This window comes from Athene noctua, chromosome 3 (assembly GCF_965140245.1).
Source record: "Athene noctua chromosome 3, bAthNoc1.hap1.1, whole genome shotgun sequence".
Taxonomy (NCBI): domain Eukaryota; kingdom Metazoa; phylum Chordata; class Aves; order Strigiformes; family Strigidae; genus Athene; species Athene noctua.
Genome location: NC_134039.1, coordinates 48,313,210 through 48,457,388, shown reverse-complemented (window position 1 = coordinate 48,457,388; position 144,179 = coordinate 48,313,210). Strand labels below are relative to the sequence as shown.

At 39.9% G+C, this 144,179-nt stretch overlaps 3 protein-coding genes across 4 annotated transcripts; all 3 read left to right on the top strand.

Annotated features, from left to right (window-relative positions):
- The first annotated feature begins 50,105 nt into the window (after positions 1 to 50,105).
- Positions 50,106 to 81,737, top strand: RAP1B (RAP1B, member of RAS oncogene family). Its single transcript, XM_074902896.1, has 8 exons — positions 50,106 to 50,267; positions 69,362 to 69,446; positions 70,804 to 70,872; positions 73,668 to 73,724; positions 75,139 to 75,279; positions 77,083 to 77,226; positions 78,963 to 79,078; positions 80,492 to 81,737. The coding sequence occupies exons 2-7, from the start codon at positions 69,390 to 69,392 to the stop codon at positions 79,047 to 79,049; spliced, it is 555 nt and encodes a 184-aa protein (XP_074758997.1). The 5' UTR covers positions 50,106 to 50,267; positions 69,362 to 69,389; the 3' UTR covers positions 79,050 to 79,078; positions 80,492 to 81,737.
- A 7,876-nt stretch (positions 81,738 to 89,613) lies between these two features.
- Positions 89,614 to 119,921, top strand: NUP107 (nucleoporin 107). Its single transcript, XM_074902895.1, has 28 exons — positions 89,614 to 89,698; positions 90,489 to 90,574; positions 92,229 to 92,318; positions 96,458 to 96,573; positions 98,517 to 98,652; positions 99,189 to 99,292; positions 101,156 to 101,283; positions 101,610 to 101,658; positions 102,885 to 102,956; positions 103,440 to 103,528; positions 104,434 to 104,512; positions 105,464 to 105,577; positions 107,717 to 107,807; positions 108,938 to 109,014; positions 109,557 to 109,616; positions 110,754 to 110,899; positions 111,007 to 111,055; positions 112,146 to 112,215; positions 112,659 to 112,777; positions 113,983 to 114,021; positions 114,349 to 114,499; positions 115,518 to 115,624; positions 116,622 to 116,724; positions 116,903 to 117,063; positions 117,256 to 117,381; positions 118,077 to 118,190; positions 118,473 to 118,640; positions 119,603 to 119,921. The coding sequence occupies exons 1-28, from the start codon at positions 89,691 to 89,693 to the stop codon at positions 119,708 to 119,710; spliced, it is 2,760 nt and encodes a 919-aa protein (XP_074758996.1). The 5' UTR covers positions 89,614 to 89,690; the 3' UTR covers positions 119,711 to 119,921.
- Positions 119,922 to 120,783: 862 nt separating this feature from the next.
- Positions 120,784 to 127,227, top strand: SLC35E3 (solute carrier family 35 member E3). Of its 2 annotated transcripts, XM_074902893.1 has the most exons (5): positions 120,785 to 121,266; positions 121,454 to 121,564; positions 123,131 to 123,289; positions 124,196 to 124,278; positions 124,740 to 127,227. In XM_074902893.1, exons 1-5 carry the CDS (start codon positions 120,877 to 120,879, stop codon positions 124,924 to 124,926), a joined length of 930 nt encoding a protein of 309 aa, XP_074758994.1. In that variant the 5' UTR covers positions 120,785 to 120,876; the 3' UTR covers positions 124,927 to 127,227. The 2 variants fall into 2 exon arrangements, with proteins under 2 accessions (XP_074758995.1, XP_074758994.1); XM_074902894.1 differs by lacking the exon at positions 121,454 to 121,564 and having other exon boundaries at positions 120,784 to 121,266.
- Positions 127,228 to 144,179: the final 16,952 nt, after the last annotated feature.

The window sequence follows — 144,179 nt, the reverse complement described above, 5'->3', positions numbered from 1 at the left end:
TATTTCTCCTTATGCCATAAAAAAGAAGAGAAGAACTTGAGATTTCAAGACAATGCTTGTTCTTATCTGCTGCGTTTGATATGAGTTCTCTTTGCTTCACACTAGTCTCTCCTCTAGAACTTGAGTGCATTATTATGAAATGCAATAATTTTCACATAAATGTCATACTAATGTGACAACTCTGAGACTTTAATCCTATAAAGTCAGGTAAAGCCAGAATGAAGATTCTCACAATAAATCTACAAGCTCTTTGTGGTATGTTTTGCAAGGACCTTCTTTACGCAGAGAACATAATACCAGGCAACGTGACGTGCTGTACAGCAAATATTTATTTTTGAGATAAGCATGCAGGCTTAAAAGGTCTAGTGAGCTAATTGAAATAAAGGGTCTGCTGGAATTCAGGGCCAGATGCATGTGGCGGTGATGGGGAAGCTGCCCAGCTGCTCTGCCACTCTTTCTCTCAGGACCAAACTGCTGGTGGGCAAGACACTATAGCTTTAGGCTGCTGACCCCTCCCCACTGCTGCTCTGAGTAATCCATACCTGCAGGAATAATATAAGCCACTCCTGGCATTAATAGGCACACTAATATTTAAGAGAGTGTATGCTTGATAAGGCCAATTAAAAGTAGAATCTTGCTCTTTGTAAGAGCCAGAACATGTTGTTCAGAAGAAGAAGAGTAAACCTAAAAATTAAATGTTGAATATTCTGTAATATAGTCATATATGTCTGTAATGTTCATTAGAGATACCAAAAATGTAATCGTGATTCCTGCCCTCAAAAACTTCCACTTCAGCAGCAACCTGAAGTTCAGGATGCATTGGAGACCAAGCCCAGGGTAACAGGCAACCTTGTCTCAAAGCAGAGAGCCATCGTGCATGGACTAACCATGGCCATGTGGTAGGGTAGGTGGAGACAGACCAAGCAGGCAAATGCTGCATAGTCACCAAGTGTCACCTCAGAGCTGCTCTTAAACCTAGCGTAGAAGAAGACCTGATTACAGTACAGAGAGGCAAGGGTGAGGAAAGAAGGCATCAATGAAGATGTGATTGTCTGGCTACGTGGTTAGTATTTGCACATTTTGCTGTGTGCTCAGCCAGCTCTGTGTGTGTTAGCATCTGGAGTTAGGAGGGGGAGTACAGCTGGGAAACAGTCCTTTCCTGATTCCTGCAGATAATCAGCTTTTGCCCTGAGGCACTACACTTTACTAACCATCTTCTTCAAATCCAATTTTAAATGGATGGTGAGATCATACCGTAACACTGGCTGGCCAGTACAGCATATAAATGTGTAGACTCAAGGTATGACCTGTACATTACAACACATTTCAGGCACTCTGAAAGTGCAGAAGGAAATCTATTTAAAAAGACAACAGCATTCTTTCTACATGCCTATTCTTTTCATTAGATCAGATATCTAGATTTATACCATTTTCCTGAATAAGTAAGGGAAGTTTCACAGAAGCTTCAGGGAAATGGCTGAATTTTAATACAATCTAATTGACTTTTACGGTTATCTCTGAGGAGTCCTGGTCATAAAACCTAATTAAATTATACTGATCTACATATTCAAGAACTATTCTATTTCTCACCCTTGGAAAAAAAAAAGAAAAAAACAAATGAAGAAACTGGAGGCTCATACTCATGATTAGGACACGCTACAGTCTCCTGAAACCCCTCTTTGTGCAGTTTGATTTGCTCAGCATTGCAGGATATATTTAACCTTCCTGAACAAGTGACTATCCTTATGAGTTTTAAGAACACTGGTTATGTTATTTCAGATCTCTTATTCTGCAAGTGTGTAGAAAGATCTATATACTCAATTTACAATTCTACGTTCATCTAATAATTGTCTAGAGAAAAAGTTTAAAAAAACCCAAACAAGCCAAAAGTAAATCATCTGAATCTGTGTGACAGGGGCTTTATAAAGTAGACTTTCTGCATCTTCTTCATTCTCTTTGTTTTCCTGGTGGCTATTTTTTGTTTCTACCTTTTAGTTCCATGAACCTTGTAAGAGATCCTGACTTTGTTGTAATAATAGTTTAACAGCATGCCAACTCTGATACTGTAAAAAACAATGTTGCTATTTTTTAATCTGAAGTCCCATTATTTTTCTGTATTTATTACCCTCATGGTGCCAAATTTCTGAGATACTTAAGTGTCAAACAAATCAGACATGTGCCAGATAAGATTTTATGAAGCAGACAATATTTCTGAAAGTCTTACTGGAAATCTAACTCTATCTTTCAGCACTTAAATACCTTTCAAAACTCAGCCTAAGGCAGTAAGCAAAATTCTCACTTAGAGTTATGGTCATTTTCCCTGACAAAAATTGCGGAAACCAGTTCCTCTAGAGTTAGTATCAACATATTTCAACTGATTTGTTTAAAAGGCCTTCTGACACAGTGCGCCATACCAATCTCTGTCCAGATGCCTTAACCCAGATAACACACTGCACTAAATAATTACCGAGAATTGCCCAGCAGCACGTCAGAGTCCATCAGGCTTCCTCAGCCTTGTACCCACCATGTTAAGGGCTATGAAATGCTCTAGATGTCAGCAATGAAGGGGTAACATCCCTCTTTTTCTCTTCTATTATGGATTGACTGAACAGGTCTGTCCATCTCTTTCACCCTCTACCTGCCTGTCCCTCCTCCTCTCAACTTCTTTGGCTTCAAGTATACTGGGGACAGATGTTAACATCTTGTGGTTTGTATCTGAGAATTACCTGGCGATACAACGGACAAGCATTGTCATTTCCACCACTTCTCCTTACTGCTGACCCACTCATTTTTCCCACCTCCAAGGAGCTTTTAAAAACACCCATAACATGATTTTTAAAAACTTCATTTACTAAACATAAAGTAGTAGGGGAACACATCAGAGAACCAATGCAATTGGCACCTATAATTATCAGCACCAGCAAATCCCTCTGACAAGACCCTCAGTGCTGTGGGAGTTTGTAATGAACATGATAATCTAAAGGTCGCTTCCGACTGGAAAAAAGAAAAAGAGGAGCTGATTTGCCAAAAAATCCCTACCTTTTTCTACAGAGTAATACAAAAAATTACCAGTTTGGCAAAATGTCATGAACTCCCATAGGAAAATGTGAAGAAAAGGAGGTAGGACTTCTTGTCAATTTAACTAAACTGTGAAAGGGGGCAGTGAGGGACCAGCCTCAAGATTGGCCACTGCCTGTATTTCATACTCTGCAAGGCCATACTGAGCAGCAGGAACCACTTCATTATGTTAGGGGCTGTTAACCAGGTATTAGCCACATTACACAGAAGAGCTGGGGGTCTCCGTTTCTTCAGTGAAGACAGACCAATAACAAAGCTTCATTGTGCTGGTGCCTAGTACTCCTGTGCTGTGTGATGGAGAGGTTTCAGTGCCAAGCTACTAGCTAAGGATCAGATTGCAAAAGAGAAAATCCCTTTGGGGAGAGAGCCTGTACAAAGCAAGGGCATTGTGAGACAAAGAATAAGGGCTCCCATCGAAACAGGCACTTCTCACTTTCTTGTCAACATGCACATACAGCACCTCAGTGAAACCAGAGCCTCGTGCTCTGCATTGCTTTTTCGACTCTGAATTACACTAGATTCAGGGTCCTGTGCATTGTCTGAGAAATTACTGGCAAAACCAGCCATGTGCAGATGCAAGAGGTCCCTCTTTACAAAGATCCTACCCAGTAACACTTCCCTGAGCACAGCTGCAATCAAGCAGGGGAGTTGCAGTCCCATGCTTCTGGCCAGGACTTCACCAGGGGGCTGTCTGGGCCAGTACCCCCCGGGGGCCAGGGGGTGCAGGGGCTCAGCAGGGGCACGGGCAGGGCAGGACTTCACCCGACACAGGCAGCAGGGCAGCTGGGGACAGCTAGGTTCAACCAAGAGACCAGATCATCGGGCACCTCTGTGGTGGTGAGGTCAAGGTCAAGCCAGAGTCAGTCCACAGGCCAGGATCAAGGGAGTCTATGGCTGGGCATAGCTGTGGTGGCACTGGAGACCAGCACCCCAACATCACAACTCAGATGGAGGTCTAAAGGACTGGGCCAAAATGGGGCCCATGGGTAGAGGTTTGATCCCTGGTGAGGCTGGGCAGGGCTGGTGAGGCTATTGGTACACCCCTGACACTGACACGGTCAGTCAGGAAACCTTGCTTACTCAGCTGTTTTTAAGGTTCAGGGTCTTTTCCTATGGTCTTCATGCCTTTCCTGTCTTCCCAGGACTTCTGTGACCTTTCTTGCTGCATTCCTTGTAGGTACACGGAGGAACAGCTCAGGTTATCTTCTGCCCTGTCATCTTGCATCAGTATCCCCCTGGGCATTCCCACTCCAGCCCCACTGTGACTTCGGTAGGCATGGAGGTCCCCCCCATTCCAGATGAGCTGGTGGCTTTTTTATGTTTATCCTGAAGGGAAAGCAGCTGATACGCTCACAAAGTTTAAGCCAATCCTGAAAAATATTAGCAGGGACCAGGCACTCTCAAGTACTATCTTAGTTCTATTTGCTTAACACCAAGCCCCTCAGGTACTAATAAATAGTAACATTTCAAGGGTCAGGTTTCAGTGGTGAGTTTGTGCACATAAAAAGAAAGAGTATTAGCTCTGCAAGGGGTCTGGTAATCTGGAATGTCACTGTTTTTACCTGGGAAATCTGCCCCCCTCCAGCTTCGTACTTGGCAGGGCTGGGCTGCAGGTGCTGCCGACAGCCGCAGCCGTGTGCACGGTGCCTCTCAGGCGATTCCCAGTGACCTGATCAGGCAGGTCAATAAACATGGCTGATATATGTTAACTGAGTAGTTTCATGGACTGGTTATGTCCTTGTTCCTAGATGGATTGCTAGGGTAGAGTTTCACAACTTTTCATATTAAAAATGTCTGAAGCTGTTTGCTGCCATTGCCACAACTCAGAAGGAAACTGCCCCAGCTGGACCTTTTTCCTTTTAACAAAGCCACTCATCTGTGTGTATTTTATCTAAGGACAGTTATATTGTATTAGCATGCAGGATCTGGTAAGCAGGGTGGACAATAAGATTAGAGCCTGTGATGTTGACAGAATCACAGTCTGTCCACCAAAACCTGCACAGTGCTTAGTGAGGATGGAGAGAGTCCGTTCCCCAGCGATCAGGTCCTGCTTCTGCCTCCCACCCACCCACTCTCTCCCACAGTTCTGTTTTGCTGTTGCCTCCTTCCCACAAGGCACTACAGTTTCTGTAACTATTGACTTTTATGACTCAAATGCTTTTCTGAATGCAAAACTGTGTTGAAAAGAGTTGGTGAGACAACCACAGTTTTGATTTCTTCCAGAGACATCTTCTCATGCACTGAGAAGAAGCGGAAGTCTACCCTTTTACCACAAGGGCTGTAATGGAACTATGAAGTTTCTTGGACTTTTAGGAAAGCTGTATATCATCCATTAATGAAAGTGATACAAATGCTCAAGTTACTGTCTGTACTATGCCTGAGTGACCAGGGAGTATCAGGTTTTTAAAAATAACTCAAATTCGGAAGCCTCCTCTCCTATTGGAATTGGAGTATATTGGTCACATAAATAGGAATTAGGAGCCTGAATGCCATTTTTAGGGTCTAGTCCTTAGCTGCTGCTTCTCAGGTGATGGCCTGCCTGCAGGGATGCATGGCATGGGTTTGCCACTAAATTCATTAATCCCCAAGTTGGGCATGAAGGTGGTAAGAGCAGGATTCTGTGCAAGGCAGACATGTCTCCTGCATCATCCAGGCTGTTGCAGGTACATCAAACCATTGTTCATTTCTTGTCTCTGGACCTCAGTAGCCCTTGTTAAGACTTGATCATAAGGATGTTTCTAGGGGTAGACCTAAAACCAGCAAAAACTGAATCTAATATATTAACAATGGCCACAGCTGATTTGTATTGCACTGGAGAGTTGAGAGGTGTCCATGCCAGGAATGGCAGTCTTTGTACGAGGCCTTGTTTAAATAGCACATGAGAAGACAGTCCTGCCCCCCAGAACTTACAGTTTAAAGTTAGGAAAAGATGCAGTAGATAGGCAGAAAAGCAGAGGGAAGAACAAGCCTAATGAAGTGATGAAACAAATATTTGTCAATCTAGAGGTCTCATGCAAACTCAGGGAGGCAATGTGGCAAAAGGAGATTTTTAAGGAAGGACTGAAGAAAGATTATGAGGCAGCTCTGCAGATGTTTACAGAGAGCTTCTCCTGAGTGTTGGGGACAGCATAGGAGAGAGCATGGAGGCATGTGTTTAAAGAGTTAGCAGGAGGCAATGGGTGTTGATACAGTGGGCTGGTCAAAGGCAGGAGTCAGCTTCTCAGCTCTGAAGGAGATGGTAGGTAGGATGAGGATAAAGCTGTGTCTCTCCCTCATCCCCAGTCAGGCATGGACGGAAGGTACCTGCAGAGGCACTCACTTAGAGCGTTACAAACACTGTCTGTCACCGACCAGAAAGTGCCCTTCCTTTTTGACCTTCTGTGAGTCAAATATAACTATAAAGCTGAAATGGAAACAGATAGACAGATAACTGCTGAGGAAAAGGACTTCATAAAAGCAGTATAAACATGCATGCAGTGTTTTTCAGTGGTTTTCAAACAGCTTTTTCTCTGGTTACAATTCAATAAGAAGATACTGGAGGTACCTTCTGATGTTAGTAAAGAGTTATCTACAGTTTGAGAGTGAAGTTTTATTCCCCCATTTATCCTTTGGCTTGTTTGTACTTATTTTTATAGATCTTCCTTACCACACTGTTTGTATTTGCTAACATTCAGCAACCACTTCTTGCTTCAGCTGCACTTTTTTATATCAGTGTAACCACTTTTCTCATAGTCTCTTGATGTTTGTTCTCTGCTTTGTTTGGATTAAAAAGGGACTTGCACTTGCAATCCCACCAATTGCTGCTGAATATTTACCAGTACCTACTTGTAAATTCCTGAAAGTTTTAGTGAGTTTTGCATAATTGTTCTGATTATTATCTCTATTGTGCTTTATAAAAGAAGACTTGTGCCAGAGTCATCACTATTCTGCATCCTTCCAGCTCCAGAAACAACCCTAAAGTCAGACCGAGCAGATGCCTGGATTTGACCCAGCTAGCCTGGTTATCGGAGTCTTTGCCAGATGTCCCGGTTAAAGCATAGTCCAGACCTTTAGATGTGCAAGCAGGAGGGAACTAGAGTTGCAAGGAAGAGACCACTTTACCTTGTTACGCTAGGGACACCACGTTCAGTATGTATTTCCACCCCTCTCACAGAAACAGAAGTAATCTACCTGACATTGCCAGTGTGTGTGCTCTTTCTGAGGAGGTGCTGTGTAGAGGTAAGACTCAGGCAGGATGCTATCCTGAGAAAAACTGTGTTGAAGTTCAGGCACAGATTGACAAGTGCCCTGACTACAGTATTGTTACCTTTCACACAAAGATTGCTGGCCCTTTTTTCTCTTAATTCTTCTGTTATAGTCACCTTAAAAGACCATTGGAACGTGCAAGCAAAAAAATCCAAAATTATCATTAAAACTTGTTCCTTCATGTCTCTTTTGGACTAACTGATCTCTACCATCTGTGCAGTGCACAGGTATTTTTAGCAATTGTAAACTATACTGATGGGCCAGAAACATGCAGCTTAGTACATTTCAGTCAGAATCTGAAATTCTGCCACTTGGGTCAACCACATGCAATGTGAGTAACTCAGCTACATCAACAGTGTATTTGTCTTCTACTAAAAATCATATTATGTAGATTCAAGTACCACAATTCCCCTTTTTTTTTTAATTTCCTGTTCTATAATTATGTGACATGACCATCAGAAGGCAGGGGCAGTGTTAGCCACTACAAGTTCTATCTCATTAGTTCACCATAAGTAGCTTGTATGAACTCACTGGAAGTGTATATCCAAAGGCTCAAAAAGGAGCCCACTCTCACCGTTCTGTGTCTAGGTACTTATGTTTACCTAGCATTGCTTTAACTATAGGAGAGACAACATTTCAAAGGGTAGTATTTAAAAATGGCTTCATCACTTCATGGTTTGTTGACCTATTGATTGTACTTTATGTGTAACCTACAAATATGTGAAAGGAGAAATCTCAAGATTCAAAATTAGCCGATGGCAAGATCCTTCACCACATTTCAGTCCGTTTGCGCCAAATACAGTATCGATACCACAACAGAAGAGGTCCACAAAATTGGCAGCAACAGATATTCCTTTGGTTAAAGCACTGCTGAAGACAGTACTAAAACCTGGACATTTGTGCCAATACTGCCATAGGAGAATGCTCAGAAGGGGACCAGCGAGGAGATGAAAATCACTAGGTACAAGGGTGGCTCTTGGTTGTGCTGTGGTCATTGGGTTTAAGCTGCAATACCTTTGAAAAGTCCAGTACACACCACTGATGGGTTACAGTATGCCCCCAGGCATACAACATATCACATCTCCTTGGAGATGCAGCACAGAATTTTACCTGCAAATTTTGGAAAACATTGCTATACAATATTGACAAACAGCTAAATTATTTGTTACAAAGGATGAGAAAGAAAATGGTCCAGCTGGTATCAACAGGGGACTGGGAGTCAAGAAAGCTGGGATATGTGCTGGCTCCGTCTTTAAAAGGCCTGCTTAATTGTATAATTCTTTTAACATACATGTACACTGTCATGTCCATCTTTTAAATAATAATACTCAACTGCTGAGAAGCTTATATCATTTCTAAGAAAGTCATTTAGATACTTAGATGACAGGAGCTCTGAGCATACATTGCATTATTACTGGCCCATGTGGTCTGAGGCTATCTTCACTGAAATATTAAGCAACGATGTGATTGATCCTTCTTATGACTTCTTGAACTGAGCCATTACCCAGACTTAGATGTCTTCTTTACTGATTTGACAAGAAGCCTTGGAGAGGGTCCTAGGCATCTCTTTACTTCCAAACAGCTTAAAAAGACAGATTTGCATGACTAGAGATACCAAACAAGTCACCAGTCTGCTGCCTGTGGCTCTTTGTGCTAGGCTCTTCTCAGGACTCGTTCAAGCCTTGTCCTTTGGGGGTTTTTCTCCCCATCTCTGTCCCTTTGTTGCCAGGCTGGGAGAAAATTATCATTACTTCCATCTGTCAAACATATTTCACTTCCAAAAGTGTTATCCAGTAGGCTTATACTGGTTTTATATAGGCCTTTCTTGTAGGTGATGATCTCATGACTTTTTTTTTCATTTGTAGAAGCTCCTGTTTTTTAAGTTCTCTGTTAGGCCCTCCAGCTTCAGTGGGGTGCAGCCTTACACACAACATTTGCTTCGGAGAGTGAAAGGCCCTTTTTTCCACCCGCAGTACTCACACTGACTTCAGCAATAATCTCGCTGAAAACCGAGATCAAAATTTGCCCTGCATTTGTGAGTGTCTTGACCTAGCTCCTAGCAGAGCCACCATTTTTCAAGTAAATATTTACATTTGTGTTTTATTTGTGGTTGATTCTATGAGAATTAAATCAGTTCTTTTCTCAACTAAACCTGAATTATTCATATTTGGGGCTAAAGGATTCGATGTGAGATTTTTACTTGCTTTGCTATATTTTTATTGCTGAATTTATGTTGAAGAATCATGTGTGTCAGAAGTAGTCAGCAGGCAGCTTAGTCATGAGTATACATATCTGAATGTCACATGGATTGTCCGGAAGAGAGCACAGACAGCATCAGAAGAAAGCCATCAGCATCAGAAAATATTTCTCTAAACAACTGGGAACTTTAGGGACAGATAAAGGTTTTTCAGACTTAAAAATAACCTCCTAGATAATCATTCTGCTCATATGTTGCAGGGCTGCTGCTTTGTCATTTCCTTATGTTTGTTTAGCTTATACGTTACTATATGCAGTGTGTAGATAGATTGTGGATTGTTTTCCTGATTTCAAAACTCTGAAGTTTCACCTAGAATTTAAAAGGGAATATTAAAGTTACTTTAAATGGGAAAGAGATTCTGCTGATATTGAACAGTACAGGGTTTCATGCTTCTGACTCCAAGTGAATGCAAAAAATCATTACACAAGCCACTCAATGTTGTAAGTTTCTCAATGCTCACAGGGATCCTATGAAAGCAGAAAAGTAAACCACATAATCCATTTATATAAAGTTAGCTACAAGAAAGAGCAGTTCAGGGAACACACACAATCTAGTCACCTCACCCACAGTCCTTGTGCCAAAATCCTGCTGAGACAGTGGGAAATTCCTGTGCAAAGAAATCTAGCAGGTGTGAGCCTTATCTTTGTGCCTTTAGCACATCAACTCTGTTTTCCCAGTTGCAGTTGCTTTTGCCTCCCTGAAACTTTTGTACTGAACTATTAATATTTGCTGATACGCATCTTATTTGAAAGTGTAACATTTTGTATTTGCATTTATTTTATAAAATTCCTCTTAGTACAAGAAATATAGTTTTAAATGGATATTTCATTGAAAGCCTAAGCATTCAGGGCTTTAATTTTCCTTTCAGTGAGGTTTCATTTTTCAACAGACACAAGAATAGATCTGCATTCATGACTGCTTTTTATAATTAAACCAAAAAGAGAGGAGCTGCTAATAATGTAATATAGTTTTCCAAATCAATATTGTGGCTTCTTCCTCCCCGATCTGCTGAAATACAATATCAGAAACGCAAAGCACATCATCACTTGAGAGGAGGAAGGCACAGAGTATCTAACATTCCCTCACTATCTGAAAAAGTAAAATCTAAGTTGGTGGACCTTAAAGAAGAGAGACCAAGGGAAGATGGTAGAGCCAGGCAGTTTAATAAAGCAAAGGACATCAGCTTAAGCCACTGTTGTGCCTGTGCTGGTTCCCCGCAGGGGGAAGGTATTATCAACCTCCTCCTTGCTTCCTCATTAGTTATTTTTGGCTCCAGACAAGTCCTTCATTCCTCTTTACCAAGAATGCTAGACTTCCGTCACCATCATAAGAACAACAGCAGCAAAACAATGTGCATGTCTGGCTGTGCTGCAAAGAATGAAGCTCAAAGACAGAAATTGTTGTGACATTTTAATAGAATAGAGTTTCTAATTTAGCAACTGAGTTTATGTCACAAAATCTTATGCTGGCAAAGGTATAATGTACCTTGTAAGTACATTTTCCAAGCTTTCCTAAAGTCAGCTCGTGCTACACATATTTCATCTTGTTATTACAGTATCTTGCAAAGTTCAAGAAGTAATATGAATGTTTCTGAAATAGTGAGGCCTGACACTGAAAAGTACAGTGTGTTAGAGAAACCCACAGAGGACTATATTCCATCAGAGGACCAAGTTCTACCGAACACTGCAGAACTGCACCAACTTTGCCTATTTCTTGTTCATTTTTAAAAAGAGAGAGAATACTGTGATAAAAATTCAACTAAATATTTCAATCAAAATTAAGATTTTCAGAAAATATTTTGGATGATCAGGGCAATTTTTTTTTTTTCCACAAGAATAAAACCTCCAAACTGTATGTGGAATTCATACCACACATCTGCACTTTTATACATTCTCAGCATCCTCTAGGCCCAGAAATCTTACATGTGGGTGGGGTTCTTCTGACAATTCATGTCCACATTGCGATGTTTTCATCTACATTAGTCATCTAAGCTTTCTGCATAGTCAATCCCAATGGGAGAAACTGACCGTTCTAAAAAAGCAGTTAATCTTATCCCAAACTAGATATCTAAAATGGACCTAATAAATCAAGCCCTTTTAAAGTGCCTTTCTATCTGTTGACAGTAAAGATATGCCAAGGTGCTTAGCTCACATGTAGATGTCTAACTTGTAGATGTCTAAAGTGAGGTGAGATTAATTCTGCCCCATATATCTCTTGATTTTACAGGCTCTCTTGGAAGCAGACTGGAGTAGGCAGTGAAAATAATGAGACATTTTTGTTCTGTAAACCAGAAAGTTTGGTGTTCCCCAGGCAGGTCTACTCACCATATGTCTTTACATTTGTTCTGTATCACAAAATTGACTTCTTGTTGCTTGGTTAAATACAACATTTTTAAGAAGCTAACATATGGTGGTACCACACCACTTTTCAGAACTGGGATACTATGGAAAGCAATGGGGAATTCTGTTTAAAAATTGGTGTTAGGAACTATCCTCAAAAAATCTGTGCTAAATGGGGAAAAGAAGAAAGTGGGTTTTTTACCAAAAGTACCTTTCCTTAAAATATTGATAAATGACTTAACATACTATGAGTTAGTTGTATCAGAAAATGCTTATGGCAGTTGTTGACTATTGCACTGAGGTTTTGATTCTGTGCATCCAAATACATGAAAATTCTTTACACACAGGCAGATATTTAAGATGGAAATATGTTAGAGCTGAACCTGTCAGGTTTAAAAAGATCTTCTTTGCTTGCTGTTATCTCCATCTTTAACATTCATTTCATTATTATTTTTATGTTCCAGGGTAAAGAGTAAATAATGTAATGGCAACCAGCTGTCTCACTGGTACCAATCTCCCTACCCCCTGAGGCTTTGATACAGTCAGTCAGTGTCCCATGCTGTGAGAGCCAGCAGAAGCAAGATCAGAGGCAGGAGAGAATTAGGAGGAAAAATATCTCTCTGGTTCAGATTTGGCATACTTTAGGCCAAATTCTTGCCCTCAGGGTACTGAAGACAGCTCTCCAGACCTGTGATGCTGCCCAAGATCAATCCATTTGTAGGGCAATGGCAATAATGGGGGCTGTGTCTACACAGCTCCAGAAGGATGAGGCTATTTTACAGAACTTTCTGGGTGTTGCTGTTTCCCTCTGGACTAGGTCGCACAGGTTGCACTGAACCGCATCCAGGGGCAATGTGGTAGGAAATATCAACAAAGCTGCTTGCTCCAGTGACATAATACTCCCTGCATCCTAATACTTCAGATAACCAGTGTCATCTTCAGAGCCTTCCACCCACTGCCTTAAGCTCCTTACATCTGAGCTGAGGAAGTCTCAGCCACAGGATTCCTCATCTGCACTGATCATGCCAGACCTTGGGTTCACAGCATCCACTCTTGTTTCACATAAGCTCCCAAAGCTCTGCTGGCATGCCAGCATCACCACTGAATCACCAACGTGTCTTAGTCAGCCTGCTTAAAATGGCACAGCTCTGAATTTTCTGGTTGCCTCCTCCAAACTGCATCTGACCTTCTGCCAATCCTGTTCACTCCTTTCTAGCTATTGGACTCATTTCTGAATTTGCACCCCACTCTCCTTGAGACATCTGTGCTCCAAAGGCCATGCAACCATCTACGGCCCCTTCCTCTGATGATGTACCAGGGCTTTCCTCCATTTGCACTATCAGACCATAAACCCTTCAGGGCAAGGGCTTATTACGTGTTAAGCACTGACCTCTTCCTGCACCACATCATGTACATTTACAGCACTATCATTTAAAATAGCTCTGCCTTCCGTTCAGCCACGTGCTGAGTTAAGCTCCATAGCCTTTGGGTAGTTTGCAGCAATTTTATTTTTCGTCCTCAACGTTTCACAAATTGCTTACTGCTCTGTAGCACTTGTTACTATTTGCTGAGGGAGATGATACAGTGTATTATCACTTGAGAGAACTGTTTTTGTGGAGATTGTGTTAGCTTTCTTCCCAAAAATTCAGCTATGCCTGCATAGGAATGGAAGCCCAAACCCTACCCCCAGAGGGGCCTTGACTTCATTAGCACTTTCATTTAGCTCAGACAAGTAATTACTAATAATTCTAGCAAATCTAGCTGGATGTGTCACAAAGTGACAAGACACAATAAACACAGAACAATATAGACTTAGAAGAAGGGGAAACGGTTCCTTTCGGTTAACAAGGGGCAGACAATAGAGCAACAAAAACAAACAGCAATGCACATAAGTATTTTCATATTTTTTGACTTAATCTTGTTCCCATACATTGTTAATTTTTTAATGCTTTTTCCCTTGAAGTGTTTGGGACAATTTCAACTATTTACTCAGGTTAATGAAGAAATGAAGCTCTGCCTCCTGAAATATAAATATCAGGAAGTTAGATAACACAACTTCTATTTTTATTTATCTCAGGAACAGCTGGAGACAAACGTGATGTCTCTCCTCCTCGAGGTCTGCCGGTGGCCAAGGCACCCTGGCAAGGCCTGTGTGCTCCCCTACATCTTCCCATCCTGCGTGTGCTCAGGGCTAAACGAGGAACAATGGAGTCAGGGCACCCAAGGACATGGCACAAGCCAGACAGGATGAGAGAGACCCTTCTTGCACTGTGCACTATGTGTGTGCATGTGTGTGTATACATGTGTGGTAATGGACAGGAAGAGGAAGCTGGGAGCAAGACTTTTACCAGGGGATCATCTCATCATATGACTCATGTTATAGCCATGAAGAGTCCCAAAACATTATTGTTCTTATTGTTCTCTCTTCACTCAGGCCTGGACTTCTAAATAATTAATTTTTCTTTTAGCCACTGTGCCAAAAGCATTAGACCTTAAAACTATTGAGCCTCATCACAGGAGATATAATCCCCACTCCCTCTTTTCAGGTAAGCTCCCAAATCAAGATGTAGCGCCACTTGCTTAGGCTATTCAGACAGCACACTTTGTTAGTATACTGTATGGCAATCCACCTTGTAATGGGAAAGTTTGAAGGAAAAGAAGCTGTCATCTGAACAACTGTGCCCAGCCTCCAGCAGTCTCATAGTCATCACAGGACTAGGTCTATTGGGTAGCTGGCCTTGGAGACAACCCAAGGTCTGCAAAGACCTTCCTTACAGGAATATTTGTGCTGAGCACGATCAGCTACAGCTCAGTCACTGCCAAACCTGCTAAAGTCAAAGACAGGAGGAAGAACAGACAAAATCCTAAAGCATATTTCCTAAATTTTGCTTAGATGTCAGAACCTCTGTGGTTCACAAATTCACACCAGGAATTAGAGAGAAGAGTTTCCTTCCCTCTTTGAGCCTTTCTCTAGGATATAACAAAGCTGAGGTGGTTTAGGGCATGGCTCTCCGGCACATTGGTGACTAACACCGGCTGTGACACTGCCTGGCTGCATCCTCTAAAGGAGTACGGAGGAAAGAGGAAGAGCCTGAGAAATGGAAGGGCTAAGCTAGCTACTTGAATGCTGCTCCTCAAGTCTTCTTCTCTGTTACTTTAGGCCTTTGGGTAGCAGAACCCCTTTATGCCATATGTGAAGGGGTGCCACCATCAGGAGTGTTTTGAAATCTCTGTCCGAGAAAAAAATCCTCCTTGCCATGATCAAAGCCAATTTCTTCTCATCTGACATATTTTACACTTACATTCTTATGAGGATTTTTTTTTTCTCCTGCATCTCAAATATATCAAAATTATTTTTAAATTTTCATCCTCCAGTGTACTGTCCATCCTCAAATGCTGTTCTCTTCAAATTTACTAAGCTGTTTCATCATCTGAGTTGTTAACGAACACATTGAATAGTACCAGACCCAGAGAAGCCCCTGTCCAACCCTAGGGCATAGCTCTGTACGGTCTGTTGGTGAACTATCGATTACCGCTTTTCAGACATGGTTAGACAATAAACTTGGCTAATCATGCTGTGTATCACATTCAGGGTCCCCAGTAACTTCACCATTGGTCCAGGGAGGTGACTCAAGCAAAGACAGATTGCTGACCTTCAGGGTCACTCCCCCTTACTCACAAACCCCTCACAGTTTTGCTGCTTTCCACACTTCCTCCCATCCATCACATACTTTATAGAGATATCACAACAGGATAGTTATTGCCAGTACTGCTCTGAGGAGCAGCTACCAGATGGTGGAGCCACACACAGAAGACCCTACAGCACCAGGTGGGGGAACCTGGGCAGGTTCTCAGTCCTACATTTCGTCTAGGGACAAACCTGGAAGTCCTGGAGGAGAAATTAAGAATGGAGTAAGCTTTGACACTTTCATGACAGGAATCTGACTCTGGGACCCTATGGTGAAACATCCAAAGGAAGAACTTAAACCAAAACCAAACCAGAGACTGCAAATGCTGAATGAGGAGAAAATAATTCTGAAATTTTTGCTTATCTACAAAGCATATTAAAAAGCCACAGAAGCACAGCAGAAATAAGGCTTCTAAATGCAATAGTATAAAACTGCACTCTTTGTCTGACCCATGGCTCAGAGTTTAGGCAGCCTGGGGCTAGAAGTGCATGGCGTTCTTGTCCAAGTTTTAACTAATCATGGCGCATTTGCCATTTTTCCTATGGCTGACCAAAAAGATCCAGTTAAAACTGGCCACATCTTTTTTAAAATTGTTTTTTATTCTTTATTCAGTGAAGCCAAGGTTTTACTCATAGTCCCTTAGCTCAAAAAAGGGAAGCAATAGAGGAAGAGCAAAGGAGTATAAGCTTATGATTTATGTAGATGGCTGGTCCTCTATGTATTCCCCAAATCTTTTTTACTTGCCTATTATGCATAGACTGGCTTCTTACTCGCCTCCTAAAAGATGTATGTTTCAGTGAGGAATTTGAGCAAAGGGAACAGTGGCCTTAGAGACTCCTTAAGGCAATAGCTGTAATAATCTTCTCAGATGAGGAAAATATACATACATACAACTTGATTAATATTCTACAGGATAATGTATAACTTTCAGAATGATGAGCATCCTCTAACATTCAAAGTGGTTTTGTGTTAAAGCATGCAAGGCAAATAGCATGACCTTGTAGAGCCCACTCCAGTTACAGGGCATACTGCTGTGAAATGCATGCAATATCAACAGTCACATGAGCAAACCTGTCTCATATGGGTAAAGCTGTATGCCTAAGGCACTTGCTGGGTATAGCCCCATAGCTGCAGCTACTGTGGAAGTTATTTTAAAGCCTGTCTTTCCAATAGTATTAATAAGATTTTTCAAGAATAAAATATTACAAACACTGTGTCTTTGCTATCAAATTTAGGTAACAAAATAATGCTTCTCTGAGGCATAATGTGAGGATAATCATGTGCTAGGAGTGCTTTCCTCAAGCACAAAGTCACTCTTTCTCCTGATTAGGGGCCCATTCAGAAATGACTGGTTTTCAGTGACTCCAAGAACCAGACAATTGCATCCCTCATACCAGAACATACTCTTCAGGTGTATTTCTATGTGCCAGGCAAAATGATTTTACAATGGGTAAGCACATCCAGACTAATGTTAAGCTAGTTGGCAAGTGTAACAAAAAGCATGGGCAAGAGACTACTGTGCGTGCCCAGGCTTCTTGTACTCCAGTTGCTAGCCTGTGATGTCATATCTCTACTGTTGCTGTTACCAGCATGAAGTATATTAAAATTAACACAGGTAGCTCATAGGTATGCCAAATCTGCCTTGAGCAAATATTTATAGACTGTGTAGACATATCCATTTCAAAAGCCCAAAAAAGTGGAACAAATGTCTATAAACCCACACTTTTCCTACTCTTTTTTTCTTTTTTGCATATTAGGAAAATAAGGTTCCTTTGTGGAAGTTCTTATTATAGTCTTACTTAGAATAGACTGGTAAGCGACAGGCTGAGTCATATTGGGTTTGATCTCCCTTATATGGCAGCAAACCAGGAGTCACTCTGCTGGAGTTCACTGGAATAAAACTAGGCTAAGTGGGATCAGAATTACGCTCACAAACTTGTGCAAGGGTGTTACAGGTGCTGCTGGTGATACATGTATTTTGGAGTTAATCCTCACCTCATTCATCATCATCATGGTGACAATAACAATTCTTGGAACTGAACAGGAGCCCAAACACACACGGAAGAGTATATGGTAAAATGATCTACAGCTGGGGAAACAGGTTATGCTTTAGCATATGATGTATGAGAGTCTCTCAAACACACACTTGATACTTGGATCCCATAATGGTAATAGGACTAAAAGCATAAGTCAGGGTTACAAGATAATCCCTGACATAATTTTACTAATGCCTTACACTCATTTTTTTCCGACCCTCTAGGCTGTCATATAACTAAGTATTAAAACCTACCAGGGGATTCCTTGTGATTTAGCTCTAAAAGCTGTTTCATGAATCTTGAGATCTGACTAGCTTAAAAGGCCAGTTGTTCCCTGACATGTAAGCAACATTATAACAACATTAAACAGCAAATCATCTCATCTTCAGACAATTCCTGAGCATTTATTATTGCTAAATTGCTATCAGTTTTGTTGGCAAAGACTGTACCAACTACTTTCCAGGGTGTATTAATTTCCAACCATTTTTACTGCAGACCCTGATGTTCTTCTTCATTATTTTTATCCTCTATGGGCCATATAGCACTTTGCTGAATTCAGTGTCTTTTCTTAAAAGCCAGTTTTCCTTTCTAAGTTGTTAATTTTTTTTCTGCTGGCTTTGATGTCTTTCTTCAGTTTCCCAGTGCATCCTCAGAACTCCAATTCATTTCAGGCTTTTATTTCTGTTGATGCCTGCTCTTTAATTTGCTACTACATATGCCAGCAATTTACAACTGTCTGATTTCTTTAATTTGAATTTTTCATGCAATAATAAGCAAGAAGCTAAGTCGATGTAGTGCTATCAACCTAAGGTGCAAAAAAAGAAAAAAAAGGGAATGTACCAAACAACATCTTCAGTTGCTTTATGATTCTAAGCCTTTTTGGTCTTCTAATCTAAAGGTAGGGACAAAGATATGCAAATTACAAACAACGACAAAAATAGTCCTAAAGAAAAGTCCAGTGTATTTGAAAACATAATTGAGTTTAGCAATGAAGCTAATATACTCCCTTTTTTTCAAAAGGTATTCTAAGTTTCAAGCGAAAATGCCTGAGGCCATTTGAAACTTGCTTTCAAGAACTGTTTGAAGGTGAACTGCTCTGTTGGGTAAAAACCCAAGCCCAAACCATGCAGCACTTGCACAGAGCAAGTGTTACACCCTTCATGGGGGTTACAGAATGTGGAGAAAGCATAGGGGAGAAGGAAAAGAAAATAGTAGATGATGAGGAAGGAGAAAACAAAGGCTTGCAGAATTATCCTGTGTGGCTTCCTCAGTGCTCCCCAGAATATAGTCTACAACCCACCATTCCCTCTTCAGCTCACTACAGGGCATGAAAGCATAGTTCCTCTGTGCTTTGTAGTTCACATTTAAGAACTTGATCTCCTGAAGTTAAACTCCTTGTAAAGTTCTGACATACAGAATCATTCTGCTTGAATCACAAAGAACAGGCTTATCTTTTATGTTGACGTAAACTATAAAGGCATCATTTTCTGTATGTAGTTAAACCAAAGAATGGAGAATTTAGCATGCCTAAATTCACAACGAGAAAACCTGAACATACTTCTAAAGGAAAAAAATTATCAGGCACCATTCTTCTGGTCATGTTCATAAAACCATCATTCCTGTATGATTCCTTTTAAGTTCAAAGCGCTGGGGTTTTTAGTAAATGAGACATGAGGAAAATGGTGAAAACAGTTTCCCTGAGGAAAACTATTCCCCAGTTCCTAAAAAGTTTGAACATATCAAAACCTCAGTGAAATGAAAACATTTTCCATTACATTTGCGCTTTTCTTCTTGTGCTTTTTAAAAATTATTTTTACAGAATGTAGCACGGCGAGAAAGAAAGGAACAGATGATTCAGATCCATAAACGAGCTCTTGTTTCGGCTGACACCACTCTCATCCTTCTCACAATGTTTTGAAAGGTTTCTCGCCATTTTCAGTGGTGTGGCATGGTACCTCTTGCTGTCCTCACATTGGGCCCTCATTCAGTTGTTTCAGGGCTTTGTGCGGTTTTGTGCCTGATGTGTTGATTATGGGAGGAAATTTAGCACAAAAAAGAGCTAAGAAGAGTAGTTTCAGTTATTTTTTAATATATTTTATATATTCAGAATTTTTAAATATATTTCCACCTGAAATACCCTGAAAATCTTTATATATAGCAATTGACTCACAAATAGAAGGCAGGAAGGGGCCTCAGGAGGTCCTCTAGTCCAACCCATTCCCTGCAGTAGGATGGACAATACCTATGCCACTTCTCACACATGCTTCATCTTAAAGATCTCTAAAACTTAAAGGTCTGCTTCCTAGGAAATATACTTTAGTCCTTCACTATCTTTACCATTAAAAATTTTCACTGATACCCAAACTGCACGTTCCACTTGCATTATCCCCCTTAACACATTTTTCCTGGTCTTATCCAACATGAACACAGAGGTCAGACAATTTCCTGTCCTCTGCCTGTCAGGCCTTGATGTGTCTCAAAAAACATGTTTGAAGACTGACATCATGTCACTCCTCTCTTCATTTCTCCACAGAAAATAACCTTGGTTCCTCCTGCTTTCCTCAGAGTCTGTGCCCTCATGATTATTTTTTGAGCTCAGATCATTCCTGTTGATTTTCTCATGAAACTCTGCCATCAGTCCCTCCCTCTTCTGAAGTGGGATATCCAAAAATGGATTCTGTATGGATGAGAAAAAGATCTCACCCTTGTCAGATCCTGCCTCTCCAACTCACTGTGGAATATCAATATGGAAAAGCTTCATCAGCCACAGTAGAAACAAATAGTATTTAAGGGTCTATTAAGCTCAGCTTTCAGGAAATTGCAATTTGGCCTCACTGTGTCATTTGCAAGCATTAATAGGCATTAAGGCTAGTATCACATACACTAGCATAAGTGAATACACATCCAGAGGGAAGGAAGGTTACAGGTACTGTTGGATATAGACTTGGAGTTCCCCTAACTGCCATGTAAGGGCCTCCACCACAGTGTCCCACTACTGCAGGTCATTTGCCTTCATCACATATGAAAAAAATAGATGCAGAAAATCTGAGATGAGAGGAAGAAAGTGCTGACCTGCTGTAACCCGATCAGTGCTGGTACAGAATGATGCTTGGATAGCAGGATCATATCTTCATTATTTCCTTCTTTTACAAAACTCAGTCCAGTTCACACTCAATTAGTGTAAAGTTCTCTGGAGACTAACTTTCAGAGTTAATCTCCCAAGAGACTGGTCAGTAGCTTTAATAACAAGGAACTTTGTGCTGTGTAGCTGCCCAGGGCTTCTCTCATGTCGTATTTAGGATTCCATTCAAGAGCAGTCCCCCTTTGTCTGCTGCCTTCATAAATAATGGATACATCTTGCATTAGAGATTAGCAAAGACTGTTAAGTTTCCTTTTTTGCATGTGCAAGATTTGGTAGTTTTTGAAATATTGATATAGTTATGCAATTTGGTACACCTATTATATTTTTAAGCAAAAACTAAAATAAATTTTTAAAAAAAGAAGAAAAACATAGAAGATCTAAAAAGCAGATCTCTGTCACTCAAACACATCAGAAATGTGATCCTTCCATTTTTAAGTCTATATAAAAATAGTTGCATTACTAACTTTTGTAATATTCTTTTAAGAAGACTCTACAGAGATTGCTGTAGGTTTCAAAGCAATTACGGTAGGAGGTCATGAAAAGCCTTCAGGAAATGCTGCTAAGGTACTGCACCATCTAAAAGGAAGAACACAGTGCTGGAAACTTTTCAAATCTGATTGAGAGTAGACAAAAGAAGACAAATTTTCAAAGTCGTCTTTAGTCATTTCACTGATTTTATTTTTAATGTAATACTTTACAATTACATCTTTTATGTGAAAACACTTTCATGTTTAGTCTTGGTATTCCTTTTTGGAAAAAAACACAGATAATTCACTGCATGTTTTGGTGGGAACCAGCTTTATCAAGACTGATGACTTCTGTTTTTTCTTTTGCGTGCATGCTACCGAGTTTAACTGTCTAAACAGTGACATTGTATGCTTGTTATTGTGGTTCTTTGTGTGCAGTGAAGTCCTATTTCCAGATCTCTGGCCCATCCCTTCCGCATAACCCACAGACAGGACTCTTAAGTGCACTTATTACAGGGATGAGTTAACTAGTAATTTCATTGTGCTCCGTGGCTAGGATCCTGAAATGCAGGCTGCCTAGCCAAAAAAGGGTGGACAAAAACTGAAAGACTGCATTAAATAACCATAAAAGTCACAGGGTCTGATAATGCATACAGTTATGGCAAAATCATTGCTTTCATGCTGTGGCCAACTTGCCATGATCCAGAGCTATGGGAGAGGAGGAGAGGAATAAAGGCCTGAAAGAACCCAGCTAACGGAAAACTGCAGGCAATATGGTACTGTGCCACTTGGTGCCAGGCATTTGAATGGTTTTCTGTGAAGTCAGCCAGGATGACTGGTGCCATATCAGTGCTAATATGCCTGTCTGGAGCATGTTGATTCCTTCAGGACCACACAAGTGTCACCTTTTATGATGGTGCTCCACGTTGCAGAAATGCTCAGAGCTGGCTGAGGAGTACAGTGCAGGGCTCTGCAGGAGTTAGTTCAGGTCCAGCTGGACTTAATACCTCAAGCTTAGTGCCAGACCTGCTAAACTGAGGCTGGCTTCATGCAAAGCCACCTTGAGCCATGGGGTGCTTGGACACCCAAGTTGCCTTTGTGCAGAGCAAGCTTCAGTCTGGTGGAATTAAATAGTTCAGTGTACAAAATTTACAAAATTGACTGAGCTTCCTCGGAGACAAACTTACTCTAGATGGCTGTCTATGCAACACTGAGTGTCTATGCAACACTGAGCCTGGCCAGATCTAAACTGCCTCTGTAATTATAATATAAATTAGCCTGAAATCACAGATCACTGAGAATGGACTGCTTTAAAGACAGATCATCTGAGACACACAGAAGATAAGAGATTTACTCGAAGTCTCATTGCATGTCAGTAAGAAGTCCAAACTGCTAACTATTTATCTCAACCTTTTCCCAAACTTTAGGTCTTAGTCCAGGCTACTTTGTGAAGACAAGGCTGGAATCTCTGTCCTTACCTCCCCAACCACAGGGAGCAGCAGGGTGAGGAACTCCTAACTTGTGAAATGGAAACTGAAAAACTAGTCATTCAGCAGACAGAGAGAGGAAATAGCAGGACTGAGTTGATGGGGACCAAATATTTAGCTTTCATGACCACACAAGGATACCACAAATGACTAAGAAAGCAAAGCTATTTGAAAGTTGGAAAGCAGGGGACAGGTACTCTATACCCGAACAGATTAGCTGAGGCATGACTGACTAGAATTACATGTGCCTTTTTAAGTTACCCTTTTAGCAGCACTAGGAATATGAAGAGAGCAAGAGAGGCTGACCACATTGTTTTCTTTTGACTCTGAGGCAGACTGTTTGGACTGGAAGAGGATCAGAACTTGCAACAAGCTCTTCACTCCTCTAAGATTCATCAGGTTACACACAATGCATCCAGAAGTGGCTTAGCTTGTCCTCACATCATAAATATGTTATGAAAGGAGAATGGGAAAATACATAGAGAAATGACAATATTTTTAACTCTCCTCTCTTTCAGTTTTCTTCTTAGTGACCTCTATTCACATTCCTCTATGAGTTATCATTTGATTCCTCTCTTCCTCCAACTTTTCCTATGAAGAAATCTTTCAAAACACAGAAACAGGCACACCAAGCCAGGGAACATCAGCACAGCCCAGTATCCCATCTCTAACAGTGGGCAGCAGTAAATACCTAGAAGTTAGGAACAGAGCAAGTGCATGATGTTGTTCCCAGAATATCTCTTGAGCACACACCAACTTGTGGCTCAGAGGATTTCTGAACCAGACATGGCAATTTAGCATTTAACAGCCCCCAATGGATTAATCCTTCATTAAGTTGTCTAGTCACTCTGGAACCAATGCTAATTTTACTCATCTACATCATTTTGCGGTGGTGGGGTCACATCTTCAGCATTCTGTCCCCCATGTTGTTGCTTAAGGTTCTTGGTTTTGATATCTGAAAGAGATCTTTCAGGAACTATTTCAAGAACTGACAAACTACTGCTGATCTTTGACCTTGAGATGAACAGAGGAGATGTGATTCTCCTTCAGAAAATCAGACAAATGTATCTCTACCTTTAAACAAACAAAAAATCCTGCAGCTGAACACAACAGTGGTGTATGTTTCTATACAGTGGAAGTACTTGAGCCTGGTTTCAGGTGTAAGCCTTTTGTCATGCACAGTTGGATCCATTAGAAAAGTTCTCAAGAAGTAATCTGAACTTGGCTGTATACTGAAACTGTTCAGATGTACTGCTTTTTGATAAGTATTGAACTGAATTCATGCTGCAGTGTGGCTAGACAGACTCACTCCCATGGAGTTTCATAAGCAGCATCTTCTGTTTTCCACCATTCCTTCTTGGCAAAAGAGACATTTCACTGTGCAGTTCCTCATAATGTTCAAAGGAATTCACAACAGAAGCATGAATTCTATTGTATACTGAGAAAAAACAGATCCTTTGTGCCATAAGGTAATGGAGCATATCTAAAATAATACAGCACAAGCATTAAGTTCAGCAAGAAACATTCCATTTTGTTACCACTAGCTTATTGACGGAAAATGAAGCTGAAAAATATGTCCAAGCATACTTCTGTATTTTCTTCATGCCTGGTTGTAGTGTTCGAACAAAGGCCTTCTCTTTTCCACACAATATGAACGTTCTTTGTTCAAATCTAGAGTTCATAACTTAAGAATTCGTTCCTAGGGAAATTGTTTTGTTGTTGTTACTAGTGCTACTGAGAAGAAGAGAAAAAAGTTTCACCAAAGCGTTTAGGATTCTGTATTACATCGATACAGACAGAAAGAGGGGAAACACTAAAGCAGTGAGATGGCTTTGAATAGCCTGACCAGCAATAGCCACTCCACCCTGCTGTCGTACCCAGTTTGACCTGACATCAGCTGGGAATTGCCACAGAGCAAGGTGCTGAGATTTGGACAGAAAGCTGTGGCAGAGAGGTGGAAGACCAACATACTCACAAGGATTTTTTAAAAGAGAAATTAGTATGATGGGAGACATTCAGTATGATATGACCCATCACAGGACTAACTAGAAACAGAAAGTGGTTGGAAAGGAATCCAGAATCCTTTATAAACTCCAAAATGCCCTCTCCGAAGATGTAGGTCAAGAAATATAATAATAAATGAAAGGGTCAAAGACTCATACTTTTGACTCTAATATGTGCAAGTATCTTCCCCTATACAAAAATCCATCTTTCCAGTGTACTGCTGTTCGCTGCAGTGGTGAATAAATTCTGCTTTTGCAGTTCAGGGGAGGGTGAGATCTGCTTTCTGCTTCCCTCTGAGGACACCAAGGGCTCAGAAGCAGTGGGACGATGAACAGCAGTGGTGTGAGTAGGAGAGGGGACAGGATGGCTCCATAGATTACTATGGTCCAGGAAGCAAGATTTTGCAGAGGAAGAGTGGGCAACTAGACCCCAGGGTTGTTGTTCAGCTGACTGCTTCTAAGCAAGGCAACACAAGGTGGGAGCTGCAAGCAGACATGGAACCACAGCTGTCCAGAGGGAAACCAGAACATCCCATGTCTCTGTGAAGTCCACACTGAAAGGAGGAGAGAAGATGCCTTGAACTGTCTCACCCCCCTAAGCATCCCACCTGGGCTCCAGCACCCTCAGATAGAGTGGATAAAGGTTTTGCCCTGAGGAACAGATGTAGGTTGTTCTTCAGTCACTACTACGTCATGCTGTGCTGTTTGCTGTAAACTTACATTCAAAACAGAGCTGGACTTTTGAACTGGAGGCCCCTGGGGAAGCAGAGCTATGTACCATTACTAAATTTAGATGCTTCTGAAGTGGAAAATGGTAAAATGTTTTGCAAATAGCAAACTTTTCAGGATGCAGTGCACAAGAGTTGTTCCACACAGCACAGCTGCTATGAACACATGATTGGAAAATGGGCAATCATTAATCTCGTTCTGGAAAAGACATATAGATTCCTGAAATGTTCACAGACTACTTCAGATACATCCCGAATGAAAGACCTGATTTTTCTTTCTGGCTCCAGTTGCACAGAGCATTTCACACTGGCACTTCCGCCTAGAAATCGCTGTTCCCTGAGGAGGCATTTGAATCCTCTGCAGAAACAGATGAGTCTATCTCAAAGCTGCTGTATTTCCTGACAGCATTTGGGAAGGGTGTTTTTACCCTATATTAGGCGCTTTTTTTGAGAGTGAGAAAGAGACTTTATAGGTATCGTAAAAGTGTATTATCTGCTATTATCAGATAATTGTGGTATTTATGACCTTTATCACATTCAACTCAGTTCAGAGTATTAAATTTTACTTCAGATATAACTAATTTTTCTGTACAATCTCCAAAGTCATCATTCCAACAGCAATGTACAACCACCTCCTTGAACAAGTAACTAATTCTTAATATTGGGATACACAGTATTAACTAGGTTACTTTACTACTTTGTGTCTTGCTGTGGCATATTTACAGAGATCTCTAAGAAATCTAGCGTTGGATTTCTTGACTCTTCTGAGAAAGTTCTTTTACTGCATTGCATCACAACATACGCTTCATGTAAAGCTCCCTGAAGTTCACTGGAACACAGCATAACAAGTAGCAACTAGAGGTTAGCTTGGCTGATGGAGGCAAGTGAAAGTTCATCTGCAGAACCTTTATGACAAGCACCACTACAAGTGATCTGTGTGTTTATTTCCATGGATATTCAAAACCATAAGTCCCAAGTGGCTCTTGGGATCTACAAACTGGAATAGATAAAGAGGAACAGAAAAAGCACAAAGCTATGCTTCCTCCTTTATTTTTTATTCATTAAAAATAGAGAAGCCAGATGCAGTGAAATAAAATGTGTGTACTTAAACAAGAATGCTTTGCTATTTAGATAACAATTATTTAATAACAAGAAATAAAATCCTACAAAAATTAGCATTTTCCCTCTCTGATGTGGAAGATATGATGCAGACTGGTGGTTCAGAGTGAAACTAGGATAATACAGTTGCATGAATTCGGAGACAATATAATGTAAGGGAAAATGTAATTCTGTTGTAACACCATCTCTCAGTTTAAGTTGCACAGCAGGACAAGGGTTTCCTAAGACAAATTTGATAACCACCATGGAGCTTTTTGTCTTTTTTTAGTTGCCTAGTTACAGAGTTTGCAAGCATATATTACAAGGTTAGCCCATTTGAGAGGTATCCTAAATATGTTAGGCCTGAAACTATAGCCTTGGCAATGACCAGAGACCTAAAGGTTTCTTACAGGACACTCTGATATGCATCAATATCCAACAAAACCTACAGATTAAAATATTTTTTGGCATACAAAAAGGTCCAGGCTAGACCCAGATGGACAATGACCCAGTGTTCTCCATGAGTTAGTCATTAGGTTTCTTTGTGATTCAATTCACTTGATATCTGTAATGTGCAAAACAAAAGTATATTTCCTTCATTTTCATACAGAATTTTTAAGATCTACAAATAAAAGAGATGTGTAACAGATCTAAGTATTAACTATTATCCTAAGTAACTCCACTGTTGTGTATTAAATTGATGTATCTATATTCTGTGAGTCATAGATTTGCTCTTGTTTTAGCTGTAGTTTATACAGTTCTTGTGTTTTTTAAATTATTTTCAATACTTTCTGATTTCATGCTGTAGAATTTGCAAGAATTCACTTTCCTCAGGAGTCTGGTCTAGAACTGAAATTGCTATGGTATCTGTTCCTCTCCTGTGTGGTCGCAAATGTAACCTTGAAACTGTGACAGCATCATCAACCAGTGCAGTTATGTCTTCCTGAGGCTGCAAACAGTCTGAATTTAGCACAATAAACTGCCTGTTCATACTCCAGGTGACCATGCATACACTGTGATTCTGTGGCTAGGGTATAAAATCTGTCTGTGAAAAAACAGGCAGTGCTTTTTTACATATAATATTTCACATTCTTCAACCTCTTCTCTCCAACACTTTGCTTCCTCTTTTTCTGCCCTACCATGACCTCTCTGAATCTGCCCTTTTTTCAACCCTCTAGGAGCAAATTAATCGGATTAAGCAACTCTTCCTTCAACCACCACGAAAGAAAGTGGGGTGTTAGAGATCCCATATGCAGCTCTTCAGGCAAAAAGCCATGCATGCAGGAGGCGGAACCAGGCGGCCCAAGAACCAGTTGGGAAGCTGGGACCAGCCGAGTCCCAGTGTGAAGCTGCTGAAGCCACCTAAAATCAACCTCTTTCCTTTGAACAAATGCAAGGGAAAGAAGTTGTTGAATAAACATCAGCCAGATGTCTCGAGGAGCAGAGCCTAGCCAAATGCAAGGTGTAATGTAATAAACTCTTCCTCTGGTATAACCTTTGTTGAGAAAAATCACCAGCTAGTTTCTCTATCAACTTCAGCAACTTCAGCCATCACTGATTATCTATCCATCCTGCTCTCAGTGACTCCTAAGACAACTCCTAAGCCTAGGTCAGGTCTAGAAATGGTATGGGCCCTTCACAGGGAACTGTGCCTGCCTGACAGGCATAATGCTAGCTCACTGTTTTTTCTTATTGTATGTCTTTATGGCCTAACTTAGGTATGTTTTGTATTGCTCATTTTTTTTCTTCAAGGCAAGTGTTCACCTCTGTCTTCCCTGCCTGCATTAATTAGCAGCTATGTGAACCATACTTAATGGATAAAGATGGGAATGGAGAGCTGGGAGCAAAGATTAAGGCCCCATTAGTTCACCTTAGAAACAGCGTTTTGTTTCAGAAGAGCCCATGAGTGTTGCCATGGCACTTGGGGATTAGTTTTGTGTGTTGGGTTCCACTGTGTGGCAATTTACAGAGAGCTTCTTTTAATTTCCTGACATTTTCAGTGATGGGTCTAATCTATAAACTATCAGATCGCTGAACTTTGCTCCTATTTTGTGGTTTGAGTTCATCTTATTGACTGATAATGATTTTATAATAAGAGAATTCTTTCACTCATTAGCAGTGCAGTGACTGCTGGAGGTGTGTGCCCAGCAGAGACTACTTAATCTGAGCTGGCCAGATACTTAACCATGCATTTTAGCTGTTTCAAATGACTGTTTTCACTGAACTGGTTTCTATTCATTTTCACTGTCCTCTGACAGCTGCTGCATCAGAGTTCCCTTTTTGTAATCAGTTACTGCAAATTTGTATATATATGAACAGTTTTTAAGTATGAAAGGTAGCTGACACTGGTGCTGTTTGCACTGCCAGAGATGAGCCCAGTGGGAAAATGAGTGTAGCAGGGAGAATATGGGAGACCTTACAGAAGTAAACTTCTGTCATATGAAATGTCATCTGATGTAATGAAAGACCTCAGTCGTGCAGCGATCACACAGCATGCAACACCCCCCCAGCCGTGTAAAGCCGTGGCCCACCACAACCAAGCAACATTTCCTGGGAGCAACTCCGTCTTGCTCTCCTGGAACCCTCTCTCATGGAGCTAACTCTGCTGCCATGCATTTAGCAGCCCAGATATACAACAGGTTGCAGTGAGTGGTTGACACAAAATGCTAGTTGCAAAGAGTAAGGCCATGAAGAAGGGAGGCTGCCAGGCTAGGCTAGCCGTCAGAGCTCACTCTGTCAAGACACCTCCAATGGCCAAATCACTCACCATCCACCAGCATAGCAAATGGGCAGCTTTTCCACTGGCAGTGACAGCTTACCAGATCTCATCATTTCTTTTACCCACTCATTTGTGTCTCCACAAGACTCCCTCAGCAGGTCAGCAAAACTCTGTGGCCACTTCGTGATGATCAGATCAAAAGATCAATGTGGACTAACGAGAGTTCTCCTGGATTTCCCAACACAATTCACTGCAACCCCCAACAACAGCTTCACAGCGCCAGTCATACAACAGTGCAGAGAAGCAAAAAGGTGACAAAAAGAGCTGCAATTTAATTAAAGCCATCACTGACAGCAAAGGAAACATCTGTGAGGCCACCGTGTCCACACTGACTGCTGAACCACTGAGTGTCCCCTGGTACTTGTCTCTCCCTGGTAACTACTGACAGAGCCTAGAAGACCTCCTCAGGCCAAACACCTAACTTCGAGATGGTTAAAGTCGAATTAAAAAACCCCACCCAAAACAACTCTGGGTCTTTGGTGTGAAAACACCACATCCTGGCATCTTGTTTGCTAACCAGGCTTTCAAACACTTAATTTCTGATCACGCATTGACCTTGGTTCCCCCTCACTACTTACTCCTTTTTTCTTCCCATCCTTTCAAATTGTATTTTGACCTTTTCATTTGCTCTTGCTTCTGTTGTACTTATTTTCCTCTTTCTTTCATGTTTTTTATCTTCTCTTTTTTTTCTCCTCTGGTTTCAGCTTTATGTTTCTGTACTTTGTTTTCAGTGCGCTGCTGCCTTGTGAGTTGTCACAGTAACACCTCGTACATAATTACCTCCTGTGCTCCTCCTCATACTGTCAGGTAGAGATCTAATTGGCCTCTCAATTTCCCTGCTACAACTCCATGGCCAGGCCAAAGACAGCCTTGGTTGTTCCGTCCCTTCCCTTCGTGCTAGCCATCACCATCGTCCTCCTGAACCTTTCTGCACCCTTACCATACACATGCCTTTGGCAAGGAAAGCTGGGCAGCCCATGATGTAGCCCCAGAGACAGACAGCTTCCTGCTTTGGTAGCTCATCAAGAATCTGCATTCATCAAAACCTAATTTGGAGCTGGCAAGTCTGAAGTTGAGTTTCAGCAGTCATGTGAGCGTGTGATTTCAGGCTGGCGTCACTAACTTTGGGGAGCTGCATGCACAGAACCTCCTTTGGGCCCTTGGCACCAACACCTTCAAAAGATAGAAGTAGAAACAATTCTGAGAATTGAAGCAAGGGGTGGCTGGGAAGAGAGAGGGGGGAAACAGACATGCTCTTCGGTGTTTGCCAAGAGACAGCTTGCTGTTCAATCTGGTTTATAACCATTAGCTTATAAAGAGGTACTTCTCAGCTCTGCTGTGCAGGAACACCAAAGAGTCAATGTTCACCAAGTTGTGAAGGGCCCATGCACAGCCTGTTGTAACTAAACAGTGCATTTGATACATTTCCTGCAGTTATTGCCACACATAAAAAATATCCCAGATTGTTTAGTTCCATTAAAGAAAGCAATTACACTGTCTTCATTCAGCTGGACTGGCAGGCCAGCACCACTGTAAAGGAAAATCATCTCCGGGATCTGCAAATGACAGAGCTGGCTCCCCTGTACAATAAAGCTTACTGCAGCAGCATCAGCTGCAGTACCTTTTGTTACATTTTGCTTACTCTGTACAATATTGGGTAACTTGATATTTCTCCAAGTGACATTTAAATTTAAGTCCAGAAGAAAGCTGATTGTCATCTTTTGTGAAAACATTATGTGAGAATTTTAGACCCCTGTGTCACTTGATGTAAATCAGCTCTGTATATAAAAAGCCACTAAACTACCCTCAGACCCTCTAAGGGCTATAATTTTCACATAATTTTGGTGTGATTATTGTTCAGCCATTTGTGTGAGATTATGATAAACATACTCCCTTGGAATTAGTCCATTTAAAAATACATTTCCATGATCAGCTTGCCCTTCTCAGCCCTTCTTGACCGCCACTTGGTAATTTCTTCTGAGGCATTTTAATCATTTTTTATCATTACAAGGCTTCTTAATAGGACAGTCTAGACTTCCCTTTCACTGCATGAAACACTGCTGCTGGAGCTTGATTTGCATGACCTAAATGATTTCTGCAATCACTGCTCTCCAGTTGTTTGTCCTGGAGGGACAGTGAAGGATTATGCTGTTTTAAAAGCATTTTCTATTTAGCAAATACCTCATTTGCAATAAGACATCAGCATTTACCACGTTCATAATGCAGCTTGTCCTGCTAATAAATTTCATTTCTGCTTCAATTTTCTTGCTTCACAGAAGACCAGAGACAAAGATTGCATAATTGAGATCCAAGAGCACGTAATAATTCCTTACCCATTAGCCCTCCAACTGCAAGGCTGTAAACTCGCTCAGAACAGTTAATCAGCAGCTTGCACCATCCACGCTATCACAAGAACTCCACATGAGGACCTCCATATACCCCTGGCATAAAAAGGGAGGAAGACCACACTGCTGAAGCCTTGAAGTTCTGACCCTTGTGCTACTGTTCCTTTCTGCCTCAGTTTCCCTTCACTTAAAAATAAAAAAAATAAAAAATAAAAACCAACAGAGGCTTTTAGCACCACAAATACTTTCAAATTAAAGATGATATTTCTTCTATTTGAGGGACTGATTCAATCAATAGGAATCTCATTATGGAGTTAAATAATTTCTAGTTCAAGCCCATTCTTGGGAATGGGGAACAGAAAAACTGTGAGGTGAGGTGAGGTGAAAGGATGGTATTCAAGACTTTTCCAGCTGCTTTCCCAGGTGGGCTATTCCCAGTACCAACAGCTAATGGAGGTAATACTCACTAGGCCAGGAGCTATTAAGCTCATTTCCTTTGCTGCCACTGCACAGATGCACTGAGGAAGAGTTAGGTGAGAGAAGGAAGGGTCTGAAGCTTCCTCATCACACTGCAGCTATACAATACAAGAGGCATGATTTTCTTCATAACAATAAGCTAGATGAAAGTTTGAGTTGATTAATGATCATGGCAGGGAAAGAACCAGTAGTGAAAGCATTTATAAGTCACTGTATACCTTCCAGTCCAGCAAAGGATTCTTAAATGAACTATTTCATGCAGCGGTTGCTGTTAAAGGAAGGCATTCATCTTGCATTATTGATTTTGTTTATTCATACAGGTCTTCACAATAACCACCAATGTCGTGTCAAAAGCAGCCTATGTCATTCTTAAAGCAGGGTATGTCTGTGCCACGTTTCTGTAATGCCTACTAGGGCACTGGCATTGGATTTATTAGACCTCATCATAGTAGAAGGCGTAACTATTTTATAAACCTTGTAAGAACAATATAACTCAATAAAATATTTCCTTTTCTCAACTTCCATATCTAGACAATGCAACAGGATCCAGCACTATAGCTCTTTCATAAAACGGGTCTGTTTCTGACAAAGGGAAAAAACTTCTTTGGGGAGACATTTTTTTTTTCAATCTGTCGTTGAATCTGAAATATTCTCTCCCTCAAGACCACCAGCAACTCAGAATATAGCTACTTGGAGCACAGCACGCTTTCCTCCACACTGCAGGCATGCCTTTGTAGGGGATAAAAAAAGCAGCGGAGCCAGTGGACACTTGTTGAATTCTGAGCATTCTCCATTACCCACCACAAGTGGTGAGGGCAGCTCGGCTGCTGGCTGCACCAGGAGCAACACAGAAGGCATATTAACGGAATAGACCATAAGGCATCTTATCAGGCTATACAAACACTGACACACAAGTGCACACATGCACACACAGAGAAATAATAAGGGCCCAAGAGAGATAAAAAGCAATTTATAAGCTTTCCACCTTGCAGTGCCACAGCAAGTTAGGAGTTAGACAGCTCCCTAAAATGTGGCAAATGGCCATAACTGGAAGTCTCACTATTAGCAGTCTGTTTCTCTGCTAAATCTGGTTTAAAGGGGGAATCACAAAATGTGTTGTTGAAAAGAGCAGAATCCCTTATAGAGTCAATAACACTCTCAGAGCAGGTGAGGTTCACAGCAAATTGATACAACTCATGCAATATCAGGCAATATGAAGTGTCATTTACAAAAAAACGAGTATTTGGCAGATAACTTCAGGTCTGTTGGCTGAAGCAGAAAAAGCAATCAATACATGTTGGCAATATTTACCCACTTACAGTACTGCCAAATGTGAATTTGCAGGAACGTATTGGCTGTTTTGAACTGATCTTTGACTTCGTCTCTTCAGAGACAAATGTGGACTGAAACTAGAATAATCCACATTACAGAGAAAAAGATATGGCAGAAATGCAGAGGGTCACCCCTAATATTTTTTCTTGCTGTAAGAGTCACTGCTGAAAAAATTAGGTCAGATACAATTTCCAAAGGGATTAAGTGAGGTAAATCAGATTGATAACAGAATATGTATCTGAAAAAACTCACTCTGACAGACTTGATCACCCTTCTACCTGAATAAAACACAGATGTTTTAAAAATTGGAACAGAAATTTTGGATTTGAAAAGAATGAGCCCACAACTGATACATTATCTATTTCCAGCTCTCTCACTCTCCCTTCTTCTGTCCTTTCAGGCAGTGGCTTTTAGATGTACCCCCTCAGAAATACAGCCTGAGACACCAATAGTTATATGATGTGCTGCAAGTGGACGGTAAAGAAGAACACCTACAAGACAGAAACACATCCTATGGCAATAAAAACTAGGACAAACATGACTTCTGCTTATTTAATTTGATTCATGATTGCTATTACAATCCAAGTGCTATGAAAATCTCACTGAAAAACAATAATAATTTCAAATACCAGGTCCAAATTAAAAACAGCAGAAATGTCCCACTAAGTCAAACTAATGATCCATCTCATTCAGTATTCTGTCTTCAATGTGGGCAGTGTAAGATGTTGTTCATGGAGACCATGTGAGTCCAGACACTTTCTGTGGTCCATTCTTCTCTGTCTCCCAACAAGCAGAATTGCTGTTTGAGGGATGTTAGATGGTGTGTTGCTGCCTAGTGCTGTTACCACATTTACTGATTTTTTATCTGCAAATTTGCCTCATCTCTTTTTGTCCTGTTGATACCATCTGCCTCCCCAACCTCCCATATCACTTGTGTAACAGAACAAAGCCTTTCCACTCTCCATCCATGTCTTCGCAAGGAAGGCCCAGATGACTCAGACACAGACCTTGGGCCATGAACACCAACATGTGGGTCCTTTCCTGGAACAACATCTTCCTCGTCATTCTGCAGAGACCAATAAACAGTTTGAAACTGAAGAGCTGGTTTCTGTGGGAGAGCAAATGCAGGAGAGGAAAGTTAGCCATTTGCAAGTTGCCAAGAGAAGCAGGGCTCTCCTATGCTCATACATAATTTAAAAAAAAAAAAAAAAAAAAAGGCAACAAGTCTGAGACATGGAATAAATCAAAATAAAAACTAACTATTGTTCTAGGGCTTTTGCTAGCATTTCTAATTGTGGCAAGAAATGAGAAAACTGTCAAGTGTAATCTCTTTGATAGGACTGCATTAAAGGATAATTTCCATGCCCTGGATGCATGATCTAACTCCTAATGAAAGGTGTGTCCTGAAGGACAGAATTTGGCCTTATATGAATCTAATGAACCCAGCATCTTTAGCAGGCTTCTCAAATACTCCTTTGTTCTGCAAAGTGCTTTACTGTACTGTTTACATGAAAGAAGCTGTACAAAAAAATGAGTCAGATTAAATGCTCTAGGGCCACATTTCATCTGACCTTCCCGTGATACCCTAGTAAAAAATTAAAGGAAGGTCTTGTACAGGGAGTATTTCTTTTTACTGCATGAAGGCAGCGGGTCTGCTTCCTCACTGGGAAGAAAACAAGGACTCAGGTCTAACTTCCCTCTGCACCAGAAGAGATACTGAAAAGTTGAGACCATCTGCATATTTCCCCCATGTAGCAAAGCTAGGAAGGAATAGTGCCCAAGGTGTAGTCTTACCTTTCAGTAGTATCTAGCTTATAAAAGGATTGTGACTTTCCCTAAAGCTGCATCTGCAGAGTGGAACTGCTTGCAGACTGAGAGGTTGAAAGGCATATAGGGAAGGTTGATATGACTGTACAAAGTCAGGAAAAAAAATTCAAAATAAAATCAAGCTTTTAATGGATCACAAAGCTATACTGTTGCAAGCAGGTGATGAATTCTGCATAATTAAGAGCTTCATTTCTCTTACAATGCAGATGTATTTAATTTTTTTAATTCCTGCAGTTGTACTGATACCACCTTACACTCCATCTACTTCTTAATGACAAATCTGCTTAGGTCCCTGAAGGACTAAGTTCAAGACAAACAGAACAGGCATGAGGTTTAGGAGGACCTACAGTTGACATGTAGCGCTCTGAAAGAACTGCTGCTAGGTACAAGCTTTGTTCAACAGCAGTGCAAAACAGACTGGGAGAATGACAGAATGACTTTGGAGGTGCTGTATGATCCCTGAGAAATGAAAAGTATTTTGGATGTGATTTTTAATTTATGGGCAGAACTCTTTAAATGGTAGAGAAGGAGATACGTTTTCTGCAGCTGAGTTAATAAATTAGGGTTCTAATTTACAAGGACATTCATTACGAAGGACTGCTAACCTGTAGATATGGCCAGTCTCTACTTAGAGACAAACCTGATGGGGACTGAGGTTGGAGCTCTGTGTCCCCTACTCCTCATGATCACCAACAGCCAGCTTTAAAGCAGCTTTAAGACTTCTGACTGTCTCAGCAGCAGAGCAGCACAACCATAAGGCCAGGCAGAAGGCACTGCTGTCGCACAGCACACTGCTGGCTCTGATCTGGTTGGGCTACCCCAGCTGGGCTCACACCCTTGCACCTGGCTTTGGGGGCCCAACCTGGGAAACCCCCCGCTGTGCCTTGCACTTTCCTGGGCACTGAGGAAGGCAACCAAATAGAACTCCATGGCCTCGTGGCCCTCACAGAAATGTCTCTGGATGCACACCCACACATTGCCCTGGTCCCTCCTGGATGAGTCCTGGTATGATCTCTAACAGGACAGCAGGGGCAAGGCTTTCACCAGCCTGATCTTGCAGTGACAACATCTTGTCTACAAGCAAGGGATGGACATGTGGCACTAAATCCTGAGACTGCTTCAAGCACCTGATCTGGTGCCTTCTCACTTGGCCACTGAGACTTATTAGCATTTAAAAGTCCAAACAAGACTACAGTGCCAGATGAGGATCAGTAGATTGCCTCTGAATTTTGGCTTTGCTCCTCCCCATAATTCTGTATCTTACATCATGTTTCTACTGACAACTGTAATAGAAATGCAGGCACCTATCTCAACTCTCCCATGTATTAGAAGCCACGACTGTTTGTTTGTGAACTCTTTCCCACGCCTTTCAGTTGAGAAAACCACATGAGAAACCACATATGATATGCAGTTTAAACATAAAGGGTCACAGATTTTTTTTTCTGGAAACTACTTTGAAAAATCTTTGTGAAATAAATGCAGTATAACATAATGAGGTAGATGACACTAAGCTGTTTGCTTTACGAGGTGGATATGTGGTATGAAAGGAAACAGGAGTACAAGAACCAGAAAAGAACAGAAGAGAAACAGTGAAATTCTAATATGCAAAAAAAAGTTCAGGAATTGGAAAGAAGGAAATGTGTACAAAGAGGTAGATTGAGAAACTTGCAGGACTCAAACAGCAACAGTAATATAATGAAGTGCTACACATAAGAGATGGAACCAAGGAATTTAAAGGGAAAAGATATAGTCCAAGAAGCAAGAGAGAGAAACTGATTTATTTGTCTTTTCCTATGACTTGTCTTCATGCTGATAAAACTGCAACTATTCAGTGCATATCATTAATGGCACACCTTACTCTGAGCTTTGAAGTATTTTCAGACATGTAGTCAGATTTGAGCTGAACGACAGTCGAACAACTACCAACACATGCACAAACAGGTCCATAAACGAGTATCAAAAGCACCAGGTAGCCTCCAACACCCCCAATACAACAGTTCTTGATGCTGGGTTTATATGCAAGGAATGGACCACAGAGAGTGTCAGGGCTCACTTGCTCTTCTACCTGTACAGTGGCTCCCATCTGTGTCAAAGGCAGAATACAGAACCAGATAGATTGTTGGTCTGACCTCGTAGGGCATTTCTTACTTGCTTGTGCTCTTAAATCTATCAGAAATGTTGTATTAGATGACAGAGTAAACATCAGTTTAAGCTCACAACCCCACTCTGTTGTAATGTTCTATGCTATAAATGTACTGAGGGCATCAAGGAAAGCTTCTGTCGCACTTGGGCAAAAGATTTGCAGGATGGCCACAACAGACCACATTGTCAAGTTATCTTCTGGTCCAGAGGAATCCTTGCAGCAGATCGACTTCTCAGACTGATTGTAGGGAAAACCTTGTGAGCACAATACAGAGCATGTGGACTGGAGAAGCCCAGAAGAAATATTAGATTACTGTGACAGGACAGGAGAAGGGGATAAAGTTTTCATTACTTCATATCCAACAGTCAGTTTCTTGCACCCCTTCTGGCTATCAATATAAATCTGAAAATTCCTGCTCTGCTTAAAAGAGCTGCTGGTTAATATATATGCAGTTCACATCTAGGGCTTTTTCCTTAGCATTGCTGAGTATCTTTGATTCTCATGTTAATACTTTATCAGCCAGTAGGAAATGAGCCGGCACCATCTTACACTTGGCCCACAGGTTCCAGTGTGAGTAAAGAGTAATCATCATCTCCTACCATTGCACCCAGCAATTATCTTTGGGATAATTAGCATATGTATCCTGGAGATCTCCGTCAAGACTCTTCTTTCTATTGTGGACTGTAACTATTAGGTTGGATCTCTGGCTGGTATGAACTGGCATAGCACCCTTAATTAACATCTTTTCCTCTCCCTCTGAGCTGGGAGGAAGCCTTAGGAATAGATGTTGTTAAGGGATGTTCAAGGCAGCTATGAGCTGAAGATTTGAGTCTCTTAAAATCTGATTATGCATTCCTTGTGCACTCAGAGCTCTGAAAGTTTTAGCTGGGTCGTAAATATGAGATCAGACCCTTAACTTGTTTAAATGGAGGAATATGTGTTGCATAACTTTACACTGATAGAAATATTTTTTAAAAAACTGAACAAATTACATTCAGACCTTAAAACCTCACAGCTAGTATCTATGATGCAAAAGTCTGCCATCCTTCTCTTTTTAATCAGTATAATTATAATTGATTATTTTGTATCATTTGTTCAGATATCACCATCTTGCAACCCAAATACCAGTGGTACTTCATGGATCTATCTCAGCTAAAGAACAGCTGATGTTATTATTATTATTCCTCTTTCTCTGTTTGTTGTAGCTATGGCCTGTTTCGTGTTTGATGCTGAAACAAGACTACAGCCTATTGTAGCACGGGATCTGCGCACAACCTGGGGAGCCAGCAGTGGCATCGGGGAAGTCATGTCCCCACTTCCTTTCAGTGATAAAAGCCTCAGGATAAAATGTCTGTAAAGCCGAGTGCTTCTGAATGAGCCGTTCAGAGGAGTGGAAGCAGGCTGGGATTGAAGTCTAGTTATTTTTCTCTTCCTACAGCAGATTTTGCGTGTTCACTCTGGAAAGAGGAGAGGCTTCAGAAGCCGTCAGTGTTCACAAACCACAATGTTAGAGCAGAAGCGTTAACGCCTTTCTGTGGCAATGCATTGTCTTTGTAAAAAGTGCAGTAACTTCTGCCTACAAATAAATGCTCCCAACATGCATCTCTCAACTTGTGGGGAATCTATTAGTAATAACAATGGATTTCTGTACCTTGTAACATTTCTTTGGATTAAAGTAAGGTATGAATTTTAATTATAACGACAATTTCAGGACAGATGCTTTTTCAGGCACACGTAATCCACTACAGTTATTTTGGTTAATTTTCTCTCTGCAAATAAGTACCACTAGTAATAGCTAGCATGTTGTTACAATCCTCTTACGATCTTTGTCATCACATACATTTATACACAACTGTAATTATTACTATTACATAGCTCTACATAATAATTTTATATGCTATAGGTATGCATATGTATTACATTGTTAAAATAATGTGTGTTGTATAATAAATGGCAAATATTAGTGTATATGCATGTTCTTTGATACATATATGCACAAGGGAGCAATGGATACTTTAACATAGGGTATGATATTTTTGAGTCACATGAATAAAAGTTTGAGAAATAAAAAAAGGAGATATGTTAGTTCAAACTAAATTCCCTGGAGACTAAACAAGAGAGAAAATCTAAATAAAAGCAGTGAATAAAACACAGCCTAGATGTATAATAGATTCTGATGGCAAGTCAGTACTACAGATATTCTATCAATATCCAAACTGTTAGTGATAAAGTATTTTTGAGGACAGATTAACATAAAGCTACCAAAAAAAAAAAAAAAAAAGCAATCAATAATCAGACTATTCTTTTTCTTTCCCTCATAGAATGGCTTTGATTTTTATTGTATTCACATAGATCCCAATATTCAGAAACTGCCATCAGGCCACTTGTTACTCATGAGGAAATACAACAAAACCTGTCTTTCAGTAAATGAAACAGGAATATCTGATACTGCCAGTATAATATCAGTAACCTCTACTTCATTTGGATGAAATTAATTTGGAAGTACGGTAAGGTCCCAGGAAACCAATCTTTCCCTAGTTTTATGCAGCAGAAATAGATGTCATTTACTGGAATAGTAACCTCACTTATGTGGGACAGACCTTCCAGTTGGCACTTCCAAGCACCCCAACACTTCTACTTTCCCAAGCTTCCTGTAGGGTATATATCCATTTTCTGTGCTGGCAGTTACATGAGCTATGAACTCCAGGTGTAGTGACACAGGGTGTACAGCGTCTGGACTGGAGCAGGGGGGAAATTGCAGGACATATGTACGAAGACTTGGGTGACATATGCAGGAGAACAAAATGGTGGATATGTGAAAAGAGGCAAAGAGGGTCACCTTCAAAACACCCCTTGTCAACACACACACAGGGGACAACCATATGAGGTCTCCTGCTCCAGCAGAGTTATTGGCCGGTTTTGAATCTGTGTGGTGGCTCTGTGAGCTTAGAAGATCCTCACTCCCTAGATCTGCTCTCTGTCACAGCTGCAAGCACAAGGATGGCAGGTTGTGTTGAAAAATTGCTTAATCGGGGAGTGAAGATACCTATCAGGATGTCTCTGTTGAGCGCTGCATCTTCCCAATGCCACCTTCAGCTGCTGGCAGCTGTTGCTGGCACTAGTCAACACATCCAGGCATAACTAAGTGTCCTTTATTGTCTCTGCATGAGGTATTCAAACACAAAAAAAGGCAGGTAACCCCCTAGCCAGCCTATAAAACTGCTATGAATATATTGACATTTAACTATTGTGACTTAATCAAGATTTGTAAATGCGTTAGGATGACTAAGTGATACACTCAGTGTCAATTAAAACAAGAGGATGACACAGCACTGAGTTGATACTAGCCAAAGATAATTTCCTGATGATCTGAAAACCGCACCTATCTACTGCTGATGCTTGGGGCAAATTATTTCTGGAGGCTCAAACAATTAGAGATACCCTTCTGAATGATGTTTATCTAATGCTGCTTTCTTCACAGTAAAGACTGTTAATGCAGCAGTTGAGCAAGTCCAGGAAGGCACAGTTATCCTGAGATAATCAGGAGCCTGAGGGCTCAGAAGCAGTCATCTGTGTTCTCTGCCCCAATTTCATCGGTATATTAAATTAAAAAAAAAAAAAAATAAATCTGTATGTTAATACATCATGAAGGTCAAACATTTCATTGCAAAGAAGTGTGGAAATTCAAAAATAGGATTCCCAGAGCAATCCTAACTGTATGTTTACATGTATATAGGCACAGTGCATTTTCCCAAATATTATTACTGCTCTCACTCAAAACCTATTAGAAATGTGGACAAATTATTAGGAAACTGATGTCTCAAAAAATACTTATTTGTTTATTTGCCTCCATATATGTGTTTATGAAGTGTGTGGGTAAGAAAATAACCAATTAGTTCAATTTCACTTTGGACAATATTCTCTGATGAATTTTGTAATTTGTTTATATATTATGTGATTGCATATACAGGAGGGTGGAATTGAGGTTGATCTGTCCATCTTACAAGTAGCTCCACGTAACTACATAGAATCTATTTTATATGATGCTGGTAACAAACCCCAGGACACTGGGTATATGGTATGTTTTTAACTGTCCTGTTATGACAGTTTCCATATAGGTTCAGCTGGCAAGGTTTTCACCACTGATGTACTCTGAAAGAAAAGAGGGTTGAGATTTATTAATGGCATTTAGGATTCCTAATTATGAGCCAAGCTGCCTTGGAAATATACTAACAAACCTGAAATGAATTGTAACGAGCTGACAGGCATCTGCATGACAGAGCTCTTCATGAATCTGTTGTGAATAGGTAGCTTATTACAGAGCATTTAAAAAATACATCTCCAGAGTGTAACTTGGACAAGTACACACACAGCTTTTCAACATGAGTGTCATGAATGTATGTATGTGGCAAGGAGTCAGGACTGACTGTCCTCCCTACAGTGCAGTCTGAGAGAGACATCTAATCACACTCTGGCTAGATGAGCAGAAATCCTGATTATGGAAAATGCTGAAAATTACTGGCCCAGTGAATTGATGACACTCAGTGTTCTCTGTACATAAAATAATGTGGGCAGCTCTGTTCACTTTCTGGAGTCCATGTGCCTGTATACTGCAATCCGCACACATGCAGCCTTCACAAACAGCCTAAACCATGCACAGAATGTTCCTGGGAACTAAAATACGATGCTATGCCTGGAACAGGGCAGATACAGAGAGAGCAGGATATGGGCCAACCTGGGAAAGCCTGAAGAGCCTTATCACTTCTTCTATAAAAGGAAGGATTCCCTCCTGAGGGCTTTTCCTTCACTATTGAATGCCCAAAGACAGACAAAAAAACTTCACTAAACGATAAAAAGCTGTTCGCAAGAACTGGCTACAAAATGACTGTTATCTTCAAGGCACTGCTCTTTCTCCAAACCCACTGTTATGTACCAAAATTGTTAAATAACATGGTGCTAATCTAAGACTGTTTTCAGGAAAAAAGCTACAGTCCTCTCTTTTTATATCATTGAAGGAGCATAAAGAAATAAAGTAAGATGCTGATCTCTGAGCATAAATTTCAGTGTTGTAGTGGATGAAAGGAAATGTAAAGACTATCTTGAAGTTGATTATATCACACAACCCCACCCCAGAACTAACTTGTAATCTTTAAACTGATGTGTTACAGCAAAAAGGGAGACAAGATAAAAGATAAAGAGAAGAAGGGGGGAGGGGGGAAGTTACTGTTTTATAAAATAGTGGAATGATGTATAGTAAAGCTTAGATGAAATTACATGATTTAGAGAAAGACAGCATGAAAGCCATTACTGCAATTCATTGTGTCCTCACTGGAGTCTGAAACTCCAATAATCTGTTCATTTTTTAACAAAAAGGAAGAATAGAAGGAAAAGGAAAAATGTAGAAAACAAGAGTTAGGAAAAGCAGGGAGCAAAACTAACAACTCAAGTGCCATACCATTTAAAAAATGTTTTCTTCTGCTTGAACCAAATTTGGAAATGCTACATGGCGCACACAAACAGGTTGCATAACTAGCATAGCCAGTGGGGTATCACCTTAGCATGTGAAACAGCACCGGGGCAACAGGAATATCACCTTCACGCAAGGAAACGCAACACCAGGGCAACAGTTTCCATGCTGTCCCTATCTTTGGCAGTGATTCACAGGGCTACTCTTCACCCAGCCTCCTCTGCATGTTACAATAGTGTCTAGAGCTCAAACTAGAATAAATTTTATGCTGCTCGAGGTTGTAATAGAATATTCTGTGTAGTGCAGAGGTAGTTAAAAGGCTTGGGACCTTGAAGCAATTCTGAATTTGTAAGAAACGTTCAGAGAGGACAGCATTTTCATTTCAAATGTGTATTTTTATTGATAAAAATTGAGTATAACAACAAAGACATCTCATGGGAATAGAATATTACGAAATCTTCCATTAGAAGTTTAGCAGAACTGCACAATATAGCAGTAATATAATTAACGAATTCATAAAATAAATCTATTACTCAAACAATCTATTCATAACCTCAGGCCAGTTAAGGAACAAGAAAGGATTTGACCTAGGCTGACTAGGTTGTAGGCCTACTAGCTGATAAACCACCCTGAAAGCAGGGCTAAAGTGAACTAAGCAAGCTGCAGAGTATGGCAAGAGGGCGTGAGACGAGGCAGAGCGGGGCACTAACACATCTCTGCACAGCTCCAGTGCTACTGATTAGCATAGCACTCACACAACATGAAAAAAGTTAAAACTTTTCCAGATCGGACTGTGACCCATGGCCTGTGGCAGATGTAGCAACTTATCTGGAGATGGCTTGAATACATACACTGATCCAAAATTCTTGTCAACATTTTCCTGTTTTTACATAGGTTATTTGGGCGATACAAAGTTTCACTAATATATTACCTTCCAACTAAAACACACAGTTGGATTAGTGGTAAACATTTTAATGAAATGGCTGTTTGAAGGGTTTGCCATTTAGGGACTTGTAAGAAAGAAGTAAAACAAATTTTTATCAGCTAAAAAACCCACAGTGCATTGTTTTGGGAAAAAAAAAAAAAGAAAAAAAGATTAAGGGGAAAAAAAAATTACCCTGCTTTTTGGCTAGTTTTAAAAGGCAGAGAAGCAGAGAATATGTGTATTCCTTGGTGCAGACTTTTAACAATTCTCATTAAGACCTCCCTCCTGATTGTAGTTTCAGCAGCAGCTTCCATGGCCAGAGGAAAGATATGGCAGAACAAGGCCATATCTACAAAGAAAGCTAAGGAGAAAATGATATAACAAAGTTGTGAAACAAATTCTCCTTTCTGTGCTGTACATTTTGTTCTTCTAAGAAAACAGAGTACCAAAACTAATGAACTGCTAATGTAACTAATGATTTCCCTGTGAATGTTTTTGGCCCGTTGTGTTAATTAAGGCTTGATTCTGAACTGGACAGAAAGGAAAGGAAGAAAAGAAAAATCATATCTCTATCTATATCTCAGTGTAAATTGCTGTGTTAATTGGGATATAATTTTGCTGCTGGGAGAAGCAGGATAAAAAACACTGAGCATTTTTAGACCTGTCATTATTAAATATACTTGCTCCCGTCTTAATATTGACATAAAGCACAACTGAATATATATTTTAAATGCAAATATTGCTAAATGTTGCACATCCCTCAAGGGCTGAATTTAAGTTCTAGTGTAAAGATCATTAAAATCGAAAGGTACGTTAGTTAAAATGTTGGTACTGACATTCAGTTATAAACACTCTTTTCCCAAGCCAAAATTCTGTACTTTCATGTTCTGATAAAGCAGTGTCAAAAGTATCCACTTCCCATATACTTGACTGGGCCTACCACTACGGTCCCAGTGCTGTCTTTATTCAGGCTATTCTATTCTGCTCAATGCATTATTCTCAAATGTCTGGTAACAGGGTGAAAAAGGACATTCTCAGGAGGAGTGCAGAATTATAAATGGGGGAAATTAGTTTATACTGCCATGTTTAGAAGTTTATACTGCTATGTTATCTAAATTGTGAACATATCAGTCATCATCATCAGTTAACTGCCTTTGCACCCAGTCCTTTTATGGAAGACTTTGAAGAACTATCCAGGTATCACAGGAGCTGGTGATTCAGAAGGTAGTAACATTCTTTCTGCATCATGTGCTGCTGAAAGTGTTCTCCTGGAAATGCAGGGAAGTAAAACTTCTGAAGCTTTAAAATTGTTAAAACGTGTGATTTTTTTTTTTTTTTTTTTTTGAGACAGAGAGAGAGAGAGAGAGAGAGAAGTGCTTGCCTGCATCCTGGACAGATTCTGCTCCAGGTAATCACATTCCCTCTCGAGTTCCAATTGGATACATTATTCTTCATTCACTCTTTTAAAACACTTATGTTGCTGTGACAATCTTGTTCCTTATCTGATCAGCTGGTTGTCCAGTGCAATTTGAAAGATCTTTTCAACGCAGGATAAAATAAAGTAGGCTTTTCCTTTTACCAAAGTAATCCTTATTTTTAAGAGTTTAAATTCCAGGACTCAGGGCATTTTCTTGAATCTCTCTGCACTTGTACTGTGCTTTCACAACAGCCATGTTGTGAAACATCTATTCCTTGCTTTATCTGAAGTAACTACAGTGATATAAAAGAAGTCTCTCAAAGACAGGAGAAAACAGACTAAAAAATGAGACCCCTGTAAATAAGTGCTGACATTTACAATTTAAATTGCAGTAGTGTCAGTTGCCTCTTCTTCCCCAGCTTGGAAAAACAAAGGCAAATTTTGCTCCTCAAAGCAGTTACCATGGGGTAGGGAGAGAGACAAATCACAAGATAAAGGGAGGGCTATATTATATGAATAAATAGTAGGATTTGGGCCAATGGCAGTGACAAGGGTTCACCCAGTGAGAGATATTGACAGATAAATTGGAAGAGTCATGGAATATTCCTAAGAGACAGGAAAAAGCATTAATTCAAGATAGTTCAGAGGAGGAAGAGGAGCAGAGAAGTAACTGAGGATTTTCCTCAACAATGAGATAAACATATGGAAAGTGAAAAAGACTTGGGGAAAAAAAAAGTCTTGGCGTTAAGTTTCAGTCAAGCTTGTGAATAAACCCATGTTTAAAGAAGTGTGATTAGTAAATGGCAATACATCAAGAAGGTGCAATAAAGAGAGGTTAAGATGCAGAACTGCATAATGAAATCTATGTCAGAAGTGAAGATGATGAACTAGTGGAACTGATAAATATCAGTGTAAAAATCTCAGGCTGAAGCTATATCAACAGACATGAAAACACAGAGAAATTGCATTGAGTTTGCAGAGGAAGACACGTCTCTGAAATGTCTCAAGGAGCTATTCAGGCAGGCAGGTGTTCCCGCTCTGCGTGACTAAATCTTCCAAGTATGGAGAAATACCAAACAAAAATCATGTTGAAGGGTAAAGAATGATTAAGATATCTCACACACCTATGTCTCAAAACCAACATTTTTCTTTAGTGCTGGAGATGTTGTCTCCTTATTGCTTTCATGATCCGAAGCACGTTCTGATCTAGTAAACACTCTCTTGCTGGAACAACTGACTCTCAGAGCTAAGAATCGACCCTTTCAGTCCATTCACCAGAAAAGACAAGAACTTTGCTTCCTCTCTTAAAGCAAAGCATCCTCTTAGATTAACCAAATGACATTTCTTTTCCCTTCAGGACAAATTTCTAGAAAAGTTCACAGCTAGCTGGCATGCAGCCAGCATAGCATTCCCTGGCACCACATGCCCATTAAACTTCAGAGTTTGCTGGCACAAGCCAGCTCTGCATTCTGTCCCAGAGATGGCTGTATTTCAGCAGTAATGAAACTGCAATACACATAGAGCCACATTCTTCGCTCCAACACCCATGCAGCCCTAGTAAAAACAATGCAGGCAAAGTTGAGAAAATTATATGGAGGTGACCAAAGGCCATCCTGTCAAGCTTTTATTAAAGCATTGTTTAGAAAAATATTCCTTTGTTTTCCCCAAATAATCTGTCAGCTCCCCCTTTTCCCTGAAATTAACAAGATGTGCCAGTATTTTGCTCCTCCTCTTCCATCAGGGGTGATCTTCTATGTTCTCTTGTAACTGTTCCTCACAACAGCCATGACATTACTAGACAGCTCAATGTGTTAGTGATGAGCAGGCTGAACTAGCTCCAGCTAATTCATTGAAATAAGAAGGTTTTGAAGTACAGGCAAGCAACTGGTAAATTAGGAGACAGAAGTTACAACCCAAAGGACAAGTGGTACAGTACTTTGGAAAGGTCTATTGTCATTAAGGTTTATGGGCATAAGTGGGTCTCTACTGGTTTTTTGTTAGGTGAGCAGGCGCCTGGGTATTTGACCTCATTTTTTCAAAACTCCAGATCAATGCTGGGCACAGACAGGCCCACTAAGGATAGCTGATGGAGCTGTGTTGTTTCTATTCAGCACAACAGCACTTCGGCTCTATCTCCTCCATTTCTTCTTTATTCCCGATTCTCTGGGGAGTTGCTCCATCATAGGGGCACAACTGGCACAATTGCTTGCATGACCATCAGCAAACGGCTCAAGCACATGTGAAATGCTTAGCAAGCTGAGCAGAACAAGCCCTGTGAAGTACCGGGTGAGTATGCTTAACAAGCACACCAATTTCTATTCGCCAGTCACACTGATATGAGTAAAGCTGGATTAAGAATTGCGTTGAGGATTAGCTAGATGATTCACAGGAAAATCCAAACTTAAGGGCCCGATTGATATTCAAAGTATGTAGCCGAGAGAGTTAGGAAAAGGGAACACTCCATCTCTTGCTCAGAATGGATCCTAATTGCTTACTTCTTCTAGTTACAGTGATCAATCTCCAAGCATGTCTATATTAAGTAAACCATATGCGTATATACGTGTATATACACTTCTTTTAAAATACTGAGTTCCAGATTCCCCTGTATGAAACTCAGAATGCCAAGATCTGCTCACGGGAGATTCACTCAGACTCCCAAAGGCCCCTTCTTGTTTTCTTGCTGTACAGCAAAGAGCAGTATTTGCCCCACTGCCTATAAAACACAGGGCAATTAAAGGCACACTCTAAAATATTATTACAGTAATGACACACATCTGTTCCCGGAACACTGCTTGTTATTTGTGATTAATCTAGTTCACTGAAGAAATTTGTGAGGGCAGAGGCTATATCTTTCTGTTTGTTCTTTTCCTCTGAATATTTCTGGGTGCTGATAATAATATCTACTGACAGAAAAGACTAAAGAAACAGAAATGTTTTTCTATCCAGTGAGTAAACGCGCTACACATCTAATAATTGCATGAGATGCTCTTATGGTTTCTACTTGGGAGGCTGTATTTTACCTATTTTGACATCTCTCATTAATGATTTTTGCCCTGCATAGGACACCCCGCTGAGAAAGGACTGGTTTCTATGTACTTGAATCTTCATAACCTGAACTCTCTTGCATTATCTGTCATTTACAGGGATTCATTATCAAAGTACTGCACAAGGGTTTAAGCCGTAAAACACCAAGAGATTTGTCTGGACTGTGGAAGATATATTTTATGACGTTTGGGATTTGGGAGCAACACTCTAAAAGAGAAATATTTTTTAAATGCGTCACTTTCTGTACGCCTTGAATCTAGATGAAGCTTCTCTTACCAAAGGCAGTTCATTTCCCCGGTCATTCTCTGACTCCATTTGCTCTGAGCTCTAGCATGCTCACACATTCATTCAAAGATATATGGCCTCCAAACAGAGCAAGAACGGTCCATCATGCAACTTGGGGAAATGTAATCTCTTTTTTTCATCCCTTTTCTATCTCTGTGCTACAAACAGAAAGCCTGTGCTTCCTCCACACCCACTCTCCTTGCCAGAAGCCTCACTGCAACTTCCTGTCAGTTTTACACACTCTGCTGTGGACTTCCTCTGAGCAAAAGTTTTCTCTGAATGTACCACTTAACTATTTGCTTACTAAGTGTTTTCTAGAAACATAAATGCTCATTTATTTTTAACCCTTGTCAGTTAAACCCTTTGTTAACTGGAAAATACTAGTGACAAAAAAACCCCATTACTTACATTAGTGAGGACTAAGAGAAAGGCTAAGAAATACCTTAATTATTTGCAGGCAGTGGGCATCCTGCTGTGTACCAGCAGGACTAATGATAGGCTGTTCACATTCAGAGATGTAATAATCCATGTAAAAACGGTAGTATGTTGCATTTCTGAAACACTCTTCACCAATAGATCTCAAAAGCCTTTTAGAAACGTAAGAAATACTGTCCTGACACCAGCCCTCAATGTTCTAAATTAACCTAAAGCAACCAGACTGTGCTTTTGATCTGTCTTTGAGCTATAACCTATGGCTCCTACTTGTGAGAGAACTTGGGGAGAGGGACTTGTGTTATCCCAACAACTTGGGGAGAAGAGGGATTTGTGCTATCCCAGCAAGAACTCGGGGAGAGGACTTGCATTATCCCGAAGGACACGCTGCTATGGAGCACATCCTTTTCAGATGTCTGGGAACATCTGAAAGGAGACAGGGTAGAGACCACCGGCCTGGTACTGCAAGGTAACCCCGGGCCCTGGACTCCAGCTCCAACACGCTTTCCCAGCCCCTGAAATAGCACATTTTGCTCGTGCTCCATCCTCGAATAAACATCTCCCAAATCCAAAGCAGGAGCCTGTGAATGAGGGCCCCGGCCGCCACACACTCCGGGCCCGGGGGAGGCCGGCCTGCCCCGCTCGCTCGCTGCCACCGGAGGCGGTGGCGGCAGGCCGGCGGCAGGCCGCGGAGCCGCACGGCGGGCGGGCGGCCCGGCCCGGCCCGACCCGACCCAGCGCGGGCAACGCCGGGGGAGCGGCGGCCGTCCCTTCCCACCCCCGCTCGCCTCCGTCCCCGCTACCGACGGCTCCGCGCCGGCGGCGTGTGCCGGGGGCCGGTGTGGGTGCCGGGGGGCGCTGGGGGTGCCGGGGTGCCGGTGTGGGTGCCGGGGGGCGGTAGGGGTGCCGGGGGGCGGTAGGGGTGCCGGAGTGCCGGTGTGGGTGCCGCCCCCCCCAGGCGGCCGCTCCGCCACGGGCCCTGGCGGGCGGGGTGGGGGAGGGGCGGCCGCGCGGCACCGCGCGCCTGCGCAGGGGGAGCGCAGCGGCGAGGTCACCCCTCCCCTCCCCGCCGCGCCGCCCCCGCCCCGCCGCGCCAGAGCGAGGCTGGGCCTGCGGCGTCACGGCGACGGCCCCAAGCCGCGCCCCGGCACAGGCAGCGAGAGGAGCGCAGCGGGCTCGGCCGGCGAGGCGGCGGCGGTCGGCGGGGAGCGGAGGCGCTGTCCGGTAGGTCGCGGCGGGGAGCGCGGAGCGGGCCGGGCTGCCGTGGCGGCGGGGAGGGCAGCGGCGCGTCTGGTACAGGTGGCGCGGCGGGGCGGGGACGGGCCGGTGGGGGCGGCGGCGGCTGCGGGGGGGGGGGTGGGGGGTGGCGGCAGAGGAGCGGCGGCGGCGGCGGGGAGCGGCGCGCTGTGAGGGAAGGGGCACGAGCCTGAAACATGGCGGAGGAGGAACTGGGAGCCGCCGCCTCGTCCGGCCTCAGCGGCGGGGGGACACCGCGGGGGGGTGGGGGGAGAGTGGGACGCTGAGGGGCAGCCGCTGCCAGCTGGGCCGAGGGTCCGGCCCTGCCCTTCGCCGCCACCCCCACCCCCCTCCCGCCGGTCCCCGGAGCAGAAGTTGGAGCGGAAGCGGAAAGTTGTAACCCCGCGGCTCGGGGCCGCGACGTGGGGCCCGGCCGGGTGCGGGGAGGGGCGGGTGACGCCCGGCTCGGCCCCGCCGCGGGCGGGGAAGGGGACGGTCCCCGGCTGCCGCCGTCGTTGTCAGCGGGAAGTCCGAGCCGGAGCCCCACCTAGTCCGGCCGTCTGAGAGAAGCTGCTCGCTCTTTCCGGCCGGTGTGTGGGGGCGAGGCGGGGGGGACAGGCCGGGTGCGGCCAGCTGGGCAGCCCGCCGACCGCTGGCGCTTGTGCCTGGGGTAGCCTCGGAGTAGGACGGGCAGGCAGCATCGTGGCCAGCCAGTTCCCCTCTTGCTTATCATAAAATAAAAAGCGAAAGGGGGTGGCGGGGATGTTTATCTCGTCTAAACACCCCCACCACCACCCGTGTCAAAGCAAATGGAAGAATTTGACTGACACTTCCTGCGCCAAACCCGTGTCAAGCCTGAGAAACCTCGCTCCCTTCTGCGTGTGTTGGTGAAGAAGCGGTGGAAGGAGAGCAAAGTTTGCGGAGGGGAAAATAAAACGAAATCCGAGTGGTTTCACTCTGGCCTCGGCTTAGAAAAGGAGGATAATAAACCAAGGTTTCCTGCGAAGAAAGATCGGTGTGCCTTTACTCCCATTTCCATCTTAAAGGGATGGGTTGTGTTGTTCAGGGTAAAAAAAAAGTCTTCTTCTGTACCATTGTAGGGTGTGATAGTAAGGTAGTACAATTCCAAGGGAGAGGGTATTTCAGAAATGCCCAGCTTGAAAATCGCACAGGTCGTGTGTGTGTTCTTGCATTTACATGTTTTGATTAGTGCAGTTTATTTCCAGTATGTAGCAGCTACATCTTGCCCCAGTGTGTAGACAGTGTATACAAAGACTTTTCAGTACTCCTTCACAGTAAAATATACATTGAAACTACTGTTATAAAAAATTACATGAAACTCCTCTCTTTTTTTTTTAACAAATTATAATTAAAAGGCAAATAAGCAATCACATCATCTTATATAGTAGCCATTTAAAACCAAATGTGTTTCCCTTTGGAAAGAGTCTCTTATCCTCTATGGAAAACTTGAAAAATTAATCAAATTATTATCTTTTGGATGACTGTTTCTCATCTAAATTGCAGGCTTTTGGTGGGGAACCAAAACCCCAAAACTTGCTACAGACAGGTGTTTTCACTTTATCACATCTTTTTTGACTCTTGCTGGAAGTCTGTATGTAGACTTTATTCTAGCTAAAAATGAGCCAAGTGAATAGTGAAGGTTACCTTGGCTGCTCACATCAAAGGCTTTGCAAGTAAACTTTCTAATTTTTTATTCCTTGGTACCTGCATATTTTCAGGGATGCTTCTTCTAGTGGTATAAACTACTTCAAGTTCAACTTGCAACTATAGTGTAAAGTTTGTCAGTAGCTACAGAGCTGAGTTCTGAGTTGCACTGTACAATATAAATGTTGTGTATCTTTTTTGCAGCAAAGCTGATGGTACTTGGAACACCTGTCTGCCTTGGGGTGAAATAATCTGCAACAGAGCTGAAAGACTATAAGTGTAAAACCAGAACTTGTATATGAGGGGAAAAAACCAATAGTCGCTTACTGTCTGTAACTGTGTGTCTTGCTTCTATTACTACATACATGCACCAGATAAGTTTTCTGAGTGGAATTAAAATTGTGCTATTTTGTTCTGAAACTCTGCTGTAGGACAGTTCATCAAAAATAAATCTGAAGTGAGCCATGACAGTTCTCTTTGTGCTGTGCCAGTTCTGCAGAGTAAAACTGTCTTTTTAATTGAGAGCCTTTCTGGAGCAGAGGCAAACAGGTGGGAATCTAGGTGAGGGCCTACAAAGGGAGAAAAAAATTACTTGTGTGGCTGAGGAAGGAAGTGTGCTGAAGACTACACTGTAGCTTGTGATCTAACAATATCATTAGTAAATGTGACTGGGAGCTAAAACAGTTGTCCACCTATCGTCTGGGATGTGGGAAATGAAAGAGTCACAGAAGTATTTGAGTAGTTGATGCTTACTGCTATAGTGCCAATCCTGTCATCTGCAGAGCTCTGCTTGCTGCTCAGAGAAGTGCTCTTAAGGGTAGGAATATACATAAAAACAGGCACTCTGTTGTCCTTGGGTGTATGGTAAGGGGGTGGATGGATTCTTTATGAGTTGACCCATCTAAGTAGCGCTTAGATGAATTTCAGATACCTAAATGATAGTTGAGAGTGTTCTTCAGGGTATGCTCAAGTTGTGAGATTTAATCAAAACAGCTCTTTTGGCAAGCAGGTCTCTAAGCATACCCAGTGCAACAGAAGTTCATGTTTAGCTTGTGGTTGCAAGCACTGCCACTCTTTCACCTCAGAACGAATACAAAAGCAGACCGAAGTGCAGTGTGTAATGTCGGTGCATTGAATCCCTGCTGAGTTGGGGCAGGTTTCTGCTGTGTTCTGTTGCATCTAGGTCAGGTAGAGGGATATTTTAGACAGCCTCCTTGTTCAGAGAGATTAAAGGAGTATCTACAGTTACTACACCTTCCTATTCAAAGGCAAACTTTGTTTTCCTGCTCAGATGTGGTTAAGATGGTCTGTTTCTATTCTTCTTGTATAAAGCAGGGAAAAATGAAGGTATTTTTGTTACTTGAACGCTGTTAATAAGGGACATGTTTTCAGAGTTGTTCAGCAGTTCCCTGCAGTAGAGCTGTAGTATCTCACTTAAAGCATCTAATGTATCGCTTTCTCCTTAGGGCGTGTCAGCCATGAGAAAACCAAGTGGGACGGGCGTAGTAGAAGCAATATTCTGATGCAGCTAATGCAGTTTGCTTGTAGTAGGCAAGCACTATTTGGAGAAAGTCAAAGATCTTGTCTGCTGGCACAAACTGTTCGTGGAGCAGTTGAACGAGACTACCTTCAAAAGCGGCTTTACGTTCTGGCTTGAACCTCTCATCTCTTGAGCTTTAGAATGCGTAAAGAAACACTGGACAGCTAAAAACAAAAAGGGTTTTTTTACTGTGCGTGCCTGTTTATGTATGCTGTTGTGAGTTCCTGACATACTACATGTTCCTCTCTTCTAGCAGCAAGGAAAGGGAGGAAGGCTATAGATACCAGGTTGGAAATCTGCCTATTCAGCAACTTTTGAAATATAAAATGATTTGGGGGCGCTCTAGCTATTCAGGATGCTCTTTTTTCAAGAGCAGTGTTTTAATAGTAATTTTTTTCTACTGAAGCAGTAAAGTTAAAACCCGATAGGAATCTGTGTTGCAGAGTTAAAGGAACTTTTTAGAGTTGAACTAGGAAGGAGACACATTAGACAGTATCTTGTACACTGTCCCACTCGGCTTTCTAGTTATTAATCTAAGGACTTGATGTTATTTGAAGTAAAACCCTGCTATGCAACTATGAAAAGAGACTACCAGTTACAGTACACATGGTTAGTTTGTTCCTGACCAAGAGAGGAAGGCCAGACCGTAGCGCAGGAGTGGGACAGCCTAGCCCTTCCAGTGGATTGGTGTTTGCATCCTGAGGCAGAGAGAGGCAGCATCTCATGTTTCTCTACAGCCTGATAGTCTCTTCAGGGAACCCCTAGTTTCTTAGATCACTTTGTATCATTCCTGCAGCTGTTGCAACACAGGAAGGTGTGCTAAATCTGAATGGCTTGACCAGGTCTTCTGCAAAAAGAATATTGTGTGCCACTGTTACTCATACGTGAAATAATTTTCAATGTAATTCTAATCATAGAGCTGTGAGAAACTTTGTATCATTAAATTTCTGGACAATATTGAAGAACTGGAACAGGAGAACAGTTTATTTTCATAACTGAAGACAAACTCGAAGTAAGGATCTGTAGTTACAATTCTTGTCTTTTTTCACAGAAACTCTGAGGAGAATGTGCTCTTTGCATCAAAATTTCTTGATAATTGAGGTGAATGTTTCTATTGCTTTAATTATAACATTAATCTTGGTTTCAGTAAATAATCTGGATTAAAGGAAAAGACGTAGTTTAACAATATTTCCTTTACTGTGGCTTACTTCATAACTTTATGTGAAATTAGACAGTGGAAGTTTTTTCTTAAATGAATTTGCTCTTTATTACCCAAATAATTTATGTTGGCTAGCCCCCTCTTCAGTTAATCTAAAATAATTTGTGAACACAGATAGTCCCTGCAACTGTTTCTTTTTGCTTCTCTATATTAGTTGTCCTAGCTTTTGAAGTCCTATCTTTTCCACTCATAGCTTCTGTTTCATCAACCTAAGCAGTTGTGTCTTAATTTTTTTTTATGTCTGCAATGAAGGGAAGTTTCTTAAAAGCATTCTTCACGTACCAGGAAGAAGGAAAAAGAGAACCACCACATCTGTGTTAAAGACAGACTGCAGATATGTGTGAGTTATCTGTGTGGAGTTCGAGAGGGGAGGTACAGGAGACAGAAGGAGGACCCGTAAGTTGCTAGGTGTGGCATTTCAACACTACTGAAATCAAAATGGTTTTGATAGTTGCAGGGCCAGACCAGCTACTTCTGTTTTTTCTAAAGGTTACATGTAGGGTCAATATTTTTTACTTGAGATTAAGTTAGTATGCTGAACAGTGCTTGGACTATGTCAGAACCCAGACAATACTGATAGTTAAGTTGTGCGGTTCACAGAATCATCAAGGTCGAAGAAGACCTTGAAGATCATCCAGTCCAACCATTAAGCTAACATTGACGGTTCCCAACCACACCATATCCCTAAGCACTATGTTAACCTGACTCTTATATACCTCCAGGGATGGGGACTCCACCGCTGCCGTGGGCAGCCCATTCCAACACCTAACAACCTGTTCTGTAAAGAAATACTTCCTAATATCCAGTCTAAACCTTCCCTGGCTCAACTCGAGGCCATTCCCGCTTGTCCTGTTGGTTGTTACTTTGTTAGAGACTCATCCCCAGCTCTCTGCAACCTCCTTTCAGGTAGCTGTAGAGGGCGATGAGGTCTCCCCTCAGCCTCCTCTTCTCCAGACTAAACACCCCCAGGTCCCTCAGCCACTCCCTGTACGACCTGTGCTCCAGACCCTGCACCAGCTTCGTTGCCCTTCTCTGGACACGCTCGAGTCATTCAATGTCCTTTTTGTAGTGAGGGGCCCAAAACTGAACACAGGAATCGAGGTGTGGCCTCACCAGTGCCGAGTACAGGGGTAAGATCCCTTCCCTGTCCCTGCTGGCCACGCTATTGCTGACACAAGCCAGGATGCCATTGGCCTTCTTGGCCCCCTGGGCACACTGCTGGCTCCTGTTCAGCCGGCTGTCAATCAACCCCCCCAGGTCCCTCTCTGACTGGCAGCTCTCCAGCCACTCCTCCCCAAGCCTGTAGCGCTGCTGGGGGTTGTTGTGGCCCAGGGGCAGCCCCCGGCATTTGGCCTTAGTGAAACTCCTGCAGTTGGCCTCAGCCCATGGCTCCAGCCTGTCCAGGTCTCTCTGCAGAGCATCCCTACCCTCGAGCAGATCAACACTCCCACCCAGCTGGGTGTCATCTGTAAACTTACTGGGGTTGCACTTGATCCCTTTGTCTAGATCATCAATAAATATATTAAACAGGAGTTGCCCCAAAACAGAGCCCTGGGGGACGCCACTCATGACCAGCCACCAACCAGATTTAGCTCCATTAACCACAACTCTGGGCCCGGGCCATCCAGCCAGTTTTGTTGTACAGTCCTTATTTGCAGTTAATCAAACTTCTAGAACGTCTGGTCTGATACTTCCCCCAAAAGTGATTCATTAGAAGACTAGTGGAAAGTTGCAGTATGTTTTTTTTCTGAGTGTGGATAAGGATAAACTGGAATGTGGAATGTAAGTTAATCTATTAAGTTGAAACTACCTAAGAATTTCACTCTGTCCAATACAGTAGTTAGGACTAGATTTATTTGTTTATGATGTGACATTTACAGTTGAGACTGAGCTGTGCATGACTGGGTGTCTGGGCTTACGTGGTTTGTTAAGTGTGGGGACAGCCCAGCAACATACTGTGGGGGAACCTCTTTTATTAATCTTGCAAATGTGAAGTGATCAAGGTGAATTGTTAGACATTATAAGATGCAGTCAGTAATCATCCTCTGATCTTTCATTGTGAAGCTACTTCCAGCGTAACATTCTGAAAGCTTGATATACAAGATGACCTATAAGCACAGCCTGCCTGGCTTCATGTGGTTGCTGAAGGATTCTCTTGGGGTTGGGAAAGTATATAAACTATACTGCATGCAAAATATAAACTCTGGAGTTATTTATATAGTTAGTATGTATAAGGATATATCATACTGTTTGTGACCCTTCCAACTTGTTTAAAGTGGAGAATTGATGAGTGATAGGCATTCTGCTAGTGTAGTGATTTTACTCATATTCACGTAATGATCCTTGTCTTATTTACTGTTGTTGGTGCAAAATGCTATGTGTTTTCATGGGTTTTCATGATGAGCGGCATCAGAAATGAGTTCTTGGCAAGTGTGAATTCACCTTCAGAGTTCTTACACATGTTATACCAGTCCATGGGTTAATTTCCAAGATAGTTTTATATCAACAGCGTTCACTGAATGTAAGTACACAGTTTGAGATACCTTGGACTTGTGTTCTTAGTGGAATGCAAAATACTGTGTTCAAAATCCAACTTCTGCTGACATTAGTTTTTTGACAATATGCCATGCTTCTAGAAACTGATGCCAAATTGTCATATTAGCACTTGGTGGAACCTAAAACACTGTGTAGTAGTCCTCTGGCATCAAGAAGGAGCACTGGAAGAGGCAAGAATAGCTGACTGTCATGCTGGAGAATCATTCTTCCATTTTTCTGATAGCTCTTTATTGACTTACGTAGCAGATTAGTTGGGATTTCACCAAAGAAGAGATGCCCTGTTACTTGATATAGATCATCCTGGGCATTGAGTAACTTTGACAGCCTATAGAGAGAAGTCAGTGATACTATAACAAACAGGCATTTACAACTCTCACTTTTTAACTGGATGCTTGGTCTTCAAATGTTCTTACTTCTAAGGTACAATTTTCTACTTGGTTTTTATATCTGAATACTGGAGAGAAACAAGCATTTCTGAATGATAACCTCTTTCTGCTCTTTGAATGTTCTTACAGTTTCTTGCTACCTCTTCATCTTTCTTTATCCTTGAGCAAGTCTGTTGCTTTTTCTTTATGGTCTTCTGTTTGTTTTCCTGATATCCCCAAACCTTTTCTTTTGGGAAATGCCCTAAGCTATATTGAGGTTCAGCTAGAGATATCGCATAGAAAACTTAAGGGTGGTAGCTGAAGTTCTGCAAAAATTGAGTAGCTAAAACCAAGGTTTTACAATTAAGTGCTTTAGGCCACTGTATGTGCTGGTGGTGTTTGGCATCCTTTTGATCTGTGTGTTGCTGTTCATCAAACTACTCTTAAAAGTGCTCTATGTGACTAGGAATTAGAGTGAGAAAATAAGATTTCATGTGAATCCTGGAATGAAAAGATAAAGTAGTTCCTATTTTGTTCTTGAAGAACAAAGAAACAAAGTCCTGATGCTACCTCTTTCTTTTCTGCTAGAAATCTGGGTCCTGTCTAGCCAGGAAACTGATGAAGAACCAACATTAAATGCATGTTAGTTTGGACTTAATAACCAGTATTTTGAACAACGTGCAATTTTACCAACTGCAAGTACATCCTGCTTCTACCCAGAGGCAAGATGTTCAGAAGCAGTTTGCAAATACTTTTTCAAAGACAAATATATCAACTTGAAAATACTTCTCGTTTTGGGTAATGTAATTCTTCCATTATTTAATGTTATTGTGGACTACTTTTTAAATGACATTTGGTGCTCTAAGGTTCACAGAGGAAAGCTGAAGCCTCTTTTCCAAGCTGAATGCTGAATCTGCTGTGATAGTAGAAGTGGAAATAAGCAACCATTCACGGCCTTATCTACAGAAGGTTGAAGTCATAGATCCCAAGAACCTAAACAGGATATACTGGGTAAATTGAGAGCACCCTGAACAACATGGAAATACAGGACTGTGATTTCATGAAGGATAAACTTGCTTCACTGGAACAGTTAGAGCAGACTGAAAAGTCATTCTTCCACTCTGGGTTTGCCCAAAATACAGATCGTTTTGAGATGCATATATTTAACTTGCTAGAAGTAAAACTCTTCCTCAGTAAAAGCTTTAGGATGTAGTAGTAATAGTCAAATGCTGTGGTGATTGTCATAGTCTGAATAATTGATGACTCTTAGGAGACCAGACATGTTGATTTGTATTTAGAAAGATCTTCCCATCCAAACCTCTGGAGCCAATTTTAAATTTCAGTGTGCTTTGGACATCTTCTGCTACCTTATCAAATTGTGTGATTTGACTTAAAGCAAAGTGAATCTTAAGGTATGACAGGTTTCTCCAGAAAATAGCAAGCTTTGAAGATGCAGAGGAACCAAAAAGTTTGGTCTAAACAAGAACTACAGTGATCTTAAGAAGATTCAAATGGACTCTTGTGAAGACTTGATTAAGCAAGTTTAACCCCTGTTAATTTGGTAACTGTCTACTAAAGATGTAGTTCGTGCAAGAGAAGGTGGTGTGGGGATGACTGATTCAAATTCATTTGGATAAAATTATTCAGCTTTTTGTGTAGGTGTCATTGCGTCTATGAGCTCAGGCTTGCAAGTGTGAATTGCTTACCTTTGGGTTCCTGCTCATAACTATCAGATTCTTCCCTCTCTTGGAAATTTCTCACCCATTAAATGAGACTTTTGGGGGGGCTAAGCTGCTCACAAAGCAGATGAAGAACTACGGCAGTTCACAGCTTGGCATGTTAAAATAAGCCAGCATTTGTCTTAGTGTGGTTGGGGGGGGGGGGGGGAGTGGGTGTTTAATACCCTCATCTGAAGCTTGTGACAACTTAGTGGTTCCCTCAGAAACAATCAAGTTGTCTGTGTGTCTCTGTATGGGCAGAGGCAGGGAGGTCAACTTCTGTAGTGGTCATCTTCTAGTCAAGGTATGTTTGTGAGTCGGACATTCCCTGAGGAACTCCCATTCTTAGTTTCAAGATGCTACTGCCTCGCTGCCAGAAACAGAACAGGATGTTCTGTCGAAGTTTTAGCCACTTCAATTAAGCATTTCAGATGTTTTACAAACCCACCTTCATCAGTGGATTCGGCCGATAAAGTTAACTGTGAAAAGAAGCAGCTAAGGTGGCACCTCCATTATTGCAGGGTAGCAACACCATGTGGCAGAAGATGGTCATTATTGCTGGTTGTTAGTGTATGCTTTTTTCGACTTCAGGATGGATGTCTCAAGCTTTAACAAAAGAACTGTTTGTGAAATTAGGTATAATTTGGGTGGCTTCAAGTGATGTTTGCTGCTCATGTTCAAATGCCATGTTTCTTTGGGGGAAGTATTGATTGAGAGGTCAAAACAGATGTGAGTTGCAATTATTTGGGACTTTGCTGGTATGGTTCATTTATCATGAAGAACTAATTTTATTCCTGTTAATGAATGCTAGTAGCTAGTATTCTCAATTTGCATAGAATCAGTGTCCTTTCAACAGATAAAACTTCTAATCTTAATTAAAATGATGTATGGGAATTTGTAAGACTGCTCTCAGGCTACCAACCTGATTTGTAATAGAATTACTGTAAATCATACTATGGAAGGATATATGTAAAGGGCCTACACCAGCCAGTCTTAAGGAGCAAGTAACAAAAGATCATATAATGATGAAGGAAATCTATATATCTGTGCCTTGATGAGGTGTTAGTAATCTAAACAAATGTGAAACCAAATTCTGATAGTGAAGACAGTGCAAGTAATGATACCTTGGTATGCAAGCTCTGGCATTGCCAGGAGTGTGTATAATGTGTGGGTTGTAGAGAAAAATAAGAGGGACAAAAATTCAGGTGGTATTGGAATTGTAGTTTAACTGAGCATTGCCTTGCATCTATAGAAGGAAACCCTATACAAGGCTTTACTGGTTCAGCAGCCAGTATCACAATCAGAGCAGAGATAGGACTTCCAGATGTTAAGCAGATACCACATAGAATTTGAGGCTAGGTCTTGTTTCTACAACAGAAGTTACGCTGCCTTTTTCCAGAAAAGAGTATCTTAAGCCAACTGGCAAGTTTATTCTTGAAGTAACTTTCAAAATGCATGAGTGTGTTTTTACAAGAGAAGTATCTTGACTCTGAAAATCTCCGTGCCTGCCTTGTCCTGCTGTTTTTTACTGGTTTTATAGCTTCAAAGAGAAAATTTACTGTAACAATTATATGGGGAAACAAATGCTTATATCTGCTTTTAATCAGAAAGGTGCACATCAGGTAAAGCATGTTGGGATACCATGATGTGCCAATCTGTTGATTGATAAAAGTTTTAGAGCTAAATACTGATCCTTCTCTGCAATGACAGTAGAGCCAAATTCTCAGTAAATTGCTGCCTCAGTTCTCAAAACTTTCTGTATGGTTGTATGCTTAGCTTACGCGTAGCAAGATGTCATAATATGGTAATTATGCATTCTCTGAATTTAATATACTTGTATTTTTAAAAAACTGAGTATTTATTGTCTGCCTGGATTTTCTTTGCAAGCATAAAAAATATTTGCAATTCAGTTTCTTCAGGAATTCAGAGATGACTTTTAGCTGGAAATCTACCTGGTAGAACGTGCACGAACAACTTTCATGGTGGTGACTTTTACAGAAATAAGGAGAAAATGCAAAACCATGGCAAACAGTCACTGAAGATAAGAATAAACGTTACAAACTCCAGTTGAGGCTTAAATAGACTCTGTAGCTTAGATTTTACAAGGGACTCCAAATTTGAACTTACATACTTAAATTTTTGCACAAAGATGAAATTTGGACTCAGTAAGTGCTGAAGCATAGCATATTTTTAGTAGCTTAATGTTCTTTACATCACTTCCTTTGAAATGACTTTTTATACTTTGAAACTACTGCAAGTTGCACACACTTGTTAGTATCTCAAATTAGGAAGCTTTCATCTTATCAGTGGCTTCAAGCAGGCCAGTTTTCAGCCTTAGAACATGCATTAAGTTTGTGTTCAGATTTAAGAGCTAGCTGGGAGTTAACTTTGACTTAAGGAAAAAAATATTTTTTTCAGCTATACTAATTATAGACAGTGGAACTCGTCTCACAAGGTAAGCTCATGTTAGCTGCTTTGCAGAACTTGTCCCTGTGTGGAGTACTAGGGTAGCTCCCTTCAATGAAAGGAGGAAAACTTGGTTAAGCTATCTCTGTGGGTAAGTGTACCCGTGGGCAGTTCAAGGAGCAGCTTAAACCTCGGTGCTGTGTTTGTGCTGCAGTAACTTGTTCTCAGGTCTCTGTCTTTTTCTCAGGTAGTATGATTTCATGTCACTGGATGAGCTTAATCACCCAGAAAACTTTTTGAAAATCCTCTGAAGATTGTCTGGCATCAGTTAAAATATTTGAACATAATTGAAGCAGTATTTTTGTCCAAGAAAAGTTATCTTATTAGTGCCCAGAACAACTGACTGTCCAACTGACAAAACTCTTGCTTGTCAAGACAAGAAGTTATCAAAAACAGGTAAAAATTAGAGCAATAAAAATTGCTTCTAGCTTTGTTTACTGAACAGTTGACTCTTCCAGAGTCTGCATTAGTAATGAAATAGCTCTGCTTCCAGGAGTCTTGAGTCTAAAAGTCTTTAATTAGACCCAATCAGCTTTTCAGTGTATCTTGTCTTCAGAATTGATTTCTGAATAACGTTTTCTATAAATAAATGTGAAAGTCAGCTCTGGAGTATTTTCATTTCTCTCTTTTTTTTTTTTTTTTTTTTTTTTTGTATAAGAGATACTGCTTACCCTGTTGAGAAAGGATTATCTGAGTTGCTTTAATTCCTAAAGCATCTAAAAGTTAGTGAAAATGGACAAGCTTCCACTTTGGGTTATGTTGTCAGGGTGCTGCTTATGCACTGAAATTATTCTGGAAAAAAACCTCCTTGAAGTTAAGGGATAAGAATTTAGGACTTCCCCTTACATGTTAAGTATTAGGTGAGTATTAAGAACAGCACACATCCTCATCCTCTCTTCTCTTATTAGTTGCTTCCCTGAAGAAGGGGTCTAAACAAAGAGACTCAAAACTCAGTGGAATCTGGATGGTGCAGACAATTAGAAAGATTTAGGTTTGGCCATCTGACGCTGCTCTGGTACCAGAAGCTGGAGACATCTTGCCTGGAAGGACTTGATCCTCTGACCTTGATTGGTCCGGTGACTGAACTAGAGCTGTTTCTTTCAAATTGTCTGACTATTATCATATTGTTCTATCTTGGGGCTAGTATCCCCCCTCTGAGAAGCAGGGATTTTTTTCTTGGCTTTTTTCCCCTCCACTGCTAATTATAAGCAGGTAAACCAGTCAGTTAATTTGCTTCATCTCTCATTCTAATGCTTGAAAGTTTTTTTTTCTCATGCAAACAGCTGAGATTAATTTAGGAGTGCTATTCCCAAGGTGGTTCTAACAAAGTGTCTCTTCCAGAGAGGTAAATGTGCTGGAACAGAAGCATTATGAAAATTTTAGGGAATACACCACACCTTCACAATATAACCAGAATGTCAGGGTCTGAACAAGAATCATGGTGTCTGTAGAGTGCTGAATAATCATGATCCCTTCTGAAAATGATAATGCTTCTGGGAGGGACTAGTTTAATTCCATACCTGAACAACTAGTTCACATAGGCTCAAATCAAGGATATCTTCAGGTAGTGACTGTATTTAGTTCATGTCTTTGGCCCAGGACTGAGCTCCAGTTACAGCTTCATTTGGTTTAGTGTAACTTTGAAAGACTGGATTATTAAGTTTCCCATTCCTCAGACAGATAACAAAGTTGACTTGGAAACCAAAATTTTAAGCTGAAAATGTTGAAAGAAAACTAAATTTAAAAAAAAAGCCAGCCTACTTTCATAACTGTCGTATTGTCATACCAAGCTCAATAATCAATGGTATTTGAACTTTCTTGAATTCTTCATTGTGTGGTTGCTTTTTAGGAAAGCTCTACAAGCAGTAAGTGTGCAGTTTCTTTATTCACAGCTAAAGTAGAGTTTCTTATTCCTCAACTTTCTTAGCATCATCACATTGGTTTGCCTTTTTCTGGAGACATGCTTCAAGAAAGTGTCCAGGGGGCACTTTTTGCTGGCTTATCTGATAAAGGCAGAAGCAAAAAGCAAGTTCCATGTTCATGGTCATTGATGGATGTGAAACTTTTAAAATACTTCCTTTCCAGTGACTAGTCCTGGTTAACCTTTCTTCCTTCTGTTGAAATGGGTTTATTCAAAGATCTGCTTATCCTTCAAAGAGAATCTTTACTGGGAAATGCGTCCATGTGCATGTAAAGCTCTTCTCTAGTTTATCAAGTACTTTAAGAGTGTAAAATGAAGGAGTAAATTAAGCAGTTACGTTAATACAGAACACTAATGCATTAATGCATGCATTAATTAGAAAAAGTAATATGAACAGACTAGCAAGAGAGACTGCACAGACATGGTGGTTTTATGGACTGTTACGTTTCAGGAAGTATGCAAGGCAGTTAATGGAGGCAATCTGAAAGTGAGCTCTCTACTTTTGAGAGATTGTATTCTTGAGACAGCATTAGAATCCAGTTTATGCAAAAATGTTATTGCTTGAAGAACAGTAGCTTCACTTGTTTTTCTATTTCTAGCTAAATCTTGCATTAGGCATCTCCAAAGCTCACAGTTATGTCTCATATCTGTGCTTATAACTATTTGACTCAGCTGTTCAACGCCAGCACCTGCTCCAATTAAGAGGAAAAGGCGGCCTTACTTTTCGCATGCTTCCTGTCTTGTTCTTTAGTGTCTGCATAGAGACCACTGTTGACAATTTTCTTGCTTAAACATGGAGGAGTAGAAAAATTTAAAAGCAAAGTTGTCATTGTTCTCACTCCTTGGAGGTCTGTTGCCTTAAAGGTAGCCAGCCTTCAAAGGAAGATTCTCTCTTAAAATAGACTCCACTAAATGAAGGGGGATTCAAACAGTGTACTTGGTTTATTTGGTAGGAATAAGTTCAATACTTATTTGTATCTATCTGTTGAGTGATTCAGTGGATAATTCTCATCAGCTGTCCAGTAAATTGGGGGGGTGGGGTGCATTTGCTTATCAGTTACACTTTTATCATAGTCTTTTCATTTCTGTTGTGTCCCTTTGGGTATATCCATTTTACAGCCCTAAGCTTGGGCAATTTAGGGAGTACAGACAAATATTATTGTTGGACTTAACCCTATCCTATTCTAGAAATGCTGGCCATGCTGTGATATAGCTATACCTTTAGGGGGCTAAGTTGTACACAGGGAAACATGTAAACCTAACGTAGCCTTATTTGAATGACAGATAGTGTGATCTAAGGATCCTTTTTCTTCCTTTACAGTTAATAAAATTGCTTTCTGACAGCTTTAGAACTGAAGGGTATCATTGAAATGACTGGTTAGATTGCTGAAAATTATTCTTAAGGTGCTACATTGAGCTTTGTCTTGACTGTACAAATGGTTTCTTAATTACATACTCTTCTAAAGTTCTTCCAGTAGTTTCTTTTTTGGAGGGTGGGAGGGGATGATGGTATGTGAAATGCAAGGCACAGACTTTATAAAGAGACTGCATGCACTGGGTCTAATACCTGTTTTAGAATGGGTAGAGAAGTGCTCTTTTTTTTCAGGTAGAAAAGGAAATCCACCAAAAGTTTGAGCTTCCATCTCAAGTTTTATAGTTTGCATCTCTTTCAGCAGTTCAACTTTTTACTTTAATATCTTGCTTGAAACTTAGTGGCTTCTGTTGTTTCAAATACTATCAGGTAACTGAGAGGTGCTTTATGGCTTAAACAGTAAGAGGAAGGTGAAGTGACATCAGGACTGCTGCTCAAAACCAGTGGGGTAGTAGGTCTAAGTGGGAGCACGATAGATGTTGCTTATGCTGCATGCTATGTTAGAGATGTCTGAGTTATCTTTCTTAAAGTGTTTTGGAGAATACATTGGTTTGTGTTTCATTCCAACATGTCATGGCCATACTACCTGCTGATAGACTGATGATGCCAAGCTACCTCTGTGCTGTATAGGTGTGTGTCTTATATAAAGGATTGCTCTGTGCTCTCAGTGAGCTAAGGAATAATTGTACAAATGACAAAAAAGTTTTCATGGAGAAAGAGGAATTTAATACTTGCATTGCTCATTGCTTGCGTTTGGAGGGAAGATCGGAGAAATGTTTGAGTGTACCGCAACCTGGCTTTGTTACATCTTCAAAGATCTTTAAAAAGCTTTTTGCTTAGCTCCTTTAGAGAATAAGACAACTGGCTAACCAAGCTGTAATAGTGTGCATATGTATGCTTTAATTACATACCGCCACTTAAAGGAGTGAAAACAGCTCCAGTGTTTTACAGCAATTGGATATTTAGGGCTGAACTTCCAAATCTGGATGCTGAAAGAAGCTTTGGCTTGCGTTAAATTCCTGAATTCCTGTTTGAGAGCCAAAATGGAATTGCCAGTCTCACTAAAACCAAATCATTAGCTGCTTACTTCAGGACTTTGTGGATCAGTCAATAAGAAAAAGTCACAAGTTATTCAAAACACTAGGTAAACCAGATATTTGGTACCCACTGTTTAAGTTCTGTTACTTCCAAATTACTGAGAGCCTTCATTATTGACATCTCCATATTTAGTTGCTAACTTCAGACTGATGACTGAAAAATTCAGCTTAAACTGTTCTTTTAAAGACAGTGAAATTGCAGCAGTTCACCCAGATTACTGTACTGGGATTTCCCCTACACCCACTACGTTTATGTCATTCTAGTCACATTTTTCCAAGAATAAAGGCATAACTGAATGTTTGTTTTAAAGAAATGACAGGTAATATAGTTATAGGCTTAACTTTTTCATGCGTTTGAAAGGTGCATTTCAGTACAGTTGGAGACAAATCTTTATTCTTATTGTTTGTAGAAAGGCTGGACAATTTAGAGGTTTTTGGATATAACTGAACATTTACAGCGGTGCCAAATAGCTTAAACTTGCTGTGTCAGTGGTTCTGGTGGTCCATGTTTGTAAAAAATCCATGTAGGGAAGAAAACACAGTGTTTAAAGTCAGGAGTGAAAAGATGTTCTATTAGGTGGGTAAATCACTGAAGAGTCTCAAAATTTATTGGTAGCAGAACCTGTGGAGAGACCTGCTTTGCTGGACATCAGGTCAATTATTTCCTTTTGCTTGCTTAAGGTGCAGGGAATAGTTTAGATAAATTGAGAGATTGCTCATTATGTATTTGTAAGAAGCAAATTAAATAGGACCTGACCTCTTGACTTCTCAGTCCTCTGACAATGTGAAGTTAATCAGTGATGGAAAAGATGGAGACTAACATGGAGGTGCTCTGATTTCTGTGTAAATCATCTTAGTGTTTTGTGGTAAACACTTAACAGATGGTGTGACTCCAGAGATACTGTGAGATTACTGCTGATGAGAAGGGTCTGTCTTACCTTACTTCTGCTGCTTACCTTGTACAAGCACCTGTGTTGGATTCCCTGCACTTCCCCTCTCCCCCAGCCCCCAAATTATTCATCAGTTGTGGAAGGTTTCATCTTTCTGCAGGAGCAGAAAGAGGAGAAAATGGGTAACTCAATCTGGTAAGTGCTAGAGCCCCTGCAGGAAAGGAACTGAGACCATCTTCCCAGGGCAGCAGTAACAGTCCTGTTAACTCAGTTACGAGCAGCACTGTAAGAGGAATGTTTTCTTGAGTAGTATGACCCAAAGATATGTCCCAAAATCTGTGGCTGTGTTTTGGTTTTGCTGGGTCGGTTTTCAACAAAGATGAGCAAGCAGACCTGGCAGACTGCTGTAGGCGGCCATGCTAGCTAGTGTGGAGCAGGGACAGATCTAGCTTGTAGGGAAGGAATGGCCTCAAAAGGATATTTTTAGTTGCCTCCAGTTATTCATGAAACAGTCATTATAACTGTGGTTAGATAACTAAGAAAACATTAATCAACTTTCAGATTTAAAAAGGCTTTTTTTTTGAAAACTGACTTCTGGGATCCTACTGTTCTTTTTGAAAAATGTTTGCTTGCTGGGAAAAGGTTGGTTTAATTTACTCATACAAGTCTCTGATTCTTTGTTTAGCATTTATGAGAAAATGCATGCTATCTCTTATTGGATAATTGTTTCTTATTAATAGTAACCGTTAGTTTTACTGTAGTAGGGTTTATTCAGCATTTCTTTATGGGATAGCAGTAATGAGGTATAGGAGATCCTGTATCTCATGGTTTGCTGCATTTTATTGTAGCTGCATTAAGACTTGATAGTTTGAAAATGGCCACTGTATTAAAAATTAATTAAACCCTTTTATGAAATCGTGCATAGTGAACTGGATTATGGTGTCATGGTTGTACTTTCTGCGTATAGAACAAACTTCTGGTCAGTAGACACAAACTTTGGATGTTATTTCAAGTAAATGACAATACAAATAAAGAGATGCTGTCACCTAGAAAAGTTTCCCATTCTGTTTGCTTGTTTGGTTGTTTGGGGTTTTTTATGTCAGCATGCTGATGCTTTCAGTTCTTCAGAGGAGACTGGAGATGCTTCATGCATGTCAGCTCGTATGAACAAAATAATTTACACATGAATGTGCATGTATATGAAATTACAAAACCTTGTGTGATATGAAATAAGTTTGGGGGGTGGATGAGGAGAGGATGTAGTAGCTGTGAAATTTGAGACATGTTTTTAGAATTACTGTATTATTCCCATAAATAACAAACATTAGCAGCTGTTTACCCGATAAACCTTTTCAATACTGTGAATTCAGGGGTTGTAAAACTTAACAAGGTCTCTAGGCATCTGTATGGCTCTTGGGAATGTTGGTTTTGGTCTGTTGCAAGAGATAGTGCAAGCACCTTCATGTGAGTGAATGAAAGATCATGAGAAACCTATGAAATACCTTTAATGCTTGCTGCACTGTAGCTGAGAGGTGCTGTGAACTTTCTTGCATGACTAGAAGAGATTTTGTAGTTTTTCTGGAAAAGGTTATGAGATTACAGCACACCACCCAGTGAGGTGTGTTCATCTGTGTAACTGGCCTATTAATCAGAGTAAATTGGTTTCTATGCCCAATTCCTCCTTACTCCAAATAAAGGAGATGAATCAATCCAGAGGTTTCTGAGGGAGTGATATGTGCACATGGGTATGAGCAGTTCTTCCTGATACTTGCACACTTTCTTTGGAACACCTGTGTTATTTTGGCAAGATAGTGACACCGAGTTCTTTATTACAGAGAGTTGTAATCTGGTTTTGTCTTTTCTTTAAATTGCTCTTTTGCGGGATATAAAGATCTCCATTTAAAAAACTCTCCAAGTCTGTACTAACTATGAAATTAGGCTAGATACCGCATGAATAATGGTTCTTCTTTAAGTGTTAAAATCCTGGTGGCAAGAAAACCTTGGAGCTGCTTTCTTTGTGCTAGGTGAAAAACTAGCATCATTCAGCAGTTACTGTGTCTTGAATAACCGTCCATAGTTTCCATATTGTGTAATAATTAAAGTGATAGCCTGCTTGGGTTACGCCTGGTGATAATGGTGTATGTCCTGCATTTGTCAGTTGATATCGGTATTTAATTGTTTATGTCTTGTTATATACGCAATCTTACAGTGGCTGCAGTAATGCTAAAATAGTTGTTCTATTGATCAAAATGGTAATTTATTGTGTGTTCTAGGTGTTGGAGGTGATTTATCTCTTGCATCATGCGTGAATACAAGCTAGTGGTTCTTGGTTCTGGAGGTGTCGGAAAGTCTGCTCTGGTAAGTACTTTGTGAGACAATTCAAATATGTTTCCTTAGGCTTCTTGTGTATCTTTCCTCTAATACGCTCTCTACTAACCCCTATTTCTTTTATGTCAGTGTGCACAAATAAGAGCAAATGTAAGTAATGACTGGCTAGAATAGGTACATCCTCTCCTGGGTGTACCTACATCCATTGGTGTGCTTTTTCATGCTATATTTTTGTATGGTGTTGGTTGATGGTGCTCGGTCAGATCTCTGTCTGACTTACACAGTGAAGTGCATAGCCACAGCATGCATGTGAAGGTGTCTGGCTTCGCTGAAGCCATAGCTCTATGGGAGATCAAGCTGCTTCATGAAACTCACACAATGAACTGGTTTGCCTGTGTCTGGCCTTGGTAATTCCTGTCTCTAGAAAGGTGTTCAGGATGCTGTTGGCTTAATGTTTGATAGCAGTCTCTAAAGCACTAATGTTTGCTTTATGCAAATACAAATATATATTTGCATGTTTGTAGGAAGTTTAACATGTTTTCTACATCTTTCCCTGCAAGTAGGTACCTGTGGCAGATAGATATTGTAAAGCAAAGAATTCATTCATTTTAGTTAAATGATTACAGAAAAGTTTAGTCAGACCTAGACTAGCACTAAAAAAGTTCACAGAATATGATGTTCTCAGCCTACCTAAGAACTTCACATCTTATAGTTCAATTGTGCACCTTGTCATAAAGTAAGGTCTAGAGGCCTACTCTGTCAGGTAAGAACTATTATCTTCGAGTGGTTCCTAAAGGAAAACTTAAATGAGAAATCATGTTAGATTGTGAAAGAACTTTTTCCTTCACCTCTGAATTCTTTATTTTACTGCAGCATTTCTGGATTTGAACCTGTCTGCTCTGACTTAGCTATTGAGTCTTAAAGTTCCATTTGCCTTGTGCTAAAAACTTCTACGTGCTAGGTACACAGGAATATCTTATTGAGTCTAGTAAAGACTAGTAAATGCTGGCAGTCATTTTTTGACTAATTCCTGTGCTGGCAGATAAGTAGCAGAAGAGGCAGTAGTTCTAAATGCAAATGTAAAAGCGATGCAGCTGTATAGTATCCTATTCAACTAAAAACTAATAATGATTCTAAGAGTGAGACAAACCTTAAATTAATACATGCTTTAATTCTTGCTCTCCAAGTGGGAGTGGATAAAGGTGTAGCATTGCTTCATCTAACAGTACTTAAATAGGCCTATATATCTAACTTCCTGATGTTTCTTATAGTTATGTCAGTCATTTAACTTGCCTTCAAAAAGTGTACACCTAGAACAGTAATTTGTGCAGCGTTCACAAAATGTGACTATACAAGAAGAATCTTACAAGAACTTTTTTTGTTGCAGACTGTACAGTTTGTTCAAGGCATATTTGTTGAAAAATACGATCCTACGATAGAAGACTCCTACAGAAAGGTATATGGAAAAGACCTCTAACTTAAACTTAAAAACTGCAGTGCATATTGTCAAATATTTGAGTCATTGTTTGAAAAAGGGTATGCCTGGTAATGCCACATAGTACCAGGTAACTTAACAAGTTTGAAATGTAAAGGTGCTCTTAAAGTCTGTCTAAAAGGAATAATTCAAGAATAGCTTTTTAATGTTGAAACATAATACCTTATTAGCTAGTCAGTAAAAAATGGTAATTTAATTGTCAGAATTGGGAATATTGATTAAAGAAAACAAACAGAAAAAAACAAGAAAAAACCCCAAACCAAAACACACTACTGCTTTTTATTTTTTATAATATTATTCGTTTGTGTGTCTTAGTATCTGCAGGTAGATTTGGACTTGTATGCTTGAGATTCTACACTTCTTTGCTACTAGAAAATCTGCTAAAAACAACTTCATACTCGCCTTTAGAACACTGGAACCATACTGTATTCCTAACAGTTTAACTGATAGCTTGATATACTTCCATTAGATGAATTGTTGTTTTATTAATAAGTTAACACAAACCTATAATGAATGAACAAACACAGTGGTCTGTTAGTTTATCTCTTCCCATTTTCAGCATAACAGGCTGAAAGGTCTGACTCTGCTTGTGTCATCTTGAATCTCCATATTGCTCACTCTTCAGTTTCAGCTGAGACCATGATTAATATTCCAGGCTAAGATAGTTTACATCTGGACTGCAAAAGAGTTAACCATTTGGTGAAGCAACTTAGTTTTCGGCTGTGTCTGTTTCTTAATCTTACTTTTTTTTTGCTGAATTACTTTTCAGATGCATTGATACTCTGATGTAGCTCACCATGTGGCCACAAAAATGCTAGTGTCTATACAGGGAAGGCAAGATGCACAAACCGTAGCTGGGAATGGACAGAAACTGCAGGACTTCCTCTTTCAGCACTGGACTATATTTATATTGGAATAAAGAGGCTGCATTAATAGCTGTTGCAGCCTGTAGTCACCAGAATTTCTTCTGAACAGAAGAGGAATTAGTGAGAGCAAAATGATAATTTCACACTTGTTTTCTTTGACCTCATAGAAATCAGTATGCTGGAAAAATCCTAGTCTGTTTTAAGCATGTGGGCTTCCAGCCAAAGCTGAACTCTTACTAAAGGAAACAACAGCAACAACAAATTCTGTATAGCCATTTACTTTTCCTGTATTAGAGGAGCAGGAATTTTGGACCCTATCCCAATGTTTGGTGTAGGACTTTGCTGGTTCGGGCCCAATAAATGACCTCAAAAATATTCACAAGCTGAACTAAAGTGAAAAGTTTTCCTTTGTTATGTATTTACATTCTTCAGGTCATACTAGATTCATGATGTTTGCTGGGTGAATTTTTCCAAAGACTGTTTCCATGGAGCCTGAAAAAGTAAAGCCATCTTAAGAAATTTTGCCTTTTGCTAATTAATTTTTTTTTTTAGCAGAGATCTTATAATGTTCCTTTCAGGTTTGGTCCTGAAATGACTAGGAATCTCTCTGTGAAATCTTCTTTTCAAATCAGCCAGATTATTGAAGTCTTACTTAAGTCTGGACAATACTTGATGCAGTTGTTTTCTTCCCCTCACTGTTACAATTCTAACTTGCTTCCTGACTTGGGTGACTTTAAAATGCATTGGTTTGGCAGTTTCAATTCGATACTATTAAGGTTAAATCTAATTTAGTAATATTTGAAGTTGAGAGGATATGGCTTGAAATATTTTAAGTTTGTCTGGAACTAAATAATTGAGCATGAAGTCTTGAAACTTGATGCCTTGGTTTACTCCCCAAATATTTCTTCATAAAAGGAATAAATGCTGCTTAATTAGCTGAATAACTTTGTCAGCAATACGTGCTAAAATAGTGGTTATTGAAGGAATCTACATCCCTAGGGGACATGGGGGAGGTGAGAGGGGTGGAAATACTCCTCTTCCCCACCTCCCGATCTCAAATCTTGTAACAAAAGACAAGCTCAAAGTTAAACTAGTGATAATGCATGTATCAGGAATAGGGATGCAAAATTCTTTGAGTGCTGATCTGCTAACTAGAATTTTTACATGCAAGTGGAAACAAGTGAAGTGTACCAACAGCATGAAAGAAAAGAAAAAGTGAGTAGCCTGCTTGGAACACTTGAGGGTACTTCTGTGTCCTTCACTGCCCTCACAGCCAATTTTTTTTGAGGTAGAAACCAGATGGAGGAGTTCAGAAGTAGATACAGAAACTGATTCGACTTCTTAAACCTTCTATTTTTTCCAAATTTTTCTAAGCTGGATCAGTTTCCTAATAAATGTCACTAAAGGCTTGTTTTGGGGACACTCCTCTTAGTGGTTTGTTTGGTTTATTGCTTGCCGTGTACTACTTATTCTCTTGTTGATCTAAATTACTATTAAATGAGCATTAGTGTGCCAATCCAATTTTCTAGCTTTCACCTGTTCTTTTCTTTAAATCTGTGCATGATCCCTGAAACAAGAAGAAATTAGTTGTGCTAGTTGCTGATACCCATCATTACAAATTTAGTAGCCTCCTTTTTAATAATCAAAAATCCCTAATCACTGTGTGAAGTGGTACTTGGTTTTTGATGTTGCTTTTGAAAATGTCACTAGGGCTCTTTGAAAGGCTTCTTCCCACTGTTTTCAAAGTGTATATCCATATAAACTTCTTAAGCCATTATGTTGCTTTATGCACTATGAATTTGCCTATAAAAATCACACAATTCCTGGTGCCTTTGGAGGGGGAAGAGTTGCAAGAGGGAAAATTCTAACCACATCCTTCTTTCTTGACAGCAAGTTGAAGTAGATGCACAACAGTGTATGCTTGAAATCTTAGATACTGCAGGAACGGTATGTAAAACCAGCTTTCCTAAACACTGATGTACAGCGTTAAAAGCAACAAAAGCTGTAGGGATGTAAATGGTGATACATTTCCTTCCTCATTTTGTAAAGAGTAACTGTGGTCAGTGCGTTGGATTAAAGGATGTTCTTTAACATACTAGTATTTAAACAAAACTTGAGTATTGCAGCACAAAATTGATGGCAAGTTTTCTGTGAGCTCATATTCTGTAACACGGGAAGCATGACACTGAGCATTTTAAAAGAGGTTGTGCTGCTGTTTTAAGTTTTAATATTGCCCAGAGAAAAACGTAGGCCCAATAGAAATCAAACCTGAGTGACTGTTGCTGTAGAGAATTAAATGCTTTCTTCTCATCTCCTTTTTCTTTAATGTGTGAGATGTACTCTGACATTGAGATAAAAATAGTATATCTTTAGTCAGCTTATGGGAAGTCAAAGCATAGGGTTTGTGCTGACCCTTTGCATACTGGTCAGATTTTTCTGACTAGTTTCAAAATTACTGAAACCCATCGTTTCCTTCACTGATTCCAGTGACCATAAACTCAAGACCCTTGGAGTGTAACATGTGTTCTCTGAACTGTAATAGTAATCTGGTCCAATAATAACTTGTTTAAACTCCATATTAGAGTAAGGACATGTAAAACTACAGAAGGATGGAGTGGCTGTTCTCTTGAAATAAATGGCGCTTTTCATCTGACATACAGCAAGGGACTTGGTGAGTGAGTGATCAGGCACAAGATAGCAGAGTCACCAGCGTGTGAAAGGCAAATCCTATTCCACAGTCATACTGCTGGTGAGAGTTTTCAAACAGGGAGAAGTCCTAATAGTGCTGTGCAGCACCCCAGCGAGTCTTCATACACAATATTGTAGTTGTCACCAAAGTCTAGGAAATGTGACCTCTATGGAATGTCTCCATCCTCTAGTCAATCTCCTTGTGAAAATTAAAGTAGAATTTAACATAGGAAAGTGCCTAGACTACAAAACGGAGGCTGAAAAAGGATGCATTTACTTTACGATGGGTTGTAAAGAACAATCAGGAGATGCAAAAAGTTGTATGTAAGGAGAGATTTGGGAGAAATGTAATTTATGTAATCTATGGATTATACATTACCTTCTACTGCACCTCTTCTCTTATGAAATTACTCTAGTTTCTGAGACTTTTTCACAGGGTATAGGCAATATTTGATGTTGTCCAGCCACACCAGATAATGTTCCAAACTTCAAATTACTTTAAAAGCAGTTTAGTTTACTATAATGCTTATAGTCAAACAGTAAAATGTTGGTCAGTTTATAAAGGGGGGAAGGGGGCACAAATGCATCATATTTGTTGACCTGAAGTATATAGTGGTTTGTGCAAGGAAAGTGCAAATTGAATGCAACATCTGTATCTATTTTTTAATTACAGGAACAGTTTACAGCAATGAGAGACCTATACATGAAAAATGGACAAGGTTTTGCATTAGTATATTCCATCACAGCACAGTCCACATTTAATGATTTACAGGATCTAAGAGAACAGATTCTTCGAGTCAAAGACACTGATGATGTAAGCATCTTGTAACAATGCTTAATACTTAGATTTAGTTGTAATGTGTACACTGTGGTTGCTTCCACGCTTTGAGACAAATCGACTAATAGGTGCATAGTACAGAAATGCAGTTCTTAAGGCAAACTGGAAAATTGTCATTTGTCATGTGGTATACAAAAAATTGTCTTTTTAATCTCTTCCTTTAAAATACTCTCTTTGAAACTGAGTATAACCTTATTCACTAGTACTGTAGAAAACATTCCTAAAGCAATTCTATTCTTACATCAATTACTATGAATAAAAGTTTAAAAAACCCTACAGTTTAATTTTTCTCTTCAGTATGCCTGCTGTTTATGGTGTTTTAAAAGCAAAAACTTCTAAATTCTTACAGAAGACAGTACTGTAGCTTTAAACTTGCATGTTACGTAGCTTTTGTATTTTGTGTGTGTGTTTACAAGTAATCTTGGTCACACTATTTCCACACAATTTCAGTGTGCATTATTAAAGCTATAAAGTGAGGCTAAACCATTCCAGTTTATAATTGATTAATAAAAACTTACTGCAGTTGTAGGAAGTGAATATTCAGGCCTTTAATAAAAGGAAGAAAGGTATTTCAAATGTGAAATAGCAGTAAGAGTGTGTTTTTAACAGAAGCACCTTGAAAGTTGTAGCCATCAGGAAGAAAAAAATTTTTTTTAAGAAGGAAGCAATGAACAATTTTTAAGTGTGATTATGTCATTTGAACTGTGCTCATGGAAACTTTTGGTGCCCTCCTTACTGCATGCATCCACATATGCTTCTGCTGTCAGCAGATACAGAATGTATTAAACATTTCCATTTCAGGAAGGTTCATTGTGACTTTTGAAATACAAACCACCTTACACTTTATTAACCATAAGCATTTGTGGGTCTTACCTATGTTCAGCAGTTTCCTTCTAGAAGTGATTTGGTAGTATTTCCTTGGAATTGTATTCATTTTTAGAACACTCTTCTCAGTCTTGAAAACCATTCCGTAATATCAGGAGAAAGATAATGAGCTTCAAGTTGCAACTTTAGTTCTCACCAAAATTTACATAAAGTTTTCCCTATGACAAAGCCTAGGCATGACTGACTTTCTCAGTGAGGGGAAATTAAATGGTCAAAATATGGTGGTAAACCTTTTTTCAAACACTTGAATGTGGGAGAAACTTAGCTGTGTCCTTAAATTAGTAAAAGAAAAAAAACCCCACAACCCAAACAAACTTTGTGTGATTGTCTTTTCTTGAGACAAAGGTCAATTTTCTGTAGTTAGTAATTTTGATAAGGTAGCGTGTTTCTTCTCTCTGTGTGCATTATCTTACTAATAAGAACTGTGTGAGGAAAACTGCTCTTGAAAGGAGTACAGATACATTGGAGGTGGAGGAATGGTGAAAGGATCTTTAGTGTCCTTCATCATGCTACCCAGTGCAGGCCACTTTTTTCCAGGATTTCTGAACATGTAACAATCTTGTGGCAGATTCTTCAGTAGACTTCTTGATGCCTTAAACATCTAAAAATCTCATTAGGTCATCTAGAAGATGCAAAGTTTGCTCAATTGGCAGTGTACTGAATCCTCAAACCATTCCCACCCCTGCCCTGCCAAACAGCAGGCAAAAAATGCAGTCACTGTGACTTGAAGGTGAAAGTATTGCACAACTGTAAACTTAAGTTTCAGTTGTACAAGAGCTTGATTATTCTGGAAGTCAGGACCTTCTAAGGATTCAGATAGGGTTTTAGGTATGCATTTACATTGTGTTTTCCCAAAATGTTAATTCCATTTGCTGGTATTAAATTGTTTTTTAGGTGCCTATGATTCTGGTTGGCAATAAGTGTGACTTGGAAGACGAAAGAGTTGTGGGAAAGGAACAAGGTCAGAACCTAGCAAGGCAATGGAATAACTGTGCATTCTTAGAGTCTTCTGCAAAATCAAAGATAAATGTTAATGAGGTAAGGCACATTACCTATGGGAGGACGGGTGGCAGGGAGAGAAGGATGGGACAGTGTGTTCTGGTAACCAAATGTTTACTGTTTGTCAAGGAAGAATTAACAAAGTTATGAATAACATTCACTATAATGAACAAAACTGTACCCTACTACTGTGACAATTTGTGAGATGTTTATATTAAGGGATGCATTTAGGTTTGACTTGGGACTTTTTCAAATTACATTAATTTTAGTATAATTAGTTTTCAAATTAGATTCATATGAATATTGACTTTCATATGAAATTCCAAATTATATTCATATGTATTCTTTTTTCTTGTTACATTCCCTAGCTGATACAGTCTCTATCAACTGAGAATGTACTGCTAGACGACTTCTTTTTTTTTTTTTTTTTTTTTTTTTTTAAAAAAGATCATTAAAAGAGCTAAGTCCTTAAAGCCGTAAAGAAAACAGGGCAAAAGCCTTCTCTACTATCTAGCTACTTAGTTAGCAGGAGCTAGGAGACTGATCAAACACGTGTGCTTTTGGGACTTGCTGTAGTGCATGGCTGCTTATCCAGTGGGAGTGCCAGCATAAAGAAAGGGATGCAAAAATTTTTTAGAGAAAGAAGCTGTTAGTATTTACATTGCTGGAACAGCTTGGGTTTTATGATAAACCCTACAGTTCATTCTGTTTTCTGGAAAAGAGTGTTGGTAGCATCAGTCAAGTTAAGGGCCTCTGTGCAAGGCTTGCATGTAATCAAAAGTGTATGGTGTTTTTAAGCACAGCTGATTTCAAGAATAAGTAATGTGTGTTTAATTAGTTGGGAAATTCTGGAAACTATTCAGTTTTTCTTAAACACAAATTAATCAGCTCAACTATATAAAAAGTCATATGTTTAATAAACTAGAACTTCCATCAAATACTAAAAGCCCTTGCTGGAATGTTTTTTGCTTTGCAGCCTGTGCTTAGGAAACTGCTCAGTTGGCTTTAGTATGAGGACTTCCTTGATTTAAGAGATGCAGAAACAATTGGAACAATGTCAATTATGAATGAAACAGATGCTGTTTAATTGTAGTATGTAGCCTTGTCTTAAATTAGCCTTTCAACAAAATCATGTTCCAATTAGAATTCTAGGAGACTCAAGGTGTGAGTCTCATACATGAGTTACTTTTCTAGGAAACGTTATGCTTATCATGCTATAGTCTGAAGAGAGGCTGCTGAAATAATTCTCTAGACTTCAGTATTTTTAAAGTATCTGGAAAAGCATCATCTCATTCAAATACAAGAAACTATTATTGAATATGCAGTGTACTTGAGTTACCATGAAAATGTGTATTTAAAACTTATTAGAACTTCCTTTATAAGAATATCCTTAGTGATTTGAGTTAGAAGAAAGCTGTGGCCTGTTTCTTGACCTCAGTGCTAAATTGCAAAGTAATAGCTTATAGTAGTTGATCACTGTAGCATATATTCTGTGTGTTCAGATAAATTTGACCCAGAGATTGAATAGCTGGAGATTATAGATGCCTTTCCAGTTTACTTAATTGGAAGTGGAAAACCCTTGGTAGACAATTATCTTGAACAGAAAAACACCCCATTCAGGTATTCCGTTTACAATTTAACTTTATGGATTTGTGATAACTAAATATTTACAGGGGTTCTTGGTTATGTGAGTACATGATGTGTGAAGATTCAAGGCATAGGGTTGTGAGAGAAGCCTTTTAATTCTAATAACCAACTGATTTTTGTGTTCTCAGATCTTTTATGACCTTGTGCGACAAATTAACAGAAAAACTCCAGTGCCTGGAAAAGCACGCAAAAAGTCATCATGTCAGCTACTTTAATACATAGCTGTACTGTAGCTCTGAGCCAGGTAAACCTTTTTAAATTCTCTGTGTTACAGTTATTAAAAACAAACAAAACAACCACCAGAAAACTTAAACAACTGTGGTAGCTGTTGATGCAGAACAGCACGGGAAATTCTTGATTTACATTATCATAGAAATTTTTATGGTCTTTATTTTGCCATCCCAAAGTCAAAACTACAAATACATGCAAGGTATCAAATTTTTTTCAAGCTTTAAGGTGTTGATAGAGCTCACATTAACAATGTTTGTTCTGCTACTTCAGAACTTTTAGCTTTTGGGGGTTTTCTCTTTTAAAGGCTGATAGAATGTACTGCAAGAGCTCAATTATCAGGAATGCACACTGTAAAATACTGTAGTTTGTGTGCTAAAATGTCACTTCCTGCATTGAACTCCTGCATGTATTTGCATGATGTCCTGGGAATTTAGCTTGCTTTCTTTGGACTCAGTGGATATTTTATAGGCTGCATTGTAATTCATACATTTGGAAGAGAATGGTGCAGTGATCATTGTAACACTCCAAATATTTGACCTGGAGCTATTGGTTACTAGATCAATTTCTTACTTGTTGGCAGTTGGCTAATGTTCTACATGACTAAATCCACGCTTTAAGAATGTGGCTGAAGGCTCAAGCAAGCTCCAGCCTGCTCTTTAAGCAAGCCTTTTCAGAAGTTAGCCAGCAGGCATGAATTTTTTTCTGCAAGTTGTTCTTGGGCTGGTTGTTTCCCTCTTTCCACCTCCAAGCCTTAGTATGGGCAGAGGACTCTCTTGATTGACCTGACATCATGCAAGTTGCCTGTTCATCTGATGCCCTTCAATTTTACTGGACAAATGGTGGTTTGGTTGCTTCAGTGCTATGATTCATTATTTTGTCGTCTGATAGACTGGAGGATCCTGGTAGGATGTGTCACTGTCATAAATTGCATGCTTTTATTAATACTCAAATCGTGCCATGTTTAACTCTTTTTGGTATCAGTATTAAAATTTACATAATTTGAACAACTGGAATTAGCTCAAAGTAAAACTGAGAGGGTTCCAAAAGTATTAGCTAGGGATGGCAGAAATGGCTGTTCATTTCCTTAACTGGTCTTTTGATTCAGGAGCTTTGATCCTTCAAATGTGTTTTTGTTTTTAAAGTCACTGGAACTACCATACTGTAAGCAAAACTAGTCCCACCCATCACATACTATTGCCATAGTTCAGCTTGCATTACCAGGTGTATCCCAATCCAGTTTTACGAATTGAGATAGTCTGTTACTTGTATGTGTGCAGTAGAAATTGTATTAGTAGAGGAGAAGTGATAAGGTTATTTTCTAAGTTTGTTTGCTAACAACTTTGCTAGTTCCTGCTTTATTTCTTTTAACTAAAGAGCAATGACAGATAGTTGTTACTAATACTAACCTCATGTTTTGTTGTTACAGGTCTGAAGAACTGTTGCCCAATTCAACAGTGCCAGCATTCCAACTTTATTAAACCTACCAACATCTTAAATGGACTTTCCTGTGGTGGTACCCTTTAAGAAATGGATGAAAGCTACTACATCAGTTTGCACATTCTAATCACTTTCCAGTGTCATGAGAGATTTTTACTTATAAATATTCTAAGTGTATGCAACTGGTAAAACCAGAGCCTACATCCAGTATTACCGATAAGAGACGTTGTTCATCCACCAATGTTGTACATGTATGAAAACTGTGTACTGTATACTTCAACAATCCCCACTTTCTATTGGAGAGTACAATAATGTAAATCCTAAAAGCACCACTATTTTAGCATAATAAAAGAAAGTCCAAAGAGCTCCTATATAGACTACTCCAGATAACTTTGCTTCATCGGTATTTGTAGCTTATTGTAACTTTTTTAAAGAAATACAGGATCATCATCGTCATCGTATTGTACAAAAGCGCTTTGATTAACACAACAGCTATATAGTTTTTTAATTTTAGGAAAAACCTGTGGAGACAGTGATCTAGTCTTTAAGAGTCCTTTCAGTATAACGTCTGACTAAAGACATGGCCTTTAATATCTGTTGGGAAGGAAATGTCCAGACTTTTCAACCTTTTATTGTATGTTTCCTTTTCCTTGTTTACATAGGGAACAATGTTTATAGTTGTGTGTACAGTGGGGGTCTACAACAAGAAGTGTATATTTTAAAACGATTTTTTAATGATTTAACAATTTTTTGTAAATCATTTTTGGGCTTCTGCAGCTGTAGATTCTCACTGTGAATTCCCTTGCTTGCTCATGCATAAGTGTATTTGCAATACCAAATATACAGGTTTAGTACTTTTGCCTGTTAGTGATTGTTTTACATGTGTAACGTTTTGGTTGAGATGTTAAATGGTGGAAGAGTACTGTGGATGTGAATGTGGGAAGTAATTTTAATCATGTGTAATTGGTCACAGGGCCTAAGTTGCAGTAATTAACTTTTGCCGATTTATTTAACAATGCCTTGTTGCTTTGTATGCATTAACGTTTGGGTGTAAAGATTGTGTGTATATCCAACAGGGAGCCACAGTATTTAAATTGACCAACCTAATGTTACAACTGCTTTGAGGTGGCCAAATGTAAACTAAAAGCCTTAATTAAAGTGGTGCAATTTTGTATGACTTAGCATCAGTAGTTCAATAAATTTGGATTGCCATGCAAGGGCTTGCATTACAGTTATATACTACTTGAATGTTTTGTGTTTTAGTAGTGCTAGTAAATATTGATTTTAAATCTCTTGCACAGTGCAGATTCGTACATCTTAGGACAAAAAGGAACCATTATGACTTTGTCTTCTGACAAATACATGCCGTAGATATTTCTTCTAATAGCATCCCATGTGCTAGGGTGGATGAAATTCTGACTGAAATTCCACATACAGTTTTAGACTTGGAATATTCCAAGTTCTAATGTAAGGGAGAGTCTAACAGAAAAATATCTTGTCTTCAAAGGTTAGACTATCAGTGGCTGTTTCGGGAACTTGAAAATAGGTTGCCTGCTATTTTTCCTTCTTTTCAGGAAGAATTCACTGTTAAAATTGACTTAGTGTAGCTTAAAAAAAAATTCTCTTGGGAGAAAATGCGATTTTTTTTCTGCATGATTAAACCATATTTGTTTGGTTTCAAGGAAATCTGCAGAGAACATTCTTGCAGTATTGAGTGTAGAGTTTTGCGGACTTTAAATATGTTAACACTGTTGGACTGTGAAGTGGAATGTGTGGACAGTGGATGATTTCCTGATCTTGGCTGCGCTGCTGAAAATTAATGTCACACCCAAATACTTGGTACCTCCTGTTTCTCTGGCACAGAATTATCAGAGCTTGTTCTAATCCATTCCTGCAAATTCAATCAGATTATGTTGGCTAATACCAGTAAGCTTTGAGATAGTTTACGTTACCCAGAGTGAATTATGGAGCCCAGCTGATCCTTCCTGCTGGTAATTTCATCAGTCATCACCATTGTTTAATGGAGATTAATACACTCTTTCACTGTGCAGAGTTAAAACTGAAATTCCTTTTCATTTATCTTTAGAACTAGACGTGATTGATCCCCATAAATGTCTCTTCTGGTACTCTGCATCCTGACTGGTCCCCAGAGTAGCTGAGACTGGAGCACTGGATGCTCTAGTTTGTTTTATTTTGTTTTCACTAGGTACCTTTCTCCTTGGTGATCTAATCGGTATTTTTCCTCCTTTTATTTTCAACCTCTGCTTATTCAGGTCTTATAACACTTTTATGTCCCAGTTGTCCTTTTATCAGTGAGGTATTTTAAATGTATTTCTTTTCCAGGCAGCTGTACAGATAGCATTGGGTGGGAGGGAGAGAAAACTCTTAACATCAGAGAGGGGGCCCTGGTCTGGTCTCAGTGTCCAGCCAAAGAGTAGTGAATATTAGGCTTTGTCCTGAAGGTTCTGTACCAAAGCAATCTTGGTCGCTCTGTGGAAAAGTGAACGTACAGTTCCCTAGTGTCAGTTGATAAAACCCCAGGGAAGTAAAATTTTTCCAAAACTCCAGACTTTACCATCTAAAGACTGTGCTAAAAAGGTGAAATACACTCCCTCCCACCCACCCCCAATATTTAGAACTTAGGCCAGATTTGTAAAGCCAACACATCATAACCCGGGTAATACCTAAGCCCCAGTACTTTCTTCTTGAAAACTTAGGCAAGCTTCAAGGGAGCAGTGTCCTGGTTGTTAAAGGGAAGATGCATGACAAAATGATGCTGAGGAAGTGATGGACACAAAGAGTAAGGAAAAACACATGAAAGAATTTTCTTCATATCTAAGTAATTGCAGCGTAAGAAGTTGTTCCTGCTGAGGAAGTGAACGTCCAGTTCCCCACAGGAATTGGAACGATGTAAGCAGTTACCAATTCTAGAAAAGAATCCTGTTTGCTGAAATTTTTGAACAAACATACATCTTCAGAATAACTGCTTTGTGTACCAACACTTAAGAAGTTCATGCTTGAACTACTTGTACAGAAACTTTTCTCATAAAGCTTTGGATGAAAACATGCATAATTCATATTTAGAGAACTAATGCAGTAATTTTCCAAATTCAGTGTTAATACACATGTATTACTGCTTGTAAACTTAGCTTATGCTTACAGTACACACAAAGTTTGTGACTGCTTTATTTCTACCCTAATCTGAAATTGGTATATGTCAGTATTTAAATGTCTGAGCTTTCTATGAAAAAAGTAATGTTTATGTCCTGAAAAATAGAGGTATTATTTAATGAAATTGCACTCTTCATATTAGGACTCTTTCCTTGCAGTATAAACTTTTCGTATAACTTGCTTCTAATCCCTTTTTCATTCTCAAATTACTCTGTGAAATTAATGTCTACTGGCCTAATTTACAGTAATATTCTGAGGCATTGCAAGATGGTTTTGGATGTCCAAATGAACTAACTGTAAACTCAAATCACCATTGCTCTTCTGCATAAGAGAACTTAACTTCTGGAAAAGTATTGTAGAGTTAGATATTAAGTTTGTTTCATAGTATGTACTGATACTGCAATGCTAGAAATGGGAGGTGGGAGGAGCTTAGAATTTGGATTAAACTGTGTGTTCTCCTTTGCTGGTGTAAATAGAATTGTTGTTTCCTCATGGGTGAACACTAAAGATGAGGATTTTCTTCTTTTAAAATGGTCTAAACAAATCATGGATGAACCAGACTTGATGGGTTTTTTTCCAAAGTTTTCTAATCTTTGCCAGTTTTGGGAATAACTTAAAGGAGGAGAAATTTTGCCACAATACTGCTCTAGTTCTAGATAGACTTCAGTTTAGACATATGAACAATAGAAAGTTATTTCTAGATGTGAATGGTCAAAAATAATAGTTATATACAGCTGTCTATAGCACTTCTTAAATTGTTACATGAAGATGCAGCCAAGCATCAGCATAGACAGAAAGCTTTTTGTCCAATTTTAAACTGCTGTCCCAACAGCATTAGGCTATACTTCAATTTATAGCTTTTATCTTGCTTGTGTATGGGGAGGAGAGTCAAAGCAAATAAAAACTTGCTCAAATATGTAAAAAAAATGCAGTTGTATGTAGTTCTCTAAGGCAGCATTAGAGAAGCAGAGCTCTTAATCAAATTAGGCTCTCACTTCTGAGTCTCAAGCACCTTACGCTTTTCTTTGAACGGTTTATGAACAACTTGAAGATTCTTAAAACCTAATTTAAGTTCTCTGTTCTATAAAGTAAACTCTGGAATGATACTTGTATTTGTTGCAACTTCACATTCTTAGTCTGGAACTATAAGCAAAGTTGGTTTGTAGTCTTGATTTTGTTCTTGATACTGCAATATCTGGGCTTCAAACAACAGATAAATGTGGATTTTGCTGCTTTTTCATTTTTTTCTGTGTTTGGGGGGATTTTTTTTTTTTTAATACCCTCTAAAACCATTTGTTTTCAGCATTTTGAATCATCAAGCAGAGGGTGGCTTCCTGTTTTCAATGAGATGTTCTTTAGGGAAAGATTTGTGAATGGAGAAAGGAATGTCTTCATAATTCCACTGTACTCACTTCAGCCTCAAGAAATACTAGTTCTGCTGAACAACAAGCTCTACAGCTTCATGGTTTTAAGAAAGTTCACTGCCACCAGGATTTTTTTTTTCTTTGAGGTTGTGGCTGGGGAGAACTACTTCATTTGAAAGACATTGTAATCTTTCTAATTAATTCTTGTAATGTCTTGGCTACCATAAACGTGGAGGGAGGGGGCATTTCTGCAATCTTGGATACTGAGTGAAATTATAGTAGAAGTTAGTTCCTTCTTTCATCAGTATATGTTACCTTTTCATACTTCGTGGCATTTTTACCTTATACTTCTAACAGGGAGGAGTCAGTAACTTCACTCCTGTACTAGGTACAAAAATCTACATGTGAAATCCCAGCTCTCATAAACTGGGCTTACTGCTTGTAACCTGCCCAATACAACAAAGACCCTTGGTACTACTGTCATGATTTTCAGACACAAATAAAATGACAGTTACAAATTTGTCTCTTTCTTTTTCCTTTTAATAAAAAAGGGGGTTTAGCTGAGATTCTTCAATAGGAGTAGGCATGGGAATCAATTTGTTTAGGGTAAGACCCCATCACCATTAATTTGAGAGTAAACAGAGGTATTTTAATACTAAGCAAGCACATAATACACTTCAGTTAAATGCTTGAGATTGTTTTGGTTTTTTAAAAAAAGTTTCCTTACATTTAAATTTTATAAGTACTAAAAAATCACACTCCCAGGAATGTGTTTTAAGATAGATGGAAAAAAACATGAACTTTCTTCCCTTACAAAAAGGCAAAGGTATAGGTTCCACGGCTTGCTTTCTACTGAATGCAGTTTTGCTGCTGTCACATACTGCACAAGAACTATGCTGTGCCCTTGCTTTTGATAGTTCTGAACTAAGACTACAATTTTGTATATACAGATGTCATGTATGCAGCTTAGGAATGCATTATGGCAATTTATTTGATTTGTACACTGTCTATATTAAAACATACTTTGTAAAGGGTAATTGGAGTTTTGACTTAGTTTACTTGTTTAATTTTAATCTAGCAAGCATATCCTGAACTTTAACCTAGTACCTCCTGTAAAGCCGACTAACTTGAAAGAAAACTAGTAGGGAGCAAAGGAATCTTAGGTGGTGATGATAAACATGCCATGTTTTTGTGTTAGTTGTGCTAGCTGCTGAGTTGTCCTTGCTTGTCCTGCCTCTTAAGTATGGAGCATTACTACCCCTGGTGATATTCTGAAAACATGGCTGCAGTTAGGATCAATGTTTATGCAAATACGTGAAACTTAAGATAGATTTATAATTTTTAATAATTTAAAGTCAGAGTCCTTTATATCACTGACTGAAAAATTTGCATTCCCATCTGCTTCGTGGAAGTATAAGATGCTTGCATGAGACTTTTTTTTTTTCTCTTTTCCTTTTTTTCCTCTCATTAGATAAATATGAAGTGGGATGCCAGTCAAAAAACACTGCCTGAAAACACACCTCCAGTTTTTTTGTCCTGTTCCCCACACTTGCCCTCTTACTGGAGCAAACTTCAAGTTACACCTCTCAGGTGCTTTCCCAGCCTGTACTTAAAGAGGTTGTATATACTAAGACAACTTCTCCCAAGGTCCCCAGATCTTTTATATTCTTTCACAGATTGGATTGGTTTGGGTCTTTTTAAAGCATGCATGCTGCCGCCTTAATTTCTCTTCCACCTTACTACTTTCGCTTTGTTCTCATCTGTCGCTGCTTTGAATAAACTTGAGGCAGTGTGGGAAGGAGGCATCTTCTCTGCCATCATGGTCACGAGTGGTGTCCCCCAGGGCTCGGTTTTGGGGCCACTCCTGTTTAACATCTTTATTGATGATCTAGACGAGGGGATCGAGTGCACCCTCAGTCAGTTTGCAGATGACCCCAAGTTGGGTGGGAGTGTTGATCTGCTCGAGGGTAGGGAGGCTCTGCAGAGAGACCTGGACAGGCTGGAGCCATGGGCTGAGCCCAACTGGAGGAGTTTCACTAAGGCCAAATGCCGGGGGCTGCCCTTGGGCCACAACAACCCCCAGCAGCGCTACAGGCTTGGGGAGGAGTGGCTGGAGAGCTGCCAGTCAGAGAGGGACCTGGGGGTGTGATTGACAGCCGGCTGAACAGGAGCCAGCAGTGTGCCCAGGTGGCCAAGAAGGCCAATGGCATCCTGGCTTGTGTCAGCAATAGCATGGCCAGCAGGGACAGGGAAGGGATCTTACCCCTGGACTCGGCCCTGGTGAGGCTGCACCTCGATTCCTGTGTTCAGTTTTGGGCCCCTCACTACAAAAAGGACATTGAATGACTCGAGCGTGTCCAGAGAAGGGCAACGGAGCTGGTGCAGGGTCTGGAGCACAGGTCGTACGGGGAGCGGCTGAGGGAACGGGGGTGTTTAGTCTGGAGAAGAGGAGGCTGAGGGGAGACCTCATCGCCCTCTACAGCTCCCTGAAAGGAGGTTACAGAGAGCTGGGGATGAGTTTCTTTAACCAAGTAACAAGCCATAGGAAAAGAGGTAATGGCATCAAATTGTGCCAGGGAAGGTTTAGACTGGATATTAGGAAGCATTTCTTTCCAGAAGGGGTTGTTAGGCGTTGGAATGGGCTGCCCAGGGAGGTGGTGGAGTCCCCATCCCTGGAGGTGTTTAAGAGTTGGGTTGACATAGCGCTGAGGGATATGGTGTCGTTGGGAACTGTCAGTGTGAGGTTAATGGTTGGACTGGATGATCTTCAGGGTCTTTTCCAACCTAGACAATTCTGTGTGATCGTTACATCTCTCACTTGTTTAGACTTTTCTGCCCCAAGAAAAGGCTAGCTTGAGAGTGCTAACTGTTGGAAAAGAATTGAACCAGATACTAATTTGTGCATTACTATGTTTGAATTTCCCACTGCACTACAGAGACAATAACGCTACACTGTTTTGAGAGAATGTGTTGAGAGGTAAATTCTATTAAATATGTCGTACTGAATTAGGGTATAATAGTTCGATTAACATTCAGTTTTCTGCCATAATGAATGTAGTTCACTTGTGCCTTCATGACAGTCTACACGATAGAAGGGCAACTTTTTTTTTTTTTAAATCCCAAACTATGTTTCCTGAGTGACTAGTCTACTTCCTAAGCGTATTCTTGCTTGTGTTCTTGCATACCCAATCTTTGTCAGGCTTCTCAACTGCCTTCTTCCTGTGCAGCCACCTGAGCAGCTTCAATGCCACCAAGCTTGGGTGCCATGGCATTTTATCAGCATCTTAAGCAACCTCTGGGACTTAATATGCTGTCTTACAGTTCTGATGCCTTTTGCAGCTGTTTTCAGATGTATCCCTCTACAAGGAATTTAAATGCCTGATTTGCCCAAAGTACCCCCTTAGAGCTGTAGCCCCTAATACACCTTAGTACTTGCAAGTGTTTTTTCAGAACTTGCTTGTCTACACTAAAAATGCAGTTTGGACCGTTTTCCTTGTACTAGAACACATGTAAATGAACTACTGTCAGTAGTACAGTTGTTGCTGTAAATTTGTGGTCTCACAAGAACCCTCTAAGACTTAGTTTGGAGTTTTAGAAGGCAGGCGTTCTTTAATGCAGTGCTGGATGCACGGGGGATCATTCCACCTAATGCACATGCCAAAGACAAGGGCACACTTATTATATACAATAAAATAAATGAATATTCATGTAATTTCTGACAAGTACACACCCATCTCCAGAGAATCTAATGCATACATTAATACATTGTGTGAGCATACTAAAATTTGGGGAAGGGTCTCTGAGGGGCTTCCACAGGTGTCTGCTGGATTCTCTACCTGTCTGGTCTGTACTCATCACAGTTGCAAAAATGATGTCCTTGGGTGCATTCTTGTCTTGAGGCCTTTTACAGCAATTAGCAACAACTGCTTGCAGGCATCACAGCCATTAGTACTGGTAAGAGTAGTAACTTTTTCTGTAGTTAAAAGGTTCAAAACTCATTTTGGGGAGGAAGGGAAGAGGTATTTTGTAACTGTTAGCATGTCCAGGGAGATGAGCATTGACTGATCCTGCATGGTAGTTACTACTTTACCTCTGAAAGTTGGTGCCGGTAGTCCGTGTTAACACTGAGAGAAAGGGGAGAGGAAGAGAAATAGCTAAATTTACAAAATTGGTCGTAAATTGGTAAAAAACTCATCCTTGCGAAGGCTGGTAGGTGGGTTGCTCCAACTGAACGTGCAAGAAAATACTCTGCGCATCCGCTTAGTCCTCCTCCGTGCAATGGGATAATCTAAACAGCACCTGAAACTTTTGAACTAGGGGTTTTTAAGCTTTGTCTATTAATACGGGATCCCGCTGCCCGGGGAGTGACAGAGGAGAGCACCGGTGGCGGGTGACAGTTGCCGCCCGGGCAGAGGAGGGCAGGGCGGGCCGTTACCACCGCGCCGCCACGGCCGGCCGGGCCGCGCCCCGGGGCCGTGCTGCCGCCGGCCGGAGCCCCGAAGCCGGGCGGGGGCGGGCCGGGCCGCGGCGCATGCGCAGTGCGGAGGCCCCGCCCCGCGCGGGCGGAAGCCCGCCCCTCTCCTTCCGGGTGGCGGCCCGGCGCTGCCGGAGGCGGGAACGCTCGAGCCGGGGCTGTGCCGGGCCGGGGCCGACATGGAGAGGTGCGGGGCGCGGGGCGGCACCGGTGCGGGTGTCCCGGGTGCGGGTGTCCCGTCGGTGCGATGTGGTGAGGCCCATCCCCCTGTATCGGCCGCGGGGCAGCGGTGTGCTCGCAGGGCGAGTTGGAAAGCGCAGTGAGGCTGTGACGGCTTCTGAGGGGTGTTGGAGGCTTTTTTGTCAACCGAAAACTTTAAATCGGTTTGATTTCTTACGGAATATTTTATAGATTAAACGGGAGATGTTAATTGCGCAGGAATCAATGAGCCGGGCCTTTGCAGGGTGTTCTACAGACAGGCCTGCGTAGGCAGCCACAGCTGCGGCCTTCACAGTCCACCTGTGGCTTCTTTCAATTTTAATAATTGCTGACGATTTTTTCTTCCCCTTCTGCAAGACGCGAAATCTTGCTCAATCTGTGGTGATTTTGTGTATCTGAAGGAAAAAAAAAAAAAGTGAAATCCTGTCATTCTTTCAATTTAATTTTTCAATGAAAAATTCAAATACTGTTGCATATCTTACTAGCTTGGTTTTGGGTTTGTTTTTTTCTTATATAAGAAAAAAATCTGTGGTGATTTAGGAGGGCCAAAGTGGTTTTTCAGACAAACTAATTTTCCAATGCTGATGAGCAATATTAGATATTCAGTAGAGGAAACTGGACATCAGTAGCAGAATTAGAGGTGACTTATGCTTTGTCTAAGTTTCCCAGTTGTGGAGCTAGTAGAAGCAACAAAAAAATCTTGTTGTGTTTTGCTTGGATTCACCTGCTTACTTTGTATCTATGTTGCTGTTTTCTAGAAATGATTTTGGAGACATGTCATCCCCCCGTGATGCAGAGATGGGCAGACCTGGACGGAAGCAAAGCTCTCAGAAAAGGGTTTCTAGTATCCTTTTTCTGTAAAAACTTTTTATCTTCTCTTTAATCATGGCTTGTTGTGTTCACAAGGTGCACCTGTTTTTACCACTGCTGTGATTTTGAGCATGTTGATGTTAATGTGAAATTGTTATCTGATCTGTAAGTTATTCTGCAGTCAAAATTTTGCTTTTGAACTGTCTCATATTTTCCCCTTCTGTTGTCTGTTTTCTGTGTGGTATTATCGTGCATTAAGAAGGGGAAAAGTTCAAAAACAAAACTACGAGTGCAGTATCTAAAATCTAGTAGGGAGGGATATTAATGACTGACTGAAAGTGTGAGTAGGAAGTCTGGATGAGTTTCATTTAGAAAAATACTGCTTTTTCAGCAACATGGTACATTACTTGGCCTTTACAGAAGAACTTAGGGGTAAGCCAAAAGATGTAATAATTTGTCTTTTCACAGAATAGTATTTCTTCCAAATAAGGTTTTCTTTCTCCCCTCCTTTTCCCCCTATTGTAGTCTGAAACCATGTCAAAGCTGTTGTAGTGATGGCTCAGAATGAATTATTCACTTTATTCACAATGGATTATAGACTTCAGGGAAAGTAAAGAGATTGTCAAAATGCTTGTATAGTCAATTCTTGACTGCATTTAGATTGATTATTTTGGTTGTGGGTTAAATATGACTGCAGGGATGTTGCATTGCCAATCTCCTAAACTTGTGCTGTCACATTTGTGTAGGGTGGTGTTTTACTCTTTTTCATGAACTCAGGTTGATGTCAGGCCAGAGAACCATGTGATCCATAGCTGACTCCATCTCTGAGTTTTTGAAAAAGGGAAGTTTTCTTCATTATATCTTAATTTTATGGTTTTATGTTCTTTTGCATGTATCAGAGTATTGTGATTATTCAGCATGTCTTTCCATCCGCAGTAATAGCAGGAGGAGTGCACAGACATAGATTTATATTTTCACAAAATTTTTTCCTCCCACTTACTTACAATAAGAAAAAAAACTCCTATGTAATTTGACAGCTAATATAATGGTGGTTTTCTGGTTACAGTAGCAAAGGAATCCAGTACATTTGCTCATCCTTCTGTTTTGTGCAAGCAGAATAAAACTATTGATATATTCGCCCTGTTTATATTGTCCTTGCTCTTGGACACTGATAAAATATAGGATACTGAAACTTTTACTCAACTACTTCTTAGTAAACTATACCTAGAGCACTGAACCTAGCTGCTGACAGGAAGAAGTGAAGGAGAGCAACAGAGACTTTTTTTGTTAGTCATCAGCACCCTGGAACTGAGAGAGAACTTTTCTTAAAATGCATTCAGACTCAAGATTTTCTTGTTATGGTTTATGTAGCATAAAGCAGCTCCTCATGGGGTAAAAATATTCTCTTTGATCTGAGCAGTTATGGGAAGTGAGGTCTCCGAGATGTGTTGTGATCAGGTTTCTGAACTTTACTTTGCAGTGCCCCTTTTAGTCCTCCAGCTTTTAAGCTTCTGGTGAAACATTCTGTGACGTAACTTGGGCTTATGAATGGGACTTTCTACTTTAGTCTGAAAGACAAGATCTTCATAATATTTGAGCTACAGAAAAATATTTTTCCAAGTATTCACAATTGTTTCAAATAGAGCCAAAAGTGTGTTTTGGAGAGTGTTTCTTAACTTATTAATCAGTTCTTACATCCCTGGATGACACTATTGGAAACATGACGCCGAGAGGACAGTTGATTTCCCGAACTCCTGGTTCACTGCTTCGCCAGCCAGGTACAACTACTTTCTTTAGTATTTAGTTAAATGAGTGATACACTTGGACTTCATAACTGACAGCATTTCATAACAAGCAAGGCATGGATGTTCTGTAGTGGGTCCAGTGGAGGGCTGCAAAGTTGATTGGGGGTTGGAGCATCTGACATATGAGGAGAAGTTGGGAAGATCTGGGATTGTTTAGCCTAGGAAAGAGAAGGCTCAGGGGAATCTTGTCAGTGTATATAAATATGTGATGGGAGGGAGCAAGAAGACAGCCAGGCTCTTCTTGGTGGTGCCCAGTGAAAAAGTCAAGAGTCAATAGGCACAATACAATATACAGGGAATTCTGTTTAAACATAAGAAAAAACTTTAAAGGTAATGAAAGGAAGGTTAGAACTGGTTGCCCAGACAGTCTGTGCAGTCTCCGTCCTTGGAGATAACCAAAATTGACTGGACAAGGTCCTGAACAGCCTTTTCTAGTTGACACTGCTTTTGGCAGGGGTGTTGAAGCAGGTGATCTCCAGAGGTTCTTTCAACTTCAACTACTTGTGATTCTGAAATTAAACACATTTATTAATATGGGATAAAAACAACCCTAGTAGCAGTCAATATATATGTTTGTGTTATATATTTTTGCTATTGTTGAATGTCAGTGGTTTTTTGTTTGGCACAAGGGTATGTCCAGTATCATTTCAGTTTCTCTCAGGTACCATGTTGAAACTCATTCTTGCCTTCCTAGTCAGCAGTCTAGTTTGCTGTGTTTCCTTCTTTTTCGCAGTCTTCTTTTGGTTTCACAGTAGCTTTTAATTCTTCAGGATTGTCTGTTGTGTAGTGTCTCTTCAGGTATTTTTCCATCCTTGTTCTTGTGTCAGGTTAATTCTGTTGCCAGCCTTTCTACCAGGTGTATTTATTGGTTCCACTGGTAAATGTTTTCCCTCTCCACTAGCAGGAGAAGCAATTAGGTGGCGTATCTCATAGAAGGGCTGTGGAACCACACATGGTGGCTCAGTCAGGTTCCCCTTGAAACCTCCCAATCTCAACTCCTGTGTTCTGCATCAGCTGACACATATTAGGAGTGTGTTGGGGGTTATTACCAAAGGGGGACTGGTGCAAGGATAGTTCCAGAGAGACTGATTCTTCATGATTTTTCAAGTTTCCTGGCAAGTTCTGTGTAGCCCCTGCTTTTTTTTTTTGTTTAGTGTAATATCTAGTGTCTTCTGTAAACATACTCTGAAAAGGTCTGTAATCTTCTTAGAGCCTTTCTCCCTAGTTGTGGGTGAAATAAAGAAATATGCCTTTATATAAGGGATTCCTCATTTTCGTCATCATAAGTCAGTGTGTTTTCCATCAAGCTTCAAGAGAACAGTTGCACTTTCTGCTGCTCCACATCCTCCTTTGAGGACTGCTTGGAGATGGGTGCTGTGTTAGTCGTTTCAGGAGAGAAGTGTTGTGTGTTGTACTGTAATGGTCAGAGAGCACTTCAAAATCCAGCAGCTCTTTTTCCCACTTTTATTTTGAGATTAGAACCTGTGTATACCATCTGGACCATTGTCTGTCTTCAGTGCAGATTTTTATTTCAGTTAGTGTGTTGATCTGACAGCTTGCCATGATTTTGTCACTGTCAAGTTTCTGTTTTGTCTATTTTCAGAAGGCTCAACAGTATAGAATTTTAGTAAGAGGTAGTATACAGTTTGCTTCGCAGCAGCTGCCCCCAAATCATGTAGAGAATCGATGCTGAGTGAAAGTGGAGATCACAGATGCAAAATATTCTGATCAAGAAGGTTTAATGTTGAGCAGTTCTGTTCATTTGTATGACTGGTCAGCATAGAGATGTTACTGCACAGCATATACTCTGTAAACCTACCATCTATTTTGTTACAGGCTTCAGAAGGAGACTTTCTGGTTTCTAAATAATGGTTCTTTCTGCAAACTTCCCTAAACACAGCTGACAGTTATCCACATGTATGGCTGTGATTTGTGATAAGCTTTCTTCAAACAGCATTGTGAGTGGACAGGCAGTCCTTACAAAAGGCTTGCTGTTTGATGCTCCTGCATTGTTTAATCCAACGACTTTGGCACTTCTTCATCACAACTCTGCATTTCTCCTTGGCATCGTGGCTTTCTTTTGTTTTACCTCTGCCACTGCATTGTACAGAATCTCGTGAGTCACAAGTGTGGTCTGCTACATAGGCTGGAGCTACTTCTCTTTCAAACTGTCTGAAGATTCTTCAACAAACAAAGCATTGCCATTTTCACTCCTGTTTCTGTTGTACGGTCCCATTCCTACAGTGAAGCATTTAAAGTGTTCTTATGAAGTGCATCCATTATCTCCTCTCCTGAGGACAACGTTTTTTGCTTCCTTTGAAGTCAGTTGCTCATAATTGTGGATTCAGGGGTATTAGAAACTGTATGTGAGGATTAATCAACATAGTTCTTTTTTGTCACCCTGTAAATTCCTAACTTTTAACTGCGTTGTATCATATGGGTAGGGGGTGTTAGAACAGTTATTTTCTGGTACCATGGAGGAGAGGAAAAGGATGACCCAGTAACAATTTAAATGCTTTGATCTGCAACTTCAGTCAGACTGTTAATGTTAGTAGCCACAGTTCTAGTTATACAGATTGAAAATTGATTTGTCTGTTTGATCTTCAGTATGCCTGGGCTTTCACGTCTCAAGAGTTTAGGGAAAATTTATTTGTGGTGATTCAAGATATGTGCTACTGCAAGGACATAAACCTTGGGACAGGAACTTTTAGTTCTTTAGCTTTCTCAATCTGTGTGAAACTGATGTATGGAAAACTAAATCTGCCAATTAATATGAAGACTTCTAGGGTCCCTGTACTTGTTTGCAATGACTTTGCCCCCTTATAATTTGAGGGTGTCAAGAGATCTGATGAGATACACTCTTCAGGTCTAGGGACATGCCAAGAAAGTTCTATTTACGTCAGGCACTGGAAAAAAAAAAAATATTTAATTGCCGTAGGCATTTGATCTTCTGCTGCCAAAATGGATGAAGTCTGATGGAGACCTGGAGTGTGCTCTTTATTTTGTGGTTGTATATGCTGTTGTGGGCATCTTTGATGCTTCTGATTCCAGGAGTCCTCAAACCCAGAAGGAAACATTAATGATCTCAGTGCTGACCGAAGCTGTCTTATTATCAAGAACTGCTGTTGAGGATTGTACAAGCACCTCTGTCTCCAAATTTGCTAACAAAATGTTGGGAATATGTGTCCTTCCCTCCACCACCACTGACACAGCTCCTGATTTGCCTGGCGCTTTCTTGATGCAACCAATGTTTTCAAATGGCTTCCCAGGCTGTTTGTGATTGATAAGGGGACCAAAACAGCTACTGTCTCGATGCAAATTCTGTGGTCTTTGGGCTGTATGAAGGTCTGTTGTGGTGGAGCTCCCTGTTGTCATAGGCTGTGGCATTTATAATCTTGCAAAGGAACATCTCTGTTTTTAACAGGGGTCGGATATTCCTGGGAACACTAGCCACTGCACTGATGTGCAGGAGTATATGGAGCAGATGCAGTGCAGTGGTTGCCTTTTGCTGTAAGGGTTTGGAGACCAATTTCCAAGAAAGAGTTTATTGCTATTTATGCTCATCATGTGTGTTTACCAGTGAACTCTAGTAACTGAAGGTGTGTCACATATTTGCTGCATATATACATTTGCGTTCAACCTGGCTTCAGATTTCTATCTGGAATGCTGCTGGACTTGAGGAGGGACTGAAATGATAGCATATAGGCTTTGTGTTTATGTTTATACATGCCCTACTTGAAAAACTAGGGCTTGAGTGTGCTTCAGACACGTTTAACAGGGTGTCTGTATAACTCTAGTGTAACTAGATGTGTAGATCATTAAATTTCATTATTGGTAATTAACCTTTTTTCTAAGCATTGTTGGGCCCAAGACTTGTTTTTATTTTATAATTGGCACTCGTGGATTTGGTACAAGCCTTCTGATGGAGGGAAAATGAGGATGGACAGGAGCAAGTTACTTCTTCATCAGGCTGATTTGTCTGTTTCTTCTGTGACAGGGCAGAATTTCATAAATACTTCAATCTCAGTTATAAGATTTCATTTGGAGCTCCTTGATAGAGTGTAGTTGCCTGAAATACTTTCTCTTTTTAGAAAATGCTCTCTCTTTTTCAGTTACTGCACTAACTCGAAGCTTCATGAAGCCATCAGATATGTCTGCCATCCTGGGAACAGGAGGAAAATCTCCTCTGATTCTACCAACTCCTGGACTTCTTAGCAATCTGTCAATGGTAAGATGGTTAGAACACCTTTCTCTTTTGTTCCTGTGAAACTTAGTAGAAACTACAAGTTTTCAGTGTTTCCGTGTTGTTTGTACCAGTGACAAACTAGGTGGTGCAAGTTTGCTCATACTACTGTTGGCTGCTTGCTGCTAGTATTATTTATTGCTGTAATGTTCTTTGAGACAATGCAGTGAGGAATAATAGAGGGTTTTAAGGACTTGCTAAATACACCGTGTGTGTTAAACTATAACATCAGCTTGTGACTACAAAAATCCTGATTTTGATTGTTTACAAATTCTTCAAAGTCAGCTGTTCTATATCATAAGTTAAACCTCCAGAATTTTTCTTATTTTAGCACTCTCCAGTATTAGGTTTCACTTAGATGTTAAAGTTTGGACTTCTAAGGAACAAGCTCTTCTGATGACTTTTCAGATTACGTTAATTATCTTCTACTGTAATGTCTTTGAAAAAACAGTGATGAGAAAAGTTATCAGTAGGGATGTCTGAAGTATTTTATCTTTAAATTTAAATTAACTCAAAACAAGTTAAAATGTGTTTCTGTATGTGCATTTTAATTCATTCTCCCTTCTAGTTTCTGTAGTTTGATACAGCCCATTTGTTTCCTTAAGTTACTGAGTTTTGGGGCCTGATTGATCAATACGTATCCAGCTCTTAGCAGTGACACTTTTCATCTTGATTCAGAGCCTCTTATTCTTCTGTAACTAGTGTTCTGTAAGTGGAGTACATTTCAGGTTAGCGTTTAGTGTTCTGACTTGAATCCGGTTTAGATCAGCAGGGGGAAATTTGGGGTTAGACAAAGGTTTTCACAGGAGGGTGATGGAAAAAGGACTTAAAATTATGTCTTGTGGAAATTTACTTGCTGTTAGATAAGAACACTCATCAGCCCTTTTTGTATTTCCCACAGAGACCTCATATGATTTTACTGGAACTGAGTTTCTTGTTATTTTCACTTTGCAGTCAGAATGCTGTAGCATTCTGTTCTGGTTGGCTAGAGGGCAATAATGGCAGAGAGAGGTCAGGCCAGAAGGAATACTGTGGGTAGAAACTGGGACATAAAAGGAAGAATAACAGGTGTATGTCCACAGTTTTTGGATATGCTTAAGAGACTACTACAGCAATGTAATCTGGTTCCCTCTTTGTACTCGTTTGGGTGGGACCATTTTAAGAGTCAAGAAAAAGAACTGACTAGTGGCACACCTTCGGGTCTTTGTATAGCATTAATTATTGCTGAAAAAGCAATTGCTGTCATGAAAACATCTATAGGAAGCTGTCTTGTCAGTGCAGTATATATACAGTCTCTCTTCTGTTTTGGCCATTTTGTGGCTGTGATGTCCAATATGCTATCAGATATCTCCCCTGAAGTACCCCCCACAAAGTATAGGTATGTCTTTATTTGCCCCTTTTAATATTCTGATACTTGCTATTATTTTAAACATATATTGCTTCATTTGATCCAGTGGTTTTAAGCAATTCACCAAGAAGGTTGAAATGGTTCTGATTCAAATTTTAACTATTTTGCTTAACTTTTTACAGCTGCTTTACAACCTAGTCAGGGTTAGTCTCTTTTTACTTTGAATGACAAACATTTAGCATAATAGAATATGAAGGTTTAGAGTGATTTATTTGTTTTAAGGTAAAAAGTAATACATGGTGTTTTAAAGTAGACTGTTTTACTAGATTAGTTTCTCCTTTAGTTATTTCATGGGGAAAAAAAAAAAAATGAGAATTTCCTTTTTCCAGATGAAAATTTATCTTTTCAGAGCTGTTTGTTAAAGGCATAGTTGCACCTAATCTAACGGCATTTATTTCACTATTAGTTTTTTAGGATTATTTTGTTTATACCATTCATATAGAAGAAAAAAACTTGGAGCTACTCTTGTAGTAATCTGAGATTGCTATTCATTTTCCTTATGTTCTTGTTATGCTTCTAGTTGGATGATAGTAGCTGGACAATGGCGCTCTCACCTCAGCAGACAGGAATGTTTGTAAATCTGGACATGTCCAACATGACAGAAGATGTCACTGTGAGCGCTGTACTGTTGCGTGAGGATGATCCTGGGGAAGCTGGTAAGACAATCTGAAGTTTTCATAGTAGTTGACCACACGTTTTATTTGTGGGATGTAAATATATACAGGTTGTTTTCTGTATTACTCTGCTAATATTTTTTTTGTCAAAAACAGTCTCATTTAAAAAGTTCAGGAAGTTAATTTCTTCCAGTTACTGAGGTTTTGAAAGTTTGTGTTTTCTGTAGGAGCTGATGGCACAAATGAGATGCTCTGGTGATGTAAAACACAAAGTTGATTAGTTTTGTGAAGATATGCAAATGAGTTTGTTGTTAGAACTTTCACAGATGACAGATTTACAGCAAAAGTTTTAGAATTATTTGACTTACAGCTTCTGTGTATCTTACTGTCTTAGCTGATAAATTCTTCTGACTTCATGGGATATCAGTAGTTCATACCATCATTGTCCTCATTTAGTTATGAAAGATGAGATGCCTTGTCATCAGAATGATTTATTTATTATTTATTTACTCTGTTGGGGTGTTTCTTACCAAGTTGTGTCTGCTTAATATGGCTGTTTCTTTTTAAATCTGTTCTAGCTACTATGAGCATGTACTCAGATTTTCTGCATTGCTTCCTGAAGCATACATCAACTACCATTTTCGATCTTGTGGATGAGTATGAAAGTATTTGTAGCAGTCAGGCAAGTAGTTTGCTTGTTTTTTTATTTAGTTTATTTTATAGTCCCTTCCCAAAGGAGTATTGCTATTTTTCTTTAAGCTGAGAAGTCACAGTGTTTAACATAGATATTTTAAATCTTCCAGCTGGTTACAGTCTTATGAGTCACTGAACACTAGCATTGAATAGCATCACTCTTTCTTGATGCGCTACTCTGGCGCAGGAATACCCATTGTGTAGCTTGCTAAATACTGAAAATGTCATCTGGCTGCCATTACTACAAGCATTAAGTGACAATAAACATGAGCAGATGTACAGATATTTTTTTTTGTTGTTAATGATAATAAACTGGATTGAAATGTACTAATTTCTCTCAGGTATAAATAAATTAATTGTATTATACTTTAAGAGTTTTCTGCCACATTACTAACAAGCTGGCAGTAGAGGGCTCAACGTTAGCTTTAAGATGTCTCTGCTTTTAGACACAGTTTTTTATGATTATCTGTTGACTGACAGTTCAGGATTAGCTGGGATTGACAGTTTGAAAGGAAGAAATTATGATGCTTCTATCAATAAGTGTTGATCACAAATGAGAGAGGTGGGCAGATAATTTTTAAAGAGACTTCATACCTGTGTCTATGTTAAGAAAATACATTCCTGGTAGAACATTGCTAGCCCTGTTTTGTGCGAATTTGTAGTTGGGGCTCGGTTGGAGAATGCTGAGATGTTTAATGAGGCATGTACTACAGTTGTGTTCCCAAGTGGGAAGCAGACAAGAGAAGGAAAATAAATTTGATTGTTTTGTGAGATGGTGGAACTTCCAAGCTGAAATGGAAAATAAAGTCTCTTGTTTGACAATATGGATACCATCTACAAGATCATGGAATATCGAGTGATTGTTTTAAGCCCTGTGGAACTGAGTGGAGTTGACTGTATGTTGCCAAGAACCTACAAAAGTAGAGTGAAGGATGCTGCTCCAAGGATTGGCTTGGATGTAGCTGATGGGGCTTGGGGTGAGAGTGGATCAACAGTCCCAAGCTCTCATGCTGCTTCTCAGCTGTACTGTGAGAGCAGTTCAGTGGCTCCTAGCATCCGTGAACTCTTCATGTTTTCTGGGAGGTAATGGAAAGGAACAGAAGATCATGCTCCTCTCTTGCAATTGTGATGGTACACCTCATTCTTTTCTCCAAATCTGTTGTTCACCTTGCACTTGAGAACAGATCAATATATTGATGCCTAACAAATTGGGTACTCCTAAAATGTAGGAGTTTGAGGCAAGCTCGGTAGTAGGAGCTCTGGAATCAGCTACTGATGAAGACGACTGTTGTCTTAAGTTTTCAACATAATAAATAAAGGAAAAGATAACAGAATTTCTTTTTGGTGATACTGTAAATTATGTGGTAGCCATTTGGGTTTCTTCATTTAACAGAGCTAGAAAGGGAAGGGTACCATTCAGGCAGTGATAAATGCATAAATGCTGTCACAAATACCACTAGGGCTTACTTTTTTTCCAGATACATCAATATCAAAGTTGAGGATTTTGGTGGATTGTTTTTTGTTGTTTTTGGTTTCGGTGGTTGCATTCTCTCCCTCCCAGCCTTTTGGTGCTTTTACATTGATCAGCATAAACTGTTTTTATCCTGAGTTTGTACAGTGTGTTGGAAAACAAAGCTACTCTCTTGGTTTCTGGCCTCTAGGCTGTGTTAAGACTACTTTTATTAATAATTAAGAGAATTAATGGTGTAGAGTATCATCTACCTGTTTTGAAGAGATGGTAATCAAACTTGGTTGTTTGAAAGCATTGAGGATGATGAGAAGATTGCTGTAATGGCTTAGGAAAAAAATGGAATGATGGGTAATATTAACTGTATAAATTTATTTACCTCAGGTGAATATACTAGGGAAAATAGTTTATCGGGCAACTCCTGGACAGCAAAAGTTTTCAAAAACTGCCAGTGTCTTGTGGCTTCTCAAGCAGGAGATGGTAACTTGGAGACTGTTGTCCTCGCTTTATAGGTAATTCTTTGAAAAGCACATTATGTTCTTGCACTGAGCTGACTTTCTTGGCTATATATTTTTTTATGAGTTTAGAAATATGGAGTGAAGTAATTAAGTACCTGTTAATAATCTGCTTATGGAACTAGGTGCTGATATGTATGTCTATTTATTATCAGTTTACAGAAATGAAAGTTTTAAATGGGTCTATTATTACCTTTGCAATTTCTAGTATTTTTTTTAACAGAACATTTTTGTAAAGGCATTTTTAAGCACTTTCATTACACATTCTGCTGAATTTTTTCAGCTTTATTTTAATCATTAACATTTTGCACTTTTATTTCTAGAGACAGAATACAGTCTGCACTGGAAGATGAAACTACATTTGATATCACAGTAAGCTTGAACTTCTGGGGGCTTTTTTAAAGTGATGTAAGCTAAATAAGCTAAATACAAGCTAAATGTTTGTATTTTATTTTTATAATCTCAATATTGAAGCCACTCAGAAATCACAGTTGAAAGAATGTTAACAAAACATGAGACTAATTTGATTTTTATCAAGACAAATATGGAATTATTTCATATATAGTGAAAACTGAATTTAAGAATTCAGTTCTAAAGAGAAAATACTAGTGTGAAAAATACTATAAATTATACTTTATGTTTAATTCCTTAAGTATTCCACATACACTTGGAAAATCCACTAGAAATAACTATGCCTTTTTAGAAGTTGCATCAGTAGCTGTAATGTTCTCATAGGTCAGAGATAACTTTGCTTTGCCTAGAAGAACAACATGTGGTCTCAAGTTGTCTAGGCTTTGCAATCCTGATTCCACTTTATCTCAAGAGAAATCCAAATTTTTCAGCATTCCTATTTCAGCTGTAGTCTTCTTGTCTATGTCAATGCAGTGCTTCCAGCCTTTGCTGCCAAAATATGCTTAGGAAGACAAAACAATAAGTAAAATGACTCTGACTTTATAAAATTTATGATCACAATTGCTTTTTTCTCGGTCATAAAATAGCTTCTTCTAGGATTCCCACTGCTAGGTTGTCACTGTTAAATTAAACACTGTTGTGCCTAAAAACTGTCTCCTCCTATCTGTTCGGGTTTTTTTGTTTTTGTTTTTTTTTAGGAAAATGCATCTTCTGTTCCCCTTTTGTTGCAAGTCTAATGAAAGCTAAATTAATGCAGGAGAGCAGATAGAAGGATCAGGATTCTGGGGTTGGGTTTTTTGGGTTTTGTTATGGGTTTTTTTTCACTTTTTCATGTTAAATGTGCATATGGACTTGGAAAATGTCTTTTTTTATGTATACAGTAATAAATGGGATTTGGGATGAGTGCAGTCGGTAGAATCAGTGGATCTTCTGTGTAGAATCTTTCTGTGATCATACATTTGTGAATTGTGTTCTGAATCTCATTTTCATGATTTCTAATGTAACTGGATGTAAAAAATCATCCAAATAAAACAAATGTATACTGTTATCTATGTTTAAAAAAGGGGTAGGGGAGAGGTAGCGTATTAAACTTGTAGAAAGTTTATGAGTTAGTGTGTGTCCAGTTCTGTATTTGTGGTTTTGTGGCAAGTTTTCCATGAAATAATAATCAGCTTTTTCTTAAATAGGTTTTAACTGCTAGTGAAAAAACGAATGTAGACAACTTGTTTCAGAAAGATTCACTTGTTCGACAAAGCCAGGTATGATGGAAAGTTTTTAAGATGAGAATGGAAATAGATCAGTAGACACTGAAATGTTTATAACACTAATGCTCTATGCACTTTAAGGTGTTTCTAATATTCTTTTATATTAGTTGAAGTGTGTTATTCTTTGTATGCATAAAATTAATGCTTTTAATTTCTAAAGATCAGAAATGTTTTTCAGGCTAGCTTGGAGAGGATGGAAGGCTGAGAGCTATTCCCATTTGGAGCATCTGTTACTGTTGATGGTGATTAATGAACTGTTAAGTAGCACTGTAGTAACTGCAGCATCTAGTGAGACATAGAGATCAAGTGCTTAAACAACCTTCATATTGGATGCTTCAAATGAAAGTGGAATAGCCTTCAGGATGTGTGTACGCCTTTGGTTACCATGTAGATAACAAGTAGATCCAGAAATGAGAGGAAGACAGTTAACATACTGTAACATGTTTGTTTTAAAAATGCAATTTAATTTTATTCCAGCTGGTGGTAGATTGGCTAGAGAGCATTGCCAAGGACGATATTGGGGACTTCTCTGATAATATTGAGTTTTATGCAAAATCTGTATATTGGTGAGTTCAGACTTTCTTTGACTGTGTACATGCTTCCATCAAGTGTAAGGTTCACAGGCACGGACACAGAATCACTCTTTTAAAAAAGTGGATTTTTAAAAGTTGTTCAGTTCACTTTTCTTTAAATTCTTAGATGTAAGAATTGAGATTTCCTACCCATCCACTGAAGTATATCTTCTCAAAAGTCAGTTACTGCTTTTGGGAGGCAAGGGTGGAAGGAAGACCATCTAAGCGACTTAATTTAATCTTAACCAGGATACAGATTTGATTTTTCATAGTAAGGAACAATAAGAGATTGTCACCTGCTGCTCAGCCTGTTATTTACACTGGATAAAAACATTTTTATTCTGTGTTTCTCAGGTGGTCACTTCTTTGTCTGGCTTTAATTTTTGCCTAATTTCTTGGTTTCACTTTGTGTCATTGACCCTTCACCGGAAGCTGTTACTGTCATCTTTATTATCAATGATGGGTTTTACAGCTGAAAATCCAAAAGACTACCTTTCATGGTAGATGCCTAGAATAAACCTGCTTTTAATGGCCAGTGAATACAGGCTTTTGGAATTATGTGTTCACCCTAAATTGAATTCCTGTCCTCAACTGACTTTATAGTGAATGGTAATGGGAAATTTTCATCATGCAGAAATCAATACATAGTTGAATACATCAATGATTGAAATGATGGATGCTTTTGAAATAAATCAGACATGTGAATTGGTTCTGATCTTGTACTCCTTGTGAAATGTTGCATTTTCACAACAGTAATATAGTTCATTGATAAACCAACCAAACCAGGTGTGTGTCTTTTATAACCATAATCCATGTAACAAAAACTGTTTTGCAATATTTGTGTCTTATTAAAAGTTGCTTGCTAAAAAAATTTTCCTGAAAAAATTCACTTTTTTCAGGGAGAACACACTACATATCCTGAAACAGCGACAGTTAAATACATACATTGGGAGTTCTCGAGCTCTGGTAACAGAGTTGGTAAGTTTTATTTAAAAATAAGGTTTGGTTTCAGAATAGATTAGACCATATATGCTATTTTCACAGCCTTCCACCAATTTTTAGATAGATGTGTTATCCATAAGTAGTTGTGCTATCTAAAACAGATATTGTGAGGCAGGGGGCACCTCCAGAGTTCCTTCTGGGATATATGGACTTCTGTTTTCTTCCAGCATTCACTTCCATACACCCACCCCACCCCTCATCACAAGTACCTGCGGTCTTTTTGGTGAAGTAAATGGTTTTATTAGTACTTTTAATGTCTGAAACAAACTCATGTTCCTAACCAGAAAAGCTTATAAAACCGTTTGGAAGCGCTTGCAGACAAAGGCGTGCTATCTTTTATACAGTAACTAGTACAATGAAACCAAGTTCTGATGGGATTCCTTGAGAGCTACTGTAGGAAGAGCTAATAGGAGGGATGTCAGGGAAAGAAAGGACTCTCCAGTATAAGGAGGTAATGAACTGTCTCAGTGACAGAAAAGCAGTCATAGCAGACTAATTCAGTTCAAGAGTGATCTGAGGTATTTATTGGCTTGAGAAAATCTGTTTGGATTAAATAGAAGCAAGTACAACTGTTGTGAAAAGCCTTCTCAGTTAGAAGGTGGAAGAGGGGACAGTCTGGTAGCTAAAGAGGCAGAAGGGGAGAGGCTGTTTGAAGGTGAGAAGAGCTGCAAGATGAGAAGTTTGGGACAAAAACCAAGGTGGTGGAGTAAATAAAGAAATTGCCATGGCTTTTTCTGATAGAAACATGACAAAAGAGGAATAAAGGAAATGTGAGAGAAAAGACAGGGAAGTATCATGCTAGATTTTATATGGGTTGTACAGATTGTTCCAACGTAAAAAAGTGACTCCAAATCATAAAACGGGGCAGGAAATCATCAGGAGAGGCATGTAGGTGTTGTGTGGATAGATGGTGACTTTTCCTTGCAGGATCCAGATGCTCCTATAAGACAGAAACTGCCACTTGATGATTTGGACCGAGAAGATGATGCGAGGTTATTGAAGTATCTCTTCACTCTTATCAGAGCTGGAATGACAGACGAGGTAAGCTGCAGAAAGTTATAGTATCTTCGTAGTTAACTAGTGTAACTTACACAACTTATTTTAAATCTTACTATTAAAGCTAATGAAAAGCTGTGCACTAAAATGTCTGTTTAAATTTGGTTTGTAGTGATTTAATTTTTATTTTATTATCAATACTGACAGTGATGAACTGCTAAATTAGTATTTTAATAACATCTTGCATTTAGTTAAGTAATTTTGGATGTAGAACAGATGTTATGGAAAAAATGTACCTTTGGTTTTTTGTTTGTTTGACAATATTTTTTTACTATAGTTGCTTGATACTAAATACTGCCACACAAATGTACAGAATGTTACAAAGAACTTCCTAACTGCATCTCTAATAATCAGTGGATTAAACAGGCTTCCTTCTAGATATATTAGAGTAGAATACACTTGCAATTTTAACTAGACAGGTTTAATGTATGCTTTTTTTAGGAATCAAATTAAGCAAACTTTACTTGGTCTGCTTCTGTAACATTCCCTTGGGTATATGATCTGAGTGGAGTTGAGGGAGAGAGTCAGGCCTGTTTTTATCATGTTGTTGTACAAACAGTTGCAATGGCACATTTGGAGATGTGCCCCAGGACTGGGGACCGCTGTACAAGCTCTGTAGGCTAATACTGCGATCAGAAGAAATGTAGTTATTTACAGTGGTTACTCCTACTAGTTAAAACAACCTCCCCCTCTCTCTCCCTCCCTCTCCCTCTCCCTCCCTCCCTCCCTCTTTATTGTTTGTCAGGGTCTTCAGCAGTGAAAACTCTGATAGACTTTAACTGAGTATTCTAGAAAATCACATTTTTATTCTCCGTTAACGCTCTTGCAAAATTATGCTTCTTCCTCCACCTTAGAGAATATATTATGTGTATACTTTGCATTAATCCTCAGCTGAATAACATCCAGGCAGTTTCAGTCCTAGAGCTGTTCTGAATAATGATTCCCGAAATTGAAGTGGCTTTCATGACTTAATCATGTAAATACTTGTGTTCTGGTGTTGTCTAAAGGCCTCAGCTGGAAACTGATACCAGGCATATATACCATATATAATGACATTTGAATAATTAGGGGAATAAAAGGGACTTGAGATTCTTGTGCCCAAGACCTTAGACTTAGGACTATGATTCCTTGCTAGTATTCTGTTCTAATATGATGTACATCTATTAATTTTCTGATAGTGTGGTCACAAGAGCATATAGCTGCAGGGCAAGCATAAATATGAGTATAAATTTGCAGCATCAGTTGTTCTGCAGTCACTTCTATCATGTTCCTACTGATAAGCATAAATTGGATTATTCACTACTGAAAGAGTAAGTTAAAGTACTTTTGAGTTTACCCTGAACTAAGAATGAACCTCTGTTCATTTGCTGTACAATAGGTAATACACAGCAGGTAAGCTAGAACATCTTGCTTGTCTATTCTTTAAATTTACTGTTTGTCGCTATTCCCAAAATGGGTGAATGTCTGCAAGCCTTCCAGTGTGAGAACAGGATTTGGCTAAACAAGCTAAGACTGCATATTGCAATTTCTCTCACTGTTCATGCTGTTTTGTCAGTGCTGGAACAGTACCAGTCAGACTAACTAGATAATCTTCAGCTGACTTTTTTCAGCTGACTTTTGTCAGGGTGTAGGATTGGAAGAATTGTAGGCAAGCTTTTTTTGTACAGTTTCTGTTCTACTTTCCATGCTGTTCAAAATAGCTTTGAATTAAACCTGTGTGTGCCAGTGGATAGATTATTGGATATCATTATGGGAAAGGTGGGGTTGCTGTTTTTAGAAGTGCATGGGGGGGTTGGAAGGCCAAATCAACTGTGTGAAGAAACGGATTATACATCTAAGCAACAAGACACCACCTTAAACTAAACTTACCAGAAGGATGCATAACAGCTGTTTAAGCTAGCAGCTATAAATACTGGCTGAACAACAAAAATGTTCAGTGAAAAAAAAATGTTTTATTTACTTTGAGACCTTTCAGTTGTTTTGAGTTTAGGATTCTTTGTGTTTATTTTTTGCCTAGTAGAATCTCTACACAAATTCATGATTTTAATGTTCATATTTTTAAAGGAGGAGGAGGTGGTTTTCCTACATTGAAGTCTGTTGCTGAGAAAATCCATTATTTTTCAGGCACAGCGCTTATGCAAACGGTGTGGTCAGGCCTGGAGAGCTGCAACTTTGGAAGGATGGAAATTGTATCATGATCCTAACATAAATGGAGGTACCTGCTTCAAAGTGCATTTGAGACAGATGTAAAAATAGGGCAGGGGGCTTTCTCTTAATATCTGCCTGTAACAAAGAGAAATAGCTCTTTCTTTTCACCTCAAGAGCCTTTTATGTATCTAAAATATTTTACCATGTCTGTTGAACGTGTAAACACTAATGAAAATATTTTAGTTGAAGGTACGAGTTCACTGAATCCACTTAACATGCTAAAGTCACCTTCTTTTTGAAAATCAGGCGTGATGACTAGGAAATAGATGTCTCAGATTTCCAGACAGGTCTTTCAACACCTCTGTATAATCTCTCAGTCTGTGTTTTCTTGACATCTGACTTTTACCACCTAGCAAACATTTTGTTGCTTACAGACTCAAAAGTTGGACTATATATCCATCTTCAGAAAGGTATAGTAGGAACAGAGTTCAACATATGTAAATGCAGGAAAAGGAGATGCTTTTAAAATATTTGAAAATTGTTAAATTACCTTTTTCCCTGTTTCTGGGGTTCCTTGCACACAGTCCTATTTATAACAGTGCCTTGCTTCTCTTTATGCTCAGGACATTGCAGGATTTCACAAAAATTTAAAAACATGTCTGAGTGTTGTACATAGCTAGGTCTGGAAGGCATAATGCTTTCTACTTTTAAAATCCTGATAGCCTATTACTTCTATCTGCATGCTTCACCAGTGTCCTAGCCTTGTTTTGATTATACCTACCTAGCCTGCTGTTACGTGGGGTTTAATTCCATGATGCATGCCCTCATGCAGATGAATGCAGAATAGAAGCGCTGAAGCAGTGACATTTTTTAGAAGTTTTATTCCTTAAGATACAAAAATTCCTTTTCTTAACTTTGTGTTTTCCAAATGTAAACATACGGTCAAAAACATTTTCTTCAAAGCTAGACAGCAGCTAAGCTTTCAAAATACTGTAACTTTAAGATGTGCATTTACCAAACTTCCCAGAAAAGCCACCTTACAGTCCAGCCAGAAGCATCAAAATGCTTTGGGAAGAGTTGCAAAGGGATTGAAATTGGGTTAGTAACGGAAAATAGGCTTTACCTTGTTACTGGTTTCTCTTTTTTAATAGCACCTTTTTCTCTTTTTTCTCCCTTTTTTTTTTTTAATGCATGTAGGAAAAGAGCTGGAGCCTGTTCAAGGGAATCCATACAGGTGCATTTGGAAAATAAGTTGTTGGCGTATGGCTGAAGAGGTAAGCTAATGTTGATTTGCTTGATAGTAATATATAAATTTGAGCTTTTCTGAACTCTGTAAAATGATTTTAAGTAAACCTACCCCCTCGGTGTTTGCTGCTTATAGGATTTGCAATTAATGTTTCTAATAGGACTTTGAAGTAACGTGTATTTGACTTCTCTTGTAGTGAGAAATCTACACAATCAGCACCAATTTTTCAGGCTTAGGAAATGTCTTGACTTTTTAATTTGATTGAAAGTGAAACTGCTGATACTGACTTTGACTTTCATCTTGACTTAATTGAATGAGAAAGAAAAAAACGTTGCTTTCTTTCCAGGTCAATATAAATTTTTCAGATAGGTTATAAGGAGATGCCAGTGAAGGGGAAGTCACTTGCCATTCTTATTTTGGCTCCTGGTGTGTCCTGTGATTTTCCAGCTTTTCTTGGAAACCATTAGATGGAACATTTTGTAATGGATTAATCTGCAATAAAATGTAAATTGACTATAAAATTTATATGCTTTGTAATTAAAAGTTACATTTTTTTACTGTTTACTTTAGGAGCAGTTCAACAGGTATGAGAGAGCAATCTATGCAGCACTGAGTGGAAACCTCAAACAGGTATGTCAAGCCTCCTAGTAAGTGGTGTTTAGTAGTTGTGCATTTTTTCTCATATGTGACAGTAATATCAGAAATACTGCAATTACTGGTTATTGTATTTTTAAAGATCTAGTAATCAAGACGATAGCAAACATTGCTGCTTTAGTAGATGTTCTTTGTAGGATTGACATGCCTTAAATATATGATAGACTTTTCTTAGTGTTATTTCTGCTGACTTTCAGTACAAACAGTTTTAATGTTGTTATTTTAGTTCTTTTCTAGTATTATTTAAGAGCTTATATACACACTTTCCTGCTCATGCACCGTATTCTTATAGATGAGTTGATATATCCAAAGATTCTTCTTTACCTGAATTTCATTATCAGTAGGTTTTATACTCTGTACAGTGCTTTCATCTTTAAGTAGTTTTCTCTTTTTATTAGTTTTAATCCTCCAGATGTTTTTGTGCTCTCCCACTTCTAACTAGTGAATTTTAAATTTTTTAAGAACAATTAGGAACACTGCAGACTATCATAAAAGTTTCCTTGCTGTTACAGTAATCAGTGGTAAGCTCCTACCTGAGCTTGATTTCCTGTCCCCCTCCCCCCCCCATATTGGTATGATGCAGTAGAAAACAAAATAATTCAGGAAATATAAAGAGGGGAAATAGGGAATATTTTCAGGTTTTATTCACTGAAATTTAAAATTAGTTCTTTATAGGAAAAAATGTATTGTAAAATTATACGGACTTACAGAACAGAAGATACTTACCTTCTTGTGACAGACCAGAGACATTTAATGACACTGAATTTCAGTAATTTCAGTAAAATTCAGTAATTTGGAAATTACTGTAAAAAATGTTTCATGAAATGCAGTGTTTTCTCTGGAACTTGTCCCAGGGTTTCACTGCTGAAAGAGCAAGATTCAGAGAAGAACTGGATGTATTGACTACCTTTGATATTAAATAATCAAGGAACAACAGCATTGTTCAGTTAAAGGATTTCTTGTATCCTGTTTTGATGAAGGAAAAGCTGCTGTTCAAGGTGGTTATTAGTCTGCTTTAGTGCCCAAAAATCTGATCCTAAATTACAGTTGATGTTCATATTCTGATAGTTCTCCATCCCTTTATAATTTTTGCTCTGTTTTTTTTATATGTAGCTTCTTCCAGTCTGCGATACCTGGGAAGATACAGTTTGGGCATATTTCAGGGTCATGGTGGACACTCTTGTTGAACAGGAAATACGAACTTCAGTAATAACTGCAGAGGAGATGGAAGAACTCCCTAGAGATTATTTAGAAACAAAGTAAGTTTTAAGTAAAATTGTGCTCCTCCATTGAACATAGGATCCTGTCAGATCTGTTTGGAATATTCAGGGTAATGTTTTTTTGCCTTTTCTCTCCTACTTTGAAGCTGGACCTCAGAAAAAGTTTTTGAAGAACTTCAGGCAACAGACAAAAAGGTACATTTTAATTACAGTGTTTCTCCTCACTGTTTACCATTTTTAACTATTCACTAGGTTCTACTTTTACTACAGTATTTAACGAAATGCTCAAGCATGCACAGTGATTTATTTTAGGTTTTCTACCTCTGTAATGTATAATTTATCAGTTCAAATAGATTTTTCTGTATGCTGCCACCTTTGATGAAAAAGATTCAGTTTTGTCTTGTCCCATATCTGCCAAACTAGCTGGGTGTGCTAAAGAAACAGCTGACTGTCAAGCGTTGTCACACATACAAAGCAGACAGAGTAAATCAACTGTTTAACACTCTGATAAAATGTGCAAAGATTGATTACATGCCGTTTTCTTTATAGGAGGTTTGTGTGCATATTTCAAAACAGGTTTTTCAAAATTTAAAAGCATATTTGCTTAAACAGATTGTGTTTCTTTGTTACTTTTAACACACAGGATACTTTATTTAAGATGGAATATATAACGTATTTTAATTTTGTGAAGATTAAATTGAAACTGTGCTTGCTTTTATTTGATTAAATAGATGTAGAGCATTTACCATCTTGCTAAAACAAAGAAAGACATACTGAAAGATTACGGATTGATGCAGTCAGCCACAGATACACCTAGTGCCCTTTGCCATTCTAGTGCAGTCCTCACCATATGGCAGCTTTACAGGTGTATTTGAATTGTACTTCATGCATTAATTCCTCTACCAGGAAAAAAAACCTCTTCCTCCTCAAGTAAATTTTGCAGGCCTTTTCTTTAAGGAGTTATACACATTGTTGCTGCTTCTGTGACTTTGTAGAATGTATTCTCTGTAACATCATTATTTATTCTCCCCTTAGTCTTGGATCTCTTCCATGGAAGTATTAACTCCACAGATCTATATTCTGTTTCGTTCTTCCGGTCTGTCAATATTCTTGTAATTTGACATTGAGATAGCAAATGCTTTTTCTACTGCTCTTTATGCCCTTTGAAATAGGATAGCTTTTTTCACCCTAAGGAACCTTTGCTTAATTTATTTATGTTTGCACTTTTTATACATTATGCTATAAGATTATATTCAAAGTTTGAACTTTCTTTTTCTCTTCCCAGAGGGTTATAGAGGAGAACCAAGAACACTATCATGTGATTCAGAAATTCATTATACTGGGAGATGTGGATGGTGAGCTTTTCTCTAACTGATTTCTAAATGTCAACTGACTACATTATTTCTAGTGACCTTTCCAGAAACTTACATTTGAATGGATTTTAGAGGCACACAGTAGGTAAACTCCACCTAAAAGCGGAGATGCTTCTTTAATCAAGAGCTGTAAGGACTTTCAGCAGTTTAACATACAAGATCGTTTTCAAAGCACTCATGAAATCATGTAAATGTGTCAGAATATATATGAGACTATTGCTGTAACTTTTTCTAAGAAATGACAGAATACATACAGCAGATGCTTAAGCCAAACAGCTAAATCTTTCCAAAACTGTTGCTGTTCTGTTTTGTTGAGCTTTTGAGGCTAAATTACATTTGTTGAATAAATGCATAATTCTGAAATATTTTGTAGGTGTGTTTTCCCCACAATAGGGCTAATACTGACATTTCTTTGGTGGCTATAGGTTTGATGGAAGAATTCAGCAGATGGCTTTCCAAAGACAGAAGTGTGCTCCCAGGACACCTGCTTCGTTTCATGACACATCTCATTCTGTTTTTCCGCACTTTGGGTCTGCAGACTAAGGTAAGTTATACAAAACTTACATTTGATTTGTTGTCATAGCAATAGCTAGTCTTTGAAGTAGAAATGCTTGTGTGTAAATATATAAACTACATACAATAATGGCAAATTACTACCAGGCTGATGAGGAGCTGCATGCTTAAATAGTGTATTTGATGATCTTGGAGCCTAAATACAACAGTCATTAGAAAATTAGAAAAGAGCATCCTCTTCTCCTCCAGTTCAGCTTGAAAATTATTTTTTGAGGATGATGGATTCTACTCATAAGCCTGTTATTGAGAAGGACCCAACTCAAACTTCAGTGTTAGGCTTATTCATAGCAGCCAAGATGCTTTGTACATAACCTGATACTGTACACAGTCCTTGGAGTTGTACCTATTGTTGTAAGCTCATAGATGTTTTTGCTTGAGGTAATTGGTACTAGCTGAAACGTCTCATATTTTCCCAAAATATTTACTAAGTATAGCCTACTGGCTACCTCGCCTATTTATGCTAAATATGTAGATGGGTCACATAGCTGTAATTACTCTTTTCTAAGGCAATCACAAGTACTTACAAGCTCTCCTTTTCTACCATTTTAATGTTCCTTATTTGATGTTTGATATTTCATAATGATGTTCCTTATTTGATGTTTGAGTACAATTCATATAGGTACCCATTTCGATGAAGATCTCTAATTTAATTTACACATACAGAACTAAAATAGTAGTTCTTCACAGTAACAACCACTTGAGTCTTAACTAAAGCAGTCTCAGATGCTCAGACTATACTTTGGTTGTTTGAGCCAGGTGATATTTATACCTTGACGGAGGAACATTAGAATTTTCTGTAATACGGCCGTGCACATAGCACAGTGCAATAGTAATCTGTCTGCCCAACATCTTATGTAATAATAAAAAAAAATACGATAAAATGGAAAGATTTGAAAAACAATTTTAAAAGTAGTTTTCCATGTAGACCAAAAACTGTGTTATCCAGTTGCTGAAAAAGAAAATCCTTGGAACACTAAATTTTTGTATCAGAAAACACATATTTTTTAAATCACTCTCAAAGAGAAACATTCTTCCAGCTGAGCCTCTTTGAATTGTAGATTATTGAAGGAGGGATAAGCAAATAACCTTGTGTCTGTGTAGTAGTGGTAGCCTGTAAAGGTTTTTTTTTGCCATATTATCTGATTTTAAATTGAATTTATATTTGTTTGCAATAAGGAGGAAGTTTCTGTTGAAGTCCTAAAGACCTACATTCAGGTAAGCTTTTGAAAATATAGTTTGCTTTTTCTAATGTAATTTAGACGTAAAGGAGGAAGAAAAGGAGACTTAAGGTTACAGGATGGAAAGATCTGTAACACTCTCTTCTCAGGAGATACATGGAAGCTTGCCTAATATGTAAGTTTCTGTCAGCAGTGCTTAAAGAAGAGGGTTTTATTGATCCCTGTTTAGAAGCTGAGAAGCAGAATCTTCCTATATCAGAACAAAATAGTCAGAAATTTGTTACACATTTATGTTTTTACATAAAATGTATTTTTACAGAGTAATATAGTATGTTTTTCTAAATATTTGCTTCTTGTTCTGCAGCGGATGATGTCTGAGAAGCACACAGATTTAATAGCATTTTATGTTAGCCACTTGCCCCCAGAGCTAGCTGTTGCTCAGTATGCTTTATTTCTTGAAGATGTTACTGAAAGTGATCAACGTCACCACTGCCTTGAATTAGCAAAAGATGCAGGTGAGATGCTGATATTCCAATTATCATTTTATATCCGGAGTTATTTTGTCTTTCGGTATTTTTTAATGCAAAACCTAGCTACAAAGATGATATTGTTTCCTCCCTGTGTCTCTTCATTTTTCAATTAAAATTAATTTGCTGATCACTTCTTCAAGTAGGTATACTGTGATTTTTAGCTAACCTGGAATTGCAGTTCTTTTTCTGAATTAAGCTAAATATCACTTCTGTTTCTGGATTATGTCCAAACACAGCAGGAAGTAAATGCCAGCTGCCTGTTTCAAATACATGCTCTGAAGCTTGACATGATCATGTTATTTCAGAAAACTAATTATAAAAATTGTACCTGTTTGTGGATTTAGGGAGGTTATGAGTATTTTTTTGTTGTTGTTTTATTTATAGCGCTCTTTCTTAGCCGTGGTGGGTTTCTTGCATTAATTGTAAGCTTCCTTCCAGGCCTATACATCAAACTAAAAAGGACTACAGTGAAGCAGCACACTGTCCAGTTTGACAATGCCTCTGTGCCACTCAATTCACGAAGAAATAGATTTACTGCAGTCTTCAGTGTCTAACTTTTCTTCAAACATTTTTTAGTAATTTTCTTTTAAAAACTTGGCTAAGGTTTCAGAAATAAAACATCCTGCTTAAGCATCTGTAAAAGAACTGTTCTGAGCTTTTCCTGGTACACTGCTGTCAAATCACAGTCTTGCCATCAGAACTGTAGGAATCAGCAATCTTAGCAAATATATCTCTATGCTGGTCCCCAGCACAGACTGAAAAACTTGTTGTCTTACCATTTTTCCCATATTTGATGTTCTGTTATCTCAAATATAATTCTTCTAAAATACCTGCAATAAATTACATATCTCAAATGCTTATAATTTAATCTGACAATGTGAGTGTGACTAGGCTGAGGAGAATTACTAGTGGTAAGGAATAAGATCAACAACCAGAGTCTGAAATTCATTTTGTGGAGAGTTTGAATTCATGATTGCTCCTACATAGTTATCTCTTAACCCAGGTCTGGATGTTGCAACCATAACAAAAACTGTTGTTGAAAACATCCGCAAGAAGGATGCTGGTGAATTCAGTCACCACGACCATATGCTAGATACGGGCACGACAGAGGTGAGTGTACCATATAGGGCAGATGTTCCAGTTTGCAATCAACTGCAGAGTGTTTTACTGTATATAATCCATATTTCTCTTTCAACAATGGTGAAAATTGCCTTGAAGAAGCCTGTGAGGGAAATGGGCTTTCCATGTGAACAAGTGAAGAGTTGAATTGCATGAATTCCTAACTCCTGTTTCTACATCTCCTTGATCTTCTGGTCTGTGGTGTATGTTGCTGAGCAGCATGTCTGTATGCAAACAATAAGTGCAGATAAAGCCCATGAAATTTCTATAACAAAGTATGATGTAGCTGAGAGTAGGATGATATTGTAGCTTCTAAGAGTTATGAGGATTAATACTTTGGCTCTCAGATGTACCTTATGAAGTGCTCAAGTGACGTAGTCTTGCTACAGCAGATGTTGCCTTTGCTGGCAGTTTCCTTGCCATCGCTATTGAGTGTCAGCTGGATCCAACTTAGTGCTTCAGTGACAGTGAGGTACTGTTAACAGCTTGCATTCAAAGTACTGTTTAGAAAGCAACTGATAGTTTGCAAACTTGTGGCAATTTTTTTGCTGTTCAGTACAAAGTTTAAACTCTCTAAGCCAAATCGATAGTTTATCTAATGCAAGAGCTGGAAAACTGTGATTTCAGGCTGATGACACCCCTGAAGATTATAGCAAGGGCTCCATGAACCATGTTTATGCAGCATATTCATATTAAAGTTTGAGGAAGATGTGGGATAGTCCATAAAAAATTTTTGAGAGCTGATGCTCAGCCATTGGTCTGAATATCTTGGGAATACTTAAAAATGGATTTTTGAATTATTCTAGATTGCAGAGATTGTTTTCTAAGCTTTTGATACTGGAGTTGTGAATAAAGCAATCCTCATTTGTATGTCATAGTGCTATCCAAAGATCTCTAGAAACTTGTGTATTTCATTGACCAGATCTAATGTGTCTAACAGAGGCTGTATGCTTGAAATGTTAATCAATCTATATGTTGTTTTTTACAGGCGGATCAGCTGAAAATAGATGTAATTGACTGGCTCGTATTTGATCCTGCACAGAGGGCAGAAGCACTTAAGCAAAGCAATGCAATCATGAGGAAGTTCTTGGGTACTAAACATTGCAAATATTGTAGATGTTTTAAATGTTGGTTTTGTTCTCATTGGCTCTTGGCACTACATTTGATATAACTTTCAATCTGGTCTGTTAAAAAGCATGGGTTTGTCAGTTTATAAAAATAAAGTATGGACATTGCAAAGCTGTTGATACTCAGTTCACATTCTCATAGCATCCAAGAAACATGAAGCTGCAAAAGATGTGTTTGTGAAGATTCCTCAAGACTCTATAGCAGAAATATATAACCAATGGGAAGAACAGGGAATGGATACTCCACTTCCAGCTGAAGATGACAATGCTATACGGGAACATTTATGTATTCGGGCATATTTGGTGAGTTTCAAATATGCTCTGTTCAAGTTATTACTTAGAAATAATGGTGGCTTTGCCTTGGGGGTGAAACTTGAAGCTTTGTCCGTTTGATTTAACTTCTGATTCCTGGATGCACTATAGCTGTGCATTTAATGACTTTCTTGTAATTACATGAGCTTAAAATGTCCGAACACTGTTTCCATTGCAATCCAGGAAGCCCACGAAACCTTTAATGAATGGTTTAAACACATGAATTCGGCTCCACAGAAGCCTTCTTTGTTATCACAAGCAAGTTTCACTGAAAAAGTGGCCCATGAACATAAAGAAAAGAAGTATGAGGTAGGTATAAGTTCAAGTTATTTGCTATAAACGTTTACATTCTTGCTTAGGAGGCAGTTTTAATTTAATGAAACAGAGTAGAAGACTGCTAATTCATGTTGCTTAAGAACTCTATTAAAAATTATTCTATTTTTATGTTGAGAGAGTATGAGACAGTAGAATAGTAATACCACAGCACAGTAAATTCTCATGGCTTTTTTAATATTACTCAGCTTTACATATAATATTGTAATATAATAGTAAATATTCATTCTAACTTGTTGATTGTCAGTGTTATTAATAAATCTGAGTACTGGTTTTGCTATTAATTCTTTCTTTATTCTCATGTTTGTCATATTTTCTTTTCTAAAAGATGCTGCTGTTTTGTTTTGCCAAAAGTTATTTTTGCATGTCTGGCCTGTGTGAATATACTGTATTCAGTCGATACAAGTATTTGTTTTACGGCAGAATAAGTTTAAAATTATCTTTCACTAGTGGCGTTGCTTCTGAGCAACCTGTCTGACTCTCTGGACAGGGAATTAAGCAAGGATGGAAATAGCTGTTAGCAGCAGCCTCTTAAGTTTCAGTCATTAGCTGAAGATTCTAATTTTAATTGGAGCTGTGCTGGCTGTTGCAGGCTATGTGAAGAGTCTGTGTTAAAATAGCCTTGGAAATGATCTTGTTCTGCGGTAGTTTATTTTTTGTTTCTTTGCCAGATGGATTATGGTATTTGGAAAGGCCTCCTGGATGCTCTTACAGCTGACGTGAAAGAGAAAATGTACAATGTATTGCTGTTTGTTGATGGAGGATGGATGGTTGACGTTAGAGAGGTAAAATTAATTTTTATATCATGGCACAGACCACAAAGCACAGATTATACCCAGTTGTACCTTTGTCGTCCTTAGTTTGATGTACTTCTGTTTAGTTGACTCTGGCCTTACTATGTTACAGATTGATTCCCCTTCAGTTACCATATAAATCAGATCTGACAGTCCAGTCTAGGCTGGTCAGTCCAGTTTTTTGCCTCTGACGCTACTAATCACGTGGTTATGCTGAGATGCCTTTTGAAGGTAGATGTTTGTAATACTAATATGTTATTTTGCTATGGTAAGGATGCTGAGGATGACCCGGAACGAACACACCAGATGATTTTGCTGCGAAAGCTGTGTCTGCCAATGATGTGCTTTTTACTGCATACGGTGTTACATAGTACCGGACAGTATCAGGAGTGCCTGCGACTGGCTGACATGGTTGCTTCTGAGAGACACAAGCTTTATACGGTGAGTTGGTGAGAGCTGCAGGCAGCTTGGCTTCCATTTTAAAAGCTCTGTGGGTTGACTGTGGAAAAACCCTCTATATAGAGAGGAAGACGCCATATGTTCTTTAACATCATAAGTTTCTTTATCTCTTCCCATTCACTGCAGTAGTAGTTTCCTTGTACACTGACTTAAGGAATCAGAGAGTTAACTTTGAAACACCAAGGATGATGCAGGTGTTTTGACACGCAGTTCTTTGGAGTAATACAGTTACTGATTTTTGGATGGGGGCTATTGAATTGAAATAAGCTTAATGGTTGGACTCGATCTTAAAGGTCTTTTCCAGCCTAAACAATTCTGTGATTCTCAGTTGAACTGTAGAATTGTAATTCAATTTTTAAAATTTCCATTACATTTCAGAACACTGTATAAGTAAGTTTTGTTTTGAAGCACTTAGTTTACCCCTAATCTTCTTTCCTTCCAAAAGCCTGAAAAACAACCCCAAAAAACTTTATCACTTAAACCCCAAACGCAACCCAAAAAAACCCCCACCACTAAACCACAACACTTCTCCCCTCCCTGCAAAAAAACAAAACAAAACAAAACAAAAACAAAAACCACCAAAAAATCAAACAAGGATTAGAAATCTGAAAAGAAACATCAAGGCTAAGAAAAATAATGTGATACATTCATCTGGATTGGTTTAAGATCTCTGCCAGCAATAACAGGAAAATTAACCTTGTCTGTTTACCAATAATCTCTGTAGTAGTTATGAGACAGAGCTATCTTGAGACTACCTTCAGATTTCGGATACTGCTACTAGCTTCCAGTCCTTTACTAAAATGCCATTCTGAAATGTCTGATGTTCGCAGTCTTAAGTTACTACTTTTTCTTCTTTCTCTTTAATCACCATTTACTTTGATATCAGTGCTATTCATTGCAAATAAATATAACTTTATTATGTGGTTGGGTTTTTTTATTCGTAGGTATTTTCAAAAGAAGAACTCCGAAAGCTTCTACAGAAGCTGAGGGAATCTTCTCTGATGCTTCTGGACCAGGATCTTGATCCTTTGGGATATGAAATTCAGTCATAGGATTTCATGTAGGTACTTGCAAAAACTTCTGAACATGGACATTCTGGTTATAAAAAAGCAAAACCATGACTTGGACAAACTTCTGGTCTTGGGAGGAAAAATGCAACTTCCAGACTTCAGTTTCAACTTGAAAAATTCTGACCAACTTCAGAGCTGATATGTTATACAGCTTTTTTTCATATGTTTTTTCTAATAAAAGTGCTTCACAAACAGGAAACGTTTGTTCCTTCTACTCTAAAATGTCATTATATGAATATGGTGATTGTATGAACCTCTTTAATCTCTTTGCTACATGCCAGAGAGCTGCCCCTAGACTGGAAACGTTACTTGGTGGGAGAACTACGTGCAAGGGTACAGTGGAGAGGAGAGTGAGACTGCAGGAGGAAGGGTGTGGAAAGCAGGGGAGAAGAAACCAGGTGCAGAGGGCTGGAGGAGAGGGACGTCACAGGAAGAGCACACATGTCGAAGGGCCGTTGCCAGCCCCCCGGAAGAGAGAAGGGCTTGCTTCAGGGCTTGTACTGTTCTCACCTACCTTGTGTAGTTGTTAAAATGCCGGTGTAATCCCGAACTGGGGGAAAAGGTGGTCGTATATGGAAACTCCCAAGTTTGAGATTTTCTAATCTCTTTGAAAACCTTGTTCTGGCGCTGTTCACACTAAGCAGACATTCAGCTGCTTGTCCCTTAACGACAGTGTGGAGGACGGAGCTGTAATACAGCGGGGCTGGGGCTTCAGCTTCTGACGCCTGACAACGTAGTTTGTGTTACATTTTTATGTGTGTACGGGGGTATGTGCGTGCTCATAGAAACACCCAGTCCCGCTGCTGGGAGGTACCTGGAGAGGCGCTGGGGATAGCCCCGAGTTGGGGGGGGGGGGGGCCGGGGCGAGTTCCTACACCGTAGCGTGGGTGTCCTTAGGGGCACGGCGCCTTTGCCGCCGCTCGGTGCCCGGCGGGGGGGTGTCCCGCTCCGGGGCGGGATCCCGCGGATCGGCGCCGCAGCTCCGCCCGCCGGGCCGGGCGGGGCCACCGGAAGGCGCGAGCCCACGTGTCCCGGCGGGGCGGGGGCAGGCGGCGGCGGCCCGGCCGGTGCGCTGGGGGCCGGCGGGCTGCCTGGGCCGGTGCTTCCCCCCCCCCGCCGCCGCTGCCGCTCCGGCCCAGCGGGACGCCATGGGCTGGATGCCGGCGCAGGGTCGTCTGGCGGCGGGTCTGCTGGTGAACCTGGCCGCCTCCATCTGCATCGTCTTCCTGAACAAGTGGCTGTACGTGCGGTTGGGCTTCCCCAACCTCAGCCTCACCCTGGTGCACTTCGCCATCACCTGGCTCGGCCTTTACCTGTGCCAGGCGCTCGGCGCCTTCTCCCCCAAAAGCCTCCAGCCCGCCCAGGTGCTGCCGTTGGCCCTCAGCTTCTGCGGCTTCGTCGTCTTCACCAACCTCTCCCTGCAGAGCAACACCATCGGCACCTACCAGCTGGCTAAGGCCATGACCACGCCGGTCATCGTGGTCATCCAGAGCCTGGCTTACGGAAAGACATTCCCTCTCCGTATCAAGCTTACCCTGGTGAGGAGGCGGCGGGGCTGAGGGGAGCGGGAGGGGACGGCTCTCGGCCGTCGCCTCAGGTCGGGCGGGAGGAGGGAGGCGGGGGGCGCGGGGTTCCCCCGCGCCCCCCGCCTCCCTCCTCCCGCCCGACCTGAGGCGACGCCGAGAGCAGCGGCCGGGCCTAAACCGCTTCTACCCTCCTCCACAGGTCCCCATCACGCTGGGAGTCTTCCTCAACTCCTACTACGACGTGAAGTTCAGCGTCCTGGGGATGGCGTTCGCTACCTTGGGCGTCCTGGTGACCTCTCTCTACCAAGTGGTGGGTAATGGCGGGGGGAGGGCGTGCTGGCGGGAATGTTGTGGTGGTTAAGTCTTCAAGCTGCTGTCCCTTGGGTACATCACCTCTAAACAGCACCCTGCCTTCCAGGAAACCCTCCGTACTCCGTTATTTATTTAAAAAAAAAAAAAAATCAAAAAAAACCCCAACCCAAATAACCACCAAATTGTGATAATACACCACAACCCCTGGTAAATTGTTTTGAGAGGTTGATTATCCTTGCTGCTGAAAGAGGTGTCGTCTTTAAGGTGGTCATGAGCATATTTTCAAGGGGTGAAGATCGGGAGAGCACAGATTTTCTCCTTGTTGATACAAGTGCCAGGTATTTGAGCCTTTCCCTAGAAAGGGCATCTTCCAGTCCTTCAGTTAATCTCGTGGTTTATCTTTGAGCTATTTACATTGTATTAGCATTCTTCTTTAATTTCGACTATATACAGTCTCAGGTGTTTTTGTAGAAGAGTGCATTAATATATATGCACAATATAATCTTTCTGAATAATTAGGGTTGAAAAAAATAGATAAAGTCCAAGGATCGCCTTAGTCCTTTCATCTGTAACATTGTCCTAACAACCAGTTCATTATCGCCCCTGACTGTAAAAGCCTCCCAAATTAGAGTCCCCTGTCGTGCCAGTCATCATCAATTTAAATGTGAACTTCTTTGTTACAGGTGTGCTGTGCTTCCAAAAGAAGTGAGGCTCTTTAACCCATTGTGTGCAAGATGATAAATACTGGTCTCTTGTCCTGTTTTGGGGCAGGAGGAGAGAGATGTTGCACAGTAACTTTTAAGTGGTGATGTGTGTACTGGAGAAATGACAGTACCTAAGTGAAATTATTCTGTAATTTTAAAAAAACCTTAGGAAGTTTATATGCTGTAATCCATTTTACCAGTTAATATGAACTATTAAAGTAAATGTCATCCTTCAGTATGATATAAAGATGCATCTTTTTGGCTATAACATCTGTCTTTATAACCATAGATAACTGATGCTGCCTCTTAAAGCATGCTACATTGAAAATCCAAGTTATACTCAATTATAGTCAGTATTGAAATGAAATCCAGTAAATTTGGAATAAACTGGCAAAAGAAAAAAAAAATTACTAGTTTTGTTAGCTTGTGTGTTGAGGAAAACGAGAAGAAAGGAGCAAAAGCAGATCTCTGCTTAGACAAAGGTGCTCAGCTCCATCATAGACTGGATCTGGAATTTGTCTTGAGCTAGCACTTTCTTCCCAGCTCTGCTACTTTTTTGTTCTTCCTCAAGTATAATACTTTACCCACAGGCTATGGGAAAAGGAAGGTTTAGGAGGTTTTCTCAGGGGTTTTTCACTGCCCCTGCATATGATTTTCTCCTCATGTGGCTTGTGCGCTTGCAAGAGACAAAGACATGGGCCTCCAGTAAGGCAAAGGTAGAAGGTGATGCTCAGCAATCTGTTTATGTAGTATTGTCCACATGAGACTCCCTCTGTGTTAGTATCCAGTTTGCTTTTGCTCAGGTTTTCAATTTACGTTTTTTATTCCTGATGTTTAACGGCTTTCTCTCTTTGTTTTAGTGGGTGGGAGCTAAGCAGCACGAGTTGCAGGTAAACTCTATGCAGTTGCTGTACTATCAGGCACCAATGTCCTCAGCTATGTTGCTGTTCATCATACCCTTCTTTGAGCCAGTCTTTGGAGAAGGGGGAATATTTGGGCCCTGGACACTTTCTGCTGTGGTAAGGCTTTTATTGATTTTATTTAAATAAATAATTGTCACTGATGTAGTTAAATTTGATAGTAAGATCTGTTTCTTTGTGAAACAGTTTTTTGTACAGTCATTGACTATTGATGAGTTGAGGAGCATGTGCAAGAGAAAAAAAGCCCTTATTGTGTCTGTCTCACTTCCTCCCAGAGGAGAGACTCTGTTGATTTACCTCTTTATTCTTGTTTCTGTTGAGAGGGCTTCTGAACAACAGGAAGATCTTGACAAAATCCAGAAGCTTTCCCTAGTGTATTAAATAAAAAATATGCAAGTGCCCTAGATCCAGCTCTTACTGTCCGCTCAGGAAAGGGATAAGCATGCTCACTTCTGCACCTTCAACTCCTCTTCTGTGGAAGGATGCCAGTGTTGGCTGTTCTCTAGAATGTTAGTTTATTTTCAGAAGTGAGCTATAATTTCGCTCTTTATCCTTCCGTCCAAAAAAGAGCCAGTGGCGTATTCTTACCGCTGCTGATCATGCTGCTCAGTGATGGGTCATTTCTCAATGTAAATAAAACTGATATTTTTCCAAAATAGTTTTTGTTGTGACCGTGAATAAGACTTTGTCTGAGAGGTAAAGAATACAACCTCTATGTGTATGAGTAACCAGATTTTCCAAATCACTCTTCAATGTTCACTGAGAGCAAAGGAGAAAAGGCTTGTGGTTATGTCAGTATATGTTTACGGACATCATACCCTGAGGTACTTATACGTATCACCAGCATCTGCGCTGATTTGATGTTGTTTCTTTTTTTGTTCTCCATATGTTTTTCTTCCCTGATATTTTGCATTTAAAAGTAAATGAAATGAAATAAATAACCTGGAGTGTATCTACAAATGGTCAAAGGGTGTCAGATTACTGACTGTGTCTGTTAATCCACAGATAATGGTACTGCTGTCTGGAATAATTGCCTTCATGGTAAACTTGTCCATTTACTGGATCATTGGAAATACGTCACCTGTCACGTATCCTTCGTAACATTAGTTGTTTCTCCCGTTTCCGTATGAATTATGTTAGCATTCATTTGGGCTGATTTACTGTGGGAAAATTGTTTGGTAACCTTCCTGCTTTATCTTAAGGATTGAAGCTGGAAAAGCATGTTCTTGTTGTAGTGTCTCCAATTTCTTTGGTGTTTGTGTAGATAATGGCAGTTAACTTACCGACGTGACCTTCATACCTACAAAGAATATTTATCCACATTTTGGCTACCTTCAAGGAAGTGTTGGCATGTCAGTTTGTAGTGTGTGGTGGGTAGAAGGCTTTAGCTGGAGGCTAGTTCTCGTAGCCGCGGAGATGTGGGAAAGTTACATGAGTTGAAGTCAATGTGTCATACCATTTCATGCTTTGAATGTAATTAATGTTCCCAAGTGTTTGTTTTTACAAAAAGTAATACTGACATTTGTTATTATCCTTAACAGATATCTAGGTATAACATGTTTGGACATTTCAAGTTCTGCATCACCCTACTGGGAGGGTGCCTCTTATTTAAGGATCCACTGTCTGTTAATCAAGGCCTTGGGATTCTGTGCACATTGTTGGGCATTTTAGCTTACACCCACTTCAAGCTTAGTGAGCAGGAAAGCAATAAGAGCAAATTGGTTCAGCGTCCGTAAAACAAGGGGTTCAGGAGGTGCAACTAATAATATTGTGAAGGAAAACAAGTATTTAAATATGCATTGATTCTAGAATGCGCAAAATTGACTCATTCGTTTAGATCTATGGTTTTGGTTTCACTTCCAGGATCGTTATTCTGTAACTAAACCAAACGCACTGAATTATGTGAAATGCTGGGGTTTTGCATCGCAGTCCATCCTATCGTTTTCATTAAATTTAAATGGTAACTTAAAAGAGAAAAAGGCACACTTCAAATTGCTGTGGAAATTGTACTGAAGTAATTGTAATTTTTTGCATCGCAAATGAGATGGTGGTGGTTACTATTATAATACGGAGAAAGAAAAGGAATCCTGTCCTTGTGATTATGCCAGTATTGCTGTTATGAAGAAACTTGGAGGCACTTTTATGCAGATGTTCTGGTATGTAGTGATGCTTCCTCCTTTTTGTCTGGTGAACAGTGAAGAGGAAACATACTTTTTTGTTCAGTATTAAAAAGGGCCGCCAAGCTAATTCCTATTTCTTGTATGCTTTCTTATGTATGTTTGACTAAAACACATTGATTGTTTTTGGCCGAAGAAAGTAGATAAAATTACAGGTGGAGAGAGACTAGAGGGAACACTGGAAAACTTGAAGCAACAGGCCAAGCTATAGAAAAGTAGGAAATTGGATCTAAATAGTTCACCTTAAATTTTTCTTTTGGTCCATCAGGACATTAATGAAGTCACTTGCATTTCAGAAAATTCTGTTACCGCTTTAGAATTTTCTCTATGCCAAAACCAAGGCTTTACATAAGATCTTGTAAATACCCGTGGGCCTAATAAAATCTCTGATTTTCTGGTAATAACCAAATATTTTGCAGCCTTTGTACGCAGACACCCATGCTAAAAATATTTTTGGAGAAATCTTGGGAAAGCTCACCATCTGTAACGCACATGAATGTCGCCCAGTTCTCTCTCCTGCCTTCAGCCCCACCTGCCTTGCTCCTGCACCTTTCCCCAAGAGTCACCTCAGGTGGGATCTGCAGGTTTGGCTGCTGTCATGGTGTCAGGGGAGGCCCAGGGGCGGTCTGGGCAGTGCAGGGTGGGCAGCGATTCCTCAGCAGGCAGTCCCTGGAAATGTATTGGAGTGACTGAAGGGTGCGGGGTGGGACCTACTTCTGCTCTAATTCAGGAAAGCTTTGAAAATTACTTCATGACAGTATCAAGCACTGATTTTGACAACGGGGAAGGAAGAAGTTCAGTGCTGTTCTATTTAAAAAAAGAAAGAAAAAATAACTGCTTTCAGTAAATCTGGTGAGAACATATGTTCACTAACCCTGCAAACCTAGAATTTATTTGCAGTATCTAAATCCTTACATTTTGGGGCTCGTTTTATCTTCATCTACCTCTAGTAGATTTAAAGAGGGGAATTATGTGAACAAAAGCAGGTATTTACGTTTTACAACCACCGGCAGAAATGATACTTCGTTCCTCTAAGCTTTTTATAATATAGGTAACAAATCTTTGTGTAGGAAACAATGTAGATCTTCTCAAACTTGTAATTTATTTATTCTGTTACAGAGTTCTTGATTTAAGGAAAAGTTATTTCTCTGTGTAACCTAAGTTTACACTGTAATACTCTATATCATTTCAGAGTTACAAACACCTGAATAATTTTCCACCTTTACCAACTGTGTCTTAGACATTGTACTGGTCCAAGGATAATTTTTTGTATATGTTTTTATAAATCTATATAATAAGTTTAAAAATACAGCCTGGACTGCTGGAAGATGTGTTCAGACAGTCAATCTGTGGATGCATATCCTTCAGTACATACACTGAGAAAGCCATTTGCGTTAATTTGTGCTGTGCACAAGTTCTTCTAAAATGTAGACAGAGCGCAAAGACTTACAGTTAGAAGACAACAACTGAATTGGAAGCCTCTATGACAACAATATCTGGGATGAGACTAATGTAAACATATATAAGTGATAGAATGAACAAAACAACCATGTCTGAAAATAGACTCCTTAAAAGGAGAGGCGCAGATCTGCAAGAGAAGGTTCACAGTATCATTAAAACAATACATTATGAATACAGTCTGTTGCTGGAATGTGTAAGTCGTGGGGGTCACTTAAGTGACGTGATTTTTTTCATACGTTCAAGAACTCTCCTTTGAGATTTACCTGTTGTATCTAACGAATAAGGTATCTTGAACTTTGTCATATGATTCAAAATATTAAATACAGCAGGCTTGTGTAATCGTGGGATAAATAGATCTCTGTATGTATTGTTTCTTTGGATACCATGTGTAGGGTGGGAATAAACTTTTAATCATTTGACTGATGTCTGCTTATTGCAAGGGAGAACAGTTCTTGTCTTTCTCCATCTTTTGCCTGAATTGCATATGCTTTGGGATCTAGGTGTGTATAAGACAAAATGGTGTCACTTGGATTTCTGTCTATATAAATATTTTAAAGAGTTTGCACATTTTGTGGCTGAACTCGTGACACAAATGAAGAAACTTTTTAAATACTGAGGTAAAATTGGAGTCTTATAAAAATTACTGATAGTTACCTGGTGGGAAACTTGCTTATTCTAGTTTTTACTACAGTGCTTTAATCTGTTTTCCTGCTAATTATGTTTATTTCATTCAGTTTTGGGCTTTCCTAAAAGAGGAATCGGGGACTTGGCATCTTTAACAATATGTAGTCATCACCCTGTATGTGCTGTTGCAATTGGAGCTGTACTGTACAAACCCTGGCGTTTACTTTCTGCTTTTCATTTTACTTCACATTCTACGTATAACTAAACCGTGGTAACAAGATGGACCTTGGTCCTTTTCTGCCATTGAGTGCTTTGCTGCTTAAAGCATTCTTTACTTTAAAAAGCTGCCATTGATGCAGTCCCAGTGGACAATCTAGTGTAGATAACAGGGTGGCATTTAAAAATTGGAGCAGATCCAAATGATTCTGAATAAAATATGCGTGACTGGTGGTAAGTTAGCTTTACTAGCCTTGTCCCTGAAAGCACTTTAGAACAACATACATGAGGTTTTCTCGTTTTCCCCACAGGAACAGGAAGTATGCCTTCAGTCAGTTCAAAGCTTTGTGTTACCTTTAACTTGGTAACTTGGCACTTGTTTGACAGATTTTTGCATCTGGTTTTGTACAACTTGCTAAGTTCTTGCAGGCTCTGGGGGCACTGTGCCAGAGTAGTTTTCCTGTTGAGGGGTGAACAGCTACTATCAGGCTTGAGGTTGAAGGAGAGTGCTTTGCTGCTGTTACATGTATGAAAAGGAGGTTTGTCTCGCGGGAAGCTTAGCTTCAAGACAGAGCTGCAATTCAGCAGGAATGTGTTGTGTCTCTGTCTCATTTTGTGAAATGGATGCCCAGTGATGGCCCGCGGCTAAAGCAATATTAAAGCCTTGTTTGGGCTACCCATAGTTTTTATTAAACTTTTTAAAAAGTATCAGTGGTAGTCAATGCTGGTTAAGTATTAAGGTAAAAACCTCATTTTTATAATGTCATATAATAGGAACTTCAGAAAAGGGTTTTATTAACATTTTGGAGTATAGCTAATGTGTGACGCCTGTCTAGTTTGTCACATCTGGACAATCTATCAGAATGTAATGATGGATTTCAGAACTGGCTGTATATATTTATACAGTTGCATTGCTGAGAAGGGACTTGTTCTTGAGCAATACTGCACTGCTAAACACTGGCGTACTGTTAATGTATTCAGCAGTGGTTTAGAAATATCTAGCCTGAAATGCACTGGTGTGATTAGGAAAGGAAAAAGGCTCACTCTGGTAAGCAAGGGAGCTTTTTATCTTCTTGCTTTTAGCAACAAACGTGAGGCTTGCAGTTCAAGGGGATGCACAGAGCAGGCCTTAGTGTCCCTCAAATCACCTTTCATAATAAGATATTTTTCTCTCAAGATGTCAGTTTTACTCCCAGTTACATAGCTGGTGTCTTACCTGGATTTTAAAAGAAGCGGAGTTTGGATTGCAGACTGAGGTGTTTGCTTGTGTTATGGGCTTTTTCCTCTTAGAATTTTGTGTTAGCCATTCACAACCCAACTTCCCTGTTTAATGAGAAAACAAAAAAGGAACGTTGAATAAATGAAAGGTAGACTGGGTATATAGTGAAGATATGTTTTGTTTTGCACAAGAATTTGACTCTTCTAACTGTAAAGATACCGGTTTTTCTGTTTGTTTTGCTGCTGTTATAATCGGATAGATGGACAAAAGTACCAGCTTTCTGCTCCATACAAATTCACTCTCTCCGATGGCATTCTTAGCCTTCCATTTGACATCTCAGTTGTGGCAAACATGATTGGGATGTCAGCCGCAGAAGGTTAAGAACATGCAGTGAAAAACTATCAGCAGGAGCTGATAATAATCTTGGGTAATCAGAAATCCTACTCTAAGACACAAAAACATCCTACCAAAAAGACCTGTGCTCAGCAGTGGGGAGTGGTGTGGGTTTATCTCCAGGCAGGTGTTGCAAAGAATGCAAGAGCTGAATTGTATGAGTTCTTGCTATGCTACAGTAGTTGACAAATGGAGTTTAAACTAGCTTTTAATAAGATATGTATATCTATTGAAAATACAAATGCCATGCAAAAAATATAGCTGGATTCAGACAGTATAAAATCTTTGCCAGACTTGTCCCATAGCAGTGGTTAACCTTCCTGAGAGAAGGGAGCTATTGCTCTGCCTCCCCTTTGCCCAGTGATGCTGGGCTTAGTGAAGGAGGGTTTGTGTTCCTGAAAGCTGGTCTGCTTTTTTTCTACTGTATCAGTTGGTCCAATGAAAACATACCACCTCCCTCTACAGAGCTTGTCTCGCTGAAGTTACTGTTTCTGCTTTCATCTAACTGATGCGGATCGTGCTCCTGCCTTGCTCAGTAGCTGAAAGGTCTAATGGACCTTGGGGAGTAGAACATACTCCATCGCCTCGTGTACTGCAGTGTCCAGTCAGCCCTGCTGCAGGGGATCCAACCCAGCCCAAAGGGTCATAGTTACAATCTGCAGTACAACACGAACCAAAAGAAAGGGGAAATGTTATCGCTTTTCATTGTTTTAGTTGCAAGGCACTAAGTTACTAATACTTTCAAATTTTAGTCATTGTCATTTCCCTTTAGTACGTGCATAAGAAAGCTCCCTTTCCTGTTTCAGTCTGCCCTTTCTGTATAAAGTATAATTATGCCGTATTTTAGGGAATTCTGGAATTGAGACGGAAATTATATTCACTGTTCACATAAATATATTGACCTCTCAGTGCTGCTTTTTTTTTTACCTCAGGACCCTTGACTGCTTTCTAATTCAGGGGAAAAAAAAATGCTTAAAATACAGGAGAAGTCCGGTTAACCTGAATTAAGAGGTAACTTGCCAGCTCAGGAGTTGCCTGGGCCTTCCCAGCTGTACTGGCTCAGTACCTGATAGGCACAATATGCTGCCTTTATAATGGAAAGGCAGAGACAGACATGAAAGTAAATTATGTATTTAGAAGCAAGTAGTGGGGATCATGCAAAGGTTGCTTGAGGATTAGCATTGCAAAGATATATTATGATTTGTTACTGGCTTCACTGGAATATGAACACAAGCCTTTCATTCAGAGGTACATGGTTATATTTAAGGAGCTCCAAGAAGTCCAGCAGGGCTGTGTGGATAACTAACACATGCAGGGTGCACATGCAGTCTAGCAGCATGTCAGAAAACAGCAGGATTATTTTTAGAACCGTAGACGGCTGTGTCACATCCAGGAAGTGCAGGGAGGAGATCTCTGGTTGACGCACAGCATAAGAATGTAATTTTTAATGACCTTGGCACAGAAAACAGTTGTATTTTTTATTTTCTTACAAAGCAGAGGCTGAGAAACAAACTTGTTTAGAGGAGCTGTGTTCTAAGCAGGTGAAGCACATAGAGTAATCATGGCTACTGGGACCACAGAACAGAGCTGGCTGTGATTAAAAAGTGAGACAGTGGATGAAGAGACAACCGAGAGGAGTATCCAGCACATATACATCTAGGCAGGTTTTTAAATATAAGGCCTAAGTTTAGATGCTTAACTCCATGATTAAATAGCAGGGCCAGATTTGTCAGTGTGAACTTCTTCCCTTTCAATTGTACTTAATGGAGAATGGCATGTGCTCAGCATTTCCAGAAATGAAACTGCATAGTTGACAAGTTTGACATTTTTTTGGTCTCCAACTAAATTAGGTATGCTGTTTAACAAAGAAACGGAGTCTTTGTTCTGCTTCCTTACTCTGCCTGTAATGTTTTTATTCTTCCTTACTCTTTGGGGAAAAAGAAAACATTTGCATGCTTTATTTTCTGTTGCATAACTAACTAGAGTGTCTAAATAGGTTTTGTTTTACAGTACACTAGAGTTGCATATTAAAAAGTTTGATTAAGATCTTGTAATTTACCTACATGTGTACATGTTGATTCCACTCAGGTTTCTGTCTCTGAGCTGGATGGAAAAGTCTGCTTCTGTTACACAGCATCAACTGTTGTGAAATAAAGTGCAATAAAGTGCTTCTCTCCAAGGAGTGGAAAGGCAATGTTAAGGTCTTCCAGGATCCAAAGTGGTTTACTAGTTAAATGCATTTCTTGTGGTGGCTAGTCAAAAACTGGTTTCTTATTTGTTAATCCAGTTGAGAGGAGAAACAGTGGTGGTCATGTGTCCTTCAGGCAATCATGATACATACTTGAAAATACATGATCTCACTTTTCTGAGTGGTAAAATGATTCTTATGATTAGGATTAAAAGCGTACCAATGGTTTTTAGCTAGTATCATTCCCCAGAGACCCACTTCTTCAACTTTTCTTCAGATACAGTTTGTATAAGACTTTGGTCTACAGGTAGAAAAAAAGAGGGAGAGAAAGGTAGTAGATTTGTCTCCCAAAAAAAGCCCAAGCATAACTTTCCCATAAAGGCTATTTTGATTCATGGATAGCTTTGCCTTTATGAGGGGTGGACATGTAAACTTTAATTCTATAGTCCTAAACCTGCAATCTCAGTGAGGTCCAGCCGACAGCAGAGTGGATGGACACATGGGAGGCTGGCACTGAGCTGGGGCTGCTCAGCACCCAGAGTAAGTTGTTTTTATAAAACTAGATGCAAGATTACAGAACCAGCTGTACTTGGGTGTCATTCAAACCTCATCTTGGATGCCAAAGAAAGAAATTAAATTACCAGTAGTTTGAGAATCAGCAACTTTTGGGTTACTAGAAGATTTGGTGAAAGACATGCTCTTAGCACACATTATATGAGATGACAGTCAGTGGAACGGCATGTTACTGCTTAAAGGCACATGTCCTGCTCCTCCCCACAGCCTGGGCAATTGCTTCTACCTTGATCTGTCTGAACTGGGAGATTCATCTGTCCCTTCGCTAGGCAGAATAGCCATGACTGGTTCAAACAGCAAGTGGGTGCCTTACTGTGCAGACAGGCGGGTTTCAGTGCTGGGACAAGGGAGAAGAGTGACACCACATGGCTAGAAACAGGACTGAGGGAAGCAGGGCAGGTTGGGAGGCACCTCTTTCAATAGTCCAAATGCAGTGCCCACAGGCCCAACCTCAGAAGGCAGGTTTTGAAGAAAGCCCTCTTTTCCTGTCCAGCTACCAACTTCTCAGCTAGAAGCCCTCGAAGAGTTTTTCAAATACTCCACAACTTATTTTTTGTGGACTTCAAGTGGTATTGAAGTCTTTGGGAGTCTGGCTGGCTCTGAGCCTCAGTGCCTCCACAGCCTCCTACAGGCTGGCAACTCTCTGTTCTCCTTGTCCCTTCCTTGTAAAACTGGAAGATCTTTGGAAGGTTTGTATGTTGATCCTATTTTTCAGGTTGCTCTATTTAGCTGAACCAGTCTGTGCTACATCATCTGTTTCTGCTTACGTGAAGACAGCTTTACTCATTTGAGAGCCTACATTAATTCACAGGCTGTCGCACAAATCAGAAATCATTGAGATATTATTTTTAAAGGCTAGTTAATTTTCTAATCAGTTACTTGTCCCTAAGCAAGCCAGGATTTAAATATCCTGTAGTGAAGTATTCTCAGTGTTTTCATTGTATGTAAAAATAGGATAAGCAGTCCCCTGAACTTTGGAGTTTCCTTTAAAAAATGGATATAAATCAATGCATACAAAGATACCTAAAGAAATTATTTTATGATGTGACATCCTAACTGACTAACAGGATTTAACATTTTGGAGCTAGGAATAACATGAAATTAAATGAAACAAACTTCTGCAAAGATTTTTCTGCAAAAGTGGCTTGACAGGATTGGATTGTAGCAGAAGAAGAAGCCAGAGACACTGGTCTCTAAAGACACATTGCTTGCATTGAAAACTGTAACCAAAACCTAGTAAAAGTGAAGAGCTGATAGGCTTATATAAAGCACAGATAAAACCATAAAATTTCCCTTGTTTTACTGCAGTCATCTTTTTGGTTCTGCATAAAATAATTGTATCAGTGCATGGACCAAAAGGACTCTTACACTGTCTGCACACACTGACAGTGATGTGAGATAGTACCACTCCTCAGCTACTTGGCAGCTTCCCCTCTTCCAGAGATGATTGTCCTTTCCCATCTTTGTCAGCAAAGTGGAATGTGTGCCCATGCTGTGGTCACCCTTGGATGCAAACGTTTAAGTTTAACATGCCAGACTGTAAACTGACCCCACTGAGATGTGGGGAGTGATCCCTCCAACTTACTGTGTTGCAAGGGCAGTAGCTTTTGCTGAGAAAGTACCGTCAACAGCAGAGGGAAGTGGTATCTTGAGCTGGAGTGGCTTTATTTGCTAGAGCTGCTTGATCTAAGCTGTAATAACAGCAAATCATGCCTGCTAGTAGACAAAGAAACGTCAAGATCATAATTTTAGAACTGTGTGGGGAAGAAGCTTTGAAACTCATGGAATGATTAGCCACGAGATGAAAGAGGGTCTCACTTCTCAGTTTTTTATCAAAAAGAAAAAGTTGCCACAGTAATATGTGGGTATTTGCTATCACAAATGAAATTCCTTTAATATCTGCACAAGTGGAATGCAAAATACACATCTGAGACATGCTCTCTCCAGATGTCACAATGTAAATTTCCAGTCAGGGAAGAGAACAGGTTCAGCTTGAAGTCAGAGCAAATGAGCTATAAAACAGAACGGCCTGCAAACTACTCTCAGGAGTACCTTCATCAGCACAATCAACCCAAGTCATCTTGGTCTTGCAAAGAAAGCTTTCAGCTCCTTTGCCATGCAGGAAAAGCTAGATAGGGCTAGCTAAAGTAATAATCAGTAGTAACATGTACTGGTTACTTCTCCCTAAGTAACACCTGAGGGAAACTTCTGGGAATTTGGACACGGTTCTCTCACAGGAGACACTGCAGGGGCTTATCAACGCAGGTGACCTATACCTCAGGACATTCAAGGTGTGGTTAGATGATAAGGGAAAGACTACTGAATAGCTCCCTGCCTTCAGAAGGGGTTATTTCCCATTTCCATCTCCGGTTCTCTGCTTCCAACTGTGTGTTCTGCTGCTTTCCTTGTGATGTCTCCGTGCTCATGTGACTGAATGACAAAGCAAGCTGACATACTAGCAGCAAATAAAAGTAAATATCCTGCTGTTAAATCAACTAAATTTGAGGTCAAATAAGACACAGCCGGGTCAAAGAAATACTTGGCTGAGAATGCACACCTCCTGGCAAGGCCATTGTTTCAACAGGGCATTAGGTGGGCTCAGGACATTCAGTGAGATATTTAAGGAGCTGTGCAAGGTTGCTGAGTCAATCCAACACCACACTGCTTCCGAATAAGGTCTCACCATCGGAGCTTGCAGCCAGCAGTGAGGAGACAAGGAGGAGAATGGGACACCTCTTTTGCAGTGGTATGCTCTGAAATCAGCTAAGCCTTCTGTAAGCTTCACCTTCAGTAGTCCTGCTGCCTAAGCTAGCTAAAGCAGATCCCAGCTTTTCCCCTGCCTACCTGTCTGCTATCACTCCAGTGATGTCCTGGCCCAGCTGCTGTGTAGCGAGCTACTCGGGACCACCTCAGGGAACTGATCTGCAGAAAAAAAAATTCATTATTGCTCAGGTGTGCCGGATCACTTTATCCACTTTATGCCATAGGTGCACAAATATCTCTGCCAGTATAACAGAAGGGGCAGCAAGAGGACAGAAGAGGTAGATGGGAACTCTGAAGTAGTATGCTGACCAAAGAAATGGGTGATGAATCTTCACTATCTCACCATTAAGCACAACCCTTTTAGTGTGCGTAAGCCCACAGCTGACAGGTTTCTTTGAGCAGTGCAGGTATAGTAGATAATGTATCTGATTAGGGATCAGGAAGAGGGTAAGACAGGCCCAAGTCATTGATTCTCTACAGCTTTACCTACATCCCATTCAGTTAAGAAAGAGGAAATTAGATATTGTGGCATCTCCTCCAATGAACGAGTTAAAGATCAGGATAAGCAATTACATGCCAAAAGGGATGGTCTGTATTCTACCAGACCTTTGTCGGTAGATATTGGGGAAAACAAGTGTTCTTATGAATCTTCTTGAAACTTGGTATTTTGGGACGGAAAGTCATAAGACCTGTACTCTCAAACAGCTCACCGCAGTGCATGTCTGGATATGTTTGTGTGAGGCTTGTTTTGCTTATGTGAAGAAACTGCAGCCTGTCTCCTGACAGCCAAGTCATGATGCAGCAATACCTTACAGACCCACAATGGTGGATGTGGCATTTTCCCCTTGTGAGTAACACTACCATAGTGTATTTCTCTCAAGGTGTTCTACTACACTGTGTCTCCTCTGGCCTTGGCTCATATCTGAACAACATGGTGTTAAGATAAGTAAGGTGGGTCAGAAGTCAAAGTCTAGTGCTTATATCTCTCTCCAGGTACACAAACAACATCAGAAGAAACTTAAGAAAAATGCACAGAATCAAAGCTACCACAGCTAAAAAGATTTTTTTTAAACAATGGGGGTGATCTAAACTAAGATGCTAAGATGGACCCTGTGAAACCAACTGAATGAAGGAATGCCGAAAAGTCCATGCACTTGCTTTCTCTGGAGGCAAGAGATGACTGAGTTATTAATACGTCAGTGAAACCAAACAAGGCATAGAACAGCATTTTGCATGACTCCATCATCTGCAGTCAGAGTTTAGCCTGCGTCCTGCTTTTCCAGCGGCATCAATGGGTTTGTGCAAGTTTTCTCCATTTATTTCTAAGAGCATTTCTTTGCATGCCTTAGGTGGAAAAAACCTTTTCTCCACCAGATGGCACAATGAGCAACAAACCTTCATCGGCAAACCTTCAAAGCCAGCGTGCTCTAGGGCTGAAGGCTTGTAAACTGAGGTAATGTCTGTCAGACCAGCTAATGGAGCCAGGGAGGTGGCAGAAAAACAAGCTTAATGGCCCACACGGCCTTCAAAAATGCATATACCGTTTGGATTAATACCTCTCTCTCTCCAAAGCTTGCCTTCCTGATAAAGACTGTGGATGTTATCCTGATCTCTATTGCCCACCGGTACTTAGAGAGAGGTTTCAATTAGTAGGGCAGCTGGGGTGGGGGATTTCCCTTGCTCTTCCTGTTTCATATTTAGTAAAAGAAAAAAAAAAATTTATTCCGGTAACAAAACCATATCACAGACAAGAACTACCTGTCTTGTTCAAGATTCTCTAGTGCAGCTGGACCCACTAGAGTCCTCCTTAGGCTAAGACATGCCACGTACTAGAAACCAGTACCAGGTGGCTTTCAGGTAGAAGCAATGAAGAACTCAAACTCCACAATAAAAGAAGGCAGGGTATTAAATATATGGCTATTAAAACACATTTTAAAAAGAGTAAGCCCTCTAAAAAAGCTATATGCTTTTTTAATGATCCAATTCTACAAACATTTTCACATATAATTACTAAAAATTAGGACATGTAAGAGTATTTGCAGAATAGTTTGCAAGCTCTTTGTATGAAACTATTTTTTATGTCTAGAGAGTATATAAGTTAACTATACTGTGGATATAGTAATAAAATCTGGAAAGCAGCAATAACATGGAAGGGAGAAGGAGACAGTATATGCAAGTACTGGGAGAAAAACACTGTAGGGGGCAAAGTGGAGAAATTCAGAGGTCAATGTAGAAAAGAAGCTCAAGACAGTCCTGGTCATCCCAACCACTGTCAGGCACCTGAACTCCAGAATGTCAAAATCCCACTTTCTTAGTATTTTGCACTGAAGCTCTGAGAGTAGAAAACAAGTATAAGAGCTTTTCCCTTGATTCAGGGGAAAAACATGTATGAGAGCTTTCCTTTTGCCTGTCATGTTCCAGGGCCTTGGCACCCAGCTTGGCACAAGCAGATTAATCATCAAGGCTGTTGCAGCAGAACTGCCGCTGCACCTCTGTGGGTCACAGAACTCCTCCCAGGAGCACCCAGTTGTCTTCTTAGCCAGCTCAGTTCCCTAAAGCTGTCCAGGCCTTTGGAAGGGCCTATGCGCCTGTGCTAACCCCTTGCACCTGGTCTTACAGATCTTCTGCAGAAGGACTTTATCTATGGTAGATGGCCATTGAAGGACAAATTATTTTTGCAGAGATCTTTAGATCTCCAAGATCTATAGAGACATTTGCCTGTTCTGTTACAGCACAGACATATTTTCTGCTTTGATCTCCCTTAACAGTAGTAATCCATTAATTCTGGGAGATGAAGTTTAGTCCCTATTTTCTCAGCCCTTGTTAGTAGACATTAGAATATGAAAAAAGACCTCTAAGATGAACTGTGAGTAGCTGCAGGAAACTGATAAAACTGATGCACAGGTGGAGCCTAAATGCTGAGGCTAATAGCTGCTTTCCATGGTTTAAGTAGCCTCCCTGAGAGCAAGGGACGAAGCTTGAGGATCAATGTAAGGAACCAGTCAAACAGGACCATTAAGAACATCAGTGAATAAACAGCTTTTATCACATCCTTAACATTAGTATGATTATGTCATACTGATAAGGTACTTTGATAATCCTGTCACGTTATTGCCAGTAGAGAGCGAGACATCTAGTTATGTTGTCTGTGGAGATGCAAGTAGAGAAGAGCTATACTTGTGGACTTGAGGAAATAAATCACACAATCAGCCATATATAAAAAAGAAAGATGCAAGTTCTGAGATCTTTCAGAAATCTAAACCCTCCAATTCCAGGTACTGCTAGAAAAATAAATCTGAGAAGACATCACTCAAGATGAAAGTATAATGTGTGGCCCACTACAACTGTATCATAACTAGGCCTTCTGGACATTAGGGTAGTTAAAGATGAACCTCCATACATGTCATGTGTACATCTCCTTCCATTCACATCTTTTTAAAATCAGAACACTAATATACTACTGGAAACACAATAAAAAATTTAAAAACCCAACTTTACTGCATATTTGTTATGCTATGCAAACTCAAAAGATCACAAGACCACGTGCTTCAGGGTGACTGCCCCTCCAGTATGGCCTGTTTTCTGTGTAAAGCTCAATATGCTTGAGATGTAAAGCACTGTCTCAGAGACTGTTTTGCCAGCTAAGGTAAAAAGGAAACTTGGTAAAAGTCTGTAGCTGTCTGGAATTAATTGGTGAATTTATTTTCTATTTTGCCAGCTTGTCATTCTTGTATATATATGCACTGGCTCTTGATCTAGAAAACCTGCCTTTTTCTTCTGTTTCTTTCCCATAAAAGAGTCTTTCAGTCAGATCAAATACAGCCACCATTTTGAACTGGAAAGGGCAAAGAGGCTTGAGTACCACTGTCTGGACATAAAGTGATTTGGGTTTGCTTGTTTACAAAGAAAGCAATGCAGTGTACACAACTCACTATTAGGAGTCCATGGACTCAGGGCTCTTGGTCTGGACCTCAAGTGGAGTTCGGGTTTATTTGCTGACAGTGATTCAGGATGCTCCAGGCTCTCTATGAAGTTTACGCATTTCACCAGATGGACAAAACGTGAGTTTTATGTATCGGTCAGAAAAGTCCCTATCACTACAGCCGCTGAAAGATGACAGAACTAGCACAGATACAACAGAGAACCTTTCTGCTTTGGTGGCATGAATTTTGGTGTTTCAACAATTCACAGGCAGGCAAGTGGACACTTCTTGCTTGACAACAGTAGGCTTGCCAACTATTAGGTGGTGAGGCAACATATGCTCAGGATCCATCTGAATCAAGAGAGGGCATATCAATAAAAAAAACCCACAGACTGGGTAGCCAGGAAAGCAACGTGGCTCTTCAGAAGGATGATTTAGCAAAGTACATCAGTTTATTTCAGGAGGTATATGGATCCATGCCTGATTTGGGGGAGATTTAATCTCAAGGAAACTCCTCTCCTCAGCAAATCCACTTCCAAAGTGATCTTTGGAATATGCATCCAAGATTGATAACATAGCCCTGTTTGTGATGGCAAGGAACTCTTGAAGGATGGCAAGGAACTACTCAACCTTCAAGGTTGCAAGACGAGGCTACCCCAGACACCAGTAATGCCTCTAGTAAATGCTCCAAACTACTTGTCTAGCTACTAGCATCGTTGCTTAACTGCACGTGCTGTATGTTAAAAGTTGTACTGACAAAGCTATGCTCTCGAAAGCAGAGAGTCATGTGATACCAGCAGAAAGATGATTTTGTAATTCATCAGCAAAATCAATTGTATTAGTAAAAGGAGAGTGCCAAGGCTTTTCTCAGGAAAGGATAGATCATTCTGCGTCAGGTAAAATCATACAGCAGTCAGTAAGGCTGCATCGACCAAACATTAAATTGTGGAGCAACCACAAGAAGGTCTGCAAGGGAGGATGTTACAGAGACTTTGTGGTCCAAAAGAAAGGATATATTCCTTGTATAACAAGCAACTAGAAAGCAAGCATGGAAGCATGCAGGGGAGATGTGGACAAATGGGTTAGCAAGGCTGACACAATTGTAGGAGATACACGATCAGCTCCATAGAATGGGTCTGAGTTAAGAAGCTGCTTGTGTAATAAAACACCCTGCTGGGTTTTGTTGTTAGTAACAAACAGTTCAAGTAATAGACTGACAGTTTAAATAATTGTTTTGTTTCCCCCTCCTCTACCCCAAACTGCAGCCTGACTTGAATAGTACTTCAGGCCTGACCTCATCATCAGCTGTAGTTCTGTCCATACATGGCATCCTAAACAGACTGGATTTGGATGACATGCTACATTTGCTTTTAGCCTCTCCTAGATCTAGGGCTGTCCCTGAATACATTTCAGTGTTACCTCAAGAGCTTCTGAAAGACATCTCAGTTTTACATGTGAGTCTTATTAGCCTGTGCACACCCCACACCCCCTTCTGGGCCACTCCCTTGAACAGAAATGTGTTTTTGTTGTTGTTGTGCTAGACTGAATAATACATCTGAATGACAGACAATGAACACTGAATTAAAAGAACAGTTCTAAACTGAACTGAGGTCACTCTAGTTTGCTTAAACAAGGCAGATAACCATTGTTAAACTGAGAGGCCTTCTCTGATCTAATTACATGCAATCAAGTACTCCTACAGAAGGAGAGATCACTGGATTATTTAATTTTCACAGCTACAGACCAGTAAAGCAGGAAATGGTCACAACCTAGCCACATACTTCACCCTGCTTAACAAGGGTGAAGAAAAGCATGTTTCTTCACTCAGCGATGCTCCTAATCAAAACTACTGAGAGTAAGAAGAGCCTTTTCCTGAGATTTTTTCCTCTTGGTTCTTTAGAACCACAAAGACTAAGCAGAAACTAGAGGGGGAAAAAACCACCCAAACCTTTCATCCCCTGTTAGATACTAAGCAATTCTAAGCAGAAGTTCAAGATAATTGGTTTATATTTTTGCCAGTTGGCCTTCCTTCAGAAGGCATACACTATTGTTTTGTTTAATTTTGCTTGTGGCTGACTGAGCTGCTACCAAATAGGAATCAGATTTGTGCAGACAGACTACCACTGTCTCCCAGATGCACGAAGGAATGTGTATGCCAACTAAACAAAAGCAGAATAACTTCTGTCTTCTGATGTGGGATTGTTCCAGCTCCAGGTGGTTTTGAAGCAGCTTGCAAGAGCAGGGTGCACCTGAACTGAGTGTCTGTGGGAGGAACGTAAGAGCTCATGAACAACTGCTAGAAGAACATTTTGTTTGAGACCATCTTTGCCAGTCCACCTGAAGTAATTTCACGTTTTCCAACATAAGTAAGTTTAAATCTGGAGGTATGGAAATTTAGGAACTTGCTGATCTCATATCCAAAGAACCCATAAAATACTGCAGGTAGCTGAGCCTAGGGTGCGCACACAGGTGAAGCGGCAGAATGTTGCTGTGCCACTCAGTCAGCAGAGCAGCTGGGGTTGTTGGGAAGGGCAGCACAGCCCTGGACAGCTCAAAGACACAGCTCTTGTGCACCAGAAAAACACAAACTTAACAGCAAAGTACAGCTCTGTGTTCCCTGTTAAATAGCTGCAATAGCATCACGTGTGGTCTTTGGGTTCACGCTGCTGCTATGAGCCTTGCTCTTCATTCCTGCTTGTCATTACTGTCTGTTCAAAGCTGCCCCCAGGAAGGCTGCGTCCCCTTTTCATTTGGTAGAATTTGTGTGTCATTTACAGTAAGAAGTTTCCAGTGGTGGTACTGACAGACTTCTTCATTGGGATAGATCTTAACTTTTGAAGGTCTGTGAACTGAATATGCTGTTCCTGGCATGAGGCTTTCTAATTACCAGTGTGCTTTTTCTTACACAACAAAACAGGAATGTCAAGGAAACAACAAAATTCTTTCTCTTGTATTTGTACAGAAGTGTACTGACCCACTGTCTGGCATGTGAGGTCACGGCTGCAGCAGACAGGCCTGCCAGAAAGCCCTTTTAAGCTACACATGCCCCAGCTGCGTTTCAGCATCCTTTTTCCCCTGTCCTGTTATCTTACAGTGCCTGACAATCTGCAGCACATGGCTGATCGCAGCTTTGTGTCATACTAAAAGAGATGCAGTCTAAGGCTTTGGGAGGGATACATCAGCAAAATGTAAGGTCCTAGAAAGGTTTTTTAATTTTTTTTTTTTTTTTTGTCTGGGAGCAGTTGATAGACAGCATGTGTGATTAACCCATCTGGTAGCCCAGAAGCAGCAAATGGGTTGAAGATGAGACCTGACAAACCCTGGCCACCTATGTCCTGATCAGCACCTGGGAACTTGAGACCATTTCATGTATGTGCTGGATGCTGACTAGGTAGTGGCCAGGAAAGGGTAAGCAGGACACATTGGGGTGATCTGCGGAAAAAAGAAAAGACTGTACAACTCGAATAGAGTTATAAAGCGGGTATGTTTACTCCGGCGCCAGGGTGCAAGGGGATTTCTCCACAAAGCTTGCACTCCCACCGCACATTTTACCAAAAACTTATAGAGTGTGAATATCCATATTCATTGGATTACATAACACAAACATACATATGCATGAGTAAGGCTGGGTTAGTTACAAAGGCTGATGTCAACAGTTTATGTCATCTTTGCACCTGGGCATTGCCTCCTGGTGGTCGTCTTCGGGGGTCTTTAGGAGGAAGGCTCGTAGTCTTTCTCACTTTGTTTTTTGTCCCAGAGCATGCACAGATTCTCTTGGCCAATTTCTTGAATAACAAGAGTGTTTTTTAGACGGTTTACTTTCTATCTTATCTAAGAGAACCAATAGAACTTCTACCATTTGTATATGGCTGTCTTTACTCATTAGCAAAATTCCAACTAGTTAGAGCCACCTGTTACTCAAGGCCAAAAGTATAATATTTTGCTGAACATTGTAATCCTTGGTAGATTTTCACAGTGAACTGCTTTGTTTTGATGAACACCCTAGTCCTTGGTAAAATTCCACAGAACAGTCTGGGCAAGCAGGATTCTTAGCAATATTTTAAAAAATACTATAACTCACTATAAGTAAGTAAATAAGTTGCTAAGCAGTTTTCTGTAAGTAAATAAATCTCAAAACGAGTAATCATTTCTCTGTATCAATCCCCCCCTTTTCTTTTCCCTAAGCAAATTCTTTTCCAGTCAAAAGGGGTTTATTATATTTTATTACTGTCTGTAAGGTCGATATTAGGTTATATTTAAGATTTTGGTAGCTAATGGGGAATAGCCTGTAAATATATCCCACTAGTAGGGTTTTCTATCTGACTTCACTCGTTTCCTAACTTGATGTATTCTTTTTGCATCATTCTGGACAGTAATTAAATTTTCATGATTCAAAAGTTTTCTTCCATTCCAATAGGTGGGGGTTGCCAATCTTGGACTAATTTATAATTAGATCTTAACAACTGATAAGTTGTGATAGGAGTAGTATAATTGAAATCACATCCTGTAAGACTAACCAAATTGCAGATACAGAAGTTTGAATGATTACTTGTATCTATTATAAGGTTATCTACTTGTACAAAATTACATAGGGTTCTTAAACACATTCCATATCCATGTAAATTATAATAGTCTCTGGTTTCATTATGGTAAAAAAAATAATTATGGAGAGGAACAAAAACCTGAAATGGATGTCTTTAACAGTCCATCCATTCACTCGAGTTGGGCACCCCTGCAGCACAGGGACCCATCTTTCCTCTAGCTTATGTGCTTGCAAGCATTAAACAATGAAATGTCTACAGTTAGAATATAAATTTATATTAAAAAGAGTCTCATACCATATTAGTTAGCCACAGTGTGAAGTGGATATCTCCAGTTAAAGCAGTTGGGCTACATCTGCTCCAGATATTTTCTGAAGCATTATAAATAAAATAAAAGGTGAAGTCTTGCCATGGCAATGTGTCCTTTTTATGATGAAATAGTGTGGAAGTCAGTTCTCCTAACTATACAAGCTTATTACTCACCCTTCAAGTAAAACTTTTCCATTATACTTGGCCTGAATTATCATGGACAAGAAAATAATTATGCATGTTGATGACACAGCATGTGCTGCAGTAGTGACAAACTGGTGACAAACAGGACAGAAGTCATGTCAGAAAATATCCTCCTATCTCCCTGAGCAAGCACAGACAGCATATTTGCGTACTCGCAGCCTTCCCTTACTTGAGATTAGTCTGTTTGAGAAAAGAGTTAAGATTGTCCTTGAAGACTGGTAAAAATTCTACACAGAAACTCTTGGTGTTTTGGGTTTTTTGTCTGGGTTTTTTTTTTTATCCTCAGCAGTTAATGAATTGGTAAGATAAGTTACTACTTAAAGAATCCTGATTTAATCTCAGTCATTGGTCACAAGATGTTTATTGGTTGTGAAGCGGAAAAAGAAAGTCATGGTTACC

Coding starts and splice junctions, on each gene's coding strand:
- NUP107 (XM_074902895.1), top strand. Junction 109,015..109,556: donor GTTGGCGTATGGCTGAAGAG/GTAAGCTAATGT, acceptor TGTTTACTTTAG/GAGCAGTTCAACAGGTATGA. Junction 112,778..113,982: donor CTTTGGGTCTGCAGACTAAG/GTAAGTTATACA, acceptor GTTTGCAATAAG/GAGGAAGTTTCTGTTGAAGT.
- SLC35E3 (XM_074902893.1), top strand. CDS start 120,877: ATGGGCTGGATGCCGGCGCAGGGTCGTCTGGCGGCGGGTCTGCTGGTG. Junction 121,565..123,130: donor TGACCTCTCTCTACCAAGTG/GTGGGTAATGGC, acceptor TCTTTGTTTTAG/TGGGTGGGAGCTAAGCAGCA. Junction 124,279..124,739: donor GGAAATACGTCACCTGTCAC/GTATCCTTCGTA, acceptor ACAGATATCTAG/GTATAACATGTTTGGACATT.
- RAP1B (XM_074902896.1), top strand. CDS start 69,390: ATGCGTGAATACAAGCTAGTGGTTCTTGGTTCTGGAGGTGTCGGAAAG. Junction 70,873..73,667: donor TAGAAGACTCCTACAGAAAG/GTATATGGAAAA, acceptor CTTTCTTGACAG/CAAGTTGAAGTAGATGCACA. Junction 77,227..78,962: donor CAAAGATAAATGTTAATGAG/GTAAGGCACATT, acceptor TTGTGTTCTCAG/ATCTTTTATGACCTTGTGCG.